This window comes from Plecotus auritus (assembly GCF_963455305.1).
Source record: "Plecotus auritus genome assembly, chromosome: 1".
In the NCBI taxonomy this organism is placed as follows: Eukaryota; Metazoa; Chordata; class Mammalia; order Chiroptera; family Vespertilionidae; genus Plecotus; species Plecotus auritus.
Genome location: NC_137770.1, coordinates 8,696,055 through 8,836,635, shown reverse-complemented (window position 1 = coordinate 8,836,635; position 140,581 = coordinate 8,696,055). Strand labels below are relative to the sequence as shown.

At 55.3% G+C, this 140,581-nt stretch overlaps 1 protein-coding gene across 2 annotated transcripts; it reads left to right on the top strand.

The window, feature by feature from the left end:
• Window positions 1–26,985: 26,985 nt before the first annotated feature.
• BCL11B (BCL11 transcription factor B) lies at window positions 26,986–119,192 on the top strand. Of its 2 annotated transcripts, XM_080662514.1 has the most exons (4): window positions 26,986–27,570; window positions 40,774–41,142; window positions 66,251–66,466; window positions 116,598–119,192. In XM_080662514.1, exons 1-4 carry the CDS (start codon window positions 27,513–27,515, stop codon window positions 118,634–118,636), a joined length of 2,682 nt encoding a protein of 893 aa, XP_080518640.1. In that variant the 5' UTR covers window positions 26,986–27,512; the 3' UTR covers window positions 118,637–119,192. The 2 variants fall into 2 exon arrangements, with proteins under 2 accessions (XP_080518640.1, XP_080518641.1); XM_080662515.1 differs by lacking the exon at window positions 66,251–66,466.
• Window positions 119,193–140,581: the final 21,389 nt, after the last annotated feature.

The window sequence follows — 140,581 nt, the reverse complement described above, 5'->3', positions numbered from 1 at the left end:
TGAGCGCCACGCCGGGGCTGCGGCAGGGTCACCGTGAGTAACAACGCCCACCATGGATGGGGTGCTACGGGCTGTTTCGGAGGCTGCTCACTTATTCACAAAGATGCACAAAGCACTCGCGAGGGGTCGGCTCTGCTTTCCTGTCCAGTGCGATCCTTACCGTCCAATGACATTTATGCTGCAGAGGATGCCCCCTGACAGCCTGCCCCGCCCCAAAGGTGTGGGCTCCTCCCCCGCACCTGGGCCCCCATCTGGGCGGAGGCTGTCCGGGCCTAGAAGAGACCACGGGGAACAGGGGGCCCTGAGGCCCAGGGAGGGAGGGACCTGCCCAGAGCTTTCCAGCCCGTGGGGCAGAGCAGCGTGGAGCCCCTCCGTCCTGGGCTCCCTTGTCCTGATGGCTCGGTTCCCACTGTGACCAGCACAGCTGTCGTTTCTGAGGCCAGGGGTGGACTCTGGATCATTTACAGACCAGGAGGGGGAGATAAGGCTGCCGTCGATGCCTGTTTATGTGCCCTTTATGGGTTATAAAGAGATGGTACTACCGAGGCCACGCTCCCCTGCCAACCTCCCCCTCACTGTCTCTTTCTGCCTATCTTTTATTGTCCACTCTTATCTTCCTCCCGCCCCACGCCCCACCCCAGTGCAGATCCCAAGACCATAGCCTTCTCCAAACTGTCGCTGGCTTTTCCTGACCTTCTGCCCCAGGCAGGGGAGGTAACTTTATTAGCTGGGCTGGTGAGGGCTGGGCTGGGGCCCCAGCCCGGGATGGCCCAAAGGGGAGACTGTGCCAGCAAGCAGAGCCCCGAGCTGCCCGGCCTTGTGGGGGAAAGGGATTCAGGAATCCGATCCAGAATAGTGACACCTGGCTGACTCCAGCATATTCTCCCCACCCCCTTCCCCACGGACAGCCCTTACCCCTCGGGGTGGAGATGGGAGCCTGATTAGGCGAAGGTCTTCTTGTCTGTCCTTCCCCTGCTCACACGGTGACCACTTCTCTGATCGGACAGCGAGGGGACAGGCGCCCCCCATCACCAGAGACCGTCAGGGACTCCTCGGTCTCTGTCTTTGTCCATTAAAATGGATTCAGGGCCTGGCTGTGGGTCCAAACCTTCTCTCAATGTGACAAGACTAGTTCCCCATGGATGTGGGCAGCCCTCCTCATTTTGAGAGGAAATAAGAAATCAAGTGACTCAACCAGAAACCACCACTCACTTGGGTGGGGACCGAGCCTCGGAGTCCTCGTTTGCCGAATGGAGCCCGATCCCGATCCCGATCCCGACCTCACAGCCACCACCGGCAGGCGGGATCAGCACGTTTGCTGGGAGGGCTCTCCCCCCGCAGCCCTGTGGGAGGTGGGCAGCCTGGGGATCATGGAGACGTGGGTTCAGGTCTCGGTGTCCCCATTGGGCAAAACCTCCTCCGCGCACCCCAGTTTCCTGTTCCCAAAGTGGGGACACGGAGGTCGTTTCCCGGGTGTTGAGAGCAGCACAGTGCGGCGTAGTGGCAAACGCTCAGCGAAGGGCAGCAGCCAGGACCAGCGCTGAGAGGAGCCCCCGGGCTGTCCATGTCACAGGCGAGACCCCGAGACCCGGAGGAGGGTCAGATAAATGGGGAAGCGGGTCAGCCCTGGCCTGCCCGATGCCCAGGAACCCACTGCCTGCTGGACCCCTTTCCCTCCTTGGCTCCACGGGACTGTCTGCCCCTGGAGCGAGCCCACCCATCAGCGGCTCCCGCCTCCCTCCGTGGGCCAGTCCTGGCCTCCGGTGAGCGTGGCTGGTGGACATCTGCCCTCCGTCCCTGGACCTGCAGGGACCAGCTCACAGCCATTACCCGAGGGCTGTGCATCCCGCCACCAGCCAGGGACAGAGGGCGATGGGCCCCAGGGGTGGTCTCGGGCATCTGTGCCTGGCATGTGGACCAGCTGCCTGGGTGACATGGTGGGGCGCTGGGGTGAGCTGGCTCCCGCCGGTCCCGGCTCCCTTGAGCCACTCCCCTGGTGCCCAACCCATGTTTGTTTTGTCTTTCTGGGTTTCAGCCCTTTGGCCAGAGGGAGGTTAAAGATTACTGCGCTGACAATAAAAGTGCCCGCGCTCCGGCCTTTGACCGCCCATGAGACGGCAGCGGGCTCGCACTCCGAGCAACCGTCCCAACGGCGAAAGCGGCGCGGGCGTGGGTGAGGGGCACACCCTCCTTGTATTAATATTAAGGGACAGTCGCTCCTGCCTGGCACTCAGGCCAAGTTTCTCTCTTATCTGCAGCCGGGGCCACAATGGGGCATTGTTCTTGGTCTCAAAGGCCACCGTGCAGCCCCGGAGTGGACCCGGACGGACTCCACCTGGCAGAGCAAACACCGCCGGCCGTGGCCAGTGCCCCCGGGGAGCGAGGCTTGCGTGTTCCTCCTGGGAGAGAGGTTTTTCCTCCAAAGGCGTGTGGGCACCCGGGCCCCCAGGTGTGGTTAACCCCTTTCTGGGCCCCAGTTCCCTCACCTGGACCCTGGTGGTCCGTTTGCACTCCACCCCCCAGACGGGGTTCTTCGCTGTCCTGTGCTGCGGGGCTGGCAGCGGGAGAACCCTTTCTCAGAACCAGGATGTGCAACCGTCAAGATGCTCAGAGAGCAGCAGGTGGAGGTCTGGCAGTCCATGTGCTTCCTTAGGGGTGCACTCCCGGGGGGTGAGGTCCCGCCGAGGAGACCGCCCAGTGACAGTCATTTCCGAGTAGGGGTGAGTGGAGGTGGTATTGCAAGGAGTCTTCAGGAGCCGAGTCTCAGGCGCTGCCTGCTCCTCTGAGGTTGTTATTTGTTTTGGGGGGGGGGCGGGGGGCTACATATCTCTTTTTAAAATTAGTATTTTGAAATAATTATAGATGCATCAGAAATTGCAAAAAGAATAGAGAGGCCCCGCGGACCCAGACCCAGCTTCCTCCAGTGGCGAATCTGGCATCAGTCTGTACGTGATCCTAACTGGGAGACAGGTCGGCACCGTATGATGAACTCGATGAGGAACCTTACCTCGATTTCGCTGGCTTTGGCATGCACGGTCTCTGCGTGACGTTTTTGTGTCTAGTCCTGTGGGGTCTTATCACACGTGTAGATTCACGTCGCCACCGTCACAGTCAAGGTGAAGAACTCTTCCTTTGTGACAAAGGAGCCCCGCATGCTGCCCCTTTATGTCCTACCCGCCCCCCCCCCGCCCCCCGCCCCCGTCTGAGTCCCCCCAGCCCACGAACCTGGTCTCCATCGTGTACAAACAGTGATCATGACCAGGCACTGGGCACTGAGCAGGTGCCTTCCCAGGCTCAGAGAGGGTGGGCAGTTACCCGAGGCCGCTCAGCAGTAAATAGCAGAACGCTGTCAGTGCACCCAGGCCTTCTCTCTCCAGCCTCACCCAGTCTCCAGAAGAAATAGCCCAGATGCAAACTGGGAAACCTGGGCTTCGTTTCCAGTCCCACCTCCCGGAAGCCGGGTGATTAGGGGCACATTCTGAACCTCTCTGAGCCTGGGTGTCTTCACCTGGAGCGCGAGGGTTTCGGTGCCTGCGGAACAGGAGGGGAAGGTGTGACAAGCTCATTGGGATGGGGATGCTCCTGGGTGGGCATGGAGGGGAAGGCCTCACACTTCGATGGAGTGTTAAGCATCTATTCAGGGTGAGCTGCCACCACCCAGGTGGAGTGTGTGCATGTGCGTGTGAGCATGTGCGTGTGTGTGTCCACCAAGCTTCTCCAGGCCGCTCTGGTTCCAAATCCCCAACTCTCTCTCTCTCTCTCTCTCTCTCTCTCTCTTGATGCTTGGTGGCCAGGTTGTCCTTACATTCCCATGATCTCACACGTCGCAGAGCACTTGGCCTGAGGTCCAGACAGTTACAGGTGTCTGGAAGAAGGGCAGGTGGAGGTGACATCTGGCAAAATTCCGTGCTACCAGTTGCCTGAGGACATTGGTGGGAAACTGTCTGCATTTAGCCCACAATTGATTGAATGACTAAATAAACGAGTGAACAAATATCCTCAAAGTCACACCCCAGGCAGTTTTCTGAATTGGCTGAAATCCTGTTGATGGCCATCTACAAAATTCCCACTTGAATTGGCTTTAGGGGGGAAAGAGTTCATGTGATTAAACATCCTCCTGGAAGTAAATAAATAAATAAATAAATAAAAAGTAATAATTGGAGTTAAAAATTCAATGGACAGATTTAATAGCAGTTTAGAAAAAGCTACAGAGAGAATTAGTGAATTTGGAGATAGAAATAGGAAGTTGATAATCAGCCCAAAGAGACAAGTATATGGGAAATATGGACAGAAAGTTAAGAGACCTAAAAAATAGAGCGAGAAGTTCAATGTAGTCTAATTGCAGCTGCAAAGGGTGGGGAGAGGAAAAAGGAAGAGGGAGAAGGAGAGATGACAGGGTAGAGAAAGGGAGTAATGGAGCAAAGCCTGCCATGTGAAAAGATGATGGCTGAAAACTTTTCAGAATTGAGGAAAGAACAATCCTCAGAAGCCCCCAAATTCCAAGCAAGTTAATTTAAAAGAAAAACACAGCACAATGAAACTGTGGGTCACCAAAAAACAAAGAATAGGTTTTATAAGCAGGAGAGAAACGGCAGATGATAAACAAAGGACGGACAAGCTTACAGCTACTTTCTCAACAGAAACAATAGGCTCCAGAGGACAGTGCGATGCTATCTTCAATGTGCTGAGAAAAAAATCGCCAACCTGGAATTCTATACCCAGTGAAAATATCTTTTAACAATGGGGATTAAATACAGTTGTTTCGGATGGACCAACCCAGAAAATTTGCCACCCATAGACCCTCCCTAAAAAACTCAAAAGAAAAATGATTCCAGGTTGAAGGTCTGAGGCATAGAAAGGAATGAAGAACTAAGAAAGTTAAAATGTGGGCAAAAATTGTTTTTGGAGTATATTAAAGTATATACACCTGGCATGTGCTCATCAATAGTAGTAGTGATGATGATGATGATGGGTGATAGTAGTAATGATGATGATGATGATGATGGGTGATAGTAGTAATGATGATGATGTTAGTGATGGTGATGATGGAGATGGTGATGATGCCAATGGTGAATACAATTTGCAGGATGGTTATACAGAAAAAGCACAGGATTAATAACAGAAAAACTCAGGTTTAATCATCAAACTTCCAGTTATTAGTTGAACGAGTTTGAGAAAGTAACTTCTACTCTCTGTGGTTTTATGATATATTAGATAGGGATAAAAATAGTGCTCATATAATTTTTTTTTGAGAAATAAAAATAGAAAGTGCGTATAAAACATGGATTACAGAGCTTGGTACATAGTTGAAACTTTAATATCAGTTTGAATCTCAACTTCTCAAAGTCTGGAAATGGAGGGGTAAGAGGTTGAGAAAGGTGGATAGGGGACCAATTGCTTATGGGTGTTAAAAACAAAAGCTACCGCCCTAGCTGGTTTGGCTCTGTGGATACAGCATCGGCCTGTGAACTGAAGGGTCCCAGGTTTGATTCTGGTCAAGGGCACATGCCCAGGTTGTGGGCTAGATCTCCAGTCGGGGGCATGCAGGAGGCAGCCAATCGATGATTCTCATCATTGATGTTTCTCCTCTCTCTCTCTCTCTCTCTCTCTCTCTCTCTCTCTCTCTTCCTCTCTGAAATCAATAAAAATATATTTTAAAAAAAGCTACGATGCATTGAGCATTCACTAAGCACTAGGCATGGCCATGGCCTTTGTATAATGACTTATCACTAGCATTTCTAGTCTGCTTAACAATGGAAGCAGGTGATTTTTAACACTTTCCTTCCTCAATGTAACAAAATTATTTAAGTAACTAGAGGCCTGGTGCATGGAATTCGTGCACTGGGGGGAGGTGGTCCCTCAGCCCAGCCTGCACCCTCTCCAATCTGGGACCCCTCGAGGGATGTCCGACTGCCCGTTTAAGCCTGATCCCAGTGGGGATTGGGCCTAAACGGACGTCGGACATCCCTCTCACAATCCAGGACTGCTGGCTTCCAACTGCTCGCCTGCCTGCCTTCCTGATTGCCCCTAACCACTTCTGCCTGCCAGCCTGATCACCCCCTAACCACTCCCCTGCCAGCCTGATTGATGCCTAACTGTTCCCCTGCCAGCCTGTTTTCCCCTAACTGCCCTCCCCTACAGGCCTGGTCCCCCCCCAACTGCCCTTCCCTGCAGGCCTGGTCACCCCCAACTTCCCTCCTCTGCTGGCCTGGTCACCCCTAACTGCCCTCCCCTGCAAGCTTGATCGTCCCCAACTGCCCTCCCTTGCAAGCCTGGTCCCTCCCAACTTCCCTCCCCTGCTGGCCATCTTGTGGTGGCCATCTTGTGTCCACATGGGGGCAGCCATTTTTGACCACATGGGGGCAGCCATCTTGTGTGTTGGAGTGATGGTCAATCTGCATATTACTCTTTTATTAGATAGGATAGAGTCCTGGTGCACGGGTGAGGGCCAGCTGGTTTGCCCTGAAGGTTGTCCCAGATCAGGGTGGGGGTTCCCTTGGGGTGTGGGGCGGCCTGGGCGAGGGGCCTGTGGTGGTTTGCAGGCCGGCCACACCCCCCAGTGACCCAACCGGAGGCCCTGGTATCTGGGATTTATTTATCTTCTACAATTGAAACTTTGTAGCCTTGAGCGGAGGCCAAGGCAGGCCAGGGCTGCGGAAGCTTGGCTTCCTCCATTGCCGGGGAAACCCAAGCCTCCTGCTCACTCCATGGCTGCAGCCATCTTGGTTGGGTTAATTTGCATACTCGATCCTGATTGGCTGGTGGGCGTGGCTTGTGGGTGTAGCAGAGGTACAGTCAATTTGCATACTACTCTTTTATTAGATAGGATAGTCATAACCAGTAATATTGTTTTCTCAAGGGCTATTTAGTTCTAAAACAATAAACAATTTAAAAAGAAATATCAATGTTAAATATATTTAAATTCAGCAAAATATTTATTTATGAATTAAAATTCTCACTTACAAAACAAAAGTACCACACCTCTCAGCTTGCATGCTCCCTAACCATTAGGAACTTACTTCCCAAAGGAACATGTGGAACTGTGTTCACGTGTATTGGGTGCAAACCACTTAACTGGAAGTTCTTTGAATTAACTTCTATGTAGGATACAATATTCAATAAAGGGTGAGTAATAAAAATGTGCTAATTTGAAACTTGCCTACATGTTATTAAAACTCAAATGTAATAGCAGCAATTACTTATAAGTTAGGCCAACAAAATATTTTTTTCCAGGAGTATTTTATTACTAGCATTATTTAGAATGGCCAATGTGTGGTGTTAATAAAAAGCAAATAAACGTCTAGCTTTATTATTGTTTAAAAATTATCTAGAGACAACTGCCTGCACACAGGGTGACTACTCTCATGGGCACACCCTTTCCACGCCCTCATAGGCCACTGACTTCGATATTTCCTTCAGAAATTGTCCTCTTAGTTGGGGCTCTCACTTTTGGACTTCAAATTCAAAAGATATTTATGATATCTTTGTGCTTCATTTAAAATGGTCTATTTAAGAACTATCTTTCTATCCATCCATCTAAAATGAATGTGTGTGTACCTACATATACCTAAATGTATAGTAAACAGCTCATTAATGTCATGCTACATGATTTTTAAAAACGTCCCCTTAAGGTGTCTTGAAGATATTTCCAAATTAGTACACATAGGGAAAATTACCTCAGTAAAAATGGTTACATGGAATTTTATAGTGTCGATACACGTGGATTGTCAAAGTAATTTAAAAAATTGAAGTGTAACACACATAGAAAAACATATTCGGACCACAGTTGTATAAATTAGTGAATTTCTGGGAAACCAGCCCATTTGTGTAACCACCACATATGTGAAGAAATAGACTATCAGCACCCCAGAAGTACCCTCGTGTTCCCATTGCTTTCCCTCAAACGTCACCTCCTTTGTGACTTCTCATTTTGCTTGTTTTTTTTTTTTTTTTTTTTTTTTTTTTTTTTTTTAGCTTTATATACATGGACTCATACAGTAGGTAGGCAATTATATCTGACTTCGTGAGATGTAGCCATATTATTGCATAGATCATTGGTTCATTTATTTTCTTATTGGTCTATGGTATTCTATTTTATGACCATACCACAGTTTATTTATTCATTCTACTATTGACAGGGATTTGGGTTGTTTCCAGTTCGGGGCTAAAATGGAAAATGCAGCTTCGCACCATCTTAAACCTGCTGCTTGGTTCCTATGGGCGCTCACATTTCTGCTGAGGAGGGGATGCTGGGGTCGGCATGTATTTTGTTTTAGTCCACATTCTTGCCTTGTTCCTAACCTGATGGGGAAGCATTGTCTTTCACTGGGAAGCATGATGCTGGCAATAGTTTTTTGTAGCTGCCCCTTATCAGGGTGAGAAAGTTTGCTTCTATTTGTAGTTTGCTGAGTTTTTAAAGCATGTATGAGTGTTCAATTTTTTTCAACTGCTTCTCCTAAATTTTTTTGAAATGATCACGTGGTTTTTCTCCTTTATTCTATTAATATGGTAAATTACATTGATTGATTTTCAAATCTTAAACCAAGTCTTCATTTCTGGGATAAACGCTACGTGGTTATGATGCATTGTCATTTTTATGTATTGCTAGATTTTATCTGCTAATAGTTATTGAGTTATATATATGTACTAGTGGCCCGGTGAATGAAATTCATGCATGGGTGGGGGGGGGTGTTCCTCAGCCTGGCCTGCACCCTCTCCAATCTGGGACCCCTTGAAAAATGTCCTACTGCCAGTTTATAGGGATTGGGCCTAAACCGGCAGTCAGACATCCCTCTCACAATCTGGGACTGCTGGCTCCAGCTGCACACCTGCCTGCCTGCCTGCCTGATTGCCCCTAACTACTCTGCTTGCCGGCCTGTTCACCCCCAAATGCCCCCCTGCCAACCTGATCACCCCCAACTGCCCCCCGTGCCAGCCTGCTCACCCCCAACTGGCCCCCCTGCTGGCCTGCTTGCCCCCACCTTCTCCCCCCCCCACTGGCCTGCTCACTCCAAACTGCCCCCCCCCACGCTGTCCTGATCACCTCCAACTGACCCCCACTGACAGCCTGCTCACCCCCAAATGGCCCCCCTGCTGGTCTGCTTACCCCCAATGGCCCCTGCCATCCCATCCTGGACTGATCGCCCCCCGGTGACCCAAGGTCCCAGCCCCCTTTTTTTTTCTTTTTCTTTTTTTTTTTTCCAGTGCCTCCTTGAGCGGAGGCCAGGGCCAGCTGGAAGCAAGTATTTAGGATTTATTTATCTTCTATTATTGAAACTTTGTAGGCTTGAGCGGATGCCAGGGCTGGCCAGGTTGGGTGGGAAGCTTGGCTTCCTCCATTGCCGGGGCAACCCAAGCCTCCTGCTAGCTCCAGCTCTGTGGCCGGCTGCCATCTTGGTTGGGTTAATTTGCATACTCGCTACTGATTGGCTGGCGGGCGTGGCTTGTGGGTGTAGTGGAGTGATGGCTAATTTGCATGTTTCTCTTTTATTAGTGTAGATTTTTTTAATTTTTTAAACCCTCACCCAAAGATAGATGTTTCTTAAATGGATTTTTTCATCTTTTCTAATATATGTATTTATTAATTAATTTTATTTTTATTTTATTGTTGACAGCATTACAGATGTCTCCCAATTTCTACCCCTCCTGTACCCCCTCCTCCCAGCCCCTGCCCCACCGTAGGCCTTTACCACACTATTGTCTGTGTCCATTGGTTATGCATATATGTATGTACGTTCTTAGGTGATCCAGCTCTCTGCCCTCATGCAGCTTATATTCTGGTAGGCGAAGACAGACAATACACAAAACAAGTAAAATATACTACAGAGGGGCAAAAGTAGATTTACAGCTGTGAGTATGCGAAACACAGCTTATTCTTGCATTATTATTCATTCATCATTGTGTTGCTTTCCCTTGAACAACTGAAGGCCTACTTTGGCCGCCCTTACATTGACAGTAATTACCAGCCCTGGAAGAGATAAGGCCCAGGGAGGCGACAGGAAGTGCCAGGAAAGGCGCTGGGGTGACTACAGAGACGAGTTACTTCACACAGTGTCCGACCTACAGAAACGTTGCAAGAATCAATGCAAATGATTCTCAGATACTCATCAGCCATCCTCCCCACAAACCTATTACTCCATTTACTCCCCTCCCCCACCTCCAAACTACTTCCATATGATGCTTTACCTCCAAATATTTCTGAAAGCAAGGACTTCTCTTCGACAACCACAGTCAGTAATCAAAGCCAGGCAATGAGTCCCGCTGTCCGCTCAGCGCTCAGGTGTGTGCTCTGCGCACCTGGCCAGGCAGCCGCAGAGGCAGCGTCTGCGCAGGCGCACAGCCAGCCTCTCAGGAGTCCGCCCTCCGCCAGGTCCACCGACTTAGGGTTCCAGGCACGACCAGGACCATCCCGTGGCCGCGGGGTCGGCACCCGGGCGCCTGGGGTCTCCGCCTGCAGTTACCTGGTCCAGGTGAGGACGGAGGGATGCGGTGGTGGCCGCTGGAGCAGGGGCAGGACTCCGTGGTCCTGGAGCCCGAGGGCCGAGCGAGCGCCACCGGAAGGAGGTGGTGCCGGGCCGGCTTCCTGGCCCAGGCCCCCAACACGAAGGTGCAGCTTGTCACCTGCTGCAGGGACCCGGCCAGAGCGCCCAGGCAGAGGGACACGGCGTGAGACCATGGCAGGCCGGGCCCTAAGCCCCGCACCCATGCAGGTGGCCAAGGTGGTGGGCTGGGGATGAGGCGGCCCCTGCAGTGGGTGGGTGTCCTCCTCTGTGACCAGAGGGGCTGGGATCCCCCCACTCCAAGTGCTCACCTGGAAGCACGTCCAGTCTGCCCCACTGCAACCATGAGACCCCGGCAGACCGGAGCGGTTGTTTCCCAGGTGGGCGGTGAGCCAGCCTCACGCCCCGTGAGAATACACAGAACAGCTGCGACGCTGCCCTGGTGGGCCTGTGGGCCAGCGAGGTCCCTGGGACACAGGTCCCCCCATTGGGAGCCCGTCCATGTGGATGTCCACTTCCCGGAGCGGGTCCCTGATTTCTTTAGGACCTGGTGGCCACTCTGGAGTGGACACCTGGTCCAGGGTGAGGGCTGGCCTCTCTGGCCTGGTGCAGGGCACAGGTGGCAATGATGCCGTGGAGAAGGAGAGAATGGCCCCTTCCTGTCCCTGACGACCAGAGTCCCACCTCACACACCATTTCTCTGTCACCGCCTGTCGTCCTGGGTGACTGGCTGTTGGGAGCCTTTGTCAGGCCTAATGGAGACGGAGTCCTATGATTTCTCAACAGCTTATTTCTCATGTGATATTGAAAAGGGATTTGGGGAATGTCTGGGGTGCAGCCACGGGCCTGGGGATCGGGACACTGAGGCCCCCACACCCCACCCAGGCACTCCCTCTGGCCAGGCGCCTCGTCCCCGGGCCTCCGACTCCATCCCCAGGTAGGTGGACCCCATCATCTCTCCGTTCCTCCCAGCTTCCAAGTTCTGTTCCAAATCTATCCATCACACAGTACTTTGAGGGTTTCGGAGTGAAGCCTGGCTGTTTTACATGATCCCACATACCTGTCTCACACCTTCCAGAGTTCGAAAGTCTCTTTTGATTGGCATGTCAAGTGGACACATTTTTGGACTGGAGAGTCTCTGTCTGTGAACCCCTTCTTCCTAGGAGCTGACTGGTTCCCTCAAATCCTGCAGGTCCGTGTTCTCCTGACGGCAAGATGCACAGCGAGTTATAACATCTCCTAGAGGAGGACCTGCGTGTTAGCCTGCAGGCCCCGCTCCTCCTCAGCGGGGGGAGGCGGGGGGGACAAGCGGAGAGATGGTTACAGAAACTGTGAGTATCAGAGGGTGGAAAAAGCCCGTTGGCTCAGAATAAGAATCCTGAGTAAGTTATGTAACACATTGGGCGTGTTATCTCTGTCAGGGAGCCATCCTCCTGCTCCCCACGTTGACTGGTGAAGAAGTTTCTAGTTAAGGCCCATTTGTCCTTTTAGTCAAGACACGGTCTCCAAGGGATACCCTATCTTTGGACCTGGTGGCCCCCAGGTGCAGGCACAGCCCTCCAATGTTCCAGGTGCTCGTCCGTATTTCCCAGCCTCCCTTGCCGTTCGATTGGGTCCCATGACCAGCTCCGGCCAATGGGCTGTGAATAGAAATGCCATGTGTCACTTCTGGGCTGAGGCAGTTACGAGCCAGTGTGACTCTTTGGTGTCCCTGCTGTGGCCCTGGAGGCCAGGAGGTGTGGCGAGAGGGGCAGGAGGCTGCCAACGAGCGAAGCACAGGACAGCGGGGAAACGATGCTTTTATTGTGCAGACCTCTCTGGTTAGGGACCGTCAGTGACTGCAGCACGGCCGGCTGGTCCTGGCTGACATGAGGATGTGGGAAGAAGTGGTACCCATACCACTGGGAGCTCTGCCGGGACTGGCCGTGCAGTGCTGGGCAGTCTGCCCGAGTTGGTTTTCCCACCTGTAACATGGGATACTGGTGTCTAAGCAACAGGGTGGACTTGTGGAGGAGTGGACGCAAGGTGTCCAGCCCGTGTCCGGCACACAGGGGGTGCGCAGACTGTGCCGGTTCTCCTCTGGAAGCCCAGCCCCGTGACCCCACTCCTCTGGGTGGTCACAGTCTAACAGGGAGACAGATCCCTATCAGCTAAGTTCCACCAACTGAGCCATACACGCGAGCGTTTGGTCAAGGTCACACCTGGGCCTGGCGCGACTGCAGCACTTCTGAGGTGTGAATTCCCGATCTCCCTTCATGCTGCACCCACAGGACCCAAGGCTGCACACACAGGACCCAAGGCTGCACACACAGGACCCAAGGCCACAGAGCCACCCGGAGTCCATTCTGCCCCTGGCCTGAGCTTTCTTTCATTCTTTTTTAAAAAAGACGTTTTTATTGATTTCAGAGAGAGAGGAAGGCAGAGGGAGAGAGAGAAACATCAATGATAAGAGAGAGTCATGGGCCCTGACCGGTTTGGCTCAGTGGATGGGGCATCGGCCTGTGGACTGAAGGGTCCCAGGTTCGATTCCGGTCAGGGGCATGTACCTTGGTTGCGGGCACATCCCCAGTTGGAGGTGTGCGGGAGGCAGCTGATCGATGTTTCTCTCTCATCGATGTTTCTAGCTCTCTATCCTTCTCCCTTCCTCTCTGTGAAAAATCAATAAAATATATTTAAAAAAAAAAAAAAAGAGAGAGAGAGTCATGGATTGGCTGCCTCCTGCACACCCCCTACTGGCGATCTCCCTCACAACCCGGGCATGTGACCTGACTGGGAATCGAACTGTGGCCTCCTGGTTCATGGGTCAACACTCAACCATGGAGCCACACCAGCCAGGCCCCCTGAGCTTTCTCACAGGGCACTTGGGGAGGGAGAAAGGTGAAGCAGCTCCTCTCCATCTTCACGCTGGGGCAAGGCTGCTTTACTTGCCCGGAGGGTTTTTCAGGTGTGCGTGGGGTGGGGTGGGAGGAGCCGTGCTGCTATTATATGCAAAATGGTTTCAGTGCAAACCCGAGAGACCTGTCTTTTATCCAGTTCCATTTTCTGTCACTCTGTCACTTGCTACCATGACTGCAAAGTAGTCAGTTCTTTGTTGTCTCTTGTTTCTTCTTCTTTGTTTATTGAACCCCCAAATGAAAATGAAACCCAACCACAACCCAGGCTAATACCTCAGGTGCTGAGGCGTGTGAGGGCTGCTGTTCGGGAGTCACCTTCTGCAAATGCTGAGTGTGTGCTTACTGGGGGGAAGGGGTGCTCTGGGGGCCCCCGGGAGAGGCCTTTTAGCCTCCAGTGCTTCCTCCACCGAAGTGTGGCTTCCCCCAAGTCCCGCCATTATAGTTGGAGTTCGAAGTTTACTCGAAGTCTGGAGCTAGGATGAGAGGTTAGTGCGGGGGTTTTTGGAGGATGTCAGGATGGAAGGGGGAACCTGCCATTGTCTTGGCCTCGTGACTTTTATAGTCCAGTCATCACTGCTCGACTTGAGGGTGACAGGAGGGTGGACCGTTCTCGTCAACATCCTCTTTGCAAATACAAAGCCCGTGGGTTGTAGGAGAGGCCTGTGGCCTCGGAGCCTCCCAGGGCAGGCGCTCCTCGGGGCTGTCCAGCTCTGGGCTGTCCAGCTCTGTGCCTCGCTCGGGGCCCGCAAGCAGCCGGAGCCCGTGGTAGTCTCCTGGGGCTGCCGTGACAGAAATACCGCAAACTGGGTGGCTCGGAACCAGACACTGACTGCCTCCCAGCTCTGGAGGCCGGAGTCTGGACTGCAGGTGTCGGCCTGGCCACGCTCCCTCCCAAGGCTCTCAGGAGGGGCCTTCCTCGCCCCGTCCGGCTCCTGGGGCCCGCTGCGCTGGGCATTCTTGGAGTTCCTTGTCTCCGTGGACCTGTGAACTCACCCCTGTGTGTCTCTCTCTGTGTGTCCTCTCCTTTTCCTATAAGGACTCAAATCACATTGGATTAAAGGTGCACTCAATCCCGTGTGACCTCACCTGAACTCATCACACCTGCAAAGACCCTGTTTGTGACTAAGGTTGTAACTGGACAATCAGTGGGTCCGGGCTGCCTGTCACTACTTGAGCCAATTAAGCAGAGACAGGGTTGAATCCTGTATGAGCGTTGATTCCAATCCTGCCGGCAGGATGGGAGCAGCAGGTCATCCACAAACCTCTGCTCTGCAGCCCCCCATAAACCAGCTGCTTCTATTGGGTGGAAGAACAAAGATTACGTGGGGAAGTAGGCTAAGGGTTATGCCAAATGGGCAGTTTACAGATATGCAAAGGGGCTGGGTCTTCAAAGGGCTTGGTGATCTGCAGGGGCTGGTGTTCTTCACAGGCTGGCGACTCTGGTTTCTGCAGCAAAGTTATCCATCTTTCCATGAGAACAGGCAGCTCCAGATGGGGAGGAAGGGCTGCATCTCCAGGTGAGCTCCCAGGTCCCGCGAGCAACTCCCAGCCAGGCTAGAAGGTGCCTTCTTTAATCAGAACAAAGCCATCACGCTTAACAGAGCAGGATTGATATTTCTTACAATTTAGCTGGTTCCCCAACATTCTGTTTCTGCCCCTATCAGGATCAAGACTTCAGTGTATTTTGGCGGGGGCGGGGGGGACACCCTCCAACCCACAATAGAACGCAATCCGCAATCCATATTTCCCCGGTGAATGACCAGCCGCTGAGGGAGCAGAGGGGCCACTGGGATGCGGAGGGGGTGGCCGACATGGCGGTGCGGTGCTGGGTGCTGCTGCGAGGCTTTCACCGCGCCCCCTCCCCCTCAGCATCCTCCCCCGCCCCCCAGGGGAGGCCCAGCGTCTCCCTCTGACTGTGACCTCCTGCGCTTTCTCATTCATGCTGAGCTCTGATGAGCCTGAGAAGTGAAGGGTGCAGTCCCCTCCCCCCGGCACCCTGGCCAGGCAGGGCACAAGGCTGTGACAGTGGCAATTGTGGTTCCACAGGCTGGGAGGCGTAGAAGTCACCGGGGAAGGCGAGCAGAGCAAGATTAAAAAAAAATACAAACTTTTTTTTTTTTTTTAGTTTTGTTTTATCCAAGTCAGGATCCCTGATCTAAACCGCGCTTGACCTCACGACTGTGAAGGAGAGTGTGGGCGCCTGACTCGGGCCAGGGTTTTCTCTGCCGCGATCAGGGCGTGGGCGCCTGTGACAAGCGCGTTTCCCCGCCGCGGCGGCTCCGGGATGGAAGCAGACGCGGCTCAGGGCTGGTTGCGAAGGTACCAGGGGACAGTGTCCTTTGCAGGAAGAAAAAGAGCCATCCTTGTCACCTTCCATGTTCCAGAAGGCTCCGTGGTGAATACATAATTAGGTCTCTGTAATTACCAGTTTGAATCTGCCTAGGACACTAGGGCTCCCACCCCCTAATTTACCTTATAAATTTATTCTGCTAAAAGTGTTGGAAATGTCAGTCTTCTGTGAAAGCTGCATAAATGAATTATCCCCCAGATGACAGAAGGTGGGAAGGAGGGGGAAGCTCCAGGGGACATTGTTCAAAGTGAGTGTCTCCGGTCCCCCACTCAGCGTGCACCCAGCTCAGGGCCTAGGGTACACTTCTCGAGGCCAGAGCATCCCCGAGGCCCGGCCTTCAGCAGGTGGAGAGTCCCAGTTCCCTGTCCCCGGAGGGTGGGGAGAAGAGGCATTCAAAAACCAGCCCCTTTTGCCCGGCAACTGTGGCTCAGTGCTTGAGCATCGACCTATGAACCGGGAGGTCACAATTCGATTCCTGGTCCAGGGCACATGCTCAGGGGTGTTGGCTCGATGCTCAGCAGGGGGGCGTGCAGGAGGCAGCTGACCAATGATTCTCTCTCATCATCGATGTTTCTCTCTCCCTCCGTCTCCCTTCTTCTCTCCGATCTCAATAAAAAGCATATTATAAAAATAAAATCAGCCTCTTTGGATGTTAGAGTCTTGCATCAGGGCTGGCCGTTTGAGGCCCCACACAGAAGGGAAGGAGGGAGAGAACAAGGCAGCTTCTAAACAAGGGTCCCATCCAACCTTGTCCTGCAGCCCCTGCCCCCAGGGCGGTCCCATGCCAGGGCAGAGGCCTCCTGTGACAGCCTCTCAGAGCCAGACACCCCCAGGAGCTGTTCTTCATAGCCGAGCGATCGCTCCCTCGATTCTTTTACAAACTTCATTAAAAATGTATGGCAAGTCTTTAAGGGCATTTTAGGAGGTTTGGGAAATAACGTTCTTTAAGAAGCCTCTGGAATCCCATAATGTTAACACTCAGCGGCCATCATTTCGGCCTCTCCTTCCAGGCTTTTCATCATAGGCCGTCTATTTATCCCTCTGCCTCACCCTGCCCCCCCCCTCCCGCCACCGGCTGAAGTATGGTGACCCTCGGGTCCCCATCTCTGAGATGACGCCTGCTGACGCACCCCGGGGCTTCTTCCTAGCTTTTGCTCTGGGGGCCCTGTGCCTGGGTGCAGATGTGTTAGGCCATGGGTGCAGGCCGAGCTGGCTCCTTGGTCACCTGCCACATGCCGCCCTGGGCAGAGGAGAGGGGGCAGACTCCGCTGTCTGCCGTGAGGGGCCCCGCGCCCAGTGACGGGCTGTAACCCCGGCAGATAAGGACCATGATGTCTTCCTCTGGGTATTCCCAGGGGTTAGGCTGGTACCTGGCACATAGCAGGTGCTTCATCAGTATTGGGTGAATATGTTCACAGATGAACTCTGGGGAGAGTTACTCTTTTCAGACCTGAAATGAAAGTGCTGAAGTGTATGCCATAGATGGATTGAGTGTGAGGCTCCTCGACCCTGGCATAAGGCTATAATAATAATAATAATAATAATAATAATAATAATGAATACCTGTAATTTATTAAATGATTACCGTGTGCCAGGCCCGGTGCCGGGGGCTTTCAGGTGGGCAATTTGATGTAATCCTCAGAACGTATTGGTTGTAATACAGATGCCGAGACGGGTGTCCCAGCTCAAGTGGCATCGGCATGTGTGTATGTGTGTGTGTGTGTGTGTGTGTGCACGTGTGTGTGCACGGGTGTGCATTAAGCTGGTGGTGCCCTGCCCTGCGTATCTCACAAGGTTGCCGGAAGGACAAACTCAAGTCAGGGAATAAAAGGGCTTTGTGCTCTGTAATGTCTGTACCAATTTTGGTTATTTGTTCCCAGATTTAACCGGCAGACCCTCTGCCTCCCCGACTGCCTCTCACTGTACCCCAAGTCGGTGGCTTCTGCTCGGCCACCTCTGAGACCCACCATCCCCAGACGTTCTCCATCTTTTCTCTGACGGATCTCTCTCTGCCTCAGTTCCTGGGTTCCAGAGCCCTGGTCACATTTCCCTGGATTTTACGGTCCCAAATGAAAGAAAACTTCTACTGCTAACCCCACTGTCGGCTTTGTTTCCCTTTACGTTCCCTCCCGCCTCTTCTGCGTCCTGGGCCTGCACTGCCTTCGCCTTTGCCGGTGGTGTCTGCAGCTGCCCGCTCCGGCCTTGCAGGGTGGTGGACCCGAACCTGGGAGGGACGGGGAGGTGGCTGTCCCCAGGCTGCCTCTTAGCTATTGGTCGTGGGCTTCTGGGAAGGAAGACCTTTCCATTCCTGGATTAGGTGAGATAAGCCTGGCAGTGGCATTGGTCCACCTGGCTTTGACCTAGCAGGCCTCGAAGGTCTGAGAGGAAGTCTGTACCCTGGGGCCAGCACCCTGCCCCCGCTCCGTGCCCCATGGCACTTGGGACTCCGCCAGGAGCCCCTGGTGGGTTGACTGTAACTGTCACAGACTTCTGCTCCACCTCCCACGTTCCTCGGAGCAGGGATGGTGCGGCGGATTCAGGCTGTCTGAACGAGGAACCTGGGTGCTAACCATCACACACGCCGCCGTCTTAGGGCCCCAGCACCCCTCACTGTGCTTGGCACATAGTAGGCACCCCGTCACGGGGTGTTGTTGGAAGAATGAGACACGGTGATGCTTATGAAGTGATGGCCGGGGGCCGGAGACTGGGCCCGGTGCCAGGGCCCACCTCCCGCAGCTCAGACGGTGGGCCCACAGGTGACGTAAGCCCCGTCTGACAGGGAGATCGCAGAGCCCGAGAAGCGAACGCCCTCTCTCCTCACCCCGGACCACCCAGCCTGAGACCAGCTCTGAGGTCCTGGCCGCACAGAGTGGCAGGATTTTGCAGGGCGGGGGTGGGGGTGGGGGGTGGCTCTTGGCTGTGGGGAGGGGCTGACACTTGGCCTGGCTGTCACTCCTAGCAGGCAGGGTTTAGCGGGTGGCCACCTCACCCAGACCCAGACTCCGGTTTTCATTTAGAAAGTACGGTTGATGGGCGCTGTGGTGGCGGCCGAGGCTAATGCACGGCCCGGGAGCTACGCAGCCGCTGTGGTCCCTGTTCCCTCCAACCACTCGGCGGCAGCTGCCACCGGATTACACCCGGGGCCTTCAGGGGCTGTGCGCTTCAGAGGCAGGGGTCATGTCAGAGGTCGGGCAGGACACCCGGGCAGCTAGGGAGCACAGCCCCCCCCCTCCCTGTCATGAATTAAAGGGGCACCTAGGCGACCACGGCCCCGCCTAATCGGTGGTGATCAGTCGCAGTGGAAATTGCCCTCAAAGACCTGGGTGGGAAGCAGCAGCTCAGACAGCCCAGCTCGTCTCGGGAGGAGAACGCCTTGCCCAAGGGCTTCTGGGAGAAATCGCCGCCCCGGCTTGACTACTCCAGCTTTGCGGGCCTCCCTGCAGCTTGTGCTGGGCGGTCGGGGCTGGCCTGCCTCTGCCCCTGACGTGGGAGCCGTACCCCTTGGAGACCAGGGGGAGCCTGGGAATCAGACAATTCAATAAACTCACAATCAAACATCCGCAGCCTCTCATACTTTTTCACTTTCTTTAACTCAATTTATTTTTCATTTTGTGGACAGAGATTTAGTCCGGGTATTAGTTTATGATTTTTTGCTGAAGGAATTACTCAACACACACACATATAAAAAGGAAATATTATTTTTATCATTTATTTTGTGCCATGTATACCATAGGAGAAAAAAAAAAACGGAGTGAAATCACTTCAGTACCGCTGTGTTTTTCATTACAAAGTTATTACATATAGAAATTACTCCAAATTATCTGAAATGAATGGAAATTATGAGGTTTAAATTCCCCAGGTTACTGCAGGCACAGCTCTGGAAATTTATTTTGTCATCTTGCTGAACATAATTGCTACAACAAAATTTCTTCCATTTTACAACTGCAGCATAACTTATTTATACCGGTATAGCTGTAATTTTACATCAATAAGTTGCATGGGAAGGAATACACAGGTGGTAATTGAAAACAATAATTTGTACTGAGGTCCAGGTGGAATGGCTGGCGGAGGAAAAGACTCCAGTTACCGTCGGCAACAGCTTCGTGTCACTGTGCGCTCTTCCCATCCGGTTCGCCAACACCCTGCAAACCATCCAAACACCCTCAATCACATCCCTGTGGTTGCCCGGGGGAGAGCCAGGGTGGCCCGACTTCCCACCACGGCTCAGGCGTCCTAGTCCGGAAGCGGAGGTCTTGGGCCAGGGGTGGAGGGCGAGGGAGGCCCTGGCATCTCTGTGCAGCCCCTACCCTTCCCCTCTCACGCCTTCCAACTTGCCTCTAGGTTGGGCACACTGAGGTACCCAGAGCTAATTAAGGTGTTTGATAGATTTCAATTGGAGTATGAGTTTTTGCCAGAAATATCAACAATTCGATTCCCCAAACACACCGCGGCGTGTTCAATCCACTAATGCTTTATACATTACTGTGTTCCTTCCCAGCCGGAATGTGTGGTCTGGGTACAATACCGAACCGGTCCCCAAACGGGCGTCCTCACTCTTCAGTTCTCTAATTGTTCCTGTTAAGCAGATACAAATAATGAAACTGCAGATGCCTGTGCTAAGTCCCCGCAGCCTATGCATCTGCCCATTTGAATCCGGAGATCCAAATTCAGATGGAAGAAAATGGGCGGTGAATCTGCCCTGCTTAGATTACAGACCATCAGAGATGGGTCAGAGATGGGTGTCCTTGCTCCTGTCCAGTTCCATTTCAGGACACAAGTGGGAGGAAGAGAGAGAGAGAGAGAGAGAGAGAAAAAGATGGTGGTGGTGGTGGTGTGTGTCGGGGGGAGCAAAGGGCTTTGTCGCAAGTTCAAATGGAAAGTGTTATTGCCACATCCATATTTTAGAAGCCATTGTTGTTTCAAAGATCCCAAAGGCTTAAAATCACAGCGAAATCATTTTTTTTTTAAAAGGACCAGATTAAACGCACACGCTGTACCAGAATGCACAGCAATCCAGGTCTCGGTTTCCCTGGGTGGCATTAATTATCTTTTGTTGCAGCAAATTGTCTGCCTTGTAAATTGAGCCGGGAGTGTGTCTTCAAGCAGATTCAATGTTTTAATATGTGCATAATGGAATTTCTATAACTTCCACGTCCTATAGATCTATTATTCCACCTCCAACAATGTGCCTGCAGTTCAAACTGTGTGCTGTGCAGGCTTGTTTGTCGTCTGGCAACCACAGCCTCTGTAGGTTCGACAGAGGGAACGCCACTTAAATGTTTTCTAGGGTACAGACTACCTTTGTTGAATTCACTCGAAAGCATACATGGCTGTTTCTAGAGCTACAAAACAACAGATAGCTCCCGGACCCTTTTTTCCCCAGCTCCGGAAGGCATATGTGCAGCAAGGTGTGGGCTGGTTTTTATGTTTACTTTTCGGTAAGTGGTCCCTCGCAGCATCCTCATTAGACGTGCCTTTCGGAGGATGCTGGCCTGACTCACGCCTCTCTCTCCTCTGCTCTTCCCTGAGCCAGTCCTTCCCCCTCACCCCCCTCCACCCCTTCCTCTGTAGTGCATCTCAGCACAGACAGGCGTTTCAGAGCCTAGGTTGGAGTGGGGCCCGGGGGGTGGGGGCGCGGGGGGTGGGGCAGGCAGGGAGGGAAACGTAGAGCTTGCAACTGAGTCAGATTCATCTACAACTCCAGCTCAGCATTTACTGAAACTTCCTCCTTCTCAAACTGCTTAAGGATACAAACTAATTAATCCTCACAGTTTCATAAAACCCTTGTTAGAAGGTGATCATTATTGCCTCCACCCCACCCCTCCCCATTTCCTATTATCAGACACCTCGTTGCCACTGCAGTCTGACAGCCAGAGTCAGAACGGAAAATTTTCTTCTGGTTCCCAGTTCTTTCCCAAATGAACCATTTAACCCTCTCTCCCCGGCTTGTGCTCTCAGTAGGGGAGATTGACGGCCACTGGACCAATGAATTCAAACTCGTGTGTGTGTGTGTGTGTGTGTGTGTGTGTGTGTGTGTGTGTGTGTTGCACATTCAGTCTTACAATTCGGAGACTCAGTGACAAGAGAGACACAGCAGAGGACCCTTTCTGCACATCACCTCCCCCACACGCCCTCACCCTCTCACAGTCACTCTGAACTCTGTGCACGGGGGAGGTGGGGTGACAGGGGGGGTGGGATTTGCTGCAGTCGGATCATCTTTGTGAACAGTATTTCTCCCTAGCCGACCAACTGGGTGATGCCAGTCCCTACCAAATTTGAATTGATGACTCAACTAAAGAATTAAAATTAGCAAGGCAAGAAAATTCCAAATGAGGTGAGAAAGCTGTAGAAATAGTTCCAGATCCCCTAGTACCGAGCCATTCAATATCATTTCTGATGACAGGGACAGAGAGCTAGGAACATTCCGTGTGGGTGTGAGTCTTTTTCATATATGGAGAGCTGGGTTAAGTATTTTTTTTATAAGAAAAATAATGCATGAATCAGAAACAGCGACTTGGATTTAACCCCTTGCAGGCTGCAGCCGTAAGGACAGCAAACAGCGGTACCCCTTAGATTTCCTAGAACATTCCCATGCTCTACACAGGTAAGCAATGGTCGGAAGTCCACCCTATCCAGCCCAAGTGTTAACAGAAACAAACAAGGTACAAACAGGTGGCATGTCTGAGCAAAGGCAATGTTGCTAAATTCAGTCCCTGCAGGGAACCAGCCAACCAGGTGTTGGAAGGCCAGCGTTGTGGTCCTGCCTCGCTACAAGGTGACAGACTGCAAAGTCCCCTTCCAAACCTAGCAAGCAAAGCCTTCCTTGAGTGCTCGTGGCACCCAGAAATTTGCTGTAATTTTCACAAGTGACATCAAATAATTCTAGAAGATATGCCAGGAAGCCCAAACGACCTCTTTTGTCTTTGTACGCTTCTGGATTTGATAGCTCCTAGAGAGCCTAGCATGGTAAGGAAGGAGATCAGGGCCCTCTTATTAATATGTGCACACATAGGATTTTGCTTAGTACCTCCACTGCGGTTTCCTCGAAAGTGAAAACAAGTCGATCCACCGATCGGATCGATGCATTTTATTTATCTTCATCTTCTCAGTCAATAGCGTTCATAGATCCCGAGGACTACAAAGTGGAGACAGTTCGCTTCTGCATTGGCCCTCCACCTGTAAATACGCAAAGACTCGCCGCCTCTTTGCACAGATTTCCTGCAGACACCTTGGGAGTTCCCATTTCTACTGCCATTACTCATCTCGATTCTTTCCAAATTTTTGTAAACACATAATATAAAATCTAACAGCTCAGAAGGCAAAGATAACATTGTAGAATCTCCTGTAGCCCACCCCCTTCTCAGCTAAGAGTCAAGGATGAGAATCCTTCAAAGAATTTGAAACAAGAATCTCTGCTTGGGGGAGGGGTCAAGGGTCTGTGTCCTTTGCCCCCACTGCAGGGCGTGTGTCACAGGCAGCACGCACAGGGAATCAGAGCCCCCCCACGAGGCGAATAAAAATGCACCCAGATTTGATGGATCTGATCTCTGACTGCTGAACGATTCCTCTATAAGGAAATTTAAAATGACTGAGAATATGGGGGGTTGGAATGCACTGCGAAGCTAGAAAAAGGAGAGCAGGGAAATAGTTGTGAGTTCAAAAAGCTTTTTGACATCTGCTGTTTTTTTTTTTCTTCTCTTTCAGAGATAGTGCAGAAAATGTGGCATTTCTTTCCATCTGATTCTAATCTGCACAAAGCCCCAGCACTGGGTCCAGCACACAGTAGGCCCACTGCAGGTAGGCTCTGGAGACATGACTGTGAAGTTGTGTAATAGTTGGGATTGCATAAGCACCTGCACTTTTTCCTTTATATTTTCATATGTTAAGCACCTGCCCCCCAATCCACCCCCCCTATTGGGGATGGAGGGACTTTTATTCTAAACAAAGGCTTGGTAGATCAAGGAGTTTTGTGTGTGTGTGTGTGTGTGTGTGTGTGTGTGTGTGTGTGCGCGCGCGCGCCCGCGCGCGCCCGCGCAGTGGCCTCAGAAGGGTACAGAATTACAGGATCCTCTGCCTGCCTGGGGTCCTGAGGAAGGGGTAGAGACCGGGCTGTGGCCGGATCTCCGCCACCCTCTTGTGTGGGTATCAAGAGAGTGGAGAAATATTAGAGTGGGCCAGCTGCCGGAGCCGGGCGGGGTCTAGGGAGAGGTCAAGGTCGGCGGAGAGGCGGCTATTGATCTGGCTTGGAACGCGAGACAGGGAGCGCAGCAAGACTAAAGGGGGAGCTGTGAGACCAGACATTAACAGCTTTCAGCGCTAATGATGCCCGTGCCAGACGGGCAGAGGGAAAAAAAGGAGACTGGAGCGGCAGCTGGGATTGCTCTCTGCCTGCACCCGGCCGCCTCTCGGGAGAGGAGGAGGAGGAGGGCAAAGGGGCCAGCGCCTCCACTCCCCGGCCACGGCGAGGTGGAGCGCGCTGGCGGGCGGTGGCGTGTCCGGCCCTGCGCCGGCCCGCCCGCGCGTCCCTCTTCCCGCCGTCGGGGCAGCGCGGGGCCAATGAGGAAGCGCTCCTCTGTCAGTCGCTGCCCGTGCCGCCCCCCGCCCGCTACTTCCTGCCGGGGGTGGGGCGGAGGGTGCCCCTTCCCCAGACGTCGCGGCCCCCGCGCGCCGGAGGTGGCAGCTGCAGCTGAGGCCCCTGAGCGCTCCGCGCAGTCCCCGTAGGGGCCTCTTTCTTGAAGGGGGCTACCCCATTCCCCCAGCCCCAGTCCCCTTCCTTGTAACCAAGCCCCGGAGGGCGAGGGTTGGCGGTCGGGATTTCGGGCCCCCGAGCGCAGGCACGCCAAGGCGATTTGAGTGGAGACCTGCCCCATGCGCTGTGTGACCTTGGGCAAACGCTAACCTTTTCTGGACTTCACAATGCCAGTTCTCAGAAAGGGAGCTTACTGCGTCCCCGCATTTAAGAATCTGGGGGAGTTAGGATGGCCGGTTTATGGTTTTCTTAAGTTTATTAAAGGTGCGTGTGGGCATTTTTTCTTACTTAGGCCACTTCTTTGGAAGGATTTTCGCTGTAGGGCGGCAAGCGAGGAGAGGGAGGTGCTTCTAGACTTTGGACCACGTGGAGGTGGCGTGTGGGTTGCGGGTGGTGGGCAGCTGCCCATAGTCCTCGGGCTGGGGGTGGGGAATGCAGGCTCGCCCCTCCCTATTCCCCTCCAGCCGCTCGGCCGGCGACCCTGCCGCCCATCTGACAAACTTCATGCTAGGGCTCATTTTATTGTTATTATTTTGGGGGGGGGGGGCGGGTGGTTTGGGCAGGGAGCTCTTTCTATCCTCGCTAATGGGCGCTGCGCTCGGTGGTTAAGTAGTTGGTACTGTCGCCCACCCAAGACCTCGGGGGTGAACTAAAACCGGCGTGCCCCCCAAAGGAAAAGGCCCTGAGGGAGGCGGCGCGCCCGGAGGCGTCACAGCCCAGCCCCGCCCGAGCCGCGCCTGGGGGCGGGGTTGGGTGGGTGCAGCGCGGCTAGCCTGCCAAGCCCAGCCCCAAGCCAGGCCCCGACCCGCCCAGGCCGCCTCCTGGCCCGGACGAGAGAAACCCTGAGAAGGGAGAGCGCTGCAGCCGCGTGGCCCGCCCAGCCCGGGAGCGCAGGTCATCAAATAGACGGCCTGGGCAGGGAAGGGAATGTCCACAGGACCATGGCCTGGCCTTGTCCCCCGGCCACAGTCAAACCCTTCTCCCCCACCCTCCTGTCCTCGCCGGCTGGAGATCAAACGGGTGACCAGACAGCTGTGTCCTTCCCAGTCTGCCCAGGGGTTTCAGGTCCGGCCCTGGGCCTGGGCTAGGAGCACTGGGGTTGGGGGCAGCTTTTCTGCAGGTGGCAGGAATTGTCAGGGGGTGGGCGGGAACTGGGGAACCCGAGTCTCTTTGGAGATCCGGCCACACCTACTTCTGGGTCAGCACGTACAAGTTCCTGTCCCACGTGGAGCACCCCTGCCCAGGTACCCCCACACTTCCCACAGACCCTGGCCTTAGAGGGAGGAGTTCAAGGGGCGAGGTGGTGGGAGCACACGGACTCGGGTGAATACTATTTCCAGAATGAGACTCAAACAAGGTCTCACGTTCCTCCTCCCCCCAGTATGCTCTTAACTGTCTTCTCTTAGTATCTCTTACTTTGTCCACTTCGCTGGGCAAAACATCAGGACTTACACGGAGACACTTTTTTGGAAGTTTAACCCCAATCCCCCAATAAAATAAAAAGTAAAAACAACCAAGCTCTTTTCCAGGGAGACGAAGTAATTGACCATCACCTCCAGTCGCGGGGCCCACCCCCAACTCTCGAAGAACTTTCGGTGGGTGGGTGGGTGCATGGGGACTGGCCTTGATTCAACTTACACACACACTGCACTCCGCCCCCCTTCTCAGGGGGCCCTGCTCCCTGGAGGGGAGGAGGGGCAAGAGGATTTTAAAATTTTATTTAAAAATATCCTGCCCATCGTCCCCCCTCCTCCCTTTGCGCTCCCAGTGCAAGGGGAGGAGGGTCCTGACCAAAAGAGTCGTTTGCACGTGTGGCTGGCCTGGACTGTGGGTGTGCACACGGGCGAGTGAGTGTGTGTGTGTGTGTGTGTGTGTGTGTGGTGTGCTTTCTTGTTCTCTTACAGGGTACAATGTTAAAAAGCCACCGCTAGTCGCCCCCAGTGCTCCGACTCTCTGGGTCTTTTTGTCTCTCTAGTGCAGATTAAACGTCACGTCCGCACTTGAACTTGAATTTTATCCCATTGTACAGAGGCAGCCCCAGCCATAGAGAGACCGAGAGCTCCCAGAGAACCCGGACTCCGCCATCTTCACGTTGCAATCTATAGCTCCCAGTCCGCGCCCGCACCGACCCAGGCGCACTGGGCGAGCCGCCCCTCAGCCCAGCTCCCCCCGGGCCCGCGGCGCCAGGGGAGCGCCGGGGAGCGCTCGCGGGGACCCGGCAGCCTTTCGGCCGGCGCCAGCCTGCCAGGTGAACTGGGAAGGAGCCGCTCCCGGAGTCCCCCCAGAACCTCGGAAGGGTCAGTCTCCGAGAAAAAAGCAGGCAGCCCGCAGAAAATCCAGAAACAACCGAACCCGGGCAGTTTTACATTGCTTTGGGTTTTTTGAGGGGGCGGGGTGAGGGGGTACGAGACAAGTCCCCAAGTTTTCTTTCCTTTTTTTTTTTTTCCTTTTTCTTCTTTTCTTTTTTTTATTTGTTTGCATTTTTTTTTCTTTCCCCCTCTCCTGGTAGAAGTGCGCTTTCCACCTACCAGACCCTGAAAGAAAGTGTCAGGAGCCGGTGCAAAATCCGGTTTAAGTCCAAGAAGACATTGGAAGTCCAGGAGGCCACGCAGTTTGAAGTGCAACGGATTTTTTTTTCCTTCTGAAGAATATATTTTAAGGAAACCAGCCAGTCCCCGGCAAGCAACAGCAGATTTTTTTTTTTTTTTTGCCTCTTTCTCCTATCGAGGTTTTTCTTATCTTTTTCTTTTTGCAAACAAAACAAAAAAAACAGCATAGAAGAAAGAGCAAAATAAAGAAGAAGAGGAGGAAGAGAGGGCAAGAGAGGAAGGGGGCAAGAACCAAAACACCAACCCGGGCAGAGGAGGCGCGGCGGCAGCGGCAGCGGCGGCGGCGGCGGTAGCGGCGGCAGCGGCAGCGGCGGCGGCGGCGGCGGCGGCGGCAGCAGCAGCTCAGACCCCCTCCCCGGCTCCCCTCATCAGAGCAGCTCTCCGGGCGATGCCAGAATAGATGCCGGGGCAATGTCCCGCCGCAAACAGGGCAACCCGCAGCACTTATCCCAGAGGGAGCTCATCACCCGTAAGTGTCTGCGGCGTGCGCGCGAGGGGCCGGAGGATGGGGCTCCGGGCACCCGGGGCTGGGGACGCCGAGCCGGGTGCAGCCGGGCCGGGCGCCGAGGCGGCCCGCGAGCTCGCAGAGGCAGCGGCGTCGGCCCGGAGCGTGGTGGGGGGCGGGGGTCCATAGGAAAGTTTCTTTGCAGCCCGGGGAGTCGGGGCGCTGCGCAGCCAGACGCGCCCCGGGCTCTGGGGCCTGCGTAGCGGGTGCTGGGCCGGGGAGGGGGCGCGCAGGCTGGAGGAGGTGTGTGTGTGCGCGCGGAGCCGGGCTGGACGCTCGCCCCTCCGAGCGGCGTGTGTGGCGGCGGCGGCGCTGGTGGCGGGGTTTGGAAAGGAGGGGGAGGGGGCTAGGGGAGAGGAGGGGGAGGGGGAGCTGGGAAGTGGGGAAAAGTTGGCGAGCGCGTGGGTCCGCGCTGATGGCGCGGGCGGAGGAGAGCGGGGTGCGCTCTGGACTGGGGGAGACGCGGGTCGATCAGCGGCCGCCGGCTCCGAGGCCCGGGTCGCTGCACCCAGCCAGGCAGGGCTCCGGCCACGCCGGTCTTAGGATTCCGTAGCCGCCGTTCTCACCCCTCCTCTCGCTATTTGCAAAAGAATCCAGCTGCGCGGCTGTGTGCCGGCTCCTGCACCCCCACCCCTATCTCCCCACCTCCGCAGTCTCCTGGGATGATCTTCTCTTCTTTCCCCCACTCCAAAAAAAAGGTGGGGGTGGGGGCGATTGGGGGTTGATGAAAAATCCCGCCACGGGGTGGTGGTGATGGGGGGGGGCAAAGATTGTCAGCTAGGAGTGGGAAGCGAGGGATGTGCTTGTAAATTAGTAGTAAAAAAAAAAGAGAGAGAGAGAGAGAGAGAGAAAGAGAAAGAAAAGGAGATCTATCAGTCTCTTACCCATCCTTCTATCCAGTATCTTTCATCTTCTCTATCTAAATAAACAAGGCAGGTCGCAATGGAAAAAGCCATGGGCTGAAACGCTGTGGATTTCAAGCCAATGGCGGGGCGGACAAAGTCAGGCAGCGGGGCACAGGCAGCAGCCTCCAGCGCCGAGTTGGGCTTATTTAGAGAAGCTGCAGGCGGGCGCGAGCGGGCCAGGTACCGGGTTTGCCGCGGAGCTCGCCCCGGGTGCCCGCACAGTTGCACGGGGAAGGTCGGCTGCAGCGCTCCCGGCCCGGCTAGCCGCTGCTTCGCGGCGCGGGAACGTTCCCCTGCGGTCCTTTCTCTCGCGGTGCTTGGGTCGCTGTTGATATGTGTATATATATATTTAAAATTATATTGCAATGGAAATAAAACATCCTCTGGGTGCCATCGAGACCGCGGGCAGGTTGTGTTCCTGAAATCCTCCGGGCGCCTCGCTCGTCGGGCTGGGGCCGGGCTGCCCGCGTGGAGCCGGAGACGGCTGCGCGCCCAGTTGCCGCTGCCGTGGCTGAGGACTGGCTGCAGGGCAGCGGAGAGCCGAATATTTATGTTATATTTTTAAAAATTTAAATAAATAAATAAATATATATATATATATAAAGGGGTTCTCCCCTCCCCTGAATACCCAGCACAGGAACCATCTGCTCGGAGCAGTTGCTGCTGCCATCGCTCCTTTGTTACAGCAGATACCTTAGTAAGAATTTGTGGATTTATTCTTATTTTGGGGGGAAGGTAATAGATATCAAAGTGGGGTTCACCTTGGGAGAGGGGTGCCTTTGGAGGGAGGGACGAGGACGTCTCTTTTATTTTGCACCATTCTAACATGAAAGAGGACTTGCCGGTTGCATTTAAAACAAAATGTTTTGCAACCAGATTTGAGCCTGGCTTGACCCAGGTCCTCCTTTATGCCAGTTGACATTGCGCCCTTTACTAATAATCAATTGCTTCACACCCTGACCCCCCACCTTCAGATAGTGGAGCGGTGGTTAGAATGTCTGTACTTGCAGACGCCTAATCTCTCCAGGAGGCAATTTGCCCCACACAGCTTCTGTATAATTGCAAGAGTTGTTTTTGAGGAGGGGGAAGTTGGGGGGGGGGTCCGGGAAAGGGGGAGTCGTGGGGGTGCATTGCTAAGCTAGCAGCTTCAAAAAAGCAGCCAGGCGTGTTTGCAGTTGTGTGTCAGGGGGAAGAAGCAGGTAGGTTTGCTTTGCTTTTGCTCGCTCCCTCTCTGGCATTCCTGGGCTTCGGGAGAAAGCCGGGACCAGGACTGGCGGCAGCTGGGTGTGGGGGCCCAGGGGTGCCTGGTGCGACATCCTTCCATGTTTCATTTGTTCTGAGCCTCTCTTAGCCTTGCTCAGAGCGGTGCCGTGGCAGGGAGGGAAAAGAGAGGCAAAGGAGAAGGGAGGTGGGGACAAGGCGGCAAGAGGGCAAAGGGTATGCTGCCTGCCTCTCAGGGCACAGGGAGACCAGAGCATGTGCAGGGTTTAAGCGGGGAGAGTGGTCCAACCAGTTTCCAGACAGGCTATTTATTATCCAAAAGCAGCTGGCTTTCTGTCTGTCCTGTGTCACCGGGAGGTGGGAGTCCAGGCTGGGGAAAGGCCAGAACTGGGTGCCGTTTAGGCTGCACCGGTCTGTGCATGTGTCCCTCCACGATGCTGGGGGCCTGGCTGGGAGGTGCGCTGGAGCCCTGGCCAGCAAAATGGGTGCTGTCACAGCCCCCGCCTGGAGTTCACATTTTGGACTTAAAATGGGAAAGGAACCACCTACAATGTGATATAGCTTCAGTTGGGTGGCAGCCCGCCGGCCTGGGGAGCAGCAGCCTTGGGTTCTTTAGGGATGATGCAACCTAGGCATAACTGATGGTCTGGGAAACACCAAGAGCGCAGAAATAGCCTGGGTAATCTTGGGGTGTCAGGGTGGGGGGGGAGTCGAAGGGCTCCATAATGAGCTAGTTCAATTTGCAGACAGGACCCGTGAGAAGCGGAGGGAGGTATGAAGAGTGTGGGAGACAGCTGGGGACGAAAACCTGGGCTTCTGGTTTGTTTCAAAATGTTTGACCCAGATGGATATGGCTTTTCAAACCGGAGGACAGACGCAGCTATTAATTTAAAAACAAACACAAAACAACACAGTGACAGTAGTGAGGAGGGGAAGCAGAGCGGCCGGGATGGCCAGGCCGAGGGAAGGGCCTCGAGCCTGTGGTGCCACACAGGGTGAGACGCAGGGTACCAGCCCCCGTCCATGAGGAGCTGAGGTTTCCCAAGAAACTAGGATGCCTGTGGTGAATTACATCACCCCAGGAGAGGTGAGAGCTCAACAGCTCACCAACAGGTTTCTGCGGAAGATGACCGCTTTTCCATAAGAAGCCACGGTTTTGAGAAACAACTCGAGACCCAAGATTGGACTCCCGAAGTTCGGCTGTGTGAATTCCATGGTTGCCTTGACATCCGGCTTTGCTGTAGCTGTATGTTGGGAAGGCGGTGGTGCTTACAAGGATCCTAACCCCCCCAGGGTATGATAGTATATCTCCACTTGTCCACAGATCTTTCAAAATTGGGCCTCTGATACATTTCATAAGCTATAGGCCCCTCTTTTTTTTGGTAGTTGGTGGGGGGAGTGAAGTCTGTCTCCCTTCTGCACAGAAGGAAACCCCATATCATTAGAAGTGTGATATAAGTCAGCTGCTCTGATTCCACGGGAGAATAAAATGTGTTCGTCAAAGGTGTGATGCCGGGCTGATTTTATTCATTTGCAATTCACACCTGAGAGGAAACAGCCGGGGGCATATTTTAACAGCCCCTAATATTTTTAAAGGGTCTTCTCTCCTCCCTGAATATTATGCACAGATGCCTGTTTCTTTTTCTTTTTTTTTTTTTGAGGGGAAGAGGTTGCTACCTGCCTGTGCTCTGGCCTTGGTGATTTTTGTCTGGCCTTCAAAATATTTCATAACAGAAAACGAGTCATTTCTCACGTGCTGGAGTGAAGGCAGTGAAACCGGCCTCAGGAACAGGGAGGGAGGCTGAGGGCCGAGGGGTGGATGTGAGGCTTTGCTGACCACTGTGCAGGACCAAGGGGGTCCTCCTGGCGGAAGCAGCGGCCAGCTGTGGGTGCCTTCGACAATAATTAGCATCACGTCTCTGTGAGATGGAGCAGGCAAAACAGCCCCCGTTCAGAGATAGCAGTTTCCGACCGTGGGGCGCACCGGCTTCCAGCGCCTTATCAGAATCGGGCTCTTGGCACTGCCTTTTCGCTTAGAACGCGGCTTGCGCGAGCCGTCCCTTTTTCCTTTTCATCTCCCTTCTCCATCGCTGTGCAATCTCTGTTGCTTGTTGTGATAAAAGACTTTCCAAAATAAACTTTCAGTTGCATTGGCTTCTGGTGGATGACAAGCCTGAGGCGCCGAGCCGCGCGTGGCGCCACTAGGCAGCTAGGGGGCGCTCGGCGCCCGTGTCATGTCTCGGCGCCTTGGCTACAATGGCGAGGAACGGGCTTCCGTAGGCGGCTCAGGCCCTTGACGTTGCTGCAAAAATGTCTTAAGTGTGAAGTTGTAATATTGATTTTCCTGCGGAGATTCGAGCAGGGCAGGATGAGAGGATAAGTTTGAGAAATCTATGTCCAAGCTATCAGCATTGATTTACAAGCCATGACTGGGCAGGTGGGGGCATTTTTCTTCTCTTTCTTTTTTTTTTTAAAACAAACAATTAAAAGGGTTAGTTTTGAATGGGGTGTCCCCCCCCCCCGATTAGTCTGTGGTCTTGACTTTCTGAAAACCGCCCTCGGCTGCCGAGGCCTGCCTGACCCGGCGAGGGGGTCTGGGAAGAGTGTGCCTCATGCTGTCCCTTTCTAGGCTGCACGCCACAGAGGCAGGGGACAGCCGAGAACCACTGCTTTGGGGAGTCATGTACCCCAAACGGCTTGATGAGTGGAAGTCCTTTTAGCTCAGGTCTGATAACACCTGGATTCTCAATTCCATTTACTAGGTAATGTTCCCACTGTACTAAGGGACATGGCATCATTCCCCAAAGATATAAAATGCCAACTCAAATAACGTGTGAAACTTTGTTTGGAAGGAGGGTATGCTTGCGAGACCCCACGTTGCGAATCCCTTTCACCCCAAACAAGGCTCGCAATGGATGGCTTTAAAGGGACTATTTCTCCCTTAATGTGCGGTCTGGCGCTGGGGAATGTGCGTGTGCTTTTGATCACAGCATTTCTGCATCTCTAATGGCTTCTCCTTCAAGTTCAAGAAATCTGGAGGCAGCACAGTTCACCCCGAGTCTTGTGCTTGAGTTCAGTATCTGGGCAGAAGAGGTTTCCCTGCGACAGGAAAGTGTGCTTTATTCTAACCTGAAAGAGAAATAAATTAGGTCAGACAAAAGCCGAGCGCTGTCATCAGCCGGAGGAGCCTTTCCCTCTCCAGTGCAGAGGGCCGGCAATTTATCTGATGATTTCTCTACTTCATGTAATGTTTGAATCGAGCCGGTGGTAAGCATAGCACAGCAGCGGGCTCATCTGACAACTCGGAGATGAAGCGGCCCCGTCACCTGGCCGCCTTGGGCAGGGCAGCGGCCTCTGGCCTGCAGAAAACCGTTAAAAACACTCACTTTAGAAACCCCCAATCCTGTGCCTTGGAACTTGGGGGAGTTTCACAAGCTGTAACTCAGTACAGACCACAGATATGACAAAGCTTGAAAAAAAAAAAATGTGTCTATGGGGGAGGGTGAAGATGAGGTTGTTGACCTTTGGGGATTGTCTCCTGCATCTCTTGTGGCTCAAGGAAGGCCCGCCCTGGCTGCCCGGTTAGGTCCTGTCTTTAGCTGAAACTCTCCAAGGACTTGGGCTTCTCGGTTTCATGCAGTGCCACACTGGGGAGGACAAGGGAAAAGAAATACGCTTTGGGGACTGTGCCCTGCGCCTCACGGTCAAGTTATTGATGCCACCGAGCATGCCCCTCTGGAGGTGGTGTTAGCTGGAGGGACACGGACATATTTTTTTTTTTATTGGGGTGAGGGCACAGGAGAACGCCAGCGATGCACGTCTGTGTCATCCAGCTGCTCCGGGAATGGCTTTGTCACTCCGGAGCGTTCTTTATGTACTGATGATCGGGTTTGGAGTCCTGTGTGTTCTGTGTCTGCCCCCACCCCGGGCTCCCACTCCCACAAATCTCTCTTTCCCAGGGAGCCACGCGTCACTGAGATCTCCCGTTCTCTCCCCTCCCCGAGACGAGCTGCGTGTCGACTGCCTCCCCTGAGCGGTGGTTTTCCCAAGGCGAGGATAAAAAGTGCCGAGACCAGGCTATTTAGAGGCACATGAAAGCCGAGGGACACACTTCTTGCACGAGCCGGCGATGGGGGGTGGGGGTGGGGGGGGGACGACAGCATCGTTTTTACTGGCAAAAGCGACACCAGATCGGAGGTTTGATTAATGGCGCTACCTTCACGGGGGACTTTTCGTCCGGCATTTTGACATATGCAAGTCTTTTGTGTAGTTGGTGAAATTCAAGATATTCATGCCTTATTTTCTTTTCCTTTTTTTTTTTTTTTTCTGAAGCGGCCGATAATCTGCTTGGGTGTTGGATTAGGGAGGCTGCGCTATTTTACTCTCATGAAAACCCAGACCACACAAAATTAAGTGGCTTAAAAGTTTTAAAAAAAAAATCCTCTGTTTTACATAACTTTGTAATGACCCCCTTCCACGGAACTGCTAAAATACAAATACATCTGTTCATGTTCGAATGAGTTCTCTACCCAAACAACACGGGGGGAAAAAAAAACAAACCCACGGCAGAAAGTTGAATGCCACTGTGATTGTGATTCACGTGGGCCTCAGAAGTGGAAGTGCTGCTGCTGAGGAAAAAGATGGGGTGGCTTGTAAGTGTCGACCTTGGACAGGAGGTGTGGAAAGCAGCTTGCGCCTGAGATTTTGGCCACTCCCTCGGAAGGCCCTCCGGCTGCCGGCCGCTTGCAGTCCCTGTCCTGGGTGGGGGGCCCCCTCTTGTTCCTGCTTAGCACCTTTGGGGAAGCATAGCATTCAGTGAAGCAAACCTCGTCATCTAGCGGCAAACAGTGCTTTCCTTTCGCATCCTTGTGAGCCCTGCTGTGGCTCTGAAGGTTTAGGGCATTTGCAGTTTTATAGGATCTTCTGAACGTGTTTAGGAGGATTTTTGTACATGGTGGTACATCCTTTTTTTTTTTTTTTTTTTTTAAATTAAATTGACTTTTATTTATGAAAATGTAGGTCACTCCATTCTTTGGTACCATGGACTTGGCTTTTTTAGTCATCTTGTAGTAACGGACAGGATCCGTGAGGACACCTGGACGCTGTTTTCCTCTTTCTGCTTTTGAATGTCTGAGTCCGGCCTCACACATCTGGGGGTTCTGGAGAGCTGTATGTGGTGGGGCGCGGGGGAAGGTCGGACTAAGTCTGTAGAGCAAGTGAGGGTATTTCCAGGGAGCTGTTTTGGATAAGCTGAAGTGTCCTGGCACCGGGGGGGGGGGGGGGGAGGGGGGTGTGTGTAGGGCCATGTGGGCATCTGGGCTCCTCCTCACATCCTTGCACTAGCCCATCTGGGCCTGCCCCCCGGCTGTGTGGCTGAGGTTCTTCCTGCACCCCAAACCGCTTGGATGAGGCCTCCTGACTTCCAGAATGCAGGCCAGGCCCAGGCCTTCCCCTCGCCCCCTCAGCCACACCCCTGGTCATCTTCCTGGGAAGGGAATGGCAGCTGAGGTTGTGTACTGGCAGCCTCCTCTCCGTCTTCCGCCCAGATGTCAGAATTTTGAAAATTTCAGTTTGAGATGTGGTTGGTGTGGAGCATCCAGGGCCTCATGGGGCTGGGGTGGGGGTGGGGGGTCCCAGTGTGCACTGGTCTAGGGGTCCCTCCAGTAAGGGCGGGAGGGAGGGGGCCTTTGGAGGTCTCAGGGAGGCCCAGGGCCTGGACCACTAGCTCTGCCACACCTGGAACAGGCAGATGCCTCAGACTTCTTTGCAAGAGGGCAGGTGGTCAGGAGAGAGAGTCCATCAGAATGAGCTGTCCTGCTCCGACCCGGCCGCTGCGCCTTCCCAGGGTCCAGCAACAGCCCCGAGCCTTGCTGGCTGCCGGACTTGGGCGGGCAAATGGCCTGGGGCCTGGATTGCGGCCCTCGGATCTGTCCTAACCCTTCATGGTCCTGGGAGGACCCTCCTAACGCGTGACTGGCTAGGCCGGGGGTCCCCTCCGATGTCCGTTCCGCTGCTCTGCCCCGCACTTCATCATCCCCGGTGTTGGGAGAACTTCATCAAGCCTCTTGCTGTGCCTTAAAGCGTCATCCAGTCATAGATTATTTTCTTCACCGAGAATTGATTCCTCCTCTCTCCCATCCCCCCGCGCTCCCCCGCTCCCTGCCTCGCCACGGTTGTTATTTTCTCTTGGATCCAATAAATTAAAAATTGATGGCAGCTCCGAAAGTGTTGTGCTCCGCGGAGTGCGCGTGCGGGTTGCGTTTCCGCGTGGTCGCCTGGCGTCCGGGCCCCTCCCTGAACGTTCCCGGGGGGGGGGGGGAAAGAAGTGAGCCCTCCGCAGATATTCGGAAGCGGGAGAGGGTCGCGGGAAGCAGGTGTGGAGTCCCCAGTGGGATGCAGAGCGGGGTGGATGGAGGCTGCACAGTTCTTGTAAACACGGGTCCCCATCAGGGTGGCATCGGTGACGTGGGTGGCACACGATTTTAAGATCCTTGCACCCCTCCCCCCACATCCTTCCCTATTCCCCCCGCATACCCCCCTCCCCGCCGTTCCTGAGACAGTCATTCTGTGTATGTTTCTCCCGGATTGTGGCTTAGCCACGGCAGACAGAGGTTTGCGTTTGAATCAATACAGGGTGAGGGGACTCCAGGCGCCCGCCTCTCTCGGCTGGGGCTGGAATTCCCGGGAGGGCAGGTGCAGGGGGCAGTTGTGAGAGACCCACCCTGTGGGCGGGGCCCAGGGGATCCTGCGTGGCGGGTGGTGGGGGGGGGATCCACGGCCAGGTGAGGCCCAGCTAAGCCTGAGCAGCCGCTGGAGGCCCGTGGGCTGCCTGGCTGGGCTGGAGTTAACCATGGCTTTCCGTTTCCGTCTGCTGCCCAGATTCCTTCGCAGCCGAGCTGAGGCGCGGGAGAGTTTGCCTTAGGATCAAGTTCTCCCCCTGTGCACTTAATGTCCATTATTATCTGTGAATCCTGATTTCATTGCTTCTAAATGCACTCACCAGCTGGGAGGAGGCCCTGCCTTGTAAATAAAATGTGGTTTTGTTGTAAAAGAAGAGGAACGTGCTTTGTGTGTGTCTGTACATACGTATTTGGCCGTGCACTCCAGGACTGAACATTTCACCCACCCCAGTCCAGTGTGTGACTTGGGGACAGGGCCCTGTGCATCCATTCCTCTCTCCTCTTCATGAATCAAACAGTGAAGCCATCTCTCTCCCTTATTCGGCCCATAACAGTGAGAGCAGCAGTATTTTTCCGGGGAGCTTTCCCCCACAGCCCACAGCCCCTCAGGGGGCACCCCTCATCGTTCACTGGGGCCCGAGTTTGCCCGACAAGGCAGGGGGCTGGTGTGCGGGGCCTGGGTATTCAAAAAGCTGATTTTGTCTGAACGTGTCTTTTATCTTCCCTGGTGCTTTCTCGTCTCTGGGTGGCAGTTGGGACCGCTCTGCCTGCCAGGCGCAGGCTGGTTCTCGGAGGAAGTGCCGAGCTGTGCGACCAGGCGCCCACAGGACCGAGGACGCAGGGTTCCGGGGGGCCAGACGCGGCCCCACTTGGCCCTCCTCTAAGCCTGGCCAGGTGGCTCTTGCTCCTTTCATTTCTCCCATCGGTGATGCAGTTCTAAGAAGGGATGCACACATGTGCTCCGCACACCTAGCTTGGTATCCGCCTGCCAGCGGAAATGAAACCACAGCCTGACTTTGGGGGTGTCTCCCAAGGCCTTGGGTGTGAAGTTTGAAGGCTGTCTTGGTCTACCCGCTCTGACCCAAACATTCAACAGTTTGGGGGTTGGGGGTGCCATTGCCACCGTTCTGGGAAGTAAGTGTCTCCTGCAGCAGGCCCCACGCCCCAGGAGGTGGGGAGAGGGAACCCCATTCTTGGGCTGGGTGAATGCCCTCCTCACTTGTTTTACTTTCAACACTGGAAGTGGGGGGAGGGAGGCTTTCTGGTGGGTGTTTCCTGGCCTCCTGGCCTCCCTTGGAGGCAGGATCCTGGGTCAGGAGGTGGGGGTGGAGTTCAGAGCTGCCTGTGGCTGGCCAGCGGGCCCGGCTGCCCGGTGGGCTGGCTGTGAGGGGACCGGAGGCGGGGACCCTGAACGGCCACGCAGTGAATGGAGTGGGAGACTTTCAAACTCAGTGACTGGGGCTCACGGGGCTGGCGCAGGAGGAAGGGGTAGGCAGAGACCGCTCAGTCAAGGAAAGCTTACAGATGTTCCAAAAAATAAAAGGGGGTGGGGGTGGGGGGAGGACAAGGAAGACAGAGCTGGTGCACAGAACGGAGGGAGAGGGAGGCATGCTTGCAAACAGCGCATGTGACCTAGCTCATTTTCAAATGAGCCCGTGTTTCTTTCGAATTATGACAGGAATTTGAAATTACGTAGCTTCCCCCCTCCCTGCACCCCCCCCCCTAGCAGAGAGAGCAGTGTACTTCCCAGAACTGCACAGGGGATCCAGGGACCACGCTGAAAAAGTTCATGGAAAGCAAAGCACACAGCAAGGAAGGGAAACCAGAGGTGACGGTCGTCAGCAGGAGACACCTCCTGGCCTCCGGGTGATGCTGGGGAACGTGCACCGGCCTCCTGCGTCCTTGTTTGCTGTTATCACATGGCCCGAGTGAGTGGCAGGCCGGGGCGCCCGCCTGGGCAGGACTGGCTCTCTCCAGGGGACAGGGGACCGCCCGCCCTGCCCACCGTGAACTCACCCGTTTCGTTTGAATTCTCAATTTCATTTTGTCCTTTTTTTTTTCTTTCTTTCCCCCAGATCATTTCCTTTGTGCCTCTCTCTTTTTTCACAAAACAATATTTTGACACCCTCCTCCCATCTATTAGAGTCCTTCTCTAGAAATGGTGCAGAGTACGCCCTGATATTTCTAAAGAGCTGTTTTCACAGCCCTCTCCTTTGGCTCTGAAATTATGTATATGTAATTGGTAATTAAAGGTGTGAGCTTTTCAATATAAACAGTATTGCTCAATGTTAGATCATTAAAGGGAAAAGAGGCTCTGGATAATTACCTTTTCCGTCCTGACGAACGGTTCACGGGAACCCAGGCCTCTCCCCCCCGCCCCCCCCCCCGGAACCTCATGGGGGCGGGAGGGTGGCGATTCCACTTTAACCGGAGCAAGGCATCTTTTCATAAAATAAACGGGTAAATTAATGACGTAGCATTGTCTTCCAACTGCTTTCTACATCACCTCCCCTTTCTTCTTAGAGTGTAAGGAGTGGTTTCTGGGGCGAGCTTTGTGCAAAGTGCCTCTCGAACCTTCCAGGTTCTTTCGGTCGGAGGGAAGCGGACGCAGGTTTAGGGTTTCCTCATCGGCGGGGTGTTTTTGTAGGGCCACGTTTCCAGCGCGGGTCTACGTTCAGTTCATGGGAGGCTCTGTCTGCTTTTCTAGAACCCCAGGCAGGATCTCAGACGCCCATCTCCCTTCTCAGCGGGTCCTACTCCAGGACCCACACACGCATGTTTCATACGTGTCCTGTGTCGTGTTCCGACGACCGCGCACCCCGGCCTGCACGCGGACACGCACGGGCCCTGAAGAAGCCTGTGTTCAGAACACGCAGAGCAGTGATTTATGTATAGGATGAAAGATGCCACAGCATTTTCCCCTGAAATTATCTGTTCTTTGGCGCGGGCCCGCCCATAACTTCACGGCCACGGAATGTGTTTTCTTCCTTCCCTTCCTTCCCGCTGGGCTCCTGCGGTTTGCCCGGTCCTTCCTGAACAGCTCACCACTTAACGTGTACCTGCCTCCCCGGGTTTCCCACCTCCGAGGACCCCGACACACGTGCCATCTTCCCGGCCCCTGACCTTGGCTCTCAAAAAATCTCCACCTCGAATTCACTCAGACCCGGAGGGAGGACGCAGCTCCGTGTCCACGTCCCTGATTTATGACACCTTTTCTGCTGCTGGGTCTCCCAGGAGTATTCATGGGTTTCCAAATATTTGTGTCCTATGCCCCTTACAAAAAAAATATATACAGAAGTGTATCGGCTGCTAAAGAAATCAGAAAACGTACATGTAAACCCATTGAAAGTGTGGTTTGTCATCTGCCAAGAAATGCTTCTGGAATCTGAAGGATTTCCCCCCCCCCCCGCCTTTTCTTTTTCTGGGAGTGAGAGTGAAACCAACAGGCACGCAGGACAGGGGCTGTCGGCGAGGGTTGGGAAACCTACAGAGCCATGGTCTGACCCGTGCGGGGTGCTGGGGACGGCCAGCTGCCCCTCAGCACAGCCCCGCAGCCGCAGCCCCGCAGCGCCCCGTCCCTTGCCCTTCCTTTCGCTCTTCCTCTTGGAGCCAACGCTCACTTGTTGCGAGCACGTGGGCTCCTCTCTCTCAGCAGGCCCGGTCCTCTGACGGCCGCCTGGGTTTCTGTCTTCCCCTCTGGTGTTCAGCCAGGTCTCAGGTAGAGGAATTCAAGTCGGACACGCGTGAATGGGGAAGCCATGAATGAAAGGTGGAGGCGAGGGGGGCGGCAGAGAGAGCCCCCGCCGGGCCAGAGGGCTCTGGCTCGTGGCTCTCAGCCTTGGCTGCCCATCGGCATCACCTGGGAGGCTTAAACCGCCACCACCACCTGATGTTTGGGTCCCAGGGTCCTTGGCCCGGGCGTGGGAGGTTTTCCAGGACCCCCGGGTGATTCTCCGATGTTGCAGATTTCGGGAGACGCGTCTCTAGCGGATACCGCCCCGTCTGGGATGGCTGCATCGCTGGTGAAACCAGGATGTGTGTTCGTATGCTGTGGGGTGCGGGTGGGGGTGGGGGTTGGCAGAGAATCAACTAGGAAGCAGTAAGGTCAGCCCCGCTGAAGCCACAAGCTCAGGGAGCCGGGACGTGTCTCCTGGAGCCTGCGTTGGCCCATGTGTCGCCCACCTTCGGGACGGTGCGCCCCTGCCTCCAGGAGTCCGGGGGAGGACTTGGCGAGCTCTGGCGTCCTGCAGCGGAGGGGGCCTGCCTCCACGTGGGGACGGGTTGGAACGCAGGCGGGGTGCTTGTGACTGCCTAAGCCCATCTCTGTCTTCTCTGCCCCCCCCTCTCCTTTCTCTCTGCAGCTGAGGCTGACCATGTGGAGGCTGCCATCCTCGAAGAAGACGAGGGTCTGGACATAGAGGAGCCCAGCGGCCTGGGGCTGTTGGTGGGTGGCCCCGACCCTGACCTGCTCACCTGTGGACAGTGTCAGATGAATTTCCCCCTGGGGGACATCCTGGTTTTTATAGAGCACAAGAAGAAGCAGTGTGGCGGCAGCCTGGGCGCCTGCTATGACAAAGGCCTGGACAAGGGCAGCCCGCCGCCCTCCTCACGCTCCGAGCTCAGGAAAGTGTCCGAGCCGGTGGAGATCGGGATCCAGGTCACCCCCGATGAAGATGACCACCTGCTCTCGCCCACGAAAGGCATTTGCCCCAAGCAGGAGAACATTGCAGGTATGGCACGTTGCACTCGCCTGGCCGCTGCAGAAGCCACCTCCCGTGTCCCACACCCACCTTCCCCCACTTCGCTGTGTCGCGTGTAGGTGCCGGGATGGCCTGGGAGCTACCCAGGATGGCCCCTGGGCCACCCGCTGGGTTCCGCCCTTTCCGAGGGCCCACAGTCCAGGTGACCCTCAGCGGGAGACGGGCCCGGGGTTCAGGGCGGCCTGACGGGCTAGATGGTTGCTTTGCTTTGGACCAGGGGGCGCTGCACAGGTCTGGCCTCCTGTACAGGTGGCCAGGAGGACAGAATGGGAGCCTGGGACCCTGACACTCCCTCACGGTGCTGTGGCTCACAGCTTAGTCTCTGGCTTTGGAGCCCTCGTCTTGGGTTGGCATCTGTGCTTCACAACATGGCCTGATCAGTTTCCCCATCGGTGAAATGGAGCCTGTGACACCTCTTTCCTTAGGGTTGTTGTGAGCTTGTGGGGCTGCATGTGGGTGGCCCCTGGAGGGCACTGATGGATGGGGTCACGCCTTTTCTCCCCCTCCTCTCTCTGGCCTCAGTTTCCCATTTGTGCAAAGAGGCTCCTTCTGACACTGCTTCGTCCCGTGGGTAGGTCCGGGGAAGGGTTTGTGGACACTTGCTGGAGCACTGTGCCCCTTGGGGAGGTGGGGCATGCCCTTTGGTATGCCAACTGAGCTGGCCACCTGGACCACTGGTTCTTACCACCCGAACAACAGGTGTGGGGCTGGTGGCCTCCGGCCAGGCTGCTCACCACGTGCTTTTGCATGAGTCCCTCTCTCCAGGCCGTGGCCGTGGCCGGCCAGAGTCTCTTCCACGGGGCCCAGGCCCTGTGCAAACCAGAGTGCTTTCTCTGCTTCATCCTTCTGAGCCCAGGAGACCTCAGGGACAAAGGGGGGCTCTGGCCAGCCCGTGTCCCAGCCATGTGGCATCCGATTGGGAGCAGATGAGGCTTCGAATCCTGATGGTTGACTTTGGACAAGTCGCTCCTGGGCCCCTGCCTCAGTTTCCCCCTGTCAGCAGGAGTGATAACACGGGCAAGCCTTGCAGGAGGATTCTATGAGCAGCGGCCCCGTGAATGCTTCGCCAGTGGGATTTTTCTTTGGGGCAGTCCCCTCTGTGCTGCGGTGCGCAAGTAGGTGTAGGTGGCCGGCTGGGGAAATGTGCGAATCCGTCTCCACCGTGTTTTGGTCACGGAAGCTAGCGGGGAGGTTGGAGGGACTGAGGCTGTGGTGCCCCTTGGAGGGTGAGCCTGGTAAGCCCACAGGTGAGATGGATGGGTGGGTGCGCAGAGACGCCCCACCACCAGGAGGCAGTGGGCGGGGTAATACAGCAAGCCCAGCTTCTCTGTAGCAGCCATGTGATGGTGGGCCTGCCTTTGCCCGTCTGTGCAATGGGATCAGTGAGCTGCATCTCTCCTGCGGAGAGACTGTGGTGGTCTGCGCTGGGGCCATGCCTTGAGTGTGTGTCCCAGCAGGAGAGAGCTCACACTCCTACGGCACCAAGGGCGTTGAGAAAAATGTCCCAGGCCACGGTCACGGAGACCCTAGCTTTCGAGTTCCGTGCAGATCTGAGGGATGCTTCCTTCATTAAGCCTGAGAACAGTGCTGGGTCCCTTTGTCTGTACCGCTGAGGTCTCCACCCTTTCTTGTCTTAATCAGATGCATGAAGATTGTTCTCCCCAGCAGTACACACGCCTGGCATCGATGCCCACAGACCCCCGGTGGCTCTGCAGGGGACAGGCTTCCTGCTTTTGCCAGAAGCCCTCCGAGTCCTCCTATCAGGTGGCAGGTGCTTACCAGGGAGAGGCTGCAGAGCACGGAGGGTCTGTGTGTTTAAGAAAGCGACTACATATGATTTCGTAAAAGGCCACATTAATCTCCAGGGCGCTGTGTCTCCCCGCCGCGCCCCCCCCCCTCATTTGGTTGTAGGTTGTAATACAGCAGCAGCCTCCAGTATTGTTGCTTTATGTGACCAAAGGTATTCTCGGCCTTTTCTGTTCAGCAACAGGACGAATGGATTTCTCCCTTCCTGAAGAAATATGGAAAATAACCCCTTAGAAGTCTAAAGAGATGTGTTTGGTCAGAGCATTTAACATGGTATTTTAATCAAAGGCACAGAACAGTCTCCATGCCATGCCAGCCGGAGACGGTTGTCCGTTCGACAGCCCACCACGCTTGTCTCTCTCCTGTCCCCCCTTTTTCCCTTCCTACTTTGGCACCAACTTTTTTTTTATTTTTATTTAATAAAAAGGGAAGATTAGAGAATAAAACTTCAGGAGCTCAAATGTATAAAGTAATTTAATATGGTGGGAGCATTAATTATTTTAGCGTAATTGAATTCTGAGGACTGCAGCGGTTGCATTTCTGTCGACAAGCCCTGTTTATTATTTCTCTGTGTAGATTAACAGTAAAGGAAACACAGATAACTTTCAGTTATTTATTGTAAAATAAATGTGTCAATTCATGTGTAAAGCAAGCTGCTCAAAGATAATTGAGCCTTTATATTTTAAGAGGGGGGCCAGGAGCCACAGGCGCTGCTCCACCGGGCTTCTGGAACCCCGCCCAGCTGCTGCCCATGCCCCTGGCACCGCTGGCTGCACCCAGGCCTCTCTGGTGGCTGTTAATTCTTGGGACCTCGCCTCTGGCTTGGTGTCCGAGGTGAGGTGCTCGCGGTGGCCAGGAGGGTGGTGACTTTCCTGGGGGGGCCGTCTGCGTGTTGTCTCTCTCGCTGCTAGGTGCTTCTGGAAGCTGTGATCCAGAAATGCATGGGCAGGGGTGGCTGGTAACTCTTCGGGGTCCCTTCCACTCTTGCGGGCCTCCCCGGTGAGAACTACATCGGGATTCTGTCAGTCATCGCACCAGAGTGGGACTTCGGGTCACCCTTTCCTTGGGACAGTAATTCTGGGGATGGGTATGAAGGATTAGTTACCATTCCTTTCTATTTTTATTTCTTTAATGGTAGAGAAATAGGAGAATGGAAGGAGGAAGTTTCTGAAGCCTTGTCTCCTGAGGGCATTCATTCAAACATCCATCCATCCGTTCATTCATTCAGCAACTGAGCGCCTACTGCCCTTCCCCCCGGTGGTGGAGTCCTAGGGGCCCGGAGCATGTGGGAGGATGGCCATCAGGGCTGCTGCTCTGTCCCGCATGGGGAACGTGGCCAGAATGTGGGCGGTAGGGTCCCTGTCCTTGATGTGTGTAGCTCCAGGCCCAGGCCCTACTCCCTGAGCGTCCACTCTGGGGGAGGAGGTCCGTGGTGCTTGTGTCCCATCTGGGGACAGAGAGGTGGCGCTGGTCACAGGTAAGGACCTTGGCTTAGAGGCCTGAGTTGGAGGAAGGCATCTGATTCTGGTACACGCCAGCCTGTGTAGGAGTTCTTTCCTTCCTTAAGATCCCTTCCTCGGGCCTCTCCCTGCCTCTGGGAGGTTTCTGATGGAGCTCGGGGCGCATCCCTCCAGGGGAGATGGAGACCCTGGGAGGGGCCGTCAGGAGGTTCCAAGGTTTGCACAGAGCAGGGGTCTCTGAGCCCTTGTCTGGGTTGGGCGTTTTGAGGAGGGGTGAGGAGAAAGGGAGCTTAACGGGGTGTGGGGTTTGTGGCCTGCTGCCTGGAAAAGGACCCCGCCCAGATGGGTGCCACCCTGCTGCCTGCCAGCCTCGCTAAGCTGCAGTGCCCGCATCTGGGGACATACCTAACAGTGATGGTGACTTGAAGGGTCACGTGCTATACATGTGAGCGCCCTCCCCTTCCCCCAGCCCCGTCGTGTCCTGGGATTCGAGTGGGCCTCTCTGGACCACTGGGTTCTGAGAATCCCACCACCAGAAACAACTTCAGAACCACTGTGGTGCTGTTGTATGTGTCCCCACCCTGCCGGCCCCCATCCCGGCCGCCTTGCTGTCCTGGGGCGATGCGCTCATGGTGTGCCACCCTGGGGAGGGTCTTGGGGTCCGAGGAGCCAGGGCTTGCTTGGGCATTGGCTGCACCCAGGAAGGTCACGTCGCTTTTCTGGGCCTCAGTTTGCATGTCTGCACCTACTTCTCAGCACACGCCGAGCTAAAGCACAGGCCCCGCTGGCGGTAGACGACGGAGACAGGGAGGCTTCGGGAAAGCCGAGCTCGGGAGGGCGGGGACCCTGCTTGGTAGCCCGAGGTGCTGCTTTCCTCGGTGGACGTCTGGAAAGTGTGCCGTGGCTCTCTCAGCCATTTCCTCGAGATTCGTCCTTAGAATTCCCGTCTTACAGCCACGGGAGGGGAGGCTCTTGATCACAGGTGGCGGGTTCTTGCGTGCTATCCCCTCTTCCATCACCAAATAGAGCTATAACGGGAGGAATGAGCCGTCAGCCATCACTCAGAGGGTTGCCTTTTGCCTTCGCTTCCTCCTCCCCCCAAACCCCAAATGTCAGATTGCTGGAGACAGGCAGGAGACAGGCAGCGGGTGACAGGAGGTGGCAGGCAGTTCCCCGCCCGCTGACAAGTCTTCACCTGGAACCCCGAAGGCCGGGGTGGGCCTGGGGTGGAGGGCGATGCAGGTAGCAGGCAGGGCACGGACAGGGGGTTTGGTGTGGAGTCCCGGGGACCCATTGCAGGACAGAAGGCAGTGGAGAAAAAAGGCGCCTCATCAGCTGGAGGATTTACATGCTGCTCTGAGACTTCGTTTCAGACTTTTAAAAATAAATAAAATAGGTGCGGGGAAAAAAAAATTAGCTTGGCCAGTGGCAGAAACGAAATAACTTGCTTGTGCTGGAAACTCGAGATAAACTCACTTGCAGGTTGTCTTGAAAAACTTGCATTTGATATATTTCGAGTTGTTATTTTCCCTCCAAATTAAGATTGGTTAAATCCATGTGTGTTGTGGCATGGATTATCTTTTTCTATTATTAAATCGTGACAGCTAATTATTAGCTCTGTCTACACCAAGGAAGAGGGGAGTGCTGTGTCGGAGGGATGTGGCCTGGGTTCAGGCTGCAGTGCTGACTGTCCTCCCCCTGCCCCCCCCCCCCACCTCCGCCCGAGCTTGGGCAGGGCTGGTGAGTGGAGGGAAGGGGGCCTGCCTGGTAACCCACACGATGCTAGATGCTTTTCTTGGGTAGAAATAGTTAGCAACACTGAAACAGATACCTGTAACCCCACTTTGAAATGAGACATTCCTAACCCTACTTTCAACGGGGGTTCAGAGAGGTTAAGGGACTTGCCCAAGGTCACACAGCAAAGTGGAATCAGACTCGGGTCAGCCTGGCTTCCTTGGATCACACAGGGATGGAAGCTTTTCGGGAGAGGTCGGCAGAGCCATTGGAGGCAGGCACTACCTCTAGACCCCATCCAAGGTGGTCCTGGTAGCTGGTCCCAGGCGTGATCCTTGCCCATACGGCCAGGAGCCCGCGGGCTCCCAGAGACCTTGGCCCACACGTAGTCTGCGTACTTCCCGGTGAAGGTTTTGGAGAGGCGGGGTCAGGAAGAAGAGCAATAGAGTGGGAATTCAGGCAGACCGGGCTGGGGTTCTGGTTTTGCCAATGACTGGTCTGCTCTTCAGCTCTCCCAAGTCTCCATTTCCTGTAAAATGGAGATCATCTTTCTTATCTTTCAGACTTCTCGCAGGTTTGATTTAGACAATGGATGCAAATACTAGGGCCCTGTGATCGTCAGTGTTAATCATACCGCATCACCGGTGGGACGCAAAGCAGGGTTCTGGCCTGCTGACCTGGCCGGAAGGACCTCATCGCCACCCCTCCCGTTCTGCCCTGTGGCGAGACTTGTTTGAGCTTGTGTCCCTGGTACTGGCAGGGCTGAGTCCAGACCCCAGGGATGTAGAGTCAGGACGGGTGGCCTTTTGCCACACCAGGCTGCCCAGCCCTGTGGCTTGAGACCAAGCATTTCTTCCCCTTGCAGAGTTCTGGTTTCCTCACCCGGAACCGGAGCGAGGGATGGCCGTCCGGCCGGCCTCCCCGGGCGACGGCAGGCCAGCTGTGTGGCCTGTGCAAACAGCGTCAGCAGCTACAGCACGTGCCTGTCCACCGAGTTGTCGTGGGAAACTTGACCGAATGAAAACCAAGACAAAAGTACTGGTCAGCTCCGGGGCCATTTTTTTTCTTTTTCTTTTTAAGTTTGGGGCTGTGGGACCTGTGATTTAGGTGGGTGGCTCCCACTCCGGGTCAGGAAAGAGGGAGGGAGGAGGCAGGATAGAGAAGGGCGCCTGGGCCCCCCTGGCCCGAACCTAACCGACAGCCTAGTTACTGTTATTATTATTAGGGTTTTTATTTGACAGTAAATAGTTAGCAGTTGACTTAAGTTTTTTATTAGGCATTTGACAGCTTTTTTTTTTTTTTTTTCCCTTTGCTAATTTTCATGCCTGACTAATGCATCCTCACCAGCTCTGGACGCCGCTAGGAGCGGGCTCCATGCAGGAAGCCCTAGAAATAAGGCAGCCCCGTTGTCACCCCTGCGCCCTTGGATTCATCTTCTCACGGAGGAAACAGAAAGACCGAGTTGTTCGTATTAGGGTTTTTAATGGAGCACAGACTTTTAGCGCTTCCTAGGAGCCAGGCACTGTTGGGAGGGCTTTACAAATCTTAACCAACTTAATCCTACTCACCACTCAACAGGCAGGTGCCAGGGTCAACCCCACTTTGCAGAATGGAAAACTGAAGCACAGAGATGTTGAGGCACTTGCCCAAGGTCACACAGCCGGTGAATAGTGGCCCAGGGTGTAAACTCTCCAGTCACGCTCTTCTCGGTGGTGAGGCGGTGCTGCCCTGGTCATGTTTCATCTGATGTTCCCATCCTCTGTCTCCGCCCCACGAAGGTGGTGAATCAGACATGACTTTCATTTCACAGAGGGGGAAACTGAGTCACAGAGAGGTTAAACCCTTGCACCATCTCCCTGTGAGGCAGCCTAGAACCTAGGCGCCTGACTTCTGGCTGACGGCCTTCACAGAGTAGCACTGGGTCGGCGCCGGGTCACCTTCAGTTCTGTCGCTGTCACTGCCACAGGCTCCCTCTGCTGCCAGCCAGGAGGTGAGTGATTTCCAGTCCTCGGGTGACGTGCCATGGTGGGACTTGGGGCCTAGCGTGGGGTGAAAGAGCCAGGACGGTGGCCTCCACCTGTCCTACGTGCGTCTGTGGATTTCCTGTCGACTGCCGTTTGTGCAAAGTCCTTCTTGTTAGGAGCTGACTCCTGTGGGAGTATTGGATGTGTGGGGTGGGGTAGGGGGAGGGCAGGCAACGTGGACTCGTAGACTAGGGAAGGTGTCCTTGCTCTGGCTGACATGCTGTGACCTTGAGCAGACCCTCCTCCTCCCTGGACCCGAGCTTCCTGAGCTGAAGTGTGGGAAGGTGTTACCAGTGCTTCCCAACAGCTGTAAGGGCCTGGCGGGAGGGTGGGGCCTTCCATTCCAGCTCCCCACCTAAATCCCCTCCCGACCCAGCTGCCTGACCCACCGCCTTTCCTCACTTGTTGCAGATGGGGCTTAGTAAGTTTTCTTTGAAGAAATTGGTGGCTGGAAAGGAAAGCTCTTATCCTAGAGCAGTGGTTGGCAAACTCATTAGTCAACAGAGCGGCGAGCCGCGGTTTGCCGACCACTGTCCTAGAGGATAAACAGGGTCTCTCTCCGGCTCCAAGCCGGGCAGACTCTTTTAGGAGGAATTGGTGCACTGGCCGTGAGGTTGAGAGCTCAGGCTGAGGGTACCTCGTGTGCCCAGGCCCCTAATGTAGGTGTGGTTTGATATTTGATGTTTTTGTTAAGAGGGACCCCCAATTGTATACACCTCAGCCCCCATGAAATCTGGACCCACCCTGGCGCAGGCACTGCTAGGTGGCGGCCAGTGACCTAAGGGGGCAGAGATGTCAGCCTTCCCTAACTGAACCCTGGGAGGGCCTCCCCATGGCAGGTGTGGTCAGGGCTGGAGGCCCCCAGCTGGGCCCAGGGCGGGGCCGCTAAGCCTCGGTTTGTTTTTTTGCTGTGGGTTTTCTTAGGGCCCTCCAGCTGGCCTGCTGGTTTTGATGTGGAAGGGGAGGTGGCTCAGGAAGGAGGAGTCTGTGCGTGTGTGTGTGTGTGTGTGTGTGTGTGTGTGTGTGAGAGAGAGAGAGAGAGAGAGAGAGAGAGAGAGAGAGAGATGGGGCGGGGGAGGGCGGGGGTGAGAGTGGTGGCCTGGGAGGGAGAGGTGAGACCCTGGAGGAGAGACAGGTCTGGGAAAGGCTGCCTGCTGCTGCTCAGACTCCATGGAAACTGGGACTCTGGGCTCCGCTGGGTGGAAAATAGCAACCAAATGGCCTTCCCTTTGGAGGTGAACAGTCAGAGCCCCAGTCCTGGTGCAGAGACAAGGCAGCTTTCAGATGGACCCGAAGGCAGAGAGCACTGCCCAGGCTGGGACAGCCATGCTTGATCAGAACCCTTGAGCCCCCGGGGCTGAGTCCCTGGCAGCCTGTAGAGCCTGCTGGTTGTAGGTGTGGACACGGCCTTAGGCAGATGAATCGAGATTCAAGGTACAAACTCGCCATGCAGAGTCCTGGGCCTGGCGTCCCTAGAGCCTGGTCTGGTGGGGCTCGGGCGAGGATAGCTGTCCGCCCTGCAGTGTCCAGAGAACACCATGCCGCTTTCCTGACTTCAGGGAAGGGACCTTTTTTTATTAAAAAAAAAATATATATATATATATATATATATATATATATATATATATATTATTGATTTCGGAGAGGAAGGGAGAGGGAGAGAAAGATAGAAACATCAATGATGAGAGAGAATCATTGATTGGCTGTCTCCTGCATGACCCCCTACTGGGGATTGAGCTTGCAACTCAGGCATGTGCCCTTGACTGGAATCGAACCCAGGACCCTTCAGTCTGTAGGCCAACGCTCTATCCACTGAGCCACACCGGCTAGGGCAGGAAAGGGATCCTTGAAGGCAGTGGAGAAAACACTGGCTTTGTTTCCACGGCTTTTTGGGGCAGAGTATGGCATCTGGAGAGTGTACCCCCAATGGGATTCTAGGGGTCCTCCCTCCCTTGGGACTGGGGGCCGGGGACTGCCTGCCCTGGGCTCAGTGTGATGTCTGGGTCTTCCTCTCCCTTAAGGAGAAACAGGGCAGACCTTTGATGACCCCTTCCCACCCCAGCGACCGGCTAAGTGGGCTGAGGTTGGTAGACCCCACAAAACTAAATTCCCCAGGGAAGCTGGAGCAGATTCTTTTCCCTCTCCCACCACGAGTTCAAAGCCCGCCAATTAAGCAACCTAAACAGTGTGGTCTTTGCCCTGCATCATTGACATCATTGGCTTGTAAAACTTTCCCTGCGAACCAGGCCACTTTATTCGCCGGGGAAGAAGAAGTCTGTAATTTTCCTGACCTGGCCTTTGCTTTGGAGAGAATAGGAGCGGGAGAGAGAACTCATTTCCAGAAACAAACGGGCCCACGAGAGCAAACAAGATCCATCCAGTGTGGGGCCCCACGGTAGGGAGCGCTGAGGTCCAGGACTCCCCACATCACTGCAGTGCAGGCGTGGAGGCTGTCAAGGACTTGGGGGCCTGGGCTGGCACCTTCCAAAACTAGGAGCGGGGGAGGTTGGGGAGATGGACATCAAAATCCTTCCGACTCTGAGACGGAATCTCTTCTCCCGCTGGCTTGAAACCACCTGCTTCCCCGACCAATGCAATTTCCCCAGTGCTGGCACCACGGTTGCAACTTGCAAGACTCGTTCTGCTGTCTGAATCTACAGCGCCCCCTCCCCCCGCCCGCCCCCTGGACCTTGCCCACCTCCTGCAAACCATCCCTTCCCTTGCGGGAGGGGGCAGGGACAGCTCCTCCTGGCCCGCCTGCTGGGGACTTCAGGCCCTGCCCTCTAGGGGCTCGGAGGTTGGGGTCCATTGGTCTCCCTTCACTGCCAAGTCCAGGCACACAAGGCCTTTTCCGAGGCTCAGGCGGGGGTGGGGGGGATGGGGGGGTTGGGGGGGGGGGCGTGGAGGTGGCCCGCACCTCTTCCATCCGGCACGGGAACCCGGCAGACGCTCTGGAAAACTTTGTAATTGCGCCTGGGGCCTTCCCTGCGGTCCGTGCCCCTCCCCTGCCCGCTGGGTACTACCCGGGCCTTCAGGTGCGCCTCACACTCGCTGGGCAGTCGGCCTCACCGATTGGCCTGTGGCCTCTCCAGCTTGCGCCGCGGGCCACCTCCTTCCTGCTCTCCAGGCCGACCCCCGCGCACGTTGATTGTGTCTTTCTGGGGCGGGAAGGCCGAGGGGGCTCCAGGCACATGCATAATTCGGGGGCTTAATGGGCCAGCTGCCGGAGGGGGGCGGCGGCGAGGGGCGGGCGGAGGCGCAGCTGACCCTGCCCGCGTCTGGCCTCGCGGGGAAGGCGCGCTCCTTTCTTCCTTCTGTGACAGCTCCCCTCCCCCTCTAGGCCCGGTCCGGGGAAGAAGGGGGGCTGGCGAGACGTAGGGTTAGCAAGGGGAGGGGGCTTCCTTCGTGTACCCGTGCAACTTTTGCTTTGGGGGGAGGGGGGGAGGCGTGCAGTGAATCGGATCCGCCCCAGGACCCAGGTCCTGAAGGAGCTGGGGACTTGGAAGGCAGGTTTCCTGGGAGCAGCGCCTGAGGTTTTTTCCGAGCCCCGCCCCCCGGCGGCCCCCTGTAGGCCCCCAACCCCGCTGCGCCCCGCCGAGCTCGCCCTTGGCCCCGAGCCAGCCCCTTTCCCGGGCTGGCTGCCGCTGGAGATGGATGGAGGCGGAGACCCAAGGTCAAGGGCGGGGAGCCCGCCATCCTGGGGCCCCTTTGTGCGCCCGGGGCCGCCCCTCCTCCACCCACCAACCCCCTCCTCCGCTCAGGGGCGCGCGCCCTGGCTAGTGACCATCCCAGACATGGGGAATTGCATTTCAGGACCCCGAAAACTCCTGCCAGTAGCCTCTCCCCAAAACCGCCCCGCGCAAGGGCCTGGGGTCCTTGCCAGGGTGGTTTTCCTGGGGCGGGGTGAGGTGGGGGGTGCCCCAGGATCCCCTCTCCTCCCGCCGCCAAAGCACTGAAGGGTCGTGCCTCCCTCCCCAGCTCGCGTTGGCCCCAGAGCTGGGCAGGTCCCTGGATCCAGGTGAGGCGGGGATGGAAGGAGCCCCAGTTCTCGTGTGCATTTTATGTCCGCACAGTCCGGTCCGGAGGGGAGGCGGTTTTCTTTGGAGTTCTCTCCCCGCTTCCTCCTGCAGGAGGGGGAGCCTGCTTTTCTAGAGGGAATTCCTGGGGCTGGGATTTTAAAACACTCGACACAAGTGCTTTCCCAATTGTGTGGGAATGGAACCCTCCACTAGAGTGGGACCCCAAGCCTCGTGGAAGTACAGGAAATTAATGTCAGCCCTTCCTCCAGCCCGGCTTCTTTTACAATGAATGCCCTCCCTCCAAGAGAATTTGTATGCAAATGGCTACCTCGCTCAGAGTCTCTATTTTTTGCTTCTTAAAAATTGGCCTCCAATTGTTTAAAGCACTCCAGCCAGCCCTTAAAGACCCAGCAAAGCAAGGGTTTAGACTCCCCATATATTTACCACAAAGCTCTGAAGGATATGTTCAAATATTTCCCCAAAGCTGTTACTCTGGAAATAAAAATGCATGCTATTTGGCTCTGGAAGATTAAAAGTTTACCTTCGCAGGGACAGCTTTTCTAGGCTAGAATTGGAACCACGTCTATTTTTCATTATTCAAAAATTTGCTGTAACGAGAGTCAAGGTAATTTTAAAAAATATGCGTGTACATATCTCCTTGTGATCTGGGCTGACCCAGATCATAACAGGATACTGCCCTTTCTGTGCTCTCCGAGGTACAGTATTTGTAACCAATGCCTTCGTGGCATTTTGAGTAAGAGCTGACCTTAAAAAAAAAAATAAAAAAATCTCCGTTTTAGTTAACCCGAACTTGGAGCAGCTAGCTTTTCTGCTGGAGGACTCTGAAGGTATTTGTCAATTTACTTTTTTTGAAAGGCCTGTGGAAAAGGTAACACATTCAACACTTGGGAACTCAGAACTGCCGGCAGTCCTGGACAGGGAGGTTTGCATATCTGCCTGAACTTGCTGGCCGATTCCTCAGACGTCCATTTATAACAGTTCTAACAAGATAGAATCTGCCTTTGAATATCTGTAAATACAGGTAAAGATCACAATCCGGCGCTCATAATGGTCCAAGACTGAAAAGGCAGATCCCCGTGTTTGATTAATATTTATGTTGCCGGATTCCTCTGGAGAAAGGAAGATAAAACACCGGTCACGTGCGTGCGTTCCAGGGGCCCCCTCCGAGGTCCCTGCAGTTTCTTTAGAAGGATGTGTGTTTGGGGATTTGGGGAGACAAGGTGTGTGTATGGGGGTAATTGTTCAGGCTTTGCCTGGAAGATAGTAACGTGTGGTTGGCTGACTTAATGACTATTACAGGAGGAGGAGGCCAACTTACCTTTTTTCTTTATTTTGGTGGCTCAACAGTGGTAAAAATTACCGGTGATTTCTCCCTCTAGTTTTAGGGTAAGGCTGGGGGCAGAGCGGTGAAAGCCCCCCTTCCCTCTCCTCTCATTCCTTGGGAGACACTCACCTTTGTGTCCCCGTGGCAGGGTGGCAGGGTGGCAGGGTGGCAGGGTAGCAGGGTGGCAGGGTGGGCTGCCTTGCGGGCGTGTTGTTCTGAGCCCTACGCGACAAGCCTGCAGGGCACAGGTGAATTGGCTCGCTTTGTTCCCGAGCCATGTGTGGGGAGATTTGCTTGGGAATGGGGGCCTGTGTCAGCTGCATCATGTAGAAATAAATGCCAGTGGAATTGGTGGGACCCCGGGGAGGCCTCCTTTGGAGGTGTGGATAAGCATCTTCAATGTTATTACTTAGAGGAATCTAGATGCTCTTAGAGGGTTTTCTAGAAGCGTGGCCTCTCAGAGCAGCACCTGAGCCCCGGCGACACCTTCGTCACTATCTGTTGCCGCAGGAGCAGGAGGGGCCCCCTGGGTGCGGAAGCAGCGATTGGAGATGTGGGCACGCACTGCACTGCCAGTCCCAAAATGTTTGTTCCTAAACGGCCCAGGGCAGACCAGCTCATCTCTTCGTTTCTTCAGCTGTCACACGGGGATAGGCCATTGTGTCCGCAGTCCAGGTGCCAGAGCCAACCCTTCCCTGGGGGTGGCGTCGTTGCTGATTTCAAAGACATAAAAGAGCATAGACTGTCATTGTTCAGCTCCCGGGGGGCAGGGCGACTGGTTTGCAAAAGGGTGAGGAGTCATATAGCTACTCGTGTAGCATGTCATGTTCAAGGTAAGGGGAAAAGTTAGGGGGTCTAGGGGGGGCTTCCAAGGAGGAAGGACTTGAATTTTCAATGTAGTGACCTGATACCAGTAGGAAACGTTCTCCCCCATTCCCATTCATTTTAGGGGACTGGCCCCCCGGCTCTTTACTTGGGGACTGCCATGTCACTCAGAACCCTGACACTGACTGGGCTTGCGGTTGCCTTTGACCTGAACAGACCACGAAAGGTGTCTCTCCTGGCATTTGGCTCCAGAAAGAGAGGACGTGGGCAGAGGGGAGCGCAGACGTGGGTTGGGGAGGAACGCATACAGCAGGCAGCCTTTAAGTGCGCAGCCTTGCTCATGGCAGGTGAGGAAGCGACTCCGCGCAAGACTGGCGAGGAAATTGTTTCGCTTTTGCCGCCGCCTCTCGAAGCTAACAGAAATTGGCATCTGTGCCCACAGAGCCCACAGCTGGCGCTCTGAAATGGTCCCTTCACCGGGGAAAGGAGCGGCCCCAAGTGTCCTGCTGGGGCTCCGTCTTCCTGTTTGGTTGTTGTTCTTTCCGAGAGGCTTGGATTCCTTTCCCCCAGCAAATGCTGTGTGACCTGAATTGGAGTTTTAATAGGAGTCACCTGTGGCAGGGCCTGCCCCTGCGGTTCAGACTTGCTCTTTAGAAAATACAGATGCTTGCTTTATGTGTTTCGTTGGTTCACCCCAGCAGGGCCAAGACCTCCGGCTTGCGCGTTTTGGGGTGGGGTTGGGAGTGGGGAGGGGGGTGGCCCTCTGCCTTCTCCCTGGGGCACTTGAGGGAGCCCTTGTTCCCTGGCATCGGAGCTGGAGTGGGGTGGGGGCATGGCAGATCCCCGTAGCTGCGTCGGTGCAGGCACGGAGCCAGAGGCTGTCTGGTGTTCCTTAATTGAATACAGATCTCAGTCAGTTCCATGTGGGCATGCCAGAATGGGCAGGGAGGGCAGGGATAGTCCCCCTCCCCCAGGTCGGGTCTTAGAAGCTCAGACCCCCCACCTGAGTGGCTTCCAGGCCTGTCCCCACACCCGGCCTGCGTGGTTTGCAAAAAAGGGAAGGGAGGTGGGCTCCATGATCACGCGACGCCCATGTAAACACTGTTTGTATGAACTGGGTCTTCTCTCTTTTGTTAGTGGCAGCTCGTTAATTAAGCAGCAGATTAGTGCAGCCTTCTTGGACACATGCTTGTATTTGGGGGCAGAAGACTGTCTTTCTCCTGAAACTCTGGACGGCACCGTTCAGGAAGTCCCGGTAGCTGCCACCTCTTCTCTCAGTGCCCCGTGGTGGTCCTCCCTGCCGTCCCTTCCCACCCCCTCTCCCAGCCTCCCCCTTAACCCGAGTGATCGGGCTCCTAGTCGGGTGGAGGACAGACGAGTTAAACGCAGCTAAATAAATCATGTTTACGCTTGGCGTTCTTGGGAGTGAAGAATCTGTTGGCTGTTTTTACTTCCTTATTTCTCAGCATTTGCTTCCTACCTGTTTTTGAGCTCATGCCCAGAAATAGTAGTTTTGTCAAATGAGGGTATAATGCCAGCCAGTCTCTCTCGCTGCCAAGGAAGCTGCTGGATTTTGCAAAACAGAGTGACGTTTTTTTAGTGACACTGATTTTTTTTTTCCCCCCAAAAGAAATTAGGATGTAGAATAAGGGTATGAAAATGCACACAGGGAAGAAAAAAAATCCCTCCATCCCGTCGCCCCCGAGGCTCAGGGGTGCGCAGGGAGCAGGCTTGGAGACAGGTCTCACTTCTGTCGCATTTGGCAGCTCCGGGGCAGGAGGCAGCACAGACCGGGAGAGGCCGCAGCTGCCTCTGCGGCCGGGAGCTGAGTCAGGTCCCTTGCTCTCAGCCCCAAGACTTCATTTTCTCTGCCATCTTGGATGATGTGGTGCAAAGATGTTTGTTTTCTTATTTCAGGTTGGTTTTGTGTCTGTTTAGTTTCCGAGGCCTCCCGAGCGGTGCTTGCTGGATTCTTCCTCCGAGGTTCCAGTGAGAATCCGGTCCCAGCCCGGCTCGGCAGCCCGTGGGGATCCAGCCGCACTATCATTGTTTATATACAGAACAGCCAGGGAGGCGTCCCTTACTCTGCCTTTTATTCACCACATTGTTTTGGGGTATCTGAAAAGTCATTGTCCTGGTGGGGTGCTGGGCAGAGAATTCCAACCCAAAGAGAGCCTGCAGGTTAAAACATTTTTTTTTTTAAGATTTCAAAAAAAAAACAAATAAATGGCAAATAAAGGTGGGGCGGGTGCTCCTGCCAGGAGGCCAGGCCTGACGTCTCCGGAGTCTGTGCAGGGAGCAGCTGGGCCTCTGGGGTGAATCCAGCCCGAGGTCCAGCACACCAGCTCGGTTTCAAAAACACCAAGGAAAACAGGGCATCAGAACCGGCGCCGGCGTGCTGTGATCCCCCAGTTTCTAAGGGGAGCCCTCGGCAGTGAAATGCTGTTTCCACGGAGGACCCTGTACGGTTCCTTTAATTACACCGAAGAGCGGTGTGAAGCGCAGCGGAAGGCGGACCTCGGCAGCGGCGTCGGGAGCCTGGCTAGATGGAATCGGAAGGAGCAGCGTTACCAGTGCTAATGTGCTAACCATCTTTATTGCATTAATCCCGCCAAGTGTTAATTTTTACAAGTTTCGTTGTTGCACGCACTGTACGTCAGCGTTGGTGCGTTAGGAGATGAAAATGGATTTCACGTCAGAAAGTAAGCAAGAGCGTGCCTGCCAGGCCGCTCCCTCGGAAGGAAATGTGGGACGTTCGTCGTCCAGTGCTACCTGTGCAGAAAGGCGGGCTCGCGATACGTGGATTAAACGCCACCTGCATTCAGGAAACCCGAGAGAGGAGCTACTTGGTTGGGGGTAATTACAGGCCTCCAGGCAGTGGCATTTCAGACGTGGCGTGGCAACCGAGAGAGGCCACAGAAAGATGATCTTATGTGATTGAGCCTCCATATTCTCTGTCTATTAGTAAAAGGTAAAAAGAAATGAAAAGGAAAAAAAAAAAAAACACAACACAACAGCAAAATCCAGGGAAAGTTGGTGTGTGTTTATTTTTATTGTAGGAGACCAATTGCATATAACGCTACTAACTGCAACTAAAAACAAGACATCTGTTTAAACCGTAACAGGGTCCCCTTTTCGACAGTTTGATTTCTTCTTCTTTCTTTTTTCACCTTCTGCTAACCAAGTGAAAATTCTGTTCACCTACAAGGAGCCCTGCTGGCCCTGGGGTGGCAGGCTCCCCTCCTGCCCAGTACCACTTCATGGTCTGATCTTAAAAAGGGGGTGAGGCTGACATTCCCCACATCCCCCTCTCCCCCTGCACCTGGGATTGTAATCCCTTTCCCTGGCTGTAACCTCTTTGCCGGGCGCTATGTTTCTCGGGGGTTCTTTTTATTGGCGGGGCTGCGTCCTTTTCACTGAATTCTCTGAGGTCCTCAGAGTTCGGGCTTCCTCCTCTGTTGACGCTCTCTGCGTGCAGGCGGCTGAGCCGAAGCAGCGGTGGAGTCTGTGGACCCGAGACCACAGCTTCCTGAGCTCCCCCCCCCCCCCCGTTTTAAACACGTCCTAGAGAGGACCCGCCCGATTTTTAGCGAGTGCCAGGCGTCGGCATTCCAAGGTCCTCCATTCCTCAGAGGCCAGGCCCTGTGGATGCTGATGGGAAAGAGAAATGTGTTGTTAGTTGGAATCATCTTCTGGTTTATTTCCCTTATGTGACATGAGACTTCACTCTTGACTATGGTCCCTGCCCTCTCCACATCCTCCTCCCCGTCCTTCCCCGCCCTCCCCCTCCCATACACACATGCAACTATGAGAGATGGGAACATGCTTAAGGGATGCCAGGCCAAGTTGGTCATTGGGGTCTGGCCACTAAGTTCCATCTGAAAAGGGGCCATAGGTTCCTGACCCCAGTTCTTCAGGGCTGGAACCCAAATGGCTTATCCAGCTTTTTACTTCCGTTTATAGGCTGTGCTGTTCGTCTGGGGGGCGCGTCGGGTAGAGGTGTGTAGGTTAGTGTTTGTGGGTCCTGATGCAGCCTAAGAGGAGATTATCGGAGGAGCTTGGCTAAGTCGTTTTAGGGCAAAAGACTGAAGACTGAAGCAGATCAGAAGGCCAGGAAAAGGGGCAGTGCCTCTGCTAGGCGTTTGCTGGCGGCATTCAGAGAACCTGTCCCCTCCAGCTTGTCCTTGGCCTCTGTAGCTTCCTGGGGATGGGGACACACACTGTGCCATGCCCGCATTGCTAATACATGCGCATGTACGCGTGTGCACATGTGCATAATCTCTGTGTAACAGATGAGCATGCACACAGTTTCCCAACTAGTGAAACACATGGTTTCACCTGTTGCCCCCAGGCCTGCCCATTCCAGGATCGGGGCCATGATTCCGGGGGCCCACCTGCTGAGGTCACCCCAGAGGACTCATATCTGTTCCTGTGGGCGTCTCGAAACCAGGGTCAAAGGCCTTGGCGTCCGGCTGGAGCTTGGGGAGTTCTGTTCATTTGCATTCCAGCCAGGGGGAGAACGCCAGGGATTTCCCCGCGAGCCCAGCACGCACAAGGAGACGGAGCTCATGTTCCCCTGTAGCGCTGGCTCAGGGGTTGCAGGGGTCAGCTCCCTCCACTTCCCCCGGGTAGTTCAGGCGGAGATTTGGACACAGCCTTCCTCCCAGGAGGCCCGAAGTGCTCTCTGCCACCTCCCTGGGCAGGGCCACAGAGGGACGGGGACTTGTTCTAGAACCCCACCGATCCCGGCGCGGGCTGCAGAAGGGGGTCCTGCTGCTCCAGAGGACCTGGCAGCTGCATCTTGAGGGAGTTGGGGCTGGCACCTGTGCTTTGGGGCCCGGTGAAGGGGTGGTCTGCACTCCTTCTCCCCGTGAGACGCAGCTGCGGGGAGGACATGGCCTTAGCCCTGGTGGGAGGAGGAGGGCGGGTTTGGTGGTGTTGGGGGCATATTGTTCTTGGCCTCGCCTCTTCCTTTTCTGGGGTGCTTTAAATGACAGCAGGCTGGGGAGCAAAAGTAGTGGAGGCGGTGATTCACCCTTGACAGATCTCAGAGTGCACGGGCGGGCAGGTGGGCAGGCAGGTGGGCGGATGGGCGGGTGGGGAGGCGGCCAGGGGAGGGGCCTGGCTCAGGTGCTGGGAGGGACGTGAAGGCAGGCGTGGGGGTCTCCGGGTGGTCGCTGTGGAAGCCCTGCCCTCCCTCTGTGCCCCCACCCGCCAGGCCCAGGTGGTGAGGGCAGCCCGTCAGCTCAGGCCTCCGGAAGGGCTGTGTTTTCAGCAGGCAGCCCAGTACCGGCTGGATGTGGCTTCGAACCATGTGTTCATGTCTCCCATGTAGCGGCCTGAAGGAAATCTTTAAACATAGCTGTGCAAACCCTGTGCAACCTTTTCCCCTTCCCATCGCTCCTCCTTTAAAGGACACTTCCCCGTGAACCCCCAGACTCCAACCCATGGCAGCCAGGGACCCAGAGCCCACCTGATTTAGAATGAGGAATTGGAAGTGGAGAGTGGGACTTGGGGAGCCCTAGCTCCCCACAGAGGACTTTTTGGTCCCCCAAACGCCTAGTGCCAGGAGCTGAGCCATGTGGTACCCTCTGGGTCTGCCCTCCCGCATCCCCCCCCACCCCCCCCAGCTTACAGGTTTCCTCAGTGACTTTCGCTGTTCACCGAAATGCTTGCATTTCCTGGCTGCTTTGTTTTATTATGATGACATATATTTATAATGAAGTGAAAAGCAAGTTACAGGCTTTGCTGGTGTCCAGACCTTGGCAATTAAAAACTAAGAAAAAGGTGACATAATACCTGTAGAGGGAAGGAATTTATTATTTGAGGCCCCCCGGCCCCCCCTCCCCCCCCCCACCCCCCGCCCGCCCCAGGACCCTTGCTGCTCTGAAATTAACAAAGATGCCTTAGGATCCTTCTTCTCTGTTCCTGCTGTCTCAGCCGCGGCCCTGCCCTTCCCCCCCCCCCCCCCAAAAAAAAGGGCAGGAGAGACAGAGGGTGGGTTAGGGCTAGGACCTGTCTGGTGAGTACCTAGCCTCTCATTTCAGGTGGCACTCCACTTCTTTCAAAGAGGAAATTGCCAAAACGAGTGTCATGGGCTGCCAGTTAGATGTGTTTTAACCGCGGGGTCGTTTTGCCAGCTAATGCCGTTATTATGTGCTTCCATGCGAACATGCCGGGGCTGTTAAAGTAGGGTCCTGCGGCCGAGCAGCCGGCAAATGGGGCCGCGGCCCTGGAGGCTCCTCTCCTTGGGGTCAGCTGGTCCCCCTGGGTTGGCCCTGAGATGGCCCGGCCGGGGCCCTCGCCGAAGTCTGAGTCCTTTTAGCTTCTTGACATGCGTCCGCTTTTCCCCTGTGACCACCTTCTTTATGTGTTTGGACCAGGGAGGTGCTGAGCTCCCCAGATTGGGGACCCCCAGAATCACACCTCTCTCCCTCTAGCGGTCACTGTCCTCCAGTCCCCTCCTAGAAGCAACAAATGACCACCCCAAACTGCTGGCCGGCCTTGGGTTTTCAAGCCTGAGCTGGCTTCCCTCCCTCTTCTCTCCCTAGCAAACCGGAAAAAGAGTCCCGATTTCCCGTCAGGTGGGGGGCGGGGGGCTGGAACTTGGATAATGATCCTTAAATGTGAGCAGTGCTTTTGACTTCCCGTGATTTCTCTCTCTCCCCCTCTCTGCCTGCCCCACCCCCTTAATACATAGCATTTTTTTATCATCCTTAAGACAAAGTAGCTGGCAAAATATTTAAGCGATCCGAAAGAAATGTTTTTATTTGCCCGCGTGTTAACTGGGTTATCTGCCTATCTTGTTTATGAAATTTGAGGCTGCCTTTCCTGCAGTCTGTTCGACTCTCACATCTTCCCCGGCTCCCATTTCCATATTTCTGCGTGCATGTTCTTTGTTAATCACTTGGCAAGCGCTTATTTGAATATTAAAAATTTCTTTAATCATCAAAGGCAGGAGCACAGTCTCATGAATATTCATATTTTTCCCCCTCCTCATTACCCTGCAGTAAAAGCCAAACAGCCATCAATCGCCCTCATTACAGGCTCTGGCGTTTTGATTGGCTGCCGGCTGCCCAGAGCTTTTTATTTTTTTATTTTTTCCCTTCTCCTATGAGCTGTCTCTTACCTGCCAACTACAAAAAAAAAAAAAAAAAAAAAAAAAAAAAAAAAATCAACAATGCAGGAATAAATTCCTCTGGTTGAAAAGCAACTTTGCAAACTTGTCACACAGTCCTTGTGGCTTGCTGCTGCCAAAGCGGCCAGCGGCACTACCTGGGCCCCTAAAAAAAAAAAAAAAAAGACCCAGGAAAAAAAAAAGGGGGGGGAGAGGAAAAATTAAATAAATAAAGAGGGAGAAACTTGAGCCTCAGCGATGAATATTTGTCAAGAGAGTTGACGTAAGTTTCATTTGCATAATGACTTTGTACTTCTGCATTAATAAAATTTGCATATGAAGCCATGTTAATTACTCCTGATCATGCTTTTTGCATTCATGCATAGTAATTTTCTCCGACTTGTGAGAATTAATGTCTTGGCGTGGGGGGAGGGGCGAGGGATTGTCAGGTTTCCTTGCCAGTGGCCCTCACTTCGCAGGCGCTGGCTCCCTGTCTGTCTGTCTGTCTGTCGCCCTCCGGGGCCTGCGACTCGTTTTTGCACTATCAGTAGGAGCTCTTGGCTTTAAAAAAAATGTATCAATTGAAAGGCACCGGTAGGGAGAAAAATAGACATCTGCACCGTGTATTCCAGAGCCCGTCTCCTGGCCGGGAGTCTGTAACCCTCCCACCCACCTGGGTGGGTCGCCCCAGGATTCAGCCTGGGGAAAGGCTCGCATCCCCCTCCAAACCAGGCCCCGGCTTTCCCAGGAGGGTTTTGTGTCTCCACGCCGGTGGGTGTGTGCGTGTGCGCTGGGCAAGTGCGCATGTGCGAGGAATGAAGCCGCACCATCTGCAGGGCCCTGCTGAAGGGAAGGCGGGTTGCACACCCCCTCGGAATGATGCATGAAAAATTACCTTGCACCCGGATGTGGAGCTTCGGAAACGTTTTGGGGTCTTCTGCGTGGGCATTTTTGCGCCTCTTTGTGCAGGTGCACAGAGTGAGGTTCTGATGCCCATGAGCCGTGCGGTCCTGGGCACCCAGCCTCGGTTTCCTCATCTGTGAGAGAGGGCGGTCATCTTACTGACTTCCTAGGTCGGCCGCTGGGCTTAAATGAGATGATGTATGTATTCGCTGTTTATTTCTCTTTCCCTAATGAAAGTGAGCTTCCATGATAAGCAGGCCAGCCAGCCAGGGGTTTATTTCTAAGCCTCCTGGATCCCGGTAAAGCTGGGATGGCGTCTCGGCGTCCCTCTGCCACATACCACCGCACACGTGCGTCTGGTCCGGTTCCAGCGGGGAACCCGCGGAGACCTCCAGAGAAATTATTTTTTGCAGGAGTGCCCTGCAGGCCTCCTTAGGGTGCCTTTCCGTGGGGAGGGGAGGGAGGGAGGTCCAGCAAGGAAAACAACGAATGAATGAAGAAATGAATACATACATAAAATAAATGAACAGGGTGACCAGTTATTGCGTGTTTACTAGAAGCTCTGTTCCGGCCAGGCATGTTCGGACTGTCCTTTAAAGGCGGGAGTCTGAGAAGTGACTCACCCAGGAAATGGCAGAGGGGAGAGGAATGGCAGAGGAGAGATCAGAACCCAGGCCTCGGGCTCCCGGGCAGCATCTCTCCGAGCTCCTGGCTTCCCGTGCATGTGTCAGCCCCTGGTCACGGGGTCTGAGCGCTCTGTCAGGGGTTCTGGGTCCCTTGCTGTACTTTATTTTTTTAAATTATGTGTTCTATTGATTTTCAGAGAGAGAGGAAGGGAGAGGAATTGAGAGATAGAAACATCGGTGAGAGAGAAACATCATTGATCGGCTGCCTCCTGCATGGCCCATACTGGGGCCCGAGCCTGAAACCGGGGCATGCGCCCCAACCAGGAATCGAACTGTGACCTCCTGGCCCCCTGGTCGATGCTCCACCCGTGATCCACACGGGCAGGGCGCTGGCTGCACCTCTGAAGGCAGACACACTTTCCTTGAGAAGGAACCAGAGCTGGGAGGTGGCCTGGGCTGGGCAACGAAGCCAGAGACAGTCCTCACATTGGCCTTTAAAAGAAAATGGAGATAAGATTCATACAACAAAACATTCACCATTTTAACCATTTCAAGGGGTACAAGTCATGGTTTTGAGTGTAGTCACCGTGTTGGGCAGCCATCACCACTGTCTAATGCCAGAACGTTTTCGTTCCCCGGAAAGCAACCCCGCCATGACCCTCTCACTCCCCCCCCCCGCCCCCCATCCAGGGCTCTCTCTGGATTTGCCTCCCCACACATGCGAACGACAGTAGGTGGCTCCTTTTAGCACCTTGGGCTTCTGCCCTTGCTTCGGGCCAGGACTTCTGGAGTTGCACCCTTGGGCAGGCTTACACTGCTCCAGCGGTGAGCGCCCCCCAACCCCCCGACCCCCCAGCAGGGGTCCTCTGCAGGCAGGTCAGGATTGGGAGCCCCTTGCCTTGCTGGCCCCTCCCCTGGCTCCGTGGAGGCCGCCTCCACCTCGGAGCAGGTGGGCTTGGCTAGGGGAGGAGATTCCCAATGAGGTGCTGCGGCCCCTCCAGGGGCAGCCCAGCCCCCACCCCCTGCATTAGGATGGCTTGACCTTTCCTGACCTTCCCAGAGGGAGAGAGTGTGGCTGGACCGTTCTGTGGTCCTTCCTTCTAGCCATGGAGCAGGGGTCCTCAAACTACGGCCCGCGGGCCACATGCGGCCTGCCGAGGACATGTATCCAGCCCGCCAGGTGCCGCTGCCTGTCCTGCTTAGCAGCCGACTCGTCCCGGGCCCGCAGTGTGCATAGGAATTTGTTCATAGTTTTTTTTTTTTAAACTATAGTCCGGCCCTCCAACGGTCTGAGGGACAGTGAACTGGCCCCCTGTTTAAAAAGTTTGAGGACCCCTGCCACGGAGGCATAGGCTCTGCTTGCTCCGCCTGGGACAGTGCCACCAGCACCGGGGGCTCTGCTGGTTTTCTCAGCCCTGGGGAATGCTGTGGCCTCCCCCAGAACTGGGGGACCCACCCACGTTTGCTCTTTTGCAACCTCCGATGGCCTGGCTGAGTCCACAGACCCTCAAGCTCCCCTTTTCCCCACAGCCCTCCTTTTCAGGATCCAGGGCTGCCCCATCACTCCACCCCACTGCAGCCTCAGGGGGAAGCAGGGCACCCCCAGGCTTCAGAGACACAACTGGGTTTGGGTTCCAAACCACCCGAGCCTCCGCCTCCCCCTGGGACGGGGATGGGTGGTGTGGTAGGTGTTTCGCTCAAAGCTGCTGTCGAAGTCAGGGATGGTTCCGAGCCTCCTGGGGTCTGTAGGCAAGGCCTCCTAGTGGACGGGGTCTCAGGCCAGGACTGGCCAGGGCAGACTTCCAGGAGGCGGCCGGTGACGCTGGCCTCAAGTGCTGACCCTCCTTGGGGCCTGTCTTGAATCTGGGGCATTGCCTTCTGCTCGGCATCTGTGGCTGGAACTGTGTATGGGGCCCTTGCCAGACCCGTCCTGGGCCTTGAGGTCAGAAGCATCTCAGGGCCCTGGGCGTAGCCTAGTAGGAGGTCTTCCGTGGCCCAGAGGGGCCCAGGTGGTTGGGGTTAGCACTGACCTCCCGGTAGGACACTTGCAGGTCTTCTTAAAGGCCCCGATGCCCCCCAGTCCTGGGTTACAGACAGAGAACCCCGTTTCTGCAGCCTGGCAACCAGGCTGCCGGTGTGTACAGCCTTCTGGGCCCACGTCATCAGTTTCCTGGTCTGTGCAATGGGTATTGTATGCCTCACCCCAGGGCATGTTGGGAAACTCACTGGCGATGAACACTGTGGCTCCTGGCTCGCAGCGGCTTTGCAGGGCCCTGTGGCTCTCTGGATGGAGGATTCCGCGGGGGGCCGTGGAGTGGGCTGATGCCCCCCTGCAGACCTGCGTGGGGCGGTGAGCAGCGTCGGGTGGCCTCCCTGGCAGAGCCGGCCCAGGGCCCAGCTGCCTGTCGTCTTGTTGACGTTTTCTTTTTGTCTCTCTGATGCTTCCCTGCTCAATTATTTACCCAGGGAATTTGGGCTTCTTCACTTGTGGTTTTGGCAAGGGCTTCACACAAATGTTTTGCCCTGGTGGTCTCTTAGCCATTTAAGATAAACGGCCAAATCAAATGCAGGCCGTGCCGGGGAGCTGAGGCGCGGCAGGCCCCTGGCCCTGCGTCGTGGCCGTCAGACCAGGGAGGCGTGAGGAGGGGTGCTGGGCAGTGCCAGGGTTCTCTTGGGGGTGTTCAAAGCCTCTGAAAGGCCTTGGGGCGTGGGTTGCTGAGGAGGGCCTCGGGCTGCAGGGCAGCACCAGCTGGCCATCCGCCAGGCTGGAGGTTAACCGGCGCCCGGCGCTCCGAGGTGGACTGGGGGAGGCCCGGGCCTGTACAGACACCATCCCGATAGAGCAAGCGGTGGCCTGGAGTTTCCCAGAGGGGGGTGGCCCAGATTTTTGGGAACAGATGCCCAATGGAGCCTGCTCCCCAGCACTTCAGACACCCCCCCTAACCCCCCATAGGGGGACCTACCTGGGAGTGGGAACCCTGACAGCTCCCTGCATTAGGCCCTCGGGGATGGGAACCTGGCCCTAAGACAGCCCAACCTGGCAGCTGTGGAAGTAGCACCCCCAGGTCCCTGCCTGTGCCCCGGTGGTCTTCCCCGCGGGGCCTGGCACCCTGGAAGGGCGGCCTGCAGCCCTCTGCCCCGGGCCCCTGTTCTGCACCCTGAGCCCCATGTACAGTCCAGGGCCCGACTGACCAGTCTTTTCTATTGTTTTTTCTCCAGGGCCGTGCAGGCCTGCCCAGCTGCCCGCGATGGCCCCCATAGCTGCCTCCTCCTCCCACCCTCACACATCCGTGATCACCTCACCTCTGCGCGCCCTGGGCGCCCTGCCGCCCTGCTTCCCCCTGCCGTGCTGCAGCGCGCGCCCGGTCTCGGGTGACGGGACTCAGGGTGAGGGGCACACGGAGGCTCCTTTTGGATGTCAGTGTCAGTTGTCAGGTAACAGACGCCGCGGTGGGGGTGGGGGCGGGCTCCCGGGGGTGGCGGGGTGCACCCTGGCAGAGCTAGCAGCTGCCTCTCCCAGGTGGGCCGGGGCAAGGTGGGGACCCAGGGGGGGCTTGCAGCCCCTGCCCCAAAAGGCATTTTGGGGGGGGCCCCAGGGGAAGTGGTGAAGGATGCCGACAGAACTGAGCCCCCAGTGCCTGGTCCCCATGGGTCAGGAGGTCCCCACGCCTCCGCCCATTCCGAGAGTCGCCCAGAATGCACTCCCAGCCTCCAGATTTCATCTCCTTGGGCTGTTTAGCTAAAGCTTAATTGGATAACGCTTAACATCTGAGGTTTTCTTCTGCCCTCGCCACTGCCACCCCCTCCCCCGCCCCAGCCACTGCCCCCCCAGACACGGCCAGGAGAAGATTCCGTGGTGGTTGTCTGTGTACATTGCCGAGCCGTCCAAAACGCGTTTCTCTTTGTGAGAATGTGTTGCCCATTAACTTTGAGGGGAAAAAACACTTTAAAGGAGACTTTCACGGGGGATTGAAGGGGGGAGTTAGGGGGCTGGGGCAAGGCCATGTGTTTACCGAGGGGGCTGAGCACCTACTGTGCGCCTGGCTTCCGGTTGGCGAGGCTGCCCATTTTACAGATGGGCACACAGGGGCAGTGAGCTGACTCAACCTGGCCACCGTTACAACCACCACCCCCCTCCCCGCCCCCAGTCCCCCAGCAGTATGCCAGCTCCTGCTCCGGCCTGGACCCTGGGGCTCCCCGGCCGCCTGCCTGGTGTGCAGCCAGGATGCCGACACACCCCAGGTGGTGGGGCGCACCTGCTGTCTGGTTTCCAGGCGGGAGAGGAGGAGCGGGTGGGCGCAGAGCGGGGACACATGCAGGATTTCTCTTAACGTGGGCGGTGGAAGGAAGATGATTTTTATTGGGCAGGGTTTGCTTGTAGTTGAAGCTGTTCCTAGGGAGGGTCCCTGCTGGGGCCCCATCTCTGTGGTGGGCCACAGGCGGCCCAGCTCCAGGGCCAAGAGCTCGCTGGGCCTTGCTGCTGGCGAGGTAGCCTTCCCAGCATCCCCTCTGACACGTGGTGGCATCGTAGGGACTGGGTTGAATGCACAAAGAAGAATTGCCTGGGAGGGGTTTGCACAGAAGTCACGCGGCCTGGTGTCCAGAGTGACGGGGGCTCCTGCCCCAGCTCGTAGGTCTGTGCTGTGGTCCCTGCTCGCTGAGCGCCGGTGCCTGCCCTGTCTGGGCGGCTGCCCTGCTTCCACGGCTTTCTGTAATCAGTGCTGCGGGCCCTGCAGCCACTGTGGGCTAGGAGTGGGGCGAGCTATCAAAGATCAGCGAATGTTTATGGCCGGACTCTGTCACGTTCTGTGGTGCAGACACACTCTCTCCTTGGCGCTCAGGGCTCTGCTGAACCGTCTGCTGGCTCCAGCTCTTCCCAGAAGCAGCTGTGTTGTGCGGGAGCTGTTTCATCCCCATCGTGCAGACGGGGAAGTAAAGTCTTGGGCAGGGTGGCTGGGCCAAGGGTGGGGACCTGGAATTTGTCAGCAGGATGCCTCCTGACAGCGCTACCCTCTTCCTACTGAGTCCCATGCCTCTGCCTACACCCTCACACACCTGCTCGCAGCCACAGGGCCACCTGCCTCCTTGTAAGGGCTGTGTATCGAGGGCCTCCTGTTCGCTGCCTTGTACTCGGCGTTTTGTGCGCCTTCTTGAATGTGATCCTCACAGCAACCTTAGGTAGGTTCACTGCCCACTTTACAGATGAGAGAACAAGGCTCAGAGACATTGAGGGTTCACAGCTCTCATTCATTCATTCATTCATTCATTCACTCACTCACCCATTCCTCCACAAAAAGCCATCTTTGTGTACCAGGGTCTGATACACCCTAGTTTGTGGACACTGTGCAACCCAGGCAGAGTCAGGCGGGGGTCCCTGCCCTCCTGCTGCTTGTAGTCTGGTGGTGGGAGGAGCAGGAAGGGGACCTGTACCCCGTAAGGACCCTTGAAAGGGGAGGGAGGAGCAGAGGTGGGATTTGATCCTGGGCTGCCCAGCCAGTACCTGTTCCCTCTTTGGCGTTGCCTCCTCCGTTTGAGGCCTTCTTGGGTTTTATGGCTTGATGCTATGAGGACTCGGAGACCAGAGCAGCCCCCACACTTGATGGCAGCATGGTGTCTGTGTGGGGTCCCTGGGACCTCTCCTCCTGACCCCCAGGGGCCCGCCCTCAGCCTCCAGCGCTCCACCCCGATTCCCAGCACTGTCTCCCCTTTCATCGCTGGGTCCTCATGCATCAGCTGCGCCAGGTCACACCACCGTATTTTCCGGTGAATTTCAACCTGCAACTATCCTGTTCCTGTGGCGTTTGTCCCTTCGTAGCTTCTGCCCCCGGCACCCGGCTGTTGGCTTCAGTGTGTTTAGTGCCCGTTTAATTAGCAGCTGCAATGGAGTCCTTACACTCCAGTTCCCCGTGCGAGGAGGCAGGCCTCTGTGCAGGTGGGAAGGGGCCACTGTCCGCACTTCGTCTTGTCCCTTCCGGGATCTGGACGCACTGAACCTCCCTCTTCAGATTAATACGGAAACCCCGGTGTAACCGTGTCTCGCACAGGTTAATTCCGTGCCTGGGAACATGCTTGCAGCTCTTAATAGGAGGGTGTGATTTCATGGGGGAGAAGACCACACAGGTATGGTGCTGTGTGCATAACAGGCTGGCGGCACCCCACAAGCCCCGCCTCCCAGGACCCCAACGCAGACCCCTTTCTGGTGGTCAGGGTGGGGGAAGGGACTTCTTTGACCCCCGTGCCTCCGTTGCTTTTTGACTCGCTGGGATAACGGGCAGCGGGGTCCAGGCGTTCCTAGGAAATGAAGATTTTCCTGAGAAATTAATTCCATGTAGGGATTTCTCCAGGCTGCCCGTGGAGTGAAGCGGTTCAGGCTGTGGTCCTGGCCCGCCCTGTACCTGGCTGGTGACCTTGAACAAGTGACCCCCTACCTCCCCCGCCCCCATTCTGAGCCTCATTTTCTCCTTCTAATAAAGAGGTAATATGCAAATTGACCATCACACCCTCGCACAAGATGGCTGCCCCCATGTGGTCAAACATGGCCACCACAAGATGGCCAGCAGGTGAGGAAGTTAGGGGCAACCAGACCTGAAGGGTAGGGCAGTTAGGGGCAACCAGGCTGGCAGGGGAGGGAAGTTGGGGGGGATCAGGCCTGCAGGGGAGGGCAGTTGGGGGGGCAGGTTGGCAGGGGAGGACAGTTGGGGGGGGACCAGGCCTGCAAGGTAGGGCAGTTGGGGGAGGCCAGGCCAGCAGGGGAGGGCACTTGGGGGGGGACCAGGCCTGCAGTTGGGGGCGATTGGGCCAGTAGGGGAGTAGTTAGGCGTCCATCAGGCTGGCAGGTAGAAGTGGTTAGGGGCAATCAGGCAGGCAGGCAGGCGAGCGGTTGGGAGCCAGCAGTCCTGGATTGTGAAAGGGATCGGGCCTAAACCGGCAGTTGGACATCCCCCGAGGGGTCCCAGATTGGAGAGGGTGCAGGCAGGGCTGAGGGATACACCCCCCCACCCCCAGTGCACGAATTTTGTGTACCGGGTCTCTAATATATATTATATATATATACACACATACATACATATATATATACACACACACATATACTTGGTGTCCCCTCAAAATGTATACATACTTTAAGAGCTGATAGCTCAATCTTGAAAGTGAAATGTATTTTAATAAACACTGCCTTTATAATGATTCAAAATGTGTGTATATATACATTTTTGGGGGACACCCTATCTATCTGTGATATGCATGCTACAGTTACAAACGGGGCTCCTTATATTGATCTCTGAAATGGATCACTTAGTCCTTCCAGTTACAGAGTTACTGTGGAGGATGGGCCTGGGGCTTGGGGAGCATGCCCAGGGCAGGGGTGGGCTGTTCAGAGATGAGTTTGAAAACCATTGGACTCTGGCCTGAATCCTTCCCTCTTCGGAGGCGTCTATGATTCAGAGGCAGACACTAGAGCAGGGGTGGGCAAACTTTTTGACTCGAGGGCCACAATGGGTTCTTAAACTGGACCGGAGGGCCGGAACAAAAGCATGGATGGAGTGTTTGTGTGAACTAATATAAATTCAAAGTAAAGGAGCGGAGGGGAGAGCAAGAGAACCGGATAGAACAGCCGGATCCGGCCCGCGGGCCGTAGTTTGCCCAAGGCTGCACTAGAGTATATCAGACCCTGGGTGAAGGCTGCTCTGTGCTGCATGACGGTGTGACCTTGGAGAAGTCATTTCCTGCCCCTTCCTCCGTTTCCCCACCTGCACGGGGGCAGTGCATGCTTTGAAGGACTGTTTCGAGGATCGCATGAGGTCATAGGTCAGGAGTTGAGAACTGTGCCCCGTGCTGAACCCTTAGACATTGTGACTCACGCGTGAGCAGATGGACTTCAGAACACGGCGTCGTCCGTGTCCGGCACCGCGTGGCCTCTTCCTTCAAGCCGGACCCCGAGTCTCCGTTCTGAGAGGCAGACCCCACACCAGCCTTGGGAGGTAGAGAAGGAAGCGAGAGACTGTGGCTGCCTATCTAAAAGCCGCAAATGGTCAGCAGCCACACTGACTAACACAGGAGTTTGGTGAAGCTCAAGGTCGCATGCAAGACCGCACAGGACCCCAGCTCGGGGAGGGGGGAGTGTTTGGGTTTAATAGGAGGAGTCAGCTGCTGTCATGGGGTAGCTGCTGCAATCACGGGCCATCCCGTGAAGTTAAATTCAACTGCCTTTTCTCCTGAGAGCACGATTGCTGTACTGTGTAACCAGGCTGGGGTTTCTTGGCTTGGGTTAGAGGGACAATAAAGACAAGAGAATACCTGTAAGTAAACAGGAGGGTTTAACCGTGGAATCATCGCTCTCCCCTCCTTCTGCTCTAGCCCAGTGTTTGTTTTGTGCTGTTTTTCAAAACCGGGCCGTCCAATGGGACGCCGTGGACGGGACCACCCCCGCTGTGGAAGCTTGGTGCAATTAATACAGTCTGTCTGGAAAGGGGCCTTATTTCTGGAAGTTTTATGTTAATGATATGGTCTGTGCTTTGCACATTTCATCCCAGAACAAGGAGCGAGCTGCAGTTGCATTCTGGACTGGGTTTGATTAACACCGGAGGATCAGTGGGCAGCCGCGGGGCGTTGCGGGCCGAGATGCAGCGCCCGCCGGGCCCGCGCCGGCGCACTGCCTCAAGCGGTGCGGGGGTGCAGAGGTGCCCCAGTGGGGTGTGAGAGCCTCCACGGAGACTCTGGAGGGAGGGGTGAGTATGGGGTGAAGAAGAAGAGAAGTGAGTGTGGGTGAGCGAGTGTGGACGGAAGCACTCCGATGGGGGGAAGATTCGAGACATGTTCTTGTGCCGCCCTTTGCCGAGTCGCGTTTGTGGATGGGTCTCTCCTGGCCAGCCAGGGCTCAGGGTCGATGGGGGTTGGCTCACTGTAGGAGAAGGGCTCCCAGGGGACTTATTAAAAATTTAGAGTCATTCGTACGCCTTGTGGCGCCTGCACCGCCCAAAGGGCCGCAGGTCCAGCAGATGCCACCCAGCGGGGACTTGTGCGCGCCAGTCCCTGGATTCTGCTGCGGTGTCTGCTTCTGAGATCGCACCAGCCCTGACGGCGGCCCTGAGAGCCCACGATGGGAGAAAGTGCTGGGAGAAGCCGTGGAGAGCCGCATGGCCCCCAGGGTGGAGGGAGCCCCCTCTCCAGGCTGGTGGAGGTGGCCCAGAGCCCCAGGGCATGGGTGAACCCCAGAAAGTCCCCTGTCTGGCTGCCTGAAGGCACATCTCCAGCACCAGTGGGGGCTGAGGTTGCTGGGGAGCGGGGGGGGGGGGGGGGGGCGGGGGGAGGGGGGGGGGAGGGGCTGACGCTGCCCAGCGGGGGGCAGGGGCACCTACCAGTGTGACTGTCCTTAGATAAAAGGGTTCCCAGCGACGACGTCCAGACAGAGACCTGCAGCCAGGCCAGATTCCATGCCCTCTGCGAGCCGGCCCCGCAGACCCTCTGAAGGCAGAGCTAAATCAAAGAGTTCTGTTTAAATCCGTACAAGATGTTGCTGTTTTTCCTGCTCTGACAGGAGAGGCATTTGGAAGTGCAGTTTCTTTCTTTTTTTTTCTTTCTTTCTTTCTTTCTTTTTTTTTTTTTTTATAGCTGTCTTAAAAAGGAGTTTGGCTGTTTAGCACAGCTGGTGCTCATTACATTATGCACTGGCAATAAAATAGCATGTGTAATTAATTTTTAATGCAGCCTGGATGCAGCACTTTAAAGCAGTGAGTGGATGTGAATAGCCGGCCCTGGCCACCGACACCAGAGATCTCAGAGCGAGGCCGTCCGTTCCGCAGCTTGAAAGGGCGCCCGGAAGCGGCAGGGGCGGCCGGCGGCCTCCACGTGGAGCCCGGTGGCCGGGCTCACCTCGGTGGCCTGAGGCTTGTATGAAGCTTCGACGATGTAGGATCGGGGGTCCCAGCGGGGTCATCTCATCCAACCCCTTCATCCTCTAGAGAGGGAAACAGGGTGGGGAAGAGGCCACACACCGTGTATGGCTGAGCTGACCTGGATTACACCCCTCAGGCTCTGCCCACTAGACCACACTGCCTCACGTAGTTCGTTTTGAAGACGGAGGAGTCTCACCGTCCCGCTGAGGCTGCGGGACACGTGCAGCTGGACTGGGCAGCAGGTAGCGTGTGCCTTGAGGACCCTCACGTGCTTAGCCCCCGGGGCCCTCAGCTTTGCCGTCTGCAGTTGGAACATGCTTCCACGCGTCCTCGGGGTGAGACATTCTGTGGCCACCCCATCCCCTCGCGGGCCTCGTGGCATGGATTCCCGTGTGACGTGAAAGGCCATGGTGGACACATGTCGGCAGAAGAGCTGCAGGTGTCGCGGGAACCTCCAGCGATGGGGCCATGCTTGGGTCTTATTCTCAAGGGCATGGGCGTGACCCCGTGACCTTGGCTAGCCACTGCCTTTCTTCAAGCCTCAGTTTACTTAGCTGGGGAATGAGCACTCCCTGTTCATCATGCCTGCATTGAGGGCCCGCTGGTCGGCCCGCCAGCGTGGGATGGCCACAGCCGGTCACCAGCACGTGGGGCAGCAGAGGCGAAGGGACGGGGGAGGGGCAGGAAGGAGGAAGCTGGTATTGAAAAGCCTTGAGTGTCACGTGCTCTGAGGGTGACGTGGCCGCCGTCTCTCTGACAGTCTCCTGTCGGGAGGTTTTCTTAGTGTGAAGGACGGGGAGGAAGGCCCACGGCCATCCGTGATTGGCAGCTGTAGTCAACAGTGTCCGAGGCACCTCATCCTCATGACACCCCTACGAAGCAGCAGCCGCACCACCTTATGCTCACGGGGATACTGGAGCTCAGAGAGGCCCAAGAGCGCCCCGCGTCACACAGCACACAAGGAGCAGAACTGAGGTGGGGACATGGAGTCATGCTCACAGCTGTCCCCTCTGGCTTCCCGTTGGCTGCACGGTGGCTCAGATGCGGGCAGTAGCAATGCGGCTTGCACTGGGACACCAGACCCCATTCAGAAATGGGCCTGGGTGGGACCCCCAGGTCTTCCTTAATCACCAGCTGTCCTCGTGCCCGATCCTGGGCCAGACACAGGGGTGGGAAATGAGCTCCGTGGGGTCCTTCCCTTGAGGAGGTCCCGGTGGTGGGGGCTGCACAGCAAACATGAGACGCACATCCCATGATGCTGTGCTTGACTGAAGACACATGGACAGACTGTGCTATGGGATCTGGGAGGAGTCGGGGTGCACGGGAGTTTCCTGCTGGGGAAGATGAGGCTGGGCACGGGGGGGGTGGTGCAGGCAGGCTTCTTCCAGTGTGGGGGTCAGCGACAAAGACGGATGTGGGAGTCTTCTAGGAGGGTGCCGCTGGCCCTGGCTGGCCCCGGAGGTCCGAGTTGTCAGCGACTGAAGGGGACACAGAGTAACTGGCCCTCAGACCACCTGAGGCAGGTTTTGATGTTGAAGAAGAGGCCTGGGGTTTGGGAAAAGATTTTCTCATCACATCGCCCTCCAATTGGGTTTCTGGGGTCTGGCTGGGAGGCGGGGACTCGGCGGCTGGCCCCGCTCTAGCCTTCACCAGGCCCACACACATCCCTGTCGCTGTCTTCCCGGCGCTGGGCGGGTCCGGGAGACGCGGGTGGACGGTGGAGACCCGGGAAGGTCACGGTCGCGTCCTCCAGGGAAAGCAGGAGAAGCTCACAGCTCTGTTCGTGCCCCTGCATTCGTGTGCACCGCCCCCTGGAAAAATCTCGCTTCACTCGAGAGAAGCAGCTGCCGTCACCCCTGAAGCTTGAGGTGTCTGTCTCCTTTGGTGGGGGAACAAAATGTACTTGTCTTTTCGAACCCGAGGGTCGGGCAGGGCGGAGAGGCTGTGTACTGTGCATATTTCACAATCAAACCCAAGTAGTCTAAACCATGAAATATCGTTTATCCAAACATAATCAAGGCTGGCCAGTTTCATCCAGAAAGCAGCAGGAAGAAACCTTTGGAGGGCAGGGGCCCGCTGTGTGGGGTTCCACGTGCAGCCCGCCTTACACCTGTGGCGGATCCAGCCTGCCCGTCCCTTGAGTCCCCTCCTTGGGAGTTAGTTAATAACCAAGGGCCGGGGTGGTGGCATGTGGCCACGGTGTGTGGTCGGTGGGGGTGGAAGCATCAACCATGATTTCCTCTCCCGACAGGTTTATTCTTACCCTTGGCAATGAAGCTCCAGGTCATGGGCGGGCCCCTATTTCTGTGCCCCCACTGTGCGTCAGGCCTTCTGCAGGGGCCTTGGCAGACATTGAAGCTTCCAGCAGCTTCTCTCCTAGGAAGGTACCCTTTAGAGGTCACGGGTGAGGAGACCAGAGAGGTGATGTGACTTGCCTGAAATGGCACAGCGCGTAGGTGGCAGAGGTGGGGTTTGAACTCGGGTCTCTCGGGGTCTGGGGACCACAGCCTGCTCCTCCCCCTGGCTTTCTGGCTCGCAGGCTGCTCTGCCGCTGGCCTGCCTGGCTGGGTGAGTGGGAGCAGCCGGGAGAGAGAGGAACGGACGAGTGGATCACAGAGCTGCGCCCGGATAGTAAGAAGGCCTGCGTGTTATGATTTCAGCGGAAGGGACCCGAGGGCTGGGACGTCTCAAAGGAGGTGAATGCAAAAACGGAGTCACTAGCTGCAGAGACAGGGACAGGGGGGATCGATTCATAAATCTGGACGTTTTCCATGGTTGCCTTGTTAGTAAGAGGTGAGGCATGGCTGGGGGAGGGGCCGAGTTCAACCAGTTCTTTTGGACGAGGGCTCCCTCTTCTCCCAACTCCTTGCACTTTACTAACAAGCACCCCCTTTATTCTCGGTTTCACAGTAAAAGGAGCCATTGCTTGAGGGCCCACTGTGTGCCACGGCCTCTGTACGTGTCACCTCCATGGTTCTCACGGCGGTACGAGGGAATGCCGCTGGAATTGTTTTCTTATTGTGGTCAACCACACAGAACAGAAAACGAGCCGTTTTAACCACTTTCCGGTGTACATTCGCATTGTTCTGGTCCCATCCCCGCCATCCATCTCCAGAGCCGTTTGTCATCACAAATGGAAACTGACCCCTTAAGCTTGAACTAACCCCGCCTGCCCGCTCCCCCCCCCCCGCCAACACACACACAACCCGCACCCCCCAACACACACACAACCCACAGCCACCATCTTCTTTCTGTCTCCGTGAGTTTGACTCCTGGGCCCCTGGTAGAAGTGGAATCATACAGTGCTCGTCCTTTTGTGCCTGGCTCATCTCACCCAGCGTGTCCTCCAGGTCCCGTCCATCCATGTTGTAGCGTGTGACGGGGTTTCCTTCCTTTTCGAGGCTGAGTAACATTCCCCTCTGCGGATGGACCACATCTTGTTTGTCCATTCGGCCCATGATGGAGGCTTGGCTGCTTCTGCCTTTTGGTGATTGTGAATGATGTTGCTGTGAACGTATGCACACGGTGGTTCGGGGTCCTGCTTTCCGCTCTTCGGGTTTATACCCGGGAGAGAAATTGCTGGATCCATGGCCATTCTATGTGTCACCCTTTGGGGAACTGCCCCGCTGTCTTCCACAGTGGCTGCACCAGGTTCCATTCTCACCAGCAGTGCCCAGAGGGCCCAGTTTGTCCACATCATCACCTGACCGTGGAGTTGGTTCTCAAGGACCCTGAGTCAGGGATGTGGACAACAATTGGCCCAAGGTAAGGGTCTGGGATGGAACCAGCTCCCCCAGGCTTCAGGCTCGGTGCCTATGGCCACTGTCCTGGGCACCGCCTTCGGTACCTTCTGTTTGAGGGTCTCTAACCCCACGGTGGCCCTGTCCCAGCATGACTGGTTCTCAGCAACCAGCCAAACATCTCTCTAGCCTGAGTGTCTGGGGAAGAAAACTCTGCAAGTGGACAATTCCCACTTCCTTCTCTGCTGTGTCCACAGGGCATTGGTTTGGGTTTGGTTGGGCAGAGCCATGAACCTGGGAGCGAGGGAGAGCTGGCTGGCCCCGGGGGCATGCCCCACCCCTCTCTGGGCCTCTCAGGGTCTCCCCATCTCCTGGGCATCATCACGCGGCCTTCCTTCCCTGGCGGGGGTGTGGGGGGACCGAGGGCGCCTTCCTGGGTCTTCGGCTGTGATGGGTGCTCAGGTTCCGTGTTGAAAGGGACAGTGAGGGTTATATGGGGCTGGGACTTCTCCCTGTGGCTCCGTATTGTCCCCTAGGGCAGTCCTGGCAAATGACCACGGCTTCAAACAATAGAAGTGTCCCACCTCTCAGTTCTGGAGGCCACAAGTGCAGACTCCAGGTGTGGGCAGCGCTGGCTCCTCCTGCAGGCTCCGGGGAGGACCTCTGCCTGCCCCTCCCAGCTCCTGGTGCCCCGGTGGCCCTGGGCTGTGGCCGCGTCTCTCCAGCCTCGGCCTCTGTGGTCCTGTGTCCTCCTCCTTGGGGTCCCTCTTCTCCTCTCCTGGACAATTAAAATTAAAAGGACAATTGTCCTGCTTGGCTGGTGTGGCTCAGTGGTTGAGCGTTGACTTATGAACTAGGAGGTCACAGGTTCGATTCCCCATCAGGGCACATGCCCTGGTTGCGGGCTTGATCCCCAGTAGGGAGTGTACAGGAGGCGGCCGATCAATGATTCTCTTCATTGATGTCTCTCTCTCTCTCTCTCTCTCTCTCCCTCTCCCTTCTGCTCTGAAATCAATAACAACATATTTAATATAAAGTAAAAGGACAGCTGTCCTTGGTTTAACATCCACCCGGATAATTAGGATGATCTCCCGCCAGACCCTGGACTTAAGTACATCTGCCGTTTTCCCAAAGAAGGTGGGAGTCACGGAGTGGAGACGTTGGTTATGGACATTTCATTTCGGGGACACCCTTCGGCCCAGGACCTCCTCCTTGGTGGGTTGAAGGCCCTTGCAGGGCAGCAATCCCCGTTGGGTGTTCTCCGTGAACCCCTGAGTCTGGGACAGGTTCTGGCATCTGGGGGTGCGCCCCAGATGTGTGCTGGGCTGCACCTGGAGATGGCTGCACTGTTCCCTCCCCCAGGAGACCTGTGTTTCTCAGATGCTGTGCCTCTGGGAACACACAGACCACCGTGGTTCACGGAAGGTTGTGTGGCCCCCAGTCCCGCCCTGTGCCAAGTCAGAGCACAATTATTAATAGAGAGTGCGGTGGCTTTAAAAAAAGTCTGCGATGATTATTTGTGAGAAAGAATTAGCAAAGTTGAGTAGGAGCTAAATATAGCTGGACACATACTTGCCTATAATCTTTTTTTTTTTTTTTTCAAGAAAATGTAATTATTTTTGTAAACCGACTCTGAGAAGCCAGGAGTATTTTTAGTCTGCATCTTCCAAGATGTTGTGCATCTTTTCAGGAAGAGCAGCCTGGGCCCCTGGAGTGTGATGCCACGTCAGGCTCACAGGCCTGCGGAGCGGGGGCGGGTCAGGAGGATGGTCCGCGAGCAGCCTGGCCGTGGCCTCCGTAGGATGTCCCGGCCACCCCTGGGCAGGTGGCTGGTAGCATTGGGAGGACTGCAGCCGCTTCAGCTCAGGAGCCAGGAGGCCTGGGGTCTCCCCCGGGGGAAGCTGGCCCGGCCATCCCACTAGGAGCCGGGTCTGGGTAGACCTGTACGGAACAACCAAGAGCTGAGGGAAACATTCCATGCTTGTACACTGGGAGCCAAACATTGCCTCATGTAATTTTCTCCCTGGTTTTTCCCATTGCCTCTGCCAGGGGCCTTGGGTCTGGCACAGACCCCATAATGAAAGGCCCCGTGTGTGTGTGCGTTTATATGTTGAGTGCATGTATTTGTGTGTTCATGCATATATGTGTATGCATGTGTGTTTGCATGTGGGTATAGGTTATGTATGTGTTTGTGTTTATAAGTGAGTATGTGTTTGTGTGCATATGCATATGTGTTTATGTGAGTGAGCATATGTGTATAGGTATATGCATGTGTGTACCTACATGTGTGTATATATATGTGTATTTGCATGTGTGTATATATATAATATGTATATTTGTGTTTGCATGTGTATTTGTCTGCATGTGTATATATGAGTGTGCATATGCGTATAGGTGTGTGCATATGTATGTGTGTCCGGCTGTGTGTGTATGTGTATATTGTGTATATGTAGACATATGCCCCTGTGTGTGTGAACACACATATGTGTGTGGTGAGAAGGGGGAACGCCCCTGCCCCCACAGCTGGTGCTTAAGGCAGAGGCCCTTCCGTGCCTTTTCTCCCGGACATTGCAGTTCCTCCTGCATTGCAGCGGGGACCGTGGCGTTTCAGTGCCCAGGCCCGCGGCCTCGGAGGGCGCTTCTGTCTCTGGGGATGAATTTGGCTTCTCAGTACTTCCTGGGGGAGACTTGGTCCCCCACCCTGCCCTGCCTCATAGGCCAGTCCTGTGGGTCATCCTCCCCAGGAATGTGTGCCGGGGAAACGTCAGCGTTGGAGATGGAGCGCTGGTTCCCATCCTGCCTCTGACATCTGTGAGCTCTTTGACCTTGGCGAGGGACCTTACTTCCATGAGCCTCAGTTTCCTTGTCTATAGATGAGGATGGCAGCAACGAGGTGGGATGGGCAGCAATGATAACGGGGCACTTCCCTCAATGCCGGCTTCGTTCTCCACATCCCTCGCCCCAAGTCTGCGAGGAAGGCACCATCGCCCTCAGTTTGCAGGTGTGGAAACTGAGGCAGTCTGAGTGGGGAGCCCTAAGCTCTGCTCTATCATACCGAGAGCCTTCCCTGTCCATTGCGCCGCCTTCAGCGGCAGCTGGCGTAGGAAAGGTGGGGAAGAGGAGCGAGTATTAGCATGATATTTTTATTGTTGTTATAACAATAATTGTTATTATCAGGGTCATCATCATTGCCGTCTCCGTGGGTGAGGCATGTCTGTGTCCACGCGGCTCTCCCCGCGGTGCGGAGGCCCGCCCGGTGACAGCTCTGGTGTCCGCCCCGTTCCTTGGGATGGGACAGCACTCCTACTTCACCCCCTCTGCCTTGTCTTCCCTCCTGCCTTTGGGCTGGTGTGCGTGTGTGAGGTCTCACATAGCCGTTCCCTTCTCGTTGAGATAATGAACACAGTATTTCCAGAACCGCTGCACTCAAAGTCAGGTGCAAAGTGATGGTTTTCATTTCTCTCTCTCCCCTCCCCCCGCCGCCCGCCTTTCTCTCTTAATATGCACCTCTTTACGGAGGGATTGGCTGAAAGCAAACAGCTAATAACCTATGGATTTATGGAGCCAGTGTGAGCGGGCTTAATAAGCTCTTATACCTAGAACCAGCATTCTGTCCCTTTAAGTTGAAACTCCAACTTGCTTGGTATTTTACGGTGCCTGGTTTCATTTATGCTGGAGCCAGACTTACTATGTGAGAGCCGTCCGCATGCTGGAATTAGTCTTAAGCTTGCTTCTGTGGCGTTGCCAAATTCCATGTTTGTGTTTTATTTAGAATTCTTTTCACGGCCAGCCGATTCTGTTCCGGCACACACAGGCGCTGTTGCGCCCCATGGAGAAAATAAGCAAGCTTGCGTTTTCTTTGGCAGGGGCCGCGGCCACAATAGACTGCGGTCTCCGAAACATTTTTTAAAAGCTATTTTAACCCATAACAGATGCATAAAGTCGGCGCAGGCATGCCAGTTTTCTTAGTTTTAATTAAAAAATAATTGCAGTCTAATGGGATGTTAGTGACACATTTGGATGAATGGTGGGGACATTATCTGCAACTTATAAATGAGTGCTTCTCCCGTGGCCGGAGCAGGGGTGGGGGGAGAGTTGGGGAGGCGGTCTGGGTATCTGTTCTTCCTTGCGTCGTGGGGGCAGGGGTGGCGGGTGGCGGCCTGGGCACGGTGGGGCCCCGTGGAAGCCATGGTGAGTGGTGTGCAGCACTCTGAAGGGACATCCCGTTGTGGCCGGCCAGGTAACAGAGCTGCCAGGACGCGGCCATCGTACCCTAGAGCATCCTCCACCCCGAGTGCTCCATGGGAAATTCTCACCTGCGGGCTCTTCCGTGGCGCGATGGCCGGATGGCGGCACCCGGATGCCATGGCCGCAAGCCAGCACCTGCTTCTTGGCCCCACGATTCCTCCTCCCATTCTGGAGCCATCTAGCAGCTAGAAGCCCCGGGGACCTGCTGGGGGCCATGTTACTGAGAAGGTGCGGCTGGGAAGGTGAAGAGGCAGAAAAGCAGTGCCTGGCCAGGGGCTGCTGCTCGCAAGGAGTCTGCACCCCAGACACTCACCCTCGGACCAGTCTTTATGAAAAACTCACACTTGTTGGGATGCGGAGTGGGTGGGCTAGAGAGGGGACTTAGGGGAGGGACGTGGACACAGCTCACTGGGTCTGGTGAGGCACGGGCGTTTCTGGAGCTTCTGTGATGTCTCGTCATGGAGGTGGGGAACGGTACCTCCACTAACAGGCAGTTGGGCGTGGCGACAGGTTATGTGACCTCTGAGCCCTGCTTCTGTCAGCCCCCTGCCCCCCCCCCCCACGGGGGTGAGGCCTGGGCCTGGGGCATAGGAGGCGGGCGCCGTAGGGTCGGGGTGCTGAGGCCATCCCTGTGCAAGAGGCGCTGGAGCGATGTCACCCCCGGCCTTCGGAGAGCGGCAGGAAGCCACGGCCCAGCTGTGCCCTGGGCCCTGTGTGCTGGCGGTAGCCTCCTGTCCTGCCCACACCGCACCCCCCGCCCGGTGCCTGTGTGCCCCTAGGCGGGCACGGCCCCCAGGACCGGAGGGACTAGCCCCGGGCCACCAGCTGAGTTAGGCCCTCAGGCCCCACGCTTTCTCCGGAGACCTCCCACTCTGCCCAGGCCCGCGGGGGACCCGTCCTGTGGAGAAGGGCAGGCTGGGGGGGGCCTTTGCTTTTTCCTTTGGGGTGGCGGGCCTTATTGTTGTCGGTGGAGTCAAATGAGTGTTTCTTAGACAATGTTTCCCCGAGCCCGAATTCCTCAGAAGTGAAAATTAAGTTCCTCTATTAAAAACATGAGTCATACCAGCCCAGATGAGAGTCGTTTTGGCGTTCCTCGAATTTTTGGAAGGGAAACATGGCATTCACGCTAATCCTTTCAATTATACCTTATTGCTGAATAATCCGCCGGCGCTCTGCGAGCTGATTCCAGGGCAGGCCCTGCGCGCGGCCCCGAGCGGGCGGCCCCGGGCCTGTGCTGGCCTCTCCCGCTCACCTGGATCGCACAGCCTGGCTGCTGAGCGTCCGGGGCTTCCGTCCTTCCCGGGCCTAATCGGATTCCCTCCTCGCGGTCTCTGGTGTCTAATTGCTGCAAATGATTAATGTCCAGTTGAAAAGGTTCCATGTCGGTCTTCTCACGTGAACTGGAAGCAGATGGGACTTGGGGGGGGGTGTGTCCCCTCTCTGTGGCTGGCCCTGGCCCAGAACCCCGGGTCCCCTCTGCCCGCTGCGCTTCCCGCTCAGGTGCGGGTGCCGACGGGCTAGGAGCTGTTCCCTCGAGGAAACTGCTCTGTACCTTTGCTGTTTCTCTGTCCCTCCCAGAAGCCTCCCATGACCAAGGCGGGGGCCGTGCAGGGACGTGTCCCTGTGGGGAGGGGCAGATGCCGAGACTGCTGTCTGAAGGCCACGTTCTGGGGGAAAGCACCCGGGCAGGAGGGGGAGGCGGGAGGGCGCCGTGAGGCAGGGTCAGCCCCCTGGCTGTGGGGTCTGTTCCGAACCCTGTGGGCTCCACAGGGCCTGGGCTGCCCGTGAGCTGACCTTTGGCCCCAGATGTGGTTTGCAGGGGGCAGGGAGGGAGGGATGGCCTCTGGGAGGTCTCTGCTCGGACAGGGGGAAATGCAGGGTTGTGTGTTTAAGAAATGTGAGACCTGAGGTTCTGTAAGATGCAGCTGTCTGACCAGCCGGGAACCCGGCCCTCCGGCTTGGGGCAGGCCACGGGGTTTTTTGAAATGTAGTCTTTGGGGTGGTCCGTTTTCCTCCTGCTTCTCTTACTCGGTGGGATGCTCCAGCCCGCCCACTGCTCCAGGGGATCCTCGGGTGGGAGGAGCAGTGCGTGGGGATTGGGTCCGAGACGGCGGGAGGTGTGGGGGACCCACATGGGCGGAAGTCTGCTCCCAGGATGGGGAAGGCTTTCGGGTTTGGAATCAGATGCAACGTGTGGTTTCTGAGTTTGGAATTATCAAGTGGTTTGGGGGCTGTGTGTGGGGAGTGGGGGGCAGGGGTTCACGCTCGTTTACTCGTGTTAAGCTGAAGTTTCCTCTTTATGAGGAAGAAGTAAAAGCCCGTGTGGATGACGAAGCACAGGCGGGACAAGCAGGGTTGGTCTCCTCATTACATTTCCCAGAGAGCAAACGGGTTTAGAGCGGGAGGGCCAGCAGGTCTGGCGTGTGGGGAGGAACTTGATGAGAACCTCTGGGCGGGGGGGGGGGGGGGGGGGGGGATGCAGAGTCGAAGCCCTCGGACCCCTACATTTGCAGGTGTATTTGTGTCAAGGAGGTCAGGTGTCGCCCTGGGGAGTAAGCACGAGAGACTTAACTGTCTGGAAGGAGGGGTGCGTATGTATGTGCATGTGTGCACATGCTTGTGTGTATATGCATGCACCACATGTATGCATGCATCGGTGTGCACATTTGCATGCATGCATATGTACTCCACGTGTACGTGCATCTGTGTACACGTTTGCATGCATGTGTGTATATGCATGTATGTGCATGAACAACGCTCCCACTCTCCGTTCCAAGGGCCAGGCTCCATGGCCAGCCGCTCTGTGATGCTTTGTGAAGGGCCAGGGAGCAGGTGCCCAGGACCACGAGGTAGTGAGGCACCAAATGACACTGAGTGTGCGGCCGGAGCTCTCGTGACGATTGGCCCTTACTCTCCGGGGCACCCTGTGGCCGCCCTGATGCTCCTTTCAGAGGCAGAGCTGTTGGGCAGGCTGCCCTGCCAGGAGCCGCCGCCTGAGCTGGCTCTGGCTCCAACTGGGTGACAGGGTGGTCTGTGCTGCCAGGGAATTCTGAGAATGGCCCTTCACCTCCATCTCGCAGCCTGGGCCCCTCACTCCCCGAAAGGAGACGATGGTGTTACCCACGTTCCAAAGTGAGCTGGTGGTTAGTTCAGGGGCTGGCACGCGGGAGGCCCCAGCAAAGGGGGCTATTACTGGTCTTATTAGGACAGCAGCTGTCATTGGAGCAGAAGGGAAGGTGTCTTTTCTACCGTGACCCCCGCAGTCCGCAGCACCGCGTGAGCTGAGGGTGGGGATGAGGCCTTAGCTTCCCCCACAGGTCCTCCTGCATCCTAAGTGTGGAGCCCCCGGGCTGGGGGTGTCTCAGTCACCCCGTTAGACAGTGTGAGCTGCTCTACGGGGCTGCCGTGCTCTCCTGGATCCAGCTTCCGGAGACCTCCTGGTCCCCGGGGGGAAGCCCTGCCCCCACCCCTCTGCGAGGGCCCCCTGTTCTTGCCGGCTCCCTGATTTTGCTGGGCTACATCTCTTTCCCGAGTGGCCCTCTCTGTACCTCGCCAGGGACCCAACCTCAGGACGCTGGTTTCTTGGTCCGCGGGCCTGAGCCGCTCGGGTTCCTCTGGGAGCCTGTTTCAGACCCAGAGCTAAGGGGCTGGAGCGGGAGGTGGCTAGCTGAGTGCAGACCCCTTCTCCGTCGTTTCTCCCCGGAGCAAACCTTCTCAGGAAACACCTCTGTGGTCAGGATGGACTGGAAAACGTGTGGCTCATAAAGCCCAGAGATTTATGGGAAGTCTGGGCGACTCTTCTTCCTCCCCGCCCTGGCTTTGACCATTCTTGTGGACCAGCGTGTCCCGGCTTTCTCCTTTTCTACAATTCCGGTCCCATCTTTTTGTGTTTGTTTCTCACAGAAGGAAGGGGATGCTGTTGTCCAGAGACGGGTTAGGCACATGTGTAGCACGGGCACCCCCATGGCTCCTTCCCGTGCCCGTGGCAGACATCACCAGTCGATCACAGCACCTCTCTCCCCTGGGCCCAGGCCTGGGCACCTCAAGTTGAGGCAGCCACTACGAATCGATCACCCAGGCCCAGAAGTTGAGATGTCATGTCTGTCCTGGCCTGGATTTCCTCTGGGGAAACGGCAGGGGAAGAGGCACCACATTGCACTGTTTCCCCAGCCGTGGAGGAGGGCGTCTGGGGGCTGTGGGTCTGTCTGGGTCATGGGGCCCTGGGGGAGTTAGTTGGGAGGCCTCAGCTTTAGTGTTGGAGTCGTAAAGGTGGTGGCTGCCCGTGCGGGAGAGCATGTGCCAGAGCCAGCCCCACCCTCTGGGGCAGACGGCATTGGCGTGGTTTTGAGGTTGAGGTGCAGAGAAGGGAAGGCTCTGGCCTGAGGTCACAGACTTAGAAAGAGGCAGGCAGGATGGTCGGCCCAGGGCTCCTACCTCCTCTGAGCATTGCTCTTTGGGGTCGCGCCCCAGCCTCACCCTGCAGTCTTCCTCTGGCTTGGCTGCTGGGAGTGTGGGTCCAGCCCAGCCCACGGCTGAGGTTCTCCCGTCCGGACCGGGATCCCAGGGACACGTGTCCTCTGGCACCAGTGGGGTCGCTGTGAGCTGTGAAGGGTGCGGGATTGTGGCACCTGCTTCTCTTTTCTGCTGCCCCAGGACCCAGGGCAGCGGTGAGCTGGGAGCCTCGCACTGACCTCATCCTGGCCCCGGCCTGGCCCGGGCACGGCTCGTTCTATCACACTAGAGGCCCAGTGCACAAAATTCGTGCACTGGGGTGGGGGGTGTCTCTCAGCCCAGCCTGTGCCCTCTTGCAGTCTGGGAGCCCTCGGGGGATGTCTGACTGACAGCTTAGGCCCGCTCTCTGCAGAGCCATCAGTCAGACATCCTTAGCGCTGCCGCAGAGGTGGGAGAGGCTCCTGCCACCGCCGCAGTGCTTGCCAGCCGTGAGCCCGGCTCAGAGCTTCTGGTTGAGCCGCGCTCCGCACTGACCACCAGGGGACAGCTCCTGCATTGAGCATCCCCCCCCTGGTGGTCAGTGCACGTCACAGCAACTGGTCGCTCTGCCTTTCGGTCCATTTGCATATTATCCTTTTATTAGATAGGATGGTCTACGCGGTCTCTGTGGGTTTCCACCCCAGGGCTGATGCCTGCTCCCCGGCCCCCCGAGAACCCCCACGGATGTCAGAGGAGGCTGTGTGTTGTGAGCAGCAAGCAGTGGGGTTTGGGGTCCCATAGGAATGTGAGCGCCGTAGGAGGAGAGAGATTGCTCGCCCCCTGCGTGGGCCCTGTCTTGACCTCCTCAATCCTCCTCACAGCTCCCCGAGGCGGGATGGCCACTCCCACCTTACGGATGGGGTAACTGAGGCTCAGAAAAGTCGAGGTTCTACAGAAAAGTGGCTGCGAAGTGGCGGAGGGAGGGTTGTGCCGGGCCTCCGAGGCCCTAGCCCGGGTGTCCTCTCTCTGGAGGTGGTTTGAAGCAGGGGTCTCCGTCCTGTGCCGTGGTCAGAGCCCCGTCAGCTGTCACCAAGCCCTGCCCCCTTCCCCGCTGCCCCTCCCTCCCTGCTCACAGATGCCCGCTGTTCCCAGGTCCGTGCGGGCCTTGACCCGGCTGCAGTGTATGTGCCATCTGTGTCCGCCACCACAAGTCCAGACATGGCTGAGGCCTCCGTTTCCCTAATATGAGCATCTGCCCTGCCCCCCCGGGAGGGGCCTGATGTCTGGGGGATGGGTGGGTGGGCGGGCACCAAAGTGATTCTTCCAGCAAATATACCTTCCCCTGACCTTGTGCCTTGGGGCAGCGAAGCCTCGCACGGTGGCCCGGCGAGTTCTGTGACTGGTCTCCAGCCTCCCTAGACAGGATGGAGGCAGCCAGGACCACGACGTCACGAGCCAGAGGGCACCAGAAACCCCTTTCCTCCTGTGAAGGGGGACCCCGCCCTTGGCTTTGCTTCATTTAGTCTCCCGTCTGCAGCGGGATGGGACGGCCCGTTTATGATCCAGTGTTGGGGAGACCTGGGGACAGCGAGGGCAGGTGTGAGAGCCACCAACAGCCTGTGGGGCACCTGCCCTCTAAACTCCGAGTCAAGAGCTGGGTGATTCGCGGGCTGGCAGCCTCTGGGGCAGGCCCTTGTCCACCCCTGGAATGAGGGCTCATTCACACCCAGGGCCTGTGGCCAGGTGTCACCCGGGCTTCTCCCTAAGGGGAGGGGACGGCAGCTCAAGGTCAGACTGCAGGACACAGTGGTGAGGGCTCCGTCTCCCAGCTCTAGGCCCCCTCGGGGAAGTGGCTCCTCACTGCCCCGTGCATGGCTCTGGGCCTCTGGACTCGTCTCCCAGGACTGCCGGTGCACCCCACCACCAGCCAGCCACCGGTCTTAGCGTCCATTGAGAAAATGCCTTTGTGAGCCTGGCCTGTTACCGTGTCCTCTTAAAGGTTGCTGCTGCGATGTGGGTGCAAGGAGACATGGGGACGAGGAGACGTGGGTACGAGGAGACGGAGACTCGGGAGCCTCTGTAACTCTCAGGGTCACCCGGCCCGTACGTGGCCCATTTCCAGGTGGAGCTGTGGGGCACGGCTGGGCCAGAACCCCCGTTGTTCAGGGCTGGTTGTTCCTGTTGAGTCCTCCACGGGGTCTTGGATACCTCTGCCCTTTGTAGCCTGGCTGAGCTCTGCCCGGCAGGTCCCTCGGTCTCTCCGGGCAGCTGGGACCCTGCTTACTCCCTCGGCAGCTCCCAGGTACGCCTCTGGGCCCAGCTGACCACCTGGTACCCTTCTTGTGTGGAGCGGGAGGCCCCCCAGCACACAGTCCCGCTCTGTGTATGTCTCTGGGTCTCAGCATCCAGCGCCGGCCGTGGTGCCCAGGAGGGTCGGGGTGAATGAGGGGTGTCTTTCTTGCCCACCGGAGGCAGGTAGGGCCCTGGAAGTGACCAGAGTGAGTGACCAGAGTGAGTGCCCGAAGCTCGCCCAGCTTCACGCGGGAATTCCTCCTGGAGGACTCAGCTGGCGGGAGTTTTGAATGAACAGGAAGGAGCAGGGTGGTCTGTGCTGCCAGGGAATTCTGAGAATGGGGTCTGCAAAGGCGTGTCAGCTGCAGAGGGACCCCTGGGCTGGAGCGCCATCCTGCCCTCATGCTCTTTTTCTTTATTCTTGAGACCGTTACTGCTTGCATAACAGAGTCTGAAGTCTCTTACTTTAAGTAAACCTGGAAGAGAAGCATTGAAAGGGTGGTGAAAGAATGGGAGTCATACCATTAAGGGATGGGAAAGGTTGTCCCAGTCACCTACACGGCACTGAAGCACTGAGCTTCCTGGTAGCCTTGGCAAAAAGGGAAATATGGTGGATTCTGATTTGCTTATAACATAAAGAGCAGAATAGAGAGATTTTTTTGCAACAACCTCAAGCATGGGACTCTTCCTCTCATGGATTTTTAGATAAGATAGGGCCTTTAATTAAGATAAAGGTCCAGACCACAAATATTTTAGGCCCCATGGGCCAAATGATTCCTGCTGTAACTACTCAGCTCTTCCATGGCCAGGCAAGAGCACCTGTGGACAGTGCATACCAAATGGGTGTGGCTGTTGTTTCAATAAAACTTTATTTACAAAAAAACAGGCAGCCTGTCTGTGGCCCATAGTCTGTGGATTTCTGAGATAAGAATTGTGAATATCACACTGACAGACCATCACAGTATTAGTCCACAGAAACACAGACATCTTATATTGACGCTGGTGGAAGTTGATGGTCCTCTTATTGTGCCCATTTGTCTCTGGAGAGACAGAGTCTGGTCAAGGGGGCGATGGGTTGCGTGTTCCCTCCCCAACTCCTCAGCCTTCAGGAGGAAAGACAGGGCTGGCCCTGTGGGCTCCCTTCCTGCGAGACCTCCTGATACAGGGCTGTCCCCTGGGGGCTGACCTTCTCTAACAGCTTGTCTGCAAAGGAAAGGCGTCTGAAACAAGGCCTTGGCTGGCTCTATGGCTGCACAGAGGTGATGCTCTTGGGAAGAGATGTGTGTGCTGGCGTTTTCTTTTAATGGTTGGAGGCAAACTATGGGAAAAAGAACTTCCGTGAATTTCGCTCTTTACCTCTTACTTCTAATATTTTTCTTTACTTAATCCCGACCTCATTCCACCAAGACGGGGGAAGGCGGAGACCGCAGAGATGTACGCGTGAGCGTCTCTCGTCCTCACGATGATGCGAGGCGGGCGCGGCCCTCAGGAGCCGCAGGGATCAGTCTTCTTCCTTCGCCGCCAGGGCAGCCAGCTCTGTGCAATGTGGCCGCATTGACTGGCCGCTGTCAGACGTGGGGGTGCACAGCCTCTGGGAAATCACGGGCGAGGGCGCCAGAATGGGCTGCTTCTCCGCAGGCCCAGCCGGCCCTGGCGTCTCGGTTCGGGGTGTCCCTGGATGTTCGTTTTCAGGGTGTGGGAACAACTGGCCACGGATGAAAGCACCATCTCTACCAGCCCCAGACTCTCCTCGACTGCCCCGGGTCCTTCGGCTCCTTTAAGGTCCTGTTGCGTTTTACCCCCTCCCACTGCTGTGAAAGCCCTTGTTCCCTGGGCAACGGTCATGCCATCCTCCCGTAAAGGTAATTTCACTGGAGGCGCATGCCCTGGACACCCGCCCACAGCGGATCTGGGACCTGGCCCGCCTGTCCTGTCTCAGGTACCCCCTGAAGAGGAGCGGCAGGCACGGGGTGGTCACACCGAGTGGCTTATATTGAGGCCCAAGCCAAGCAGTGGTGTTTTCCTTCACCCACGTGGCCTTCCTCGAGAGAAGTCCACGAATCTCTTTAGGTTTTTAACGTTTTTGAACAAGGGATGCCCTTCAGGGACCCAAAGATGGAACTAAGATGCTGGTGCTCGGTTTTGTCCGAAACATTCCTTCCACTGCTTGGACCCTAGCTCCGCTCTGCCTGCTGCAGGGAAAGAAGTGAGCGAGAAGGTTCTAGACTCCTGTCAGGCACATCTTGGTGCCCGGCTCCCAGCTGCTCAGGACTGGCCCCGGCACTGAGGACACGTTCAGGGACTGTGGGGTGAGCAGCTGCGGGGTCACTGTCGGGCATTAGCAGGACGTCTGTGCATCAGAACCTGGGGGGACGGGCCGCTGAGTCCTCACCTGCAGCGTTAGGGTGCAATGCCAGGGCTGGGCAGCAAAGGTTCTGAATCTGCACCTGCCTCCCTACCCCAGAGCCCCCCCGCCCCCTCCGTGCTGCTTCCGTCAGGTGAAATGCCTTTGGTCAGTGCAGATAGGAGGCCTCAGGGCTGAGGCCAGGGACAGAGGCCCCTTGACTCCGGACTCCCGGGAGAAGGCCGGTCCCCAAGTTCACCAGGGCCCACCATGTGCTCTGTCTGTGACCACCCTCCTTCAGCTGCACCTCCCCTGCCTTCGTCATCTTGTCCCAGATGACCTTTGACATTCCAAGGCCAGGTCAGGTCTGCCTGAGCAGGGTCCCAGAGGGCCCGGGCTCTGGGGGCTGGGCTGAACTGGGAGTCCAGGGCAGGGGCAGTGGCTGCCAGGCCACGGGGTGGAAGCCTTTACGTGGCGCCGGGGCCTCTCTTCGATGCCCGTTGGCTGGAGGAGGGGGTGGGAGGGGCTGGGGAGTGGCCCTGATGCTTCTGGGTATGTGTGGGGGGAGTGCCCTTCGAAGCTGAGCCCCCGCCCAGCACGGAGCTTGGCACAAGAGCCTCATGCAGTAGATGCATTCGTGAGCAAGGGCAAGCGAGTGAGTGAATGAATGAACAGGTGAATTAAGTGAGCGGAGACGCTCACGCGTACATCTCTGCGGTCTCACCCTTCCCCCGTCTTGGTGGAATGAGGTCGGGATTAAGTAAAGAAAATATTAAAAGTAAGAGGTAAAGAGCAAAATTCACCAAAGTTCTTTTTCCCATAGTTTGCCTCCGACCATTAAAAGAAAATGCCAGCACACACATCTCTTCCCAAGAGCATAACCGCTGTGGAGCCCTAGAGCCAGAGGCTCTGGAAGGGGCTCTGAGCGTGGGTGTGAAGGAGGCAAATACATCCCCTGGGGTACGGAGGATGGGGGGCCGGTAATGTAGGGGTGCCTAGGAGAGGGTGCAGAGAGGCCAGAGCAGGCCCCTGGCATCAGATCAAGGTGAGCACAGGTGCCAAGCTCCTGGAAGCAGGGGACCTTGCCACGATCCCCACAGCGCCTGGCACATAGTAGGTGCTTAGGGGATGCTGTTCATCAAATGAACACGCCGAACCCATTGGAACCTACCTGTTAGAGACTAAAGCCACGGTGCACTCCGTTCTGTCCATCACGGACACGCGGGTCAGCGTCCCTGCTGCCTGAAAGGTGTCTGCGGTCAAGTGAGATCCCCTCGTCACAGAAGCGCCCCCTGTCCTGGCGATGTGCCCGCAAAAGCGGGATTGACAGGCAGGGACCCGAGCCAGGTGGGGACCTTCCGGCTGGTGCTGCTCTCCTAGCCGTCGCGGCCTGTTCTGCCCGCCAAGGCCGCAGGAGGAGAAGGGGGCTGGTGGGCAGGGCAGTGGCCACTGCTTCCTGCCCTGTGGCAGGGGAAGCTCCTTACCCCCCAGCTGCCGTTTCCGCCTCCAGAAAGTGGGAGTTAATCGAGATAACACGTGGATGGGCCCCGCCGGGTGCCTGGACGTGCCGGGGGCTCGGGAGAGCAGCTGCCATGTGATCTGTCCAAGTGGGCTGTGGGCATTGAGCAGTGAGGACAAGGGGGCCCCTCAAGTCTCCATGGACGTGGCTTTTCAGGGGTTGCTCCAGCCCCGAGCACCCAGGCTGTGAGGCACCAGATTCTTGGTGGAGGGTGGGAAGCCTGGTGGCCCGACTCCCTCCCCGACCAGAGACCCAGGCCCAGAGAGGGGAAGGGTCTTGTTTGGGTCGCTCGGCAGGGGCGGAGCTGAGTTAGACCCCAGACTCGTTCCACTGGGCTGCCTCGCTGTCCCCATGGTGACCTGGCCTGCGTCATGCTGGGGCTGTGTCGGATGGCCCTGCACAGAGCTTTTGTAAAAAAAACAAACAGGCGGCTGTGGGTGCTGCAGAAAAGGGTAGTGTGTCCGATGGATGCGGTCGACGCAGTCCTGTTGGTGCTCGAGGACACCCTGGGAGCCCAGCCCTGTCCTAGGCACCAGGTTCCAGAGACGCCGGTCAGTCCCTGGAGGTCACCGGGTAGCAGTGAGATGCATCCAGGGACAGTCAGGGGAGGCTCTGGAAGGGGCTCTGAGCGTGGGTGTGAAGGAGGCAAATACATCTCCTGGGGTACGGAGGATGGGGGGGCCGGTAATGTAGGGGTGCCTAGGAGAGGGTGCAGAGAGGCCAGAGCAGGCCCCTGGCAGCAGATCAAGGTGAGCACAGGTGCCAGGCCAGGGGGGTGTCTGCTGTTCCTCCAGGCGCAGCCCTGCAATGGGAGACAGAGGGCTCCCAGCTGGGTGACTTGGGAACAATCACTTCACCTCTCTGAACTTCAGGTCGTCACCCGTCAACTGGAGGCAGCACCCCGTGGGCTGGTGCCGGTGGTGATGTCTCTTCAGGGTGTTGCAAGGTTTAACTCAGAGTCTGGAGTTGAGTATGCCTAGGACAGGGAGGGTGGCCCGGTCCCCATTGGTGTCCCCAGCCCCCCACATCCGAAAACCTCCTCCAGCACTTGACGTGTTAATTGTAAGGGATAGCTTTTCAACGAGCGATCAGTCTTAGGCAGCTGATGGTGAACTGGTTTTCCAGGCATTCTTGACGGTGTCTTGGTTTGGATGCCAGGGTTAGGAATCCCGGCTAGAGCTGCTTTTTCCTCTGTGGAAATGTTTGCACAGGCCACCGGCCACTGCTCTTGGGTAACCGGGTGCTTTGCGGTAGAGATCCTGCCCCTCGGGAAATGCCAGGGGCCTGGAAGGTTGGGGCGAGTGTGTCCACTCTCCACCCTGCCCCGATGCCCCCACCACACGGGGCGGGCCGTGCCCCTTCCCCATGACAGCTAAGGCGGGTCTGGGAGGAAAAGGCCCGAGGGCTGCGAGGCCCCTGGCCCTGGCCCTGGCCGCTGGAGGCTGCTTCACATTCACTGAGTCAGCAAATACTGACCGAGGCCAGCTCTGTGCCAGGCCTGAGGGAGGGCCCCGGGCCCCGGTGTGAACTCCGCGCAGGCCCAGCCCTCGAGGAGCTCCCAGCCTGGGACTCCCTGCTTCTGATTCCCTCCTGGGTTTGCCCAGAAGTGGCTGTGCCAGCCTCCTGCCCTGTGCCAGGGGCATATGGCCCTGGTGAGCATGGCGCAGGCCCTGGAGCAGGCATTTGCTGGGGAGTCCAGAGCGCTGGCTGGAGGGGGTTGGTTTCCCGGGCCTGGACGTGGAATCCTATTTCTCTTGGGGGAACAGACGAAGCACCAAGCCCCCCATAGAAGGTCGAGGTTGGGGGACCGCCTTTGCCTGGGGTGTTCCCGGATCTCAGTCACCACCTGTGTTTCTGGCTCTGACTATGGCTCCGGCCCTTCAGTGCTGGGCACCTGCTCAGCTGGGGGCTTCCCAAGCCGGGGTGACAAAGCTCCCAATGGGGTGTTAGCCGGGTTTCCTCCCCTCCCCGGGCCTGGGCTTGGGGGCCAGGGAAGTGGGCTCTGTTCTCTGTGACGTGGACCCCCTGTGGCACCCACATTGCTAAACACTCAGGGGTGGGCCTTGTGGGGCCTGGCCACTTCCCCGCGCGGCGCGTTCGTAAGATTGTTAGGAAGAAAGAGGGCGAGCGTCGGATTCTGGTGCCTGAGAAGCGGAGGGCTGGCGAAGTCAGGGGGAGCTCTTCCACAAGAAATAGACGCTCCTGTCTTGGGGTTTGGGGAAGGAGAGCGGGCGAGGGCTTCCTTCCCAGGCACTCTGTGTTATTAAGACACTCTGTCTTAGAAGGGGTGTTGGATAATTAATCCTATGGCGAGGCGGTGGCAGCAAGCCTCCGAATGGATTTAAATAATGAGGGAGTGCGCTAACGTGGACCCGGCACATCACTGCGGGCCGGGGCGTGGCGGGGAGTGGGCCTGCGTTTATGGAAATGTGCTTTTCCCCTTCAGAGGATGGGGCTTTTCTGTCGTGTGTACGCACGCGCACGTGTGCATGTGTGCGTGTGCGTACACACACACACACACACACACACACACACACGTGTGCGTGCCCACACAGAGCCTTTAGCCAGAACCCTTAGATGTCTTCTCCCTTTTCAGTCGAAAAGAACCAATTACGCCTCGTGTCGCTTTCCAAAAGCCACTTAGATGGTGTGATTTTGTTTCGGTCGAGGGCGCTCCAATCAGCCCCTCAGAAACAAGTGGGGGGGCGGGGGCCGGGTGGGGGGGGACCCTCTCATCAAATATCTGGGCGCCGCGCAGGTTCCTGGCAATTGAGAATATTGACAGCAATCAGCATTCCGCGGCTGCTGAAACTTCGCCTCTAATTGAACTGGGAAAGGTAAACCCAGATTCAGGGCTCTGCACGCGGTAATTGCAATAATTTAATTTAGCTATTTAACCTGTAATTCAGTGGTATTTATTAAGGAGCATGGGAGAAAATGAGGCCATTAGGAGCCAGAGATGAATACATTGAAATGAAAATGAACACTTCTAACTGCCAGTTGACCTCCGGTTTGTAGCAGTTTTTATTAGGCTGGTCACGGTAATTACCAGGACGGGAATCAGGGGGGAAAGTGAATAATTCCGTAATGAACATTTTTATCCATTATCTCGCATTTTCAGGGAGCGGACAAGTAGCGCGCAAAAAAAGTGTTGGCGACGTGCTCTTGTTTGTTTTTTAAAAAAGGATCGTTTGTGGACAATGGCCCCGTGCAAAGCATCATGCCGTGGGGAGGGAGGTGGCGTCCAGGGAGCTGGAGAGACGGTCGTGGGTGGGTGTGGCATGGGCGCAGGGCATGCTGGGGGGCGGGGGGTGCACGGCGAGACAGCTGTGCAGACGCAGCGGGTGTGGTCAGGTGGCCAGTCCAGCGGGGGAGGTTTTCCCCAAATCATCCATTAGACCAGTGGTCGGCAAACGCATTAGTCAACAGAGTGGCAAACGGTGGCTCATGAGCCGCATGTGGCTTGCGAGCTGCAGTTTGCCGACCACTGCATGAGACGGAAGGCTTTCTTGATGTATGCTGACCACGGGTGGGGTCAGCTAGGTACTCTCACCCATTAGGGTGAGCTGTGAACTGGTGCAGGATTTGGGGCGGGGGGCACAGCAGGGAACACGCAGCCAGGTCCTTTTTACCCTTGACCCAGGGACGCTACCACCGGGGCTCCGCCCTGAAGACTAACGAGGGATGCGCAGAAAAACGCCGGCGCACCCACGCACTGCAGCAGTGGGCAGTCTGTAGATTTCAACAGGAGGAGACTGGTTAACCGAGCAGGTCCCCGCCATGGGATGGACCAGGGGTCCTCAAACTACGGCCCGCGGGCCACATGCGGCCCGCCGAGGACATTTATCCGGCCCGCCGGGTACCGCTGCCTGTCCTGCTTAGCAGCTGACTCGTCCCGGGCCTGCAGTGCGCATAGGAATTTGTTCATAGTTTTTTTTTTTTTAAACTATAGTCCGGCCCTCCAACCGTCTGAGGGACAGTGAACTGGCCCCCTGTTTAAAAAGTTTGAGGACCCCTGAGTTAAAATAAAGATCTCGTGGCGTCTCTAGGGATGTGGGGAAATGCTCCCACTTAATATCAAGAGAGAAAAGCCCAGCCCCTCCGGCGTGGCTCAGTAGTTGAGCGTCGACCTATGAACCAGGAGGTCACGGTTCAATTCCAGGTCGGGGCACATGCCCGGGTTGTGGGCTTGATCCCCAGTGAGGGGCGGGTAGGAGGCAGCCGATCAATAATTCTCTCTCATCATTGATGTTGCTATCTCTCTCTCCCTCTCCCTTCCTCTCTGAAATAAATTAAAAAAATAAAAATAGAGAGAGAGAGAGAGAGAGAGAGAGAGGGGCCCAAACCCAAACTGTAACAGTCTGAGCTCAGTCGGTAGATGTCTGTGTGTGCGCGCACCTAAGTCCGCAGCAGGGGGCCTGAAAGCAAACTCAGAAATTTTAACGCAAGTTACTTGCATGGTCTCTCCGTTCTTCATATCCTGGCCTGTTATCTGTAAGGTGTCCTATGAGAAGGAAAGACTCCTTTAACAATCAGAAGACGCAGTAATATTGATTTCAGAAGTTACGGCTTCTGCTGATTGGAGAGAGAAGTTCCTAGCCCGGGCACTCTCCCGCGGGCTCTGCCAAGCTTGTGGTTTTATGAGAGCCTCCCGACTGTTTCCCAGAAAACCAGTCAGCCCTGCGACGAACAGGGGAGGCGAGCTGGAAAGCCTCCCGTCGGCCCGGCCGTGACGCATGGCTTCCAACACGGAAAGCCGGCCTCCCGTGCACGGCAGCGGCCTCTCCTTTTCATTGGCTTTATGTCCATTCTTGGCCTGTTGGTCCCCATTGGAGCCAGGGCCCGGATGGGGCCCAGACCCCCCTCCTCTGGGGCTGGGGCATGCATGGTCCAGAGGTGGGGACATTTGGTGCGCACATCTGTTGCGTGGATGGCCCCCGTTTCTGCACCTTCTCCACTCCAGCGGTCCACCTCATCCTCTAGTTGTGGTCATTTCCATTCAGAGAGAGACGCAGAAAGAATTTTCTATTCATGCAGCTAGAAAGAGCGAGTGGGGTGTGTGTGTGTGTGTGTGTGTGTGTGTGTGTGTGTGGTCAGAAGAACTTTATTAGATCCTCAGATGATATCCCCCTGCCCCAACAGGGTCTTCATTTCCTCTCTGGGGTGCCCCCTCCCTCACCCTCTGCTATCCACAGGAACATCCTGGAGGCCTGCCTCCTGGAACAAAATTATTCTCTTTCCAATTTTTAATTTTCCAACTTCACTCATTCTCATTATTAAGTGCACTATGGTTACTGGAGAGAAAGGAATGAAATGATAGCTCTTCCCTGAATTCAGGGTCTGCACCTGCTTTGCATACCGACTTCGGCTGGCGAGCAAGAAGGGGCAGGCGGTTCTTAGGCCCTGGGGATGGAGCTGGTACACGCCAGGCCCACTGCAGACATGCCTTCCACCATAGCTCTCTTCTCGCTCGTCTGCTCTCTGTGTCCGACTCGCTGCCACCAATTGTATTCCTACCCAGTGCCCGAAAACAAGGGAACTGCTAGCACAGGCTAGGGGCTCAGAGAGACACCTTTATTTTTTTTTTAATATATTTTTTATTGATTTCAGAGAGGGAAGGAGAAGGAGAGAGAGAAACATCAATGATGAGAAGAAACACTGATCGGCTGCCTCCTGCACGCCCCACTCTGGGGATGGAGCCCACAACCTGGGCATGTGCCCTGACCGGGAATCGAACCGTGACCTCCTGGTTCCTAGGTTGTTGCTCAGGCAGAGAAACATCCATTTGACACCTGGTTCAGGAGCAGCGGCCTCGGGGTGCATCCAGATGTGAAAATAAAGTTCACAAGGTCACGTGTGTGAAACCTTTGGCCCCGTCCCTCGCACATAGTAGGCTCCTGGAAAATGATCCTTCTGCCGCCTCTAGCCCGAGCTTGGATCTTACCCAGATCGTCTGATGATGACAACACCCGCCAAACCCCGGAGGACGCAGTGTCCCCTTGGGTGTGAAGAAGCCTGGCTTATGCCCGCTGCCCAGCTTTCTAAGTGTCTGATCGGCCCTCGAAAGCATGTTGATTTTTTAGAGCGGCTGACGGCACATGCTTAGGGCTCAGAGAGCGTCGGTTTTCTCGGCCAAGAACCCCAAGATCCTTTTCCTGTTCCCCCCTCCCACAGATCCAAAGCGTTCTCTTTGCCTAGACACGGTTCCCCAAAGTGCAGCTGAGCCCGCGGAACCTCTGAGACGTTGGTCCACTGGCACTGTGGGAGCATTGGTCAAAACGGCTGCAGATGCCATGGGACCAGGGGGATGGGCTCCTGCAAAGGGAGGGCCTCTCTGGAAAGGCTGTGGGCCTTTGCTGCAGGCCTGCATGGCCATGAGGACAGGGAGCTATGCCCCCGCCAAGCTGGCCGGCGTGGCCGGGGCGGGGAAGGGAGATGCTGGGGCACGTAAGCCTTCGTGTGGGGTGAGCAGCAAGGGTACCCCACCCCCTGATTTTAGAGATCTAGAAGAGGGTGTCACGCCGCTGCGACCCAGGAGCCACCACGAGCAGAACGCAGCCGTCCCTGCTCCTGTGCGGGAACCCTGGGCCCTTTCCTCTGCCTGGTTGCCTGGTTACAAGATCATCTGTCAACAGCTCCCGAGAAGGGGGCTTGGCTGGGAGACACGGGCGGGGGGGAGTTGGAGATAGTGTCTGCTGTTGGGAACGCAGTGAGTACATTTGATCATATCTAATTCCCATTTATATTAAGCCGGACAGCCCCACTGCCCAGCTGCCCTCTCAAAGCCTTGGACCGCTGGGGTTTTTTTTTTGATGCATGAATGAAGACTGGGAAGTGGGCCAGGACTTGGCTCATGGGCTTCTTCATCATTTATTAGCTTCTAGTTTTAATTGTTTCCCGACTTCTTTCCAGATATTTATCTAGGAAGGATTGTCAGTTCTCGCTGCGCCGTGCAGACGCTCGGGGCAGGCGCCGACTGCAGAATTTTAAGGGCTCTCCTCGGAGGCCGGCTGGAGAGGCGTTTCCGTTCAGTCCAGCAGGTGTTGGCAGAGCACCTACTATGTGTTGGAGGGTGCACATGGTGCAAAGCTATGGGGATGGACGGGATCTCCTGCTCTGGAGAGGGCTGCCATCCTTGCGGAGCAGGGGGTGGGGGTGGGCGGGGAGCGGGCAGGGTGCCATCACACGGAAACGTATTTACATTTGTTTTGAGCGCCATCTGAACTGCAGGCCTTGGGTGGGTCTGGGCTGTGTGGCCTCAGGCAGGTTGCTTTACCTCTCTGAGCCATGGATCCTCCCTTTGGAATCGAGGGGAGGAGCCTAAAAGGGTTAGTGAAGACGCCCTGAGACCCCTCAGCAAGTGCTTGGCGAGGGCAGGCCATTGCTTGGGGGGTGCCGTGGCGCAGGGACGTGTCCTGGGTCTTGGAGGGAAGGGAGTTGTGAGGTGGGTGGGAGCGAGGACAGGAGGCTGGGCCGGGAGCTATAGGCTATGGGTGTGTGTCATTTGCCTTCAGTGTTCTGGTCTCATCTGTGAGACGGGCTTCCTGGGGCACCCCCCTGAAGGACACATGGGGAATGTCAGGGGAGCCGCTGGTGGCTCCTTTTCCGCTCCTTCCGGCAGGAGGCCTGGGCCCGAGCGGACCAGCTGCATTGGTCCTGAGGTGTGTTTGGCCAGGGGCACTCAGAAGGAGGCCGGGCTGGGAACCAGGGCTGGGCTCACTCAACCTGTGCGTGACCTTGCAAAGTCCTTTCTTCATGCCGGGCAGCCTCAGTTTCCCCAGCTGGCTCTGTGGGCGGGCGGGGTGGACCTTGCTTGTCGCCAGCCCTTGGTTTCATGGTGTGGGTGGTCTTAGGCACCTGGGATCCTCAGGGGATCTGTGAGCTGTGGGGGTGCCATGGGGTGGGACTCGGCCCTGCTGACGGGTGCGCCGTGCGGGTCTGGCTGCCCTGGCGTTGCTGACTTGGAGGGCAGTCGGCTTATGGTTAGGACGACAGGCTCTTGAGCCAAATCTTCCACGCCTGGGTCTGGGCTCCTTTACACAACAGACCCTTGGGCTGGCCACACAAACCCTCTGAATCTCACTTTTCTCCCTAAAAGACACAGAGCAGTGGTCTTCCCCTCGGCATCACTGTGCAGATGGGGCATGTCACTCTGAAGGACAGAGTCAGAGAAGCTGAGCACCTTGTCCCGGTCACTTAGCTGAGAACCGCGGAGCTGGTGCTAGCTGGGAATAGGAACCAGAGTGTCTGGTCCCTGGCTCAGGTTCATGGGGCCGGGCCGGACAGTGTCCTGAGTGGCCCGGAGGACAGAATGCTGGACACGGCCCTGCTCCCTGGCCTCTGGGCTGGAGTGACTGTCCAGAAGCCCAGCTCCTGGGCAGGCCGGTCCCACAGCCCTGGGCGAGTTTCCAGAGCCGGGGCAGCTTGGTGAGGTTTCGGCCATTCACTGTCACCTCTGCTGCTGGGGACAGTCTGGGGCCTGGAGCATTTAAAAAAAAAAAAAAAAAATATATATATATATATATATATATATATTTTTTTTTTTTTAGAGAGGAAGAGAGAGGGAGAGAGAGATAGAAACATCAATGATGAGAGAGAATCACTGATCGGCTGCCTCCTGCATGGCCCACCCTGGGGATGGGGCCCGCACTGGGGATGGAGCCCACAACCCAGGCATGTGCCCTGACCGGGAATGGAACCGTGACCTCCTGGTTCATAGGTCGATGCTCAACCCCTGAGCCACGCCGGCCGGGTGGGCATTTGCTTTGTGTTCAGCTTGGACGGTCAGAGGACAGGTGGCCGGCGTGGCAGCCCTGCCACCAACCCCACGCTTTCCCCATTTCGCTTCTTCTCCATCACGTTTGGGAGAATTAAGGTGAAGACCAGAGGCTCTGTGTACGGGGACATACATATTCCTTGCCCATGTCCTGTCTTCGTGGGAACTCGTTGAATTGACAGTTTATGGGGCCACAGTGATTGGCAGAAACCACCAAAGCCCGCCGTAGCGGCCTCATTTCATTGACAAGCATTGCGGCCAATAAAACAGCTGGCTCTCGCTGGCTGACCGAACGGATCGGGGCGGCTGCCGCGATGGGGAAGTGACAAAATGCTTTGATTAGTCAGCGAGCTTCGTGAACAGGAGGTTAAAAACTCATTTTAGATTGGGGGCTTTTCAAGACAGAGCCCCTCTGAAATTTGGCCAACAGGATGGGAAGCAAAATAATCCCAGACTTGATTAAAAAGTGGTGAGAGCAAGCCCTCGTGCCGATCTGGACGGAGCGTCTGTGAGCTGTGGGGTTTGTAAATGCGTGTGTTTGCCTATTGTTTCCGCACTCAGCTACACGGGTTGCGTTAGACTTGGGCTTAATCGCTTATTTTATGTTTAAAAGGGAAACATTCTTGCAGAAGAGGGTGGGGAGAGGACTGGGGGCAGGTTGCCCCTCTGCAGCCGGAATCTGAGTTCTCCCGCATGCACGTCTTGGTGCCAAGACGATGCTTATTATTCCCCCAGAAAATAATGTTCCTTTTTGTGTGTGTGTGTGTGTGTGTGTGTGTGTGTGTGTGTTTTACTTGCTTTTAACATTCTGCCCCTGGCATCTGTTCAGGCATTGTGGACGAACGGAGCCTGTGTTCTGACAATGGGTTAAAGCAAGCACTTATTGAAAAGCATTCTCTACTTAATTACATTTCCTTCTTCTGGAAGCTATTTTAATTTTTTTTATAATCACATGTTAATTGTGTATTAGTGGGGCCTTTCTGATTAGTTGAAAACATAATGAAACCTTTGTAAACAACACAGAGAGGAAGAAAGGGGAACGTGTGAAGCAGACAGTGGGGATGAGCCACTTCTCCAAGAGGCCGGAATAACTACAGTGCTTGACGCCAGGGAGGGGCGGGAACTGGACCTGGAAGTCCCTTTTTTGAGTGACAGCTCCCCTAATGGCGAGGGTGGGACCACAGCTACTAATCAGTGAAGGAGAGGGGTGGGCTCATGCGTGGTCCCTCTCCGCCTCTTCCCTCCTAGCCCCACTCTGCTGTCATTCATTCATTCATTGACTTGTTCATTCACTCACTCACTCATTCGCTCACTCTCTCAGTCACATTCTCAGCAGTCACTAGCTTCCTCTGTTGAGCCCTGTCTGGATACACGCTTTCGCCTCTCAGGATGGGTTAACCCATTGGCTCAGAGTTGAGCTCACCCATTGCTGGTCAGCCAAGGCTGGGGAGCAGGAGAATCAGCTCTGTCTATCAGTCCTGGGACCCGGCCCCATTGTGGCTCTGAAGTCCCCGTGTCCCTTCCCATCCAGACTTCAGCAGGTTCTGGAAGAAGGAGGGTGGGTGGGGCCCTGGGGCTGGGCCTGTGAGTGTGCTGGGGGGTCGGCAGGCAGGCAGGCAGGCAGGCGGGCGAGGTGAAAGCCCGCTGCTGTCCCCAGAGCGTGTGGGCATTTTTTTATTTTCCGCCTTTTAACAGCTTGACCGAAAGCAGCAGCCCCGGTTTACGATCCCCCGTGTGGGGGGAAGGCCCCCCGAAAGCCCTGCTCTGTTCCCCATTCACAGGCTGGCCTGACAGGAGCTTGCAGCTTCCAGGCTGTTATGAGGGAAGCGTGGCCGGGGCGCTTCAAATGAAAGTGCTACTGTGTGCAGAGCGCCAGGTTCACGGTGCGCGCTCCAAGGAACCGCGGCCAAGACAGCATCGTGAACCGCCGCCAAGCCAAACACACGCACCCGGCCGGCTGAGCCAGCTCACTTCTGCAAATAGGGGAAAAATGGACTTTCTGATCTGGAGTGTTTCTACAACTAAGAAGAAGCACTCCAGTGATTGTTCTAAAAATACTCTGGAGGAGGCACGTTCTCGGAGACCTTGGGATTCTGAGCGGCCCTTAATCGTCCTTTTTATGTCATCTCTGCGGATCGTGTTAAAAAAAATTGACTAAGGCTTGCGTGGTCATTCTCCCTGCACACCTCCCCCCGCCCCCCACACCCGCTGAGTAAGTGTGGCTGCAGCCTAAGAGTGGCGTACGCAGCAGAAATTGTATTTTTCTCTCTCTGACTTCAGGAAGGCTATTTGGGTTTGCGTCTCCTGCAGCCACGGTTGCAAGACTCACATCTGAGCAGCTGAATCTAGGGCAGCCCCTGCCCGCCCTGCCTTGGGGGCCCAGCCCAGTCTGCAGGGAGGTGTTTTGATGGTGGCCGTGGAGGGGGCGCGGCCACAGTTCCTGCTCCTGCTCCTGCTCCTGCTCCTGCTCCTGCTCCTGCTCCTGCGCAGGCTGCCTTACCCTGCTTAAGGCTCAGCTCCCCAGGAGGCCCGGCTCCACAGCTCCCGGCAACTCTGGAATTCAGATGATTGCTATAGTGATGAGATAGACTGGGATTCCACAGTTCGTTTATTTGCCAAAAGTAAATGATGTCAGGCCCCCCCTCCATCCCCGCCCCCCGCTTCCCCGTCTCTCAGTTTCTCTCCACCCTCCATCTCCACCCCTCCTCGCTCTCTGCCTTACCCCCAGTTTTGAACATTTCTCTTGCAGTCTGTTCTGCAGGGTCAAGCTGAAGTGCACACACAGGAGCCCAGCACTGGGCAACCCCAGCACTCGGCTTTGGGGCCGGCTGGCTCTTCGTTGCATGCTGTCTGATGGCACCCCTGCCTCTACCCACTAGGGGCCAGCAGCACCCCCTCCCAGGTGGCATCCAAACCGTCTTAGCACATGGCCCCAAGTCCCCGCGAGGGCAGCGCAGTCCTCAGTGGAGAACGGCTGGTCTGGCCTTCTTTCCTCCCAAACTTACAACCGGTGAAAGGCCTGGAGAGCAGTCATAGTAGCCTCTAGTTTTAGGCTGACAAATAACCAATAATAACAGGGTGGATCAAAGGACTTGGAAATTGAGAATGAATCCCCAGTGTTGAAATTTGCCCCCAAAGTGTATTTTAAAAAGGAGTCCCAGGCCCATCTTGGTTTGAGGGTTGACCAGGTGTGGCCGATGGGGGGTTGCGGGGGGGGGCCTCTCTGACTCAAAATGGCCAGGCAGGGTTGTGGCCAGAGTTCACCCCTTCCAACAATCAAGAATTTTTTCTTGAAAACATTTCCTGTGCTGAGCTTATAAGGCACATCTCCCTTAATTAGGTTACTGATGATATTGGTGAGTGGACACTTTTGAGGAATTTGCCAGTATTCTGGGCAACATATGTCAGGACTTCATTGCCCTCCCTCCCTCCCTCCCTCCCTCCTCCCCTCCCTCCCTCCCTCCTCCCCTCCCTCCCTCCCTCCCTCCCTCCCTCCCTCCCTCCCTTCCTTCCTCCCTCTCTCCTTGCCTCCCCCTCTTTCTCTTCTCTTCCCTTGGAGGATTTTTACCGTGTGAGAAATGGGACCTTTCCTGCTCGCAGGCAAGCGCCTCGTTTCGATGACATACGCTGTAACCATTTGCCAGAATCCTATTCTGTGGCTTCACGCGTTGACTCATGACTGGCACACCCAACAGGGTCAGGTGCCAGGTGCCATTCCATCCCCCAGCAAACCCATCTTCGGAGAAATCTGGAATTGGGGGGTCAGTGGGTTTTGTGCTGGGCTTTCTTGGAACGCCGCGTGGCCAAGTATGCGCGTGACAGCACGAGAGTGATTTCCTGGGCTCAGCCGAAACCCATGCTTCCGCCGGCTTCTCCCCGCCAGCTGGCCGGCCCAGCCAGCCTGGAGGTGCTGCGGCCATTCAGAACTCACAGGCCTCCCCTCCCCCGGGGCCTGGGCCTGGGGCCTCCGCCTCCCTGGTGCAGATCCTGCAGTCAGTTTGGGCTGCAGCCCCCCAGCCCCCATCCTCCTGGAGCGGTCCCCTCCTCTTTTGTTACCCGCACAGCCTCCCGCCCCTTGGCGTCGCTGCTGCGTTCATCTGCCTTCCGGCAGGGCGGGGGGGTGGGGGGGGGGTGGTGGAGTGGGCAGTGCCATGAGAACCAGCTGGTGCAGTCCCTGTGGGCCATAGGCAGGAGCCGCTGGGCCATCCAGCCACCCTGCTGGGCTCACGGGTTTTGGAGGGGGGACCATGTTGTGAGCACGGGTGTGATTCTCTCCCCACCACCTGGTGTGTGTGTGCATGTGCTAGCACATGCGTGCACACGCACCACCCCCCCCCCCCTGCATTTTTGTGTGAACCGGGGCGGGGGTAGGGGTGCTGGGTTTCTGTTTCCTGTAACCTCCCGTGGCTGTCGGTACATCTCCGGATGCTCCGATTTCCTAACACCGGGCAGCTTGGCCGCGCGGCGGGCCCGGAAGCTCCGGCGCTGTCAGCGGCGCCTGGTGAGGGTGACCATCGCCCGGCTGCCGGCGGCTGGAGGAAGCTGGCACCGCGGCAGAGGCTCAGCGCCGCGAGTGCCGCAGGTTTTTTCATATGGAAATGTGAAATAATGGGGTGATTAAATAGAGCTGTATATTAAAGTACATCTGACATTAGAATTACCATAATGTGCTGTAGCCTTAGGCTGAGTACTTTATTTGCCATCTGCGTAGGCCCCAAATCCCCCGGGGAAGCGCTAAAATATTCTGAATAAACTCAGCTCGAGTTCTTATTGAGAGTAAAATACCATTTGTGGCACGTCGTATTGATTCGTCTTAATTGTGGTGCAGAAAAGAACATTCACTCGCTGATGACTTTTGTGCTTGGTGACAAGCTGGCTGGAGTTACTCGAACGCTGCAGTTGGTTAACCTGGGCGGGCCAGGCGGGCACCTTGGCTCTGCCGGGAGATGTGCCACCACGGGCACAGCTGGGGCTCGCTGCCAGCCCCTGCCCTCCTGGGGGGGGTGCCCATTGGGGGCACAGGAGATTCCTGCTATGCCCGCAGGCCCCTCCTCGCCTGGCCTCTTCTGCCCACCACGGACCCAGGGTAGCCCTTGAGGGGCCGTGGCCCTCTGTCTGTGCCCCTGGTTGGAGAGAGGTGCTATGCAATCTTAAGAAAACAAAACTGAAAAACGAAAAGGCAAAAAAATCCCACTCGCCCTGGCCAACCCAGGCGCGGCTGGCTCCTGGCTGGTGGGAGAGGGACCCGGACCGGTCCCTGCAGCCCTTTGCGGGGGGAGGCGCCCGCGACGCGTTAAAGATAAATGAGTCATCGGCTGGAAAACACTCGGCGATCCGCACAGCACTCCCCCATTCATAAGGTCCAGTTTTTACCCCGTAATTGCCTATCATTATACACAATTTAAATATTCAAACATTCTCCACAAAGCTTGGGCCAGCATGTTTTTATTACAAATTCAGAACAAGGGAATAACCTTTAACTTCGGAGACAAATGAGACAAATTTACAAGTGCATGTCTGCTATTTTCTTGTGTTTTATCAATCCCCGCGGACCGGAACACTTGGGCTGTAATGCCACTCAGAACAATATACATATATTACTACTTGTTTGTGGTGCGTCCGTAACGAGTCCCCTTTGCATTAGCGGACCTATAGCGCGGGGGCGGAGGCTCTGGGTAACGTCAATTATCTCCTCGGAGCTAAACGTACACTCCATTAACACGAGATTTACTGCCCCTGCAATACTTCTTGGGTGGAATGTGGAGATTTGTGTGGGTTTAAGGAAGGGAAGGGCGGAGGCCTGCCTGGGAAGGGAGTTATGAACGATGCGGGGTGGGGGGCGGGGGGGTGATGCGCGCAGGGGGCAGACTTCCTGTGTGCACACACACACCCTGCAGCCCTCTCCCGGCCCTCTTGCCTGCTTCTTTCTTTCTTTTTTTTTAAAAATGTATTTTATTGATATTTCACAGAGAGGAAGGGAGAGGGATAGAGAGCTAGAAACATCGATGAGAGAGAAACATCGATCAGCTGCCTCCTGCACACCTCCCACTGGGGATGTGCCCGCAACCAAGGTACATGCCCTTGACCGGAATCGAACCCGGGACCCTTCAGTCTGCAGGCCGACGCTCTATCCACTGAGCCACACCGGTTTCGGCCCTGCTTATTTCTTAATTCATTCAGTTTCCCATAAAATGATAAGGGGGGTTGGCTCTGTGCTTGCTGTCCCATTCTCTGCTAAATTCCTGCCCCTAGAGTCCTGGAATCTACCTTTCAGAAAACCCCATATTTGGGGGGTTGGGGTGAGGGGAACAGAACCCTCAAACACACTGGAAAAGGTAGGTCCTTCTCAGGGATGCCAGGCTCAAGGGACTCTGACGTTGCACCCCTTGATTCCAGGGAGGACGTATTATTTCCAGCAGATTCGAGCGCCTTATGCGAAGGGGAAAACTCTATAGAGATGACCTCCGGCAGCGGCCGCCAACCCTGCGGGCCTCACGCACCATCAGCGGTCCGCAGGCCACCGGTTGGTGACTGCTGATCTAGAGAAACAGGCCTAGTTTTTCGAGAATGTCGTACGCGTTACCACATTTAAAGCCGCTCCGTGTGTGCTGCCCCTGGCAACCCCATCGTAGTGGCAAACACTGCTGTTCTCACCTCACCCCCCCACCCAAGTACCCCGCGGTCAGCGATGTTGCTTTGTTTCAGCCTGAACTGCACACCTGGTCTGACCACAGAACTGAGCAGTTGACAGCGAGTCTGGGGAAATCGGGGTGCACGGCGCCTGCAGCTGCGGTTCCGTTGTACTTCTTGCCTGTGTCACTAAGAAGCTGGACCGCCCCGTTCCTGAAGGTGGCTTCCTGGGGGTTAGGCTGAGAGGCCGGGTGGGATCATTGAACTCCCGGGAGGGCAGTGATCCTCCTGGGTTGGGTTTGAAGATGCCTCTGTGTTTCCCGCCCTCCCCCACCCGGCCCTCCCGTTTCATTTCTCTCAGCCTGATGGGCTCGCCGTTTGGGAAGAGTGGGTCCGGTCCGAAGCGCTCTCCGCGGCGTGCACCTCCATCCTTCTGCTTCACTGAGATCTCCTGAAACCGAACAGTTGATGACTCAAGTCGTCTTGAGTGTGGGCTCGAGAATCTTCCTTTTCCCCCCGTGCTAGAATTGACGCTATGGAATTTGATCTGCTTCCAGCTGATCTTTGCATGATCCCAGAGCCTCCTCAGGCTAATCCCAAGCCCCTTTCAATTCCACCTCCAGTTCCTCCCGACTCCAGGATCCCACCTCCACGCCTCTGTTCACGCCGGTTCCCCTGCCAGGCAGGCCTTCTCTGTGCGACAGACTCATTCCCCCTGAACTCTGTTTTGGGGTCTCCTCCTGGGAGGAATCCTCTGACCCTCCCAGGCTGTTGGTCTCTCCTTCCTCTGGGTCCTGGACCACGTGGCACACCCTCACCGGCGACTGGTGGCCTGTAGCCATGTTAGCCTCTTGCCCTTGACCGCCGGCTCCCTGGGGCAGACAGACGCTCGTTTCTGGTCCCTGCGCCCAGCACAGGGCCTGGCACTTCGTGCGTTCCTGGAGTAGAGGTCGGAGGGCGGGAGGAGCACACGTGTGAATGGGGTTGAGAAGACCCTTCACCTTTGCTATGACGGTGCAGTGGTTTCTGGGATGCCAGGGGAGTGTGACCTTGACTGTGGTCCTGGGTCACTCCTGGCATTCTTAGGAGAAGTGGCAGGGCCGGAGAGCAGGGCAGGGTCTTCACAGGCACGTGTAGCCCTGGGTTTGGATGTGCGTGTGGGGGAGTGAGGACAGCCCTGCGTGGGGCACCCCGTGGACGAGCAGGGCCTGCAGCGGGTGGAACGGTGTGCGGGGAATCCTCCCAGGTGTGATCCTCTCTGCTTGCACCCCCTGTTCCCCTCACCGCCTCATCTTGCTGCAAACAGACTTGCTGTCGGTGAGCCCAGGCGCCTTCCATGTGCTCACGCCGGGCCTCCCACCCTGCCTCTCCGGCCTGGTCGGGCAGGTGCCGTTGTCCCTGTGTCCGGCTTGACCTCACGGCACACGGCTTCCTGCCTGCCTCCCGCCCAGGCGCTCTGAACTCACCCTGCAGGTTCTGCTCTGCCTTAGAACCCTGTGTGTCCACAGCTTAGCCCACCCCGCTCCCAGACCTGCCTGTGGCCTGGAGGGGCGGGTCACACCAGGCCTCTGGCAGCTAGCACCCAGAGCATGGGACTGGATGGATGAGGAGGGAGTGAGTGCCCGCAGGAGAAAGGCATGTCCCTGGAGCACGTGGGCACGCTCAGCTCTCCTCGGGTCCACTCACTTCCAGGAATGCCTTTTTGGCTGGAGGCGGATTCACGGGTGTTTTTGTGCACAGCAGGCTGGGGGGGCGGGGCGGGGGCGGGCAGCAGGGCTTTTGCTTGAGGCTTTGATGAAGGCGGAGGGCCCAATCCCCCCACCTGAGCTGACTCCAGGCATCTGAAGCACAAACTCTCCTCCGCCACACGGACACGGGGCAGGGGGGTGTGTGTGAAGGGACTCCCCACAGTGCTGAGGCTAAGCGAGGTTTCTTCACTGTGTGAGGCCGCTTCCCTCTCGGCCAAGGGACCCGTGGCGTTTCCTGCAAGCCTGCAGCTGCCATCGCTGCCCCCACTGGTGTTCACGTGCAGCGGGAATGGCTGCTTCAGGCCCCTCCTCAGCGCCCCCTGTGGCAGACTTTGCCGTGGCAGTGGAGGGGGGCAGCCAGGTGTGCGCCTGGGCTCAGACCCGCCCTGGGCTCAGACTGGGTGGTGTGACCTTGGGCCCCTCCCTTAACTGTGACGAGCCTTACTTCCACTTCCCCACAAAGTTTGGATTCAAACCCGTTCCCCAAAGTCGCTGTGTGTGTCCACCTGAGATGCCCACACTGGCACGTGCAGGTTGGATGTGAGTTGAACACACCAAAGTCAAAATTGACCATGGGTACGGTGATGCGTATCCGGCAGTATTCCCAGAATGGGCTAAGCCTGGCCTGGGCCTACCGAGATGTTTCGGGGGAGGGAAGGAAAGGCAGGTGTCCAGGCGTTGGAGTGGCAGGCGCACGGACGTGTGAAGGAGCACCGCCCCGAGGACAGGGCCGCGAGGGGGAGTGGCCGGGCAGGGATGGGCAGCGAGTCTGGCTGGGTCCCGAAGGCGGAGTGCCCAGGCTTTCTCCAGGGGAGCAGGTGCCATTTGCTCTGTGATTTGGGCCGATCGCTGGCCTGCTCGCCAGCTCTGCCCAGGGCAGCTGCAAGGTGGGCCCTGGCGGTGGCCTGGTGTTTGGTCTGTCTGGTGTCACCCGGGATCCCAGCATGCTCAGGTGGTGGGCATGCAGCCGGTGAAGAGCATGGGTGTGCCACGTGGGGCCCGTGCCTGGCGTGCCTGGGAAGTGGGGCCGTTCGTTGAGGGCTGAGCTGGAGCTGGCCTCGCCGGGAAGGCAGACTGGAGCCGGGCCGGTTCACCCAGACCTGGGCAGGTGACCTTACCCCGATGGCGATGACTTCGGTGACACAGACCTCGGGGGAGTGGACAGACACACCCCTCACACAGGCCACCGAGTTCTGAAGGATGTGCTGGTGGCCCGCGTCGTGGCAGTGGACAAGACCTGATCGATCCCTGTCTGCAGGGAGCTGGAATCCGGCCCAGACAGTACATTTTAATAAATAACCCAAGACCGATCTTGTGGCCTTGAGCAACTTACTTATGGTCTCTGAGTGTCCTTTATTGCTGCTGTAAATGGTCACAGTGTGTCGAGTGATCCTGAGGACAGAGTGGGGTGATGCAGGTCAGAGGAGGCCCAGGGCAGGTCTGGACCCTCCGAATCCTGCCAAGCCCTGGCATTCTTCCTCCCAGCGATTGGTAATGTCTGTCACAGGCACGGGGGGAAGGGGTGTGGACTCTGTCAGCTGAGGCTGGCTCAGCGCTTCATCACCAGGGACAGTGTGTATTCGCGTGATGGTGCTGCCCCCAGTGTCCCCAGCACCAGCACCCACCAACAAAGGGCAGCGATTACTTGTCCGTGACATCATCAGCAAGATTTCACCGTGTTATTGACATTCTAGCCAAATGCATCACGTCTCCACGTTTTCGTTAGCACCGGGGCCGGAAGCAGAGGTCCAACGCCAAGGCGCACGCAGCTGTGTCGTACGCCACCCGGCCCCTGGGCTCGGGGGACCCCGGGTCCACCCACTGCTTCTCTGGACCAGGCTACCAGGCGTTACAGCAGAACGCTCAGCAGTACAGCCGGCTGCGTAGCCTCCGGCACACCGTTTTCTCCTCCCGCCCTCATTTTGCTCATCTGGGAAATGGCGCTGATGACAGTTCTGACCTCAGGGTTGTCGGGAGCCTCGTGTGAGGTTGATTGCTCTTAGCCGGGGCGGCTTGTGGTGAGGATGTAATAATGGCTTATTGTTCCTGCCGTGACGAGGCGTCCCCCGTGTCACCTCCCTCTGTCAGGCCGCCTTGCATGGAACGCATTCAGAACAAGCAGTGATGGTCAGAGATGCCCTAGACGTTTGAGTTCAGAAATAACACAAATATGAAACTTACAAAGATTCCCGCCCCCCCCCCCCAAGGTCGCTGGTGGACACTTCCTTTCTGGGGGCCTGAGAGGGGAGATTGTTTTTAAACTTTCTAGGAAGAGGTCTCCCCACCGAAGGGGGAGTATGATGCCAATGGTTACCACTTGGAACTGTGGGGACAGCGATGTTTGCTGTCCTAGATTCCCAGGAGGATTGGGGGGGGGGGGCGGGTCAGAGACCCTGGCCCTTTCTGTGGGCACTGGGCACCCTGGAGTCCAGCGAGGGGGAGGGGCCTGCCGCAGGGGCCCTGGGTTCCAGCTTCCTGCTCCTGACCTGGCTGCCTGGCATCTCACGCCCCCCCCCCCCCCCCACCAGGTGCTGCGTGGCATGGTGTGCCCTTCAGGCTCATTCGCTCTGTGAGAGGTCTCCCTCCCCTCCAGGGGCCGGGCCTGTGGGGGAACTGGATTGGGTCCCATCAAAGCACCGTCGATGCCCTTCACTGGGAGGACACACGGAACCTCTCTCCACTGTTTCCACTGGGAAACAGGCCCTGACAAGTGTGAAGGGAGTGACCGGTGCCTGGGTGGGGCTGTGTGCCGAGCAGCGGCAGGAGCCCGGGGCCGGAAGCCTGGCCCTGCCGGCTGCGGGCCTCTGCCGTCCTGAGCTTCATCACGCGCCAGCAGGAAGGCAGCCCTGCTGGCCTGGCCGCCCCCGACACCGGGTGAGCAGCGGGGAGCGGCCAGTGCGCGTGCCAGACCCGCTGTAAAACGCTGTGCGCGCCGCAGAGGGCCCGGCCCCGCTGCTGCCGTCCCCGTGGCAGGTTCTCATCTTGGCCTCCAGCGTTTGGAGGACCCGGCAGCGTATGTCCCAGGCCCTGCAGGCAGGCTGCCCTTCCATCGGGTGGCTCGGCCTCGGCGGGAGACGGGAGACTCAGCTCCCAGCGATGGCCTCTTCCCCGAATGACTCCAGTAAAGGTGTGTGTTTTAGGGACGGCCCCGATACCTTTATTGGTACTATCAGAGTCACTGGCATACTGACGAGGGAATTATTTAAATGCTCATTAAGAAAACACACACCTTAATAGCCCTGGCCCAGTGGTCGGCAAACCGCGGCTCGCGAGCCACGTGCGGCTCTTTGGCCCCTTGAGTGTGGCTCTTCCACAAAATACCATGGCTTGGGCGAGTCTATTTTGAAGAAGTGGCGTTAGAAGAAGTTTAAGTTTAAAAAATGTGGCTCTCCAAAGAGATTTCAATCGTTGTACTGTTGATATTTGGCTCTGTGGACGAATGAGTTTGCCGACCACTGCCCTAGCCGGTTTGGCTCAGTGGATAGAGCGTTGGCCTGTGGACTGAAGGGTCCCCGGTTTGATTCTGGTCAAGGGCACATACCCGAGTTGCAGGCTCCATCCCCAGTGTGGGGCGTGCAGGAGGCAGCCGATCAGTGATTCTCTCTCATTGTTAATGTTTCTATTTCTCTTTCCCTCTCCCGTCCTCGCTGGAAATCAATTTATATAAAACTTTAATAGCAGAGGGAGAGTAGCGTTTCTTTGCAGGAGTCCAGTTGGGTGTCTGTTCCCAAGCCTCACAATAAAAAAAATGCTGTTTCCTCAACGTTTGCAAGTTTCGGCTTCCCTGGAACCTCCATGCATTAGGTGGGTGGCATTGGAATCCCTCCCGCGTTTTATTCTTGTCAGAGCTACACCGAGAGGCATCCCAGGAGCACCCAGTGCTGGGTCCGAGATGGACAATAACAGACAAGCCCTGGCCAGTGTGTTCAGTGGTTAGAGCACTGGCCCGCGCACCGAAGGGAGGCAGCCAGTTGATGTGTGTCTCTCACATCAATGTTTCTCTCTCTCAACCCCTTCCCCTTCCTCCCACCCTTACATTCTCTCTGAAAAACAATGGGAAAAGATACCCTCAGGTGAGGATTAACAAAACAAACAAAAAACCAACAACACACGAATCACGCAAAGCCCCAAACCCGAACATCTGCATGGCAGCGGGGACGTCTATAGGGTGTGTCCACGTACTGGGTCGTGCTTGGCGCCCCCCCCCCCCCCAGGTGTGTTGTTCCCATTCTACTGATGAGGAAATCAAGGCTCAGAGCGCTTAAGGACCTGGTTGACTTCCCTGTGCTGGGAAGGTGGAGGCAGAGGTGTGAACCCGCACTGCTAGCTCATCGCCAACAGTTCACGGAGGGTTTTGAACTTGAGAAAAACGGGGGGGGGGGGGGGCTCCCTTTAGAGCCCGCAGAGCGAAGAAGATCCAGCGTGGGCCTTCACAACGTGGGAGGAAGGAGGAGGGAGGGAAGCAAGGAAAGAGGCGGGCCCTGGGCTCTGGCCGCCAAGCCTGATGTTGCGCTCCCAATGCCGCTGATGTGTCCAGGTCTGCGTCAGTCACTTCAAAACAGTCCAGGCATTGACCCGGCGGCTTGGAACCTCAGTGGCCCCGTGGGAAGTGGATCCTGTCTGGGCCACTGGTGGGGTCCTCACCTGCGGAGGCTCCAGTTCACCTCCAGGCAGGTGGCACCTGAGCTCCAGGACGGGGTGCCGGCGAGGAAACCTCTGGTCCCCGAAGGGGAAGGGGCGGCCCTCTCCCCCAGGGTCTGCTGCTGTGTTTGCGAAGGAGCCGTCCATGACTGTGCGTGCCGCAAGGTTCCGGATAGAAAGATGCTCCGCGTGGCTCTCGAAGACTTTCTGACATGGTTCAGTTCTTAAGTGTGCGCCGCCCCAGTGCTCAAGGCGATTCTAGGCAGGAGATCTCCCATGAGGTGGGAATGTAGAAAGGAACGTTTTCTTAAAAAAAGAAGGGGGGAGAGTTCTCAGGGGGGGCCTGTGAGGGCCGGAGGGTTTTAAAGGCGGAAGCTGTCGGGTCCTGGGAAGGCCAGCGCCCGAGGGAGTGTTGCCAGGGGAGGGGGGAGGTCCAGGAAGCTAAGCCGTTTCTGGGTGCAGGCAAAGAAAGAGCTCACCCCAGCGTGACGAGGGGCCCAGAAGTCCGCTTTGAGGGATACACCTGATGGTGAGTGACGGCAGGTAACTTCCTCCACAGGCCGCGCCCAGGGAGAGATTTACAAGCGCCTTCCCCTCTGTTTTCAAACGAGAAGTGGAAGCAACCGTCTGAGCTGTTTGGGACGTGTAGCCACACGTTTCCCAGCAGCTGCCATTTTGAGTTTATTTTGAAAAGATGTTTTAATCGGCCATTTCGGCTGCAGAACCTGCCTCGGAGTTCTGACTTCTCTTTGGCTAGCTATAGAACTTTCTAGAACATGCGTGACCATCAGAGCAGGAAACAGGAGTGCCCTGGAGATACCCACGGAAATGAAGATGAGGGAAAGGGAGAGTGGGGGAAGGGAGGGGTCCGCTGGTGCTGTGACTCGATGAATGGCCGAAGCCCAGGTGAAGGCCCCTTTAAGTTGAAGCCCTATGACCTGGGGTGGGGTGTGGCCCTTCATCTGTGTTATTAGCCCCTGTGTCAGAAAGGGACTTTTATGGACCTGCTTCTTATTACTTATTTATCCTGCTCCAGAAGAGGGTTTGAGGGAGACTATAAATATGGGCTCTGGCCCGCCCTCCCGCGAGTCTGCAGGAGGTAGCGAGTTCTGTCTCCCACGGACAGTAACTAATAAGTGAGGATGGGAGATGGTGCCTCTGAGGAAGTGACACTTTCTGTCTAGCTGAGTGGCATGCAGAAAGGGGGTGCTGTGAGGCCTTGCACCCCCACATGCTTCCTGGGGCCTTGGGAAGGTCCCCCACCACTTTCCAGGTGGGCACGATTCTCCTGGGGCCCCAGAGTGAGGAACTGAAGCACCCAGACGCCCTGGAGAAAGAAAAGGGTCTCGCTCAGTTCTCCTTGCGCTGTTCAGACACGACGTGAAGCTGAACTTCAGTTTCTCTTTCCTTTCCGTCCTCCCTCCCCAGCGGTCTCCTCACCACCACACACGCAGACACGACAGAGGAGACGAGAGTGAAATGATCCCCTAGGACAGCAAACCCGCAAAGCTGGCCTCGCTTGCCGGGGGTGGGGTTCTGGCCCCGTCGGCTCTGTGGCCTGGCAGAATCGACCCCCTGCGCCCCGGTCGGCCTGCTTTTCTGTGACATCACTGCATGGCGCGGGAGGCCCTGGCCCCTCGGGAGTCATCAAGCCTAACCTATCGGCGTGGAATTCACGGCATGGGGTCCGAGTCCCTTGGTTCTGACTGCTGAGGCTGCAGCCCCCCAGAAATATAACTCATGTGTGGAAAACAGAAGCTGAATCTCTGTACAGGATTTCAGAAGTCCTTCAATGGACCAGGGCAAGCGGTGGGGGGTGGAGGGGGGAAGCTGGCTTCTTCCCTGGGCACCCCACTGTTCCTCCCATCAACTAACTAACATGGGTTATAGTCACCAGAATGGTTCCCATGTTTCATCAGCGGGAGGGTCTCCCAGGTACAGGGGAGGTGGGGAAAACAAAAGGGGTTCTTCCGGGTCACGGCTGTGATGTCCTGTTCCCCGTTCCTCCCGGCCAGCAAGCAGATCTGGTGGCGGAAGGCAGGGCCTGCCCGCGCCGACCCGTGTGTGTGAAGCAGTAGGACAGGCGGCAGCCTCCCCTGCAGGTTGAGGGGGGCAGCCACTGGGCGGGCTCCAGACCAAACGTTCAGCTCCATGACTGCCCCCGTGACGGACAAGACTCCCCACTCTGGCTCGGTGCCATCCGTGTCTGTGACAGTTTGTGCCCAATGCTCCCCTTCTCCCCCTAGAGCCAGTTCGTAGCAAACCCATGCTTGCCACCATTGATCCCGACGGCTGTGGTGGGCCTGGCATTCTTCCATTCGGTTAACATTCTGGCAAAGGACTTCATGTAGGCTAAGGCCCCCTCCCCCTCCCCCTCCCGGGGGGTCTGTGGAGGCCGACCCCACGCAGTGGTTATGGTTAGAGTGTGTGTGAGGCCATGGAAGGGCAGCTGTTACACAGTAGCGATCTTCATAACATGCTAATTCCTTCTGCGCCTGCATGTCCACGTTGAAGTTTGATAGCGCGTTCTGCACGGATGCTGATAGTATAAAACCTAGAATTTCCTGGAGTTAAAAATCCCAAACGATGCAGCCATTTCTCTAAAAAAAAAAGTCTTTTCAAGGTGATTCCGTCTGACTTGCCTTCTTAGAACTTCCTTGGAGCAAATATTGCCTAATCAGTGGTTCTCAAAGGGGGGCGGGGGAGTTCAGTTTCGCCCCCCAGGGGACCGTTGGCAACGCCTGGAGAAATTTTTTATCTTAGTGACTGGGGGTGGGGGTGGGCAGCAGGGTGTAGAGGCCAGGGATGCTGCTGAACATCCCACAGTGCACAGGGCAGCCCCCATGACAAAGAATTATTGGGGTCTCAATGGCAGTCATGCCTTGGTTGACATCCCCCCACCCCCCTCTCCGGAGAGTTGCCGGTGTGGGCAGGGCACCTTTATGCAGTCCAACCTTGACATCATCCCCATTGTTGGAGTCAGGCATTCTCACAAACATCTCATCTGGCTTCTGAGCGGATGCGAATAAGGATACCTTCCCTTTAGGGGCGCAAACTGAGGCCAGTGGAATTGGATTAGCTGAGGTCCTGTGGCCGGTCTGGGCTTGCCAGGCTGCCTGCCCACACAGCGGGCTTCTTCAGCCCCCAGCCAGCTGGGCACACACAGGGCCTGGCCCAAGGATCGCCACCCTGCGGGCCTGGGCCTTCCACAAAGCGCCTCCGGGTCAGTGGCCCCCCCTGTAGGCACGCCCCGGGCCGCCTCTCACGCTCTCTTCTCTGCCTTTCTGTCCGTGTGTCTCCCCAGGTAAAGATGAGCCTTCCAGCTACATTTGCACAACATGCAAGCAGCCCTTCACCAGCGCGTGGTTCCTGCTGCAGCACGCGCAGAACACGCACGGCTTCCGCATCTACCTGGAGCCCGGGCCCGCCAGCAGCTCCCTCACGCCGCGGCTCACCATCCCGCCGCCGCTAGGGCCCGAGGCCGTGGCCCAGTCCCCGCTCATGAATTTCCTGGGCGACAGCAACCCCTTCAACCTGCTGCGCATGACGGGCCCCATCCTGCGGGACCACCCGGGCTTCGGCGAGGGCCGCCTGCCCGGCACGCCGCCGCTCTTCAGTCCGCCGCCACGCCACCACCTGGACCCGCACCGCCTCAGTGCCGAGGAGATGGGGCTCGTCGCCCAGCACCCCAGTGCCTTTGACCGAGTCATGCGCCTGAACCCCATGGCCATCGACTCGCCCGCCATGGACTTCTCGCGGCGGCTCCGCGAGCTGGCGGGCAACAGCTCCACGCCGCCGCCCGTGTCGCCAGGCCGCGGGAACCCTATGCACCGGCTCCTGAACCCCTTCCAGCCCAGCCCCAAGTCCCCGTTCCTGAGCACCCCGCCGCTGCCGCCCATGCCCCCCGGCGGCACGCCGCCGCCGCAGCCGCCCACCAAGAGCAAGTCGTGCGAGTTCTGCGGCAAGACCTTCAAGTTCCAGAGCAATCTCATCGTGCACCGGCGCAGCCACACGGGCGAGAAGCCCTACAAGTGCCAGCTGTGCGACCACGCGTGCTCGCAGGCGAGCAAGCTCAAGCGCCACATGAAGACGCACATGCACAAGGCGGGCTCGCTCACCGGCCGCTCCGACGACGGCCTCTCGGCCGCCAGCTCCCCGGAGCCCGGCACCAGCGAGCTGGCAGGCGAGGGCCTCAAGGCCGGGGGCGACTTCCGCCACCACGAGAGCGACCCGTCGCTGGGCCACGAGCCCGAGGAGGAGGAAGAGGAGGAGGAGGAAGAGGAGGAGGAGCTGCTGTTGGAGAACGAGAGCAGGCCCGAGTCGAGCTTCAGCATGGACTCGGAGCTGAGCCGCAACCGGGAGAACGGCGGCGGCGTGGCCGGGGTGCCGGGCGCGGGCGGCATGGGCGGCGCGGCCAAGGCGCTGGCCGACGAGAAGGCACTGGTGCTGGGCAAGGTCATGGAGAACGTGGGCCTGGGCGCGCTGCCGCAGTACAGCGACCTGCTGGCCGACAAGCAGAAGCGCGGCGCCTTCCTGAAGCGTGCAGCGGGCGACACGGGTGACGAAGACGACGCGGGCGGCTGCGGTGACGCGGGCCCGGGGGGCGCCGTCAACGGGCGCGGTGGTGGCTTTGTGCCTGGCGCCGAGCCCTTCCCCGGCCTCTTCCCGCGCAAGCCAGCGCCGCTGCCCAGCCCGGGGCTCAACAGCGCGGCCAAGCGCATCAAGGTGGAGAAGGACCTGGAGCTGCCGCCCGCCGCGCTCATCCCGTCGGAGAACGTGTACTCGCAGTGGCTGGTGGGCTACGCGGCGTCGCGGCACTTCATGAAGGACCCCTTCCTGGGTTTCACGGACGCGCGCCAGTCGCCCTTCGCCACGTCCTCCGAGCACTCGTCCGAGAACGGCAGCCTGCGCTTCTCCACGCCGCCGGGGGACCTGCTGGACGGCGGCCTGTCGGGTCGCAGTGGCACGGCCAGCGGCGGCAGCACGCCGCACCTGGGCGGCCCCGGGCCCGGGCGGCCGAGCTCCAAGGAGGGCCGCCGCAGCGACACGTGCGAGTACTGCGGCAAGGTGTTCAAGAACTGCAGCAACCTGACGGTGCACCGGCGGAGCCACACCGGCGAGCGGCCTTACAAGTGCGAGCTGTGCAACTACGCGTGCGCGCAGAGCAGCAAGCTCACGCGCCACATGAAGACGCACGGGCAGATCGGCAAGGAGGTGTACCGCTGCGACATCTGCCAGATGCCCTTCAGCGTCTACAGCACCCTGGAGAAACACATGAAAAAGTGGCATGGCGAGCACTTGCTGACTAACGACGTCAAAATCGAGCAAGCCGAGAGGAGCTAAGCGCGCATGCGCGCGCGGGCCGGGCCCCCGCACCTGTACAGTGGAACCGTTGCCAAGCGACAGAATGCTGACCTGACACTTGCCTCCGTGTCACCGCCACTGAGCACCCCGCGTGTCCCTGGGGCCCCGGGGAGGCGGCTCTCCAACCTAACCTGTGTCTGCGAAGTCCTAGGAAACCCGAGGGTTGTTAAGGCAGTCAAAATTGTGGAGCCTTTTAACTGTGCAATAATTTCTGTATTTATTGGGTTTTGTAATTTTTTTTGGCATGTGCAGGTACTTTTTATTATTATTCTTTCTGTTTAAATTCCTTTTGAAAGATTTTGTTGGGTATCCATCCCTTCTTCATTTTTTTTTAAAAAAACACCCAGTAGAAGCCTGAGCAATGACTCGCAAGCAATGTAGAGGGGAAGCATAGCTTTTAAATTATAATTTGGGAGGGAGGGCGCTGCTTTTTTGAAATTTAAGCTAAGCATGTGTAATTTCTTGTGAAGAAGCCAACACTTAAATGACTTTTAAAGTTGTTTACTTTTTTACTCCCCCCCCCCTTTTTTTTGGTCCTGAAATAAAAAGTGGCATGCATTTTTTTTTTGTTTTTGTTTTTGGGGGGTGCGGGGGTAGGGTGGGGCGTGGATGTACAGCGGATAACAATCTTAAAGTTGTAGCACTTTGTTTCCGAGTTGGAGTGGTGATGATGTCCTGAGAAACAGGGGCCTTTTCTGTGTTGATTTCAGCCTTTCCATTAATAACAGGGGTGAACTTGGCGTGGTGGGGGAGAGGCCCCCCAAACGCTGCACACTGCCAGAGAAACAGGCGTTTTTGAGGGCTACCCCGGGGAATGGCCCCCGAGGATTCTAAAATTGTGCATTACCAGCAGACACTACCCCCTCCTTGAAATGGAGGTGTACCCTGGGATGCTGTCTTAGCCATTTGCCATAGAACAGGCTAACATGGGCTGAGGGTACCTTTTTGGGGTCGATGGTGGTGGCCTGCAGTGACACAGAAAGGAAGAAACCAGCCGAGTTCTTCTAGGCTTCTTCTGGTTTGCCAGCGTCTCTCTCTCTCTCTCTCTCTCTCTCTTGTTATCACCCCACCACGAAAATCCCAAGTCCTCCGTTGCTGCCCTTGACAGTGATGATGGATCATTTCTCAAGCAGACAAGTGCCCTGATGGTGACGAGAGGGACGTTAGCGTTCTCATTTCATGCACACGTGACATTCTAAGGACCGGGGTGGGGGTGGGTGGGATCTTGCGAATTTCTGTTCCCTTTACTGGGAAAGCAGGGGAAGAGGTCCGTCCGAAGGTGCCCAGCACTGCTTCCCTTTTTATCATTCCCGTTCGGTTGGAAGGTAACTAAACCCATGAGATTAGATGTTTGAATTCTGTTGACCCGCACTTTAAAGCTTTTGTTTGCATTTAAATTAAATGGCTTCTAAACAAGAAATTGCAGCATATTCTTCTCTTTGGCCCAGAGGTGGGTTAAGTAAGGGACGACTGAGATTGAGTGTCAGTGTTGCTAAGCGTGGCATTCACAATACTGGCACTATAAAGAACGAGATAAAATAATACCTTATTGGACAGTTTCTCTACTGCCGTTCGATTTGATGTGAGTGCCTTGAAAACTGATCTTCCTATTTCAGTCTCTTGAGACAAATGCAAAACTTTTTTTTTTGAAACGAAAAGACTTTTTAAAAAACGTAAAACAAGAAAAGTACATTCTTTAGACACAAACAAAGCCACATTTTACTTTAAATACAATTTTTAAAAAGTCCTGGTTGAAGATAGAGGACATGAAAATGCCATCAGACCCAATCAAACGAAGAAATAAACCCAGCACAACCTTGGACATACAATTGTTAGCTGACCGGTCCTCAGCCCCTTTTGGTTTGTGGGACAACGCTGCTTAGATGTGGAGTGGAGGTGATTTACTGCTGAATTAAAACTCAAGTGACAAGTTGATATCGTTGAAAGAAAAACAAACAACAACAAAAAAACAATTCAGGAACAATGGCTAATTTTTTTTCTAAAGGTAAATTTAGTGCACTCTGTCTTAAAAATACGTTTACAGTATTGGATACATACAAGGGTAACAAAAATTGTGTGTATGTGTGTTGGAGAGGTCATTTTTTCCCCCCCAAAGTTTTGCTTAATAGGTTATAAAAGATGCCACAGTGGCTGCGTGTATATTGTTTTCTTTCGGTGATGGGGTTTTAGTATATATTATATATATTAAAATTTCTTGATTACTGTAAAAGTGGACCAGTATTTGTAATAATTGAGAATGCCTGGGCATTTTACAAAACAAGAAAAAAAAAACCTTTTTTTCTTTTCCTTGAAAACGTTGCAGTAAAATTTAAATGGTGGGTCTATAAATTTGTTCTTGTCACAGTAACTGTAAAGTCGGAGTTTTAGTAAATTTTTTTCTGCCTTGGGTGTTGAATTTTTATTTCAAAAAAAATGTATAGAAACTTGTATTTGGGGATTAAAAGGGGGTTGCTACACCATGTAGAAAAAGTATGTAGAAAAAAAGTGCTTAATATTGTTATTGCTTTGCAGAAAAAAAAAATCATTTCTGACCTGTACTTATTTTTCTCTTCCCACCTCCCTCTGGAATGGATATATTGGTCGGTTCATATGATGTAGGCACTTGCTGTATTTTTACTGGAGCTTGTAATTTTTTAACTGTAAGCTTGTCCTTTTAAAGGGATTTAATGTACCTTTTTGTTAGTGAATTTGGAAATAAAAAGAAAAAAAACAAAAACAGGCTGCCATAATATATTTTTTTAATTTGGCAGGATAAAATATTGCAAAAAAAAATTTGTATGTTCAGTCCTATTGTACAGGAGAAAAAGGGTTGTTTGACAACCTTGGAGAGAAAGAAGCAAAGGGAAGTCGGGAGCTGCTTTGGTTCACAATCATTAGAGTTGTGTGTGTTTTTGACGGAATCGGCCCATGCAGGGAAGTGCTGCAGCCAGGCTTCCCTCTGAACACCTGGCCCCTTGGGGCGGCCCCAGCAGACCCATGGGAAATCCATTATTCCTGTGGAGTGGAGAAACCAGCTTTTGTAAACAGTTCCCAGCGTCCTCCCTTCCTCTAAGAGGCCATCTGTAGGGGTCAGTGTAGAGAGAGCGAGTGAGCATCTTCCGTCTCCACGGTCCCCACCCACCGTGGCAGTCACCACCACCACTTCTCCCGCCCTGAAGAGCAGAAAGAAATGCATACTGACCTTTCTCTAGTCTTTGACAAAACCTTACACAGAAAGCGTCTGAAAAGGAGCTGGCCCATCAGCTGCGCACAGGTGACCTGACCTGCTGTCGAGACCAGCGCCAATGGGGTTTCAGGAGGGGCCCCCTGGCAGCCAGGACCTTGCATTCCACGGAGAGGCTTGGCCTATTGTCCTTACCTGCTCTGCTGCTTTTCTGTCCGAAAGCTACATTCCGTCCGTTTCCGAACGCCTAGGGCCTGGGATGGATCGGTGCCTTTCCCTGTCTCTCCCTCCCCCACGTGTCTTCTCCATCCTCCACCTCGGTTGGTCCTTTATTTGTTTTCATTTCCATTTAATTTATTTTTCTTTCTCCCTCTGTCCCTTCCCTCCTCTCTCTCTCTCTCTCTCTCTCTCTCTCTCTCTCTCTCGCTCTCTCCCTCCCTCTCTCTCTCTCTCTTTCTCTCTCTCTCTCTCTGTAAAGCCAAGTAGCTTTAAGATGATAAAGTGGTAGTTTTTTGGACGAGGGAATAATACATTAAAAAAATACATATATCAGGAAGCCATTTTTTATTTCAGGAACTGTAAGAAACCATTATTTCAGGTTATGAAAGTATAACTAAGCATCCTTTGGGGCAATTCTTTTACCAAATGCAGAGATTTTTCTTCTGGGAGCTCTCTGCTTAAATTCTCTCTCCTCCTTGCTAGTTACCTTTGCAACGGGGAGGAGAGGGGGAGGGAATGGGAGGTAAAGCTGAGGTGTCAGCTTCCTACCTGCTTGACCCCGAGCCCCCGTGGGCTGCCCTGCGAGCCGCCCAGGTGACCCTCCTGTAGTGAGAAACGTAGCCAGCTCTTCCCAGCTCACACCCAGTCACCAGAAGCCAGGACTAAGCCATCCTAAAGCACAAAGATTGTGTCTCCGTCCACCGACGGCAGAGAAAAAAAAAAAAAGAGCATTTTACTTCTTCCATGTTCCAAAAGCCAACACTGCAGCAGATGACCGGGTGGGAGAGGCCCCAGCCTGGGCGACCCAGCCCGCGGCAGGCTGTTTCCACACTGCCACGACTTGTTCCACGTTGCCCCGAACAGGAACCTGTCACTTGCCATGAGAGGGTCTGTCGTGGGGAGAGGGGGAGGCTGAACGGTGAGGAGAGGGCGAGAAGGAAAGGAAGTCGGCCTTTCTTCCCGGCTCAGGGCGGCTGGGCGACGTGGTGTCCAACCCAGGCGACCTTGTGATTTTGGTGCTCTTTGTACCCCCCGCCCCCCGCAAAGCCAAGTTCCATTGATTTCAGTTTGCATTTGTATTGGCGAGGCGAACTATTTTTATTACCTTTTTCTATTACTTATTGTATGAGCTTTTGTTGTTTACTTGGAGGTTCTGTCTTTTGCTACAAGTTTGAACTATTTATTGCTTGGTATCGGTGCCCTGTTTAAGAAACGGGCACTTTTTTTTTTTTTTAATTATGGAGAAAATGTTGAGATGACAGGAGGTCATTTCAATATGGCTTAGTAAACTATTTATTGTTCCTTTTATTCTCTGTACAAGATTTTGGGCCTCTTTTCCCCCCTTAATGTCACGATGTTGAGTTCAGCATGTGTCTGCCATTTCATTTGTACGCTTGTTCAAAAACCAAGTTTGTTCTGGTTTCAAGTTATAAAAATAAATCGGACATTTAACTTGATCTCCAAACCTTGTCCTTTGCTGTGTCTTTTCAAGGTGGGGGATGGACAGCTGATTCCCAAGGGCGAACTGAAGGGCTTTCTCCACGTTCCTCCTGACCCTAACCCTCACCCCGGGATGCGGGAAGACAGGGAATGATGGCTCCAGAGATGATGGTCCTCTTCCTTTACCCGGGAAGCCGTGTGTGGACAGTGGTCCTGGGTCCCGGCTGCTCGCTGGAACCTCTTGGAAGCTTTTAGAGATCTTAGCGCCAGGCCTCAGCCCAGCCCAATTTCCACTGGAACCTCTGGAGGTGGGATCCCGGTTAGGCTTAGGGCTAGGGCAGTGGTCGGCAAACTCATGAGTCAACAGAGCCAAATAGCAACAGTACAACGATTGAAATTTCTTTGGAGAGCCACATTTTTTAAGCTTAAACTTCTTCTAACGCCACTTCTTCAAAATAGACTCGCCCAGGCCGTGGTATTTTGTGGAAGAGCCACACTCCAGGGGCCAAAGAGCCGCATGTGGCTCGCGAGCCGCAGTTTGCCGACCACTGGGTTAGGGCATCAGTGTTTTTGGACGTGACCCAGGTGATTCTCATGCACAGCCAGGCTTGCAAAGAGGGGATTTAGAAGAAACCACTGAGAATGACAAGTCTCGGGTCCAGCTTAATTCAGCCAACATTGCCGGAACACCCAGTGGGAGCCATCGGGCGAGGGGTCGAGGCGTCAGGAATGAAGGACACAGAGGCCCTGAATGGTCCTGTGCCCTTACTCAGGTCCCCTTGGGTTTCCTGTCGGTGAAGCAAGGACGTCGGGACAGGGGTGGGCAAACTTTTTGACTCGAGGGCCACAATGGGTTCTTAAACTGGACCGGAGGGCCGGAACAAAAGCATGGATGGAGTGTTTGTGTGAACTAATATAAATTCAAAGTAAAGGAGCGGAGGGGAGAGCAAGAGAACCCTCCGCTCTTTCTGCTCCGCGGGCCGGATAGAACAGCCGAACGGGCCGGATCCGGCCCGTGGGCCGTAGTTTGCCCATGGCTGGGTTAGCATCTCTATCATCGTGAGTTTTAAAAGTCACACAGGAGGACTGCCTGCCCTTCCATGTTCTAGATGTTACCAGATTTGAGGACACTCTCTTTGGGGATAATCTCACTGATCCAGAGGGTCTTTCAGAAGGAAATAGCCTTTAACTTGGTTCTCCCTTGTCCGGTTCTGGGAGCTGACAGGATGGAGATGGGAGAAGGCACTGTTCTGCTGGGTTTCGGCCCCTTGGGCACAAAGGTACCTTTGGCTTCCTCCTGTGCATGAGAGAACACCCCCTCCCACCCTCTGACCCCCACCCCCCCCTCAAGTGCAAAGGGATCAAAGACCCACTGGGTTCTTGGCCACTCTTCTTGTGTCTGCTGCTCTTAAAGGCACAGAAAACATTCCACACAAGTCACTTTCTGCAAATTCACGGGGCACCAACCATGGACCAGGTAGCAAGCGAGGCAGCGCAAGAATTTTGGCAAGGAGACTTTGCAAAAAACATGCAAATACCAAGCCATGCTTGCCAAGACGTTTTGAGAAACCAGGGCAGCGTGTCCCTCTGTGTCCTGTCCTCACCCCAAACAAGGCCCCATTTGTCCAAGGCCGTGTCCAACCACTGGAGGAACAAAAGGGTGATTTGAATTCCAGCGCCAGAAATGGACTTGGTGCCCTGCTTCCTGGGGGCGCAGGGAATGAGAGTTCCCAGAGAGGAATTCCCTTCTTTTCCATGGGTCCTGGGCCCCAAGTCTTTCCCTGGATGGCTTTCACATGCAGGTCTCTGAGCTTTTGGGTTTTTTTTCTCACCCAGAAAATTGTGCAAATAGCAGAATTGAAATGCCCTGTTGCTTTCTGATTGGAAAACACGGGGAGGTGCTCATTTTGGGAAGACTCTCCATCTTTGGGTTGGGGAGCAAACATCTCGATGGAGTACCCAAAATTGCTTGGGATGAGTGTGCTAACACTAGGGAATGCCTGTCCTTCACCCTTACAGCCCGCCCCTTCCTGCTGTCCTTCTGAGAAGGCCAAGGTCGGAGATTACCAGTGGGGCAATGGAGAGGCTCGATACAGTTCTCACCACAATCCCATCAGTGACTCTGTGACCTCAGGTCAGTCCTTTCCCGCGTCGGGGCCTCAGTTTCCCCATCTGTACAATGAAGAGTGAAGGCGATCTGAAAGGGCTCAATCTGCCTTCACATAGTTGGATCCTGGGGAGAGATCCCCATGGGAAAACAGTAACAGAACGTGATGGGGATGTTGGGGTCAGCAATGTTTCCTATTCGGATTACAAAAATGGGGGTGAGCATGGGTTCTCGAACAGAAAACCCCCTGTTCTTGCTGGTTGGCACTTGGAAGTCTTCAGCCACCTTGCAAGTCACGGGGTGTCCACCTTCTCCCAACAGTGCCAGCCTGGGCTGGGGCATCAGAGCAGGCGGCTGAGCCCTTCACTCGCGAGCGCCAAGTTCAGCAATTAAAGCTGGAAAACATTCCCCTTCTGCCCAGGAGAGGAAACTAGATGAACAGAACTTTTTAAATGTTAATGTGACGAAATGTATAATGAAACTCATGTAACTTTCAAACCAGGGAGGATGAAAATTCTGCCTTCCTGGTGTGCAGGCGAAGCCTCCGTTAATTGCCCGCACTGTACAGCCTTCAAAAACAATTTCATAGGATTCTAGCTACAGACCATTCCGGGTGCTCTAAAGCTGTCAAAACAGGTGGAGCTCAGAGTCTATGTCATTCCCAGAGTGAAGGCTGAGCTGGCTGCCAGGGCTGGGCACAGAGGGAAGCCTTGGGCCTGGGCTTTGCTCCAAGCAGGTCCTTGCTCAACCAGAGAAATGCATGATGAGAAAAAGACTGCGGGATGGGCGAATGTGGGTAGTGAGAGGATTCTGGAAGATGGAGCAGCTAATCAGCTGGGCAGAGGGTTGGTTAGGGAAATTTTTGCTGCTCCTTGAAAGATGAGTAAAGATTCACTGGGAAGATGAGGGCAGGCAAGGAAGAAATGGCAAGTCTTGCAGAAGGTCTGACATGGGAAAATGCATGGATGTTGAAGAAACACAGTGGAGAAGCAGAATCCTAGAGTTGGCTGTGACTCTGGTACCACCCCACCTAAAATAGGATTCTCTCCCAAACCCTAATGTATAGCATATCCATCCATCCATCCATCCATCCATCCATCCATCCATCCATCCATCCATCCATTTATCCATCCATCCATCCATCCATCCATCCATCCATCCATCCATCCATCCATCCATTTATCAATCCATCCATCCATCCATCCATCCATCCATCCATCCATCCATCCATCCATCCATCCATGTATCTTCCTGGGGGAAGACTAGAGATGAATGAGGGTAGTGGGGTAGGTGGGAAGGGGGTCGGGGTTCTCTCTGGTGTGGGAAGCTAGAGATGCCTCCTAGTTAAATACTGATAATACCTATCTCTCCAGGTTGTCAAGAGAATTCAGGGATAAATCCCTGCCATGCAACGGCACAGCGTAGCTACTAACAGCCTGCACTCAGGGTGCCAGCTGCCCGAGTTACAGCTTAGCTCTGCTGCTTATGAGCTGTGGGATCTCAGCCCGATCACTTAACCTGGTTGTGCCTCGCCTCAGTTTCCTCATCGGTAAAAGTGGCGATAATAATAGTGATGACCTGATGTAGATTGAATGTTTGTGTCTCCCCAAATTTATATGTTGAAGCTACCCCCCACCCCCCCACCCACCCAGTGTGATGGTATTTGGAGTTGAGGCCTTTAGCAGTAATCAGGGTTACATGAGGTCATGAGGGTGGAGCTCTCATGATGAGATTAGTGTCTTGTAAGAAGAGGCTCCAGAGAGCTTGCTCTCTCCCACCCACCCCCTTGAGTGCACAAAGACAAGGTCATGTGAGTACACAGTGAGATGGTGGCCGCCTACAAGTCTAGTGAAGAGAACTCAGAATGAAACCTACCTTACCGGCACCTTGACCTTGGATTTCAGCCTCTATAATTGTGGGAAAATAAATTTCAAGGCCCACAATCTATAGTATTTTGTTATGGCAGCCAAGCTGACTAAGTCACTACCTCATCGAGTTGTGACGAGGACTCACTTCATCATAACTTGTGAATATGTCTCTGTATTCGGTGAACCAACCCCTCAGAAGACTCCGAGCAACTCTAACTGGGCTTAAAGTCAGGTTCTCCCCCGAGTTTGACCATGCTTATCAGCAAGGATTGCCCATGGGGCCATCTAGTTGTCTCACCTAATTTCCAGGTAGAACATCACAAGGCTGCACTAGAGAGACACTTAGAACAAGGTTCACTGTAATATGTTATCATCTGCCATCAATGGTCATTTCTAGGGCTGGCTACCAAAAGAATCGTTGTCAACCTAGTCATTCTCTCAACCATGGCTGATGAATCCAACAGAAAACCTGTTCAAGACGTTTTCCCTGTGTTGTCTGACACGCATGGTGTTGTGTGTGTCCTCTGAGCCCAGAAGTTCTACAGCCTTGCTCAGCTCATTCCATCATTCCACGTTCTCTCCTGTTTTAAGGACTATCATGGATCTGGCTCTTTGGTGGTTTGTGACTTCAGATTGCGAGCTCATCCTTGTGGGTTTCCCCATCTGGATGAGTCTGATTAGTGATGGTGATAAAAATGTCCTTCAGAGCATTTCCTGGCTGCTCCTGCGGGAGTCTAGGGCCTTCAGTTGTCCTAGAAAGGGAGTGTAGACCTGGATCCCACACATGTGTGGTTCCAGGCAGGCCATGCTTCGTCATTGCTGCCTAGCAGGTGTAGTGTTCCTTGTCCTGTTTTTGTTGAGGGTTGCAGCTCTTGGAAATCCCAGTTTTATGCAAGGGGTCCATTCCAGCGGCCCAGCCTCACATGGACTGATGCCAGAACTCTGGTTCTTAGTTTCATTTGTGGGTCTGAAACCCATGAGCTGTGGAGTCAGCTCTCACCTCTCTGGCTTCCATTTCTCTTGCTTTCAGGGATTCCCTTTCTTTTGAGTTTAGACCAGCCGTGGGCAAACTACGGCCCGCGGGCCCGATCCGGCTGTTCTATCCGGTTCTCTTGCTCTCCCCTCAGCTCCTTTACTTTGAATTTATATTAGTTCACACAAACACTCCATCCATGCTTTTGTTCCGGCCCTCCGGTCCAGTTTAAGAACCCATTGTGGCCCTAGAGTCAAAAAGTTTACCCACCCTGGTTTAGACACACTCACACATGCATAATATATATAACTATATACCATATGAGTATATTCTATATAACTATATACTATATAAATATATAACTACATTAACTAGTTACACATATAACTATAGTTGCATAGCTATATAGTTCTCTATATACTACAAACTAAACTATATTGTTATGTACATACATATGTTTTATATATATAGTTACATACGTGTGTGTATAGCAAGATAAGATAACAAGGGTTTGGTATTTTTCATCTGGCAGTCTTATCCATGACTTCTAGGGCTGAGCATTGGGAAAGAAATGTCTCTCCTGACAAGTTGTTAAGTTTCATCTTGTATTTGAACCATGTAATCGTGTAACTTGTTGCATTTCCCTTTTTGCCACAACTGCCAGGAAGCTCAGTGTTAAATGTAATGTTCCATCACAGCATCCCTATTAGTCTGAGATTTTATAAAAGCATTTCTCCTTCTGTACTATTTTTTATATTTTTATTTAGACAGTTGGATCGTATATATGATCTTACGGCAAGGCCCCTGCGATACTTTTTAGAAGACGGCAGGGCAGAGAATTAAATAAAGAGCTACCTCCCTCCATCCCATGAAGTCATCCCAGGACTCTGCCCACGCTTCTCTGCTCCCCTCCGTTCTCCCTCTGTGTCTGCACCTCCCTGTCTGAGGTCAGCCATGGCCTTGTGATGGCTCTGGTGGCGCCACACTGCACTGTTGAAAAAGGCTGTGTACTGTGCTGTCTTCTTATGGACTTGGGAACTTCAGTGCAGTGAAGAGAATGTGGAATTTAGAATTGGACACCCTTGCGGCTGAGCAGGATCTCAGCTCTGCCTCTTACCAGCTAAGTGCCTGACTTCCGTACATCCTCAGCCTCAGTCTCCTCATCTGCAATTCCGGAGACTCTCTGTACGTCACAGAGCTGTTTCGAGGATCAGACAGGAGAGGTGGACCCGGCACCTGGAACTGAGGTTGCCCAACAAAACTCCATTGCTTTTCTTTCCTTTTCCACTGAGCTCCCAAGTTCTTAGCTAGTCCCCGCCTCCCCCACTCCCACAAGCCTCTTTGCTCCCTGCCTCCCGCCCCCACGGCCCCCACTACACAGAGGACTCAGCAGCCTGTCACTTGCCTTGCCACATTGGGGTTGGACTCAGCCAAGGCTCCCTCCATCCCGCCCCCCCACCATGTGTGCGCCTGGGGGAGTCTCGCCTGGCACAGTCACAGAGACACCCACTTGGCACAGCCCTGAGCGCCTGGCAGCTGGGCAGGGGGTGGCTGACATGTGGGGAGGGGGCCAGCTCCGGAGGTGGGGTGCTGATCGGCCTGGTCTGCCCCTCACTCGCAGGAGGGGTTGGAAGGCTTGGCAGATGGGAGTGACTCACGTCCCATGGTCTCCCTCTGTTTTCTAACCTCCCTCTCCTGCTCCCTCCTGTCTGTCCCTCCACTTTCGCTGTCTGTCTGTCGGAGTCTCCCTGGCCTCTCTCTCTCTCTGGTCACTTTCTCTGTCTCTTTCTTCCTGCCTCTGTGCCTCCCCCTCCTCACTGCACCCCCCCCCCCCCCGGTGCTGTACACCCTGAGCCGCTGTGAGCACCTCTCTGGGCGAAGATACTGCTTCTTCCTGTCCGGCACCCACCCTGGGTCATTCTGAGGACTCGCAGGAGTGGTGACCCCGTCCACATGCGTGTTGCCTCAGGAGACAGGCCCACAGGCTCCCAAAGACCTTTCTGTCTGGTAGTTCCCACACTCTCAGAGAGGACGCGTCTGTCAGCTTCTTAAATAATTTCCCGGCCACAGGCTCAGAGAGTCTGAGTCAGCAGGTCTGAGGCAGGGCCTGGAATATGCTTTTCATATACAAATTCTGAGAGAGCCGATGCAGGGGTTCCCTGGGCCATGATGCAGGGGTTCCCTGGGCCATGATGCAGGGGTTCCCTGGGCCATGATGCAGGGGTTCCCTGGGCTATGATGCAGGGGTTTTCTGGGCCATGATGCAGGGGTTCCCTGGGCCATGATGCAAGGGTTCCCTGGGCCATGATGCAGGGGTTTCCTGGGCCATGATGCAGGGGTTCCCTGGGCCATGATGCAGGGGTTCCCTGGGCTATGATGCAGGGGTTCCCTGGGCCATGATGCAGGGGTTTCCTGGGCCATGATACAGGGGTTCCCTGGGCCATGATGCAGGGGTTTCCTGGGCCATGATGCAGGGGTTCCCTGGGCCATGATGCAGGGGTTCCCTGGGCCATGATGCAGGGGTTCCCTGGGCCATGATGCAGGGGTTTCCTGGGCCATGATGCAGGATGCCTCAGGTGTGTGCAATGATGCTGGTGTCAAGCCCATCTGACTCCAGTGTGTCCACGCCAGCTCCAGCCTCTGGCTCTGAGTCCACCCTCTCTCTGGACAGTCCTGTCCCTTCTCAGTCTGTTCCTTTCTCTGCAAGCGGCGTGGACTGGCTCCCCACAGCGCGCCTGGGGGTCACTGAGGCGATGCAAGAGGAGAAACTCCTGAGAGCTTGCAGTCCTGGACATAGGTCTGAAAGGGATGGATGCATCACATACAGAACCACGTGAACGACGGGGAGCCCCAGCCCGCCTCATCTTCCCCAACGCGGCCCTCAGATGACGGCCCCTGCCCTGGGGACACTGCGAGCCCTTCCTGACATCTTGCTTTCCTCATGCTGCCCCTCCCATGCTAACCCTGGTCAAGGTCCCCTCCTGCCCCAGCTCCGATTTTCCCAAGAAGCGGGGATGCACCTGCCATGTTCCTCCGCTTTCCCGTTGGATCCTGAGCTGCTGGTCCTTCCCCGCCCGCCCAGCAGCCCTCATCTTCCCTCCCCCTCAGCCAGGCATTAGCTTTCCAGGTGCTTTTTCCTATTCTTGGCCCCCCTCACGGAAGCAGAGCGCGTTATGTAGCCATCTATTTATTTAGTCAGAGGTGCCCAAGCATTTAGCAGTTACCGATGATCAACAGTATGTGTTGCAAACAAGCAATAAATTCCAACAGCAATTTGCCTATGAATTGTGTGACCTTTCCGTGATGTATTTGATTTCCCCCCAGAAGTAGAACTTCTTTGTCATCCGAGTTTGATTCATATTTTAATTTTTTTAAAAGCAAATGGTCTGCATAACACGTTGCAACATGGAGCTGATTGTAAATGTTATTTGGGCTGCAGTCAGTGTGTTTAATTTATGCCGTTGGAGATGCACAGGGAGCCCCCGGCCCACTTTGCTAACAGCTGAAAATCCACACATCTCTGCCCCTGACGTGTTCATACTCCGTCGTTTTCTTAATGTTAGATGGATTTTTTTTTTTTAAAAAAAGTTAGGATAACGTTTGCCAGTGCCTTTTAATGATGCACTTTTAACCATACATAAAGCAGGTCGGCGTGGCCCCAGATCCGTGAGGCCGGGGTGAGCTGCAGCTCAGCTTCCTGTGCACAAGGTCTGCACTCTGCGCCCCGCCCCCACCCCACTGGAGCATTCCTTGTGTTAATTACCTCAGGAAGGGAGAGTGGCTCAGAAGCAATCATCTTTGTTTGTTAACACCCCCTCCCCGTGCCTCCCCTCCACATAAATAAAACATCACTGAGATTACAATGTCATGTTCGCGGGGACTCCGGCCCCTCCAAGGCTCCAGGAGAAGAAGGCACAGGACGTCCCCTGGCAGCGGGTTCTACGGTGACACGGGTCGCTGGTCAGGATGGCTTCTCATTCGTTGTCCCATCACGCCCACCAGGCCTGGCTGCGGTCCCCCCTGTCCTAAGGCTGGGAAGGCCAGCAGGGAGCCCACGGTTCCTCCTCTAACTGAAAGGAGTTGGGTTTGTTGGGACGCAAGGGTGTTTCCCGCTGCTTGGAAGGGGCCTGAGTGGACTCACAGGGTGCAGAGCTGTGGTGGGGGATGTAGCAAGCATGCCTGGGGGAGTATCAGAAGCCACCCTTAGGCAGTCATGCATTTATTGATTCGCGCCAGGGCTTGGTTACACACACACACACACACACACACACACACACACACGCACACGAAAGAAAAAGATGGCTGATTAGAAATAGACTTAATAAATTAGAACAATATAAATAATAAGATGAGGACAAATGTCGATCTGATTAGAAGAATGAAAGCACCCAAGGCACAAGGTGGTAATGCTTGCCTTGCCAGCGTGGCTCTGAGCTTCCTGGCTGCCAAAGAGAAAAGGGACACCACGTGTGTCATCACCAGGGTGGAGACAGCCATAGCACTGAGGAAGCGGAGTGTTTCCGCCATGACTCTGGGAGCAGCTTCTGTTATGGATCTCCTGTGGAGTCCTGTGTCTCCGTGTGTGGTCCACTGTGGGAGGCAAGGGACTCCTGAAAGTCACACACTGATTACAAACGCACATTCTGGCCCAGCTCTTAGTACTGAGTGACGCACAATCTTACTAAGTTTTGTTGTTTTGTATGACTGATGTCTACCTCCTACTTAATACTCATGTCTTACTACTACTGAAACTCCCTTTCAGGCAGGGCACATGCCCGGGTTGCGGGCTCCATCTCCGGGAGGGGGTGTGCAGGAGGCAGCTGATACGATGTTTCCTTCTCACATTGATCCCTCTCTCTCTCGCCCCATCCCTGGCCCTCTCTTTATTTTATTTATTTATTTATTTATTTATTTATTTATTTATTTATTTATTTATTTATTATTGTTTAAAGTACTACATATAGTAGTACATATATCTCCCTTTTTTCCCCCATTGACCTTCCCCCAGCCTCCCCTACCCCCCCTTGCCCTCTCTTTAAAAATCAATTTTTAAAACTCTAAAAAAGGCAATCGTTTAAAAGATATAAACAATCTAATATATCCTAAATATTTGTTTAAAAAATACTCATCGAGTTATTCCAAGTTACCAAACACACTTCTCATAAATCAAATTTAGTGCGTTCCTGGAGTTTACTAAGGACCTTCTTTGACCATCCCATCAGGAAGTCCGCCTTCCTGACCATATTGCAACATTCCTTAGAGGCAAGGTGTGGGTAAAGAGCTGAGGTCTCCTCACTGTTGGGTAAGGACACTTTGTGAGTAGCGAATTAGGAATGTGGTCTTTGAATGTATGTGGCTCACAATGGTTTCTAGTCCCATATTGGTAAATGTAGTGGTAGAATAGCTTTAGGTTTTAATTTTGTTAATCTTTTTTTTTTTTTTTTTTTTCTGAGTAATTGCTTTGGAAATGGACTAGGTAAGATAATGAACGGCAGGATCATTTGCTCCGCCTAAGTGGGCGGAGACAAAGGAGTTGAGAATCATTTATAAGAAGGACTGAGATAAGCATGAACAGCATAGCCACAGCAATGCAGGTCACGAAGTGACGTGATGATCCTAAGTGCCCAGGTACCTAATAACAAACTAAACTGTACGTGGCAAAACTGATCAAACTAAAAAGAGGAACAGGTAAATTCACAATTACAGTTGGAGTTTACAATAGGCCTCTCTTGGTCCTTGGTAGAGCGAATGGACAGAAAGTGAAAAAAGCCGTAGAAGACAGCACCATCCGCCAACACTAGCAACGCACAGAACCTCACTGACATGGAGGGAACATCCCGACAACCACAGCAAAAGGCATAGTGTTTTCAAGAGCAAAGGGGACAGTCACCAGCACAGACCGTATTCTGGGCTATAAAAACAAGTCTTAATAAATGTCAGTGGTTACAAATTATAAAAATATGTTCTCTGACCACAGGAGAACTAAGCTGGAAGTCCGTAACAAAAAGATCCGGGGACTTCCCAAAATATTCCCAAAGTAAACATCACACATTTTAGTGATTCATGCATCAAAGATGAAACCACAAGGACATTTAAAAAATATTTTGAAGGGAATGAGAATGTAAACAAAATATCAAAAATCGGCGGGACAGAACTGAACAGTGCTTACAGAGAAACCCCTAGCCCTAAATGCTTACACAGGAAAGAAGCCCTCAAATCAGTGATATAAAATCTTCTACTTAAAAAAAAAATTAGAAAAAATAGAGCAAACTAAACCCCAAATAATAACAAAGGGATTCATAAAGATGGAGCAGGAAGCATTAAAATAGAAAAGAGAAAAATAATAGAGGAAATGAATAAAACCAAAACCGAGCGTTTTGAAAGATTCATAAAATTGGTAAGTCTCTGGCGGGACTGATGAGGAAAAACAGAGAGAAAACTCAAATTACTGGTGTCAAGAACGAAAGAGAGGACATCACTACATGGCTGACCAATATTAAAATGATAAGACAAGACTCTTCACACCTTTATGCCTGTAAATTCCATAGCTTATATAAAATGGACACATTCCTTGACATAAACTGCCAAAGCTCACTCAAGAAAAAAAAGACAGCCCAAATAATTCTATATCTATTAAAGAAATTACATTTTACAGTCAAAAACTTTCCACAAAAATCAAACAAATGAAAAACTTTCCGGGCTTCACTGGGGAATTCTATCAACCATTTAAGAAAGAAATATTCTATTTGTGCACCAACGCTTTCTCCAAATAGGAGGAAGGAATAATGGAACTTGTTTTATGAGGCTAGCATGATCCTGACATCTGAACCACACAAAATAGAGTCTCTTTTCTGTGGTAGGGTTGAGGTTCATTTTCTTTTCTTTTCTTTTCTTTTTTTTTTTTTTGCATTTGGATATCCAATTGTTATTACAAGAAAAGAAGACTAAAGATTAATATTCCTGTCAGACATCTTGGACTAAGTCCTTAACAAAATGTTAGCCAATTAATTCGGTCATATATAAAATGATAATACATCATGACAAAGTGAGTTTTATTCCAGAAATTAAAAAAATCAATTAATGTAATTTATCATGTTAGCAGACTTAAATGAAAAATCATATGATCATCTCTATGCAATGCAGATGCAGAAAATATATTTGACAAAATTCAATACCTAGTGATGATTAAAACTCTCAGCAAATTAGTTATAGAAAGGAACTTCCTAAATTCACAAAAGCTTACTTACAGCTAACATCATACTAAATGGTGAAAAACTGAAAGCTTTCCCCTTAGATCAGCAATGAGGCAATGATATCTACATTTACCACACCTACTCATTATTACTTGTGAGGTCCTAGACAATGCTATAAAGCAGGAAAAAGAAATAAAAGGGACACAAATTGGAAAGGAAGAAGTAAAACTCTCCAGATGACATTATCTTCTGTATAGAAAACTCCAAAGAACTGACAAAAGAGCCAGCAGAACTAATACTTAGTTTACTAAGGTCCCAGGATACAAAGTCAATAAACAACAGTCAACTACCCTAATATATAAAAACCCTGGGTCGTAACAACCAGTAACGACCGAGGCTCGACGAACTGGAAGTCAGTCCTGCAGTCGGTAACCCAGCGCTGACTGCTTCCATTGCAGACGCGGTGCCCCAGCACTGACTGCTGAGGGGCCTGTGAATCAGGGCCAGAGAGAGGTCCGAAGAGAGAAGCAGGGACTGATCCGTTGTCTCTGTGGCAGCTTTTGATCAGCACTTGCCTCTCTCTTTCTCTCCCAGTCTGGCCAGCAGCTGCGCCTCCATTTCTCTCCAGGTCTCCACTGGGGCTGCTGATCAGCCCCGCCTTTCTGATCAGGCCCCGTTGATAGGCCCAGAGATGCTGACTGGCATGGAAACTGACCAATCAGAACTAAATCTGGGTGAAGTGTGAGGAGCCAATGGCTGCCTAGGAGGCGGAGCTTTTGACGCTGACTGGCATAGAAACTGACCAATCAGAACCAAATTGGCTGGCAGAGGAGGGCAGTTGGGGGCAACAAGGCTGGCAAGGGGAGGGCAGTTGGGGACAAGATCAGGCCAGCAGGGGAGGGCAATTGGGGGTGAGATCAGGCCAGCAGGGGAGGGCAATTGGGGGTGAGATCAGGCCAGCAGGGGAGGGCAGTTGGGGGCAACCAGGCTGGCAGGGAAGGGCAGTTAGGGACGAGATCAGGCCGGCAGGGGAGGGCAGTTGGGGGCGAGATCAGGCCGGCAGGCAGAGGCAGTCAGGGGCGAGCAGGCAGACAAGCAGGTGAGCGGTTAGGAGCCAGTGGTCCAAGATTGTGAGAGGGATATCCGACTGCCGGTTTAAACCGGCAGTTGGACATCCCGCCAGGGGTCCCCAGTTGGAGAAGGTGCAGGCTGGGCTGAGGGAATGCCCCCCTCCATCCACGAATTTTGTGCACCGGGCCACTAGTCTCTATATATAAAAGCCTAATATGCAAATTGTCCCCATGGGAGTTCGACTGGGAGACTGATCGCTCACTATGATGTGCGCTGACCACCGGGGTGGCGCAGAACGAAGGAAGGCCCCAGCCAGCAGCTGGCAGCCGGGGAAGGGAGGCCCTGGCCAGCAGCTGGAAGGCCCAATTGGCCCTGATCGCCAGCCAGGCCTAGGGACCCCACCCAGGCACGAATTTCATGCACGGGCCTCTAGTATTTCTATATAACATCCATGAACTTTCTCTTCCATGGTGGAGGAGATGAATCAAGGTTGTAAGTGATGGAAGTCTGGGTCCTGGCGAGGGGTACATGACATGCTCAGAAGGGGTGACTGCAGAGAGTTTAAGTAAAGGATATTTACAAAGCTGTGGGCAAAGCTAACTGAAGCCAACACAGGGCTAATGAGTGCGGTAATGCCAGTGGTGAGTGGTCCTCCAGGGGCAAGGTGGTGGGTGGGTACTGGGACCTGGAGGCAGGGGCAGACAGATGGGAGCTGTGACCATAGACATGAAACTCGTGCCAAAATGAGGCCTTTGCACATGCTGTTCCCCCTGTGCCAGTGCCCTTCCCGCTTTCCCCCAGGCTAGCCTGACCCCACTCTACCCCTCCTCTGGAGGCCTCGGCTCCACAGCCCAGTCTGGTGGGGCACGTCTCACCTCCACTCCGCCTGCTCACGGAAGCCAGTGTCAAATTCATAGAAATACTTTTTTAAGGCACAAAACAACTTTATTATAATTTTTATACATATTGTTACTGATTTCAGAGAGGGAGAGTGAGAAACACCAGTGACGAGAGAGAATCATTGATTGGCTGCCTCCTGCACGCCCCACACTGGGGATGGAGCCTGCAACCTGGGCATGTGCCCTGACTGGGAATCAAACTATGATCTCCTGGTTCATAGGTCGATGCTCAACCACTGAGCCACGCCAGCCGGGCTCATTTTTAAATACAAATATGACATGGCACCCAGAGTGTGGTTTATTGGGGGATGCTTGCTGTATACGTCTGTGGTCATGATGTTCACTGGTATGACGCTGCCATGGGTGGATAAGAGGGCACTGCCCCTTCCCAGGGCCTGAGGTTGGACTTGACCTTCCTCCTGGGCTGGGCTGGGCTGCTGGAGCGGCTCCCGTGGTGGAGGGAGACCCGATGGGAGCCGCTCCCGAGGCTCACGTTGCTGCGGGCTGTCTGTGTGAGGCTGTTGGAGGAACTGATGATGGAGCCAGTTCTTGAAGGAGGAGTGGGATTGGTCAGGAGAAGATGGTGAGGCAGACGGGTAGAGCCAGAGAGACCTCAGAACATGGCACCTTCAGAGAGCGCGTGTGAGGCGGGAGCCTAAGGTCGTATGGAAGGTGGAGAAGGAGGGCGCCGTGGGGCCATGAAGGACCCTGAGCACTTCTCCTAGGGCAGTGGTCGGCAAACTGCGGCTCGTGAGCCACATGCGGCTCTTTGGCCCCTTGAGTGTGGCTCTTCCACAAAATACCACGGCCTGGGCGAGTCCAGGGTTTCCCGGGAATCTCAGTATGTGTCCTTCGATGACACCTTGGAGAACATTCCCTCCAGGGGGGTGGCCCAGCGGGTGGAGGTTAATGGAGGTGCGTCAGCTGCCAGGTGGTGTGAGGTTCTGGAAGGCGGGAGCATCTCCTAGGCAGGGCCCGGAGGCTCTGAGCAGTAACCTGTGAGCTATTCTTCTTTAAAGATATATTTATATTTTTTAGGAGGAAGGGAGAGGGATAGAGAGAGAGAAACATTGGTGAGAGAGAAACATCGGTGGGCTACCTCCTGCACACTCCCCACCAGGGATCGGCCCCCCAACCTGGGCATGTGCCCCAACCAGGTATTGAACCGGTGACCTCTTAGTTCATGGGTCGACACTCAGCCGCTGAGCCGCACTGGCCGGGCCGGAGCCGTGCTTCACGGAGCGCTGGGAAGGCGGAGGCCCCGGGGAAGCACCGCACTGCGATCTGAGTTCATTACCGTCTTGTAATGTGGCAGGAAAGAGGGCCCCGAGGTCCCATTCCACCCTCCGTAACACTCGGACACTTTATGGAAGATGCCGTGGTTTACGACGATGACAGAACAGGCCATTGCTTAGCAAATGTGCCTGTCGGACGCCAGAGGCCTCGGCGCATCCTCCTCCAGCCCCGCTGTCTTCTAATGGGGGCGACACTCACTGCCGCTCTTTTCCTCCAACTCCTGTTCTCCGGGAGAACCGGCCAGGGGCGGCTGGGGTTGGCTGCTTATAGGCTGTGCTGGGACAATGTTCAACCAGGTTTCCAGAGAAATGTCTAGAGTTTGGGAAAAATAAAATGAGACGACCTTTGACAGATCTTCAGGGTTTGGCCCAGAAGACCCCTTGGGTCATAAGCGTCTTGAGGGCACAGGGAATGTTCTTGCTGCTGAGGAGCACTGGAGTGGGGGTCAGGAGAGGTGGCTCCGATCCCAGTCCCACCACATTCCCTACATCACTGCTCACAGGGGTCCTCAAACTTTTTAAACAGGGGGCCAGTTCACTGTCCCTCAGGCCGTTGGAGGGCCGGACTATAGTTTAAAAAAAAACAACTATGAACAAATTCCTATGCGCACTGCGGGCCCGGGACTAGTCGGCTGCTAAGCAGGACAGGCAGCGGCACCCGGCGGGCCGGATACATGTCCTCGGCGGGCCGCATGTGGCCCGCGGGCCGTAGTTTGAGGACGCCTGATTTAGACTGTATCTCGCACCCAGAGGGACGCAAAAGACAGTACACGAGCAAAGAGTGAGTAAGGGAGGAGACTGGAATAGAAAGATAAGGAAAAAGAGAGAGGAAAGAAAAGCAGGGGTGAGCTGATTCCATGAGATGCTGCCCTGTGTCCCTTATACTTGCTAGAAATTTGGCTCTGAGCTTCCTAGCTGCCAAGGCAAAAAGGGAAACATAGACATCCCCAGCTTATAGTGTCATTAAAGCTTAAAATCAAAAGCAAGAGAAGTTGCTCAGAGGCCCCGTGTTAAATGCCATTTTAGCCAATACCAGTCCCTTCACGTCTCTGAGTCGTAGGCCCTCACCTCCATGATGAAGGTACTGGATTTTGCTTTCCTTGCTGTAAAAGCTACAACCCCCGTCTGACACCTTTGTCCACTCCTTTCTCTCCAAATGTACGGACACGGAGCCCTGCACAGGCCGGGCACTGTGTGGGCAGCAGAGGTGGAGAAGAGCCATCCTGCCTCCCAGGGCCCCGTGCTCTCGCGTGAGCTCCCAGCAGCCTGAGCGTGAGCTCCAGGAGCCCCGGGGACGCAGTGGTTAACGCTAAGGGGTGTGGACCAAGAAGCTTCTGGAGGAGGTGACATCTGACGGAAGAAAGAAAGGGCTCAGGTGAGGGAAGTGGGTCGCCTCCGTTGCCGAGGAATGGACGGGGTTTGGCCCGGCTAAGCTGGTAGGAGAGGAGGCGCGGAGAGGAGGCCCGGGTGGGGAGGGAGACTTGGGGAGCCCGGCAGCCTCCTTCTCCAGAGTGGGGGGGAGAGGTCAAGCCGTGCCCTGGGCAAGGTCACAGGAAGCTGCTGCGGAGGATCCGTGTCCTGTTTAGACGCCAGCCAGGTAGCGATTTTCTCCAAGTGCCTGAATACGTCCCTCCTAACACACTGGGCGGGGCACCGAGGAAGCCGGGATTTGGGA

Bases quoted from the DNA above. Each gene is read 5' to 3' on its own strand.
- BCL11B (XM_080662514.1), top strand. From the start codon at position 27,513: ATGTCCCGCCGCAAACAGGGCAACCCGCAGCACTTATCCCAGAGGGAG. The intron at 27,571-40,773 runs GTAAGTGTCTGC...TTCTCTCTGCAG, and splicing joins CCAGAGGGAGCTCATCACCC to CTGAGGCTGACCATGTGGAG. The intron at 41,143-66,250 runs GTATGGCACGTT...TTTTTTCTCCAG, and splicing joins CAAGCAGGAGAACATTGCAG to GGCCGTGCAGGCCTGCCCAG.